The sequence below is a fragment of the Hoplias malabaricus genome, chromosome 9 (assembly GCF_029633855.1).
Source record: "Hoplias malabaricus isolate fHopMal1 chromosome 9, fHopMal1.hap1, whole genome shotgun sequence".
Taxonomy (NCBI): domain Eukaryota; kingdom Metazoa; phylum Chordata; class Actinopteri; order Characiformes; family Erythrinidae; genus Hoplias; species Hoplias malabaricus.
Window position 1 is genome coordinate 19,224,090 of NC_089808.1, and position 126,638 is coordinate 19,350,727.

A 126,638-nucleotide genomic window follows, 5' to 3' on the forward strand; every position below is an offset into this window, starting at 1 on the left:
CTGTTCAATTGTCTTGGGCCTTCTTTCTCGCACCCTCCTCTTTATGATGCGCCAAATGTTCTCTATAGGTGAAAGATCTGGACTGCAGGCTGGCCATTTCAGTACCCGGATCCTTCTCCTACGTAGCCATGATGTGATTGCTGCAGAATGTGGTCTGGCATTATCTTGTTGAAAAATGCAGGGTCTTTCCTGAAAGAGGTGACATCTAGATGGGAGCATATGTTGTTCTAGAACCTGAACATAGTTCTCTGCATTAATGGTGCCTTTCCAGACATGCAAACTGCCCATGCCACAAGCACTCATGCAACCCCATACCATCAGTGATGCAGGCTTTGGAACGGAGCATTGATAACAACTTGGGTTATCCTTGTCCTCTCTGGTCCGGATGACATAGCGTCCCAGTGTTCCATAAAGAACTTCAAATCATGACTCATCTGACCACAGAACAGTCTTCCATTTAGCCACACTCCATTTTAAAAGACCCCTGGCTCAGTGCAAACGACTGAGCTTGTGGAGCTTACTTAGAAATGGCTTCCTCTTTGCACTGTAGAATTTCAGCTGGCAACGGTGGATGGCACGGTGAATTGTGTTCACTGACAATGCTTTCTGGAAGTATTGCTGAGCCCATTCTGTTATTTCCTTGACAGTGGCATTCCTGTTTGAGGTGCAGTGACATTTAAGGGCCCAGAGATCACGAGCATCCTGTAAAGTTTTACGGCCTTGACCCATACACACAGCAATTGTTCCAGATTCTCTGAATCTTTTGATGATGTTATGCACGGTTGATGATGATAACTTAAAAGTCTTTGCTATTTTATGCTGGGTAACACCATTCTGGTATTGCTGCACTGCGCAACAATGGTGGAATTGGTGATCCTCTTACCATCTTGACTTCAGAGAGACACTGACACTCTGAGAAGCTCTTTTTATACCCAATCATGTTGTCAATTGACCTAATTAGTGTTAATTGGTCTTCCAGCTGTTTGTTATATGCTCAATTTCCTTTTTCCAGCCACTTATTGCTACTTGTCCCAACTTTTTTGGGATTTGTTGACACTGTGAAATTTTGAATCAACATATTTCTCCTTTAAAATGTTACATTTACTCAGATTAAACTTTTGATCTGTCATCTATGTTCTATTACGAATAAAATATTGACATTTGCCATCTCCAAATCATTGCATTCAGTTTTTATTCACAATTTGTTTAGTGTCCCAACTTTTTTGGAATCCGGTTTGTATATATATATATATATATATATATATATATATATATATCAGAGGCGATTGCTCTAAGACTGCAAGGGAAACTCAGCAAAAAATAAGTGATCAAATATATACTGTTGTGTGCACATGTCATTGAATATATATGCACTACAACGCGATCAACTTTTGTTCAGAATCAGCTTCTTATCACTGGTAAAGACAGTGCTTTAAACAGTGTCCACAGAATTCAATAGCGAAGCAGCGAAACGAGACGAGTCATTGGATAAAGGCTGGGCTTTGTCCCGCCCATCGGACGCTCAGCGTCTCTGGGGGTCTATGGGGCAGTGGGCTGGCCTCGATTGGCCTGGATGCTCAGCTTCTGCATGGTGATTGGATGATCTGCCTGAGGCTGAATCCCTTTTTGATTGACAGCGAAATGAGCGAATCAGCGATCTTTGGTGTAAAGATCCGTGGGAGCATTACATTTTCATTCTGTTCTGAGTTGAACCGGAGATTTTCTTAATCCTTTTAGCAGCATTTTCTTTGTTAAAAACGACGAGCGACAAATCGAGCTTCTATTTCTGGTGGGGTTTTTTGTAGCTGCTGTTACGACCCAGTCTAGGGTTGAGCCGTAACAGAATGAGGGATGGGTTGAAATTAATATATGTGAAGGGAATAACTGTAACAGATGTAAATGGTGAAACAAAAGGGACACAAACGGAAACACAGAATGGATAATGAATAGAATATATATTGTAAATGTGATATTTACAATGAAACCAAACACCAGTGAACTTCAGGATGGCCTTTAGCTGACAAAAACAACAAACAAACACCCCTCCTAACTGACCCACAAACAACTCTAACTTACCTAAGTGTAAACAAAAGGAAACAAAAGACAACACCTTACCTTCCTCCCTGTCTATACACAAAAACACACACAAAACCCACTCCCAAAACAAACGGCAGCCAACCCTACTCTGGTGAAATATATACACAGTGTTACAATAATTTACAAAAGATAGATCTAGCATCAGTATTCAAAAAGTGGCAAACACAAACTCGTAGTCGAAATAGGAATGGATCAAAGTCAAAACCAGGCAAACAGAATTCAATATACACAATACAAATCACAGCACAAAACAAAGCTCCCTAACAGCGTACACAGACACGTATTTATGATTCCCGCCGAGATGACGTAGACGAAGTGGTGACAGAAAACACATGGACTGGATGACGGACTGGAATCAGGATGATGAACTAACACATGAACTGGAACATGGAATGAACTCTAGACGAGTGAACAAACATGGACTGGAACAGATTGCAGAACCTATAAATTTACAGAGATAGAGAGAAAGAGAAAAAACACACACATACACAGCGCAGCGTAACACTGCTTGTTATTGGAGACTGACTTCTATCACTCTTTCTGACTTCTATCGCAATTTCTGTCCAGTAGGTGCTGCTGAGCCCCTCCACCGTCACAAAGCACTCACAGACAGACACACTTCACATGGGCCAAGGCCGTTTAAGCAGCCTAGCTCTGCTGGCCATTGAGTGGACACTAGTCAAGTCCCTGGAAAAGACCCCTTGTTGGTACGACAGGGTCACAGATCATTTTCTTGAAAAGGAACGGAGGGTAGAATTTATGTATAAATAAACCGACACATTTCATGATGTAGGTCGAAATTGAGCTTCCCCTCCTTGAAAGACCAGCAAATAATGGCAATACATGAGTGGTTCCAAAAAAATTCAGAGTTCTGTCAGCAGGCTGGCCAAGAAGTTTGGTAAAGCCTGTTTGAGCGATTACTCTCAGGTCATATTTTACTTGAAGCTCTTTCTGGTACACAGTCCTTCTTTCATTTTATTTTCTTTTTTTTAAAAAAAAGCTCACTCTTGATTTTACATCTCGAGACTTTGTTTGCTGAGCAGGCCCTGCAGCAGATTTTAACTGGGATACAGGGCCTTACAGAAACCCTGCAGACCATGGCTACCCCTAGACCCACCCAGAGCCAAAGAACTCTGTCACCCAGTGATTCCAGAATTAACAGAATTAACTTCCAGAGTCGAGCTATACCTACCTCCTACTGAGAGTTATGATGGGGACCCAGGTCACTGCCACAGAAACCCTTCTTGCTCCAGTGCTCCCTGGCCTTTAACGGGTAGCCCTCTTGTTTTCCTACAGAAAGGGCCAAGGTTGCTTACATTTCACTGCTCACAGACAGGGTTCTAGCTTGGGCCACTCCTGTTTGGGAACATCAACCCTTGGTGTGTGGTTCCATAAGTCAGTTCATGGTTCAAATGCATAACACATTTGACCATCCAGTCTGTGCATACAACAAGAAAAGCACTCAGTGGCAAACTATGCTATTGAATTTTGAATTCTGACTGTTGAATGCGGCAGGAATTTGGTGGTTCTTAGGTCTGTCCTCCAGCAAGGTCAACATGATGACCTAAAAGATTAATTGGCCCCTCAGAAGCCCTCTTCCTCAATACCTCAATAAAGTAGCCCTCAAGCTTGACAACTGGCTGCAATAATGCAGCAGGCAACAGATTGGAGTGCCATCCTTACCCCCACCCCCCCCTTGCATTGACTACAGGGGTCAGGTATTCACCAAGCTGAATTTGCACAGTGCCAACAACCTCAAGACAACATTCATCACCCCATCTGACTACTACGAGTGTTTGGTGATGCCTTTGGGGCTCATGAATGCTCCTGCTATATTCCAGGAGGCGATATCAATTTTTCATGCCTGGTCAGTCACTTTCTTTGGCTTTGTCATTTTCAAGGAGTGGTTACAAATGGATCCAGCCAAAATCAAGTCGATTATTGGACTGGCTGAACCCCACATCCGTCCGGCTAGTCCACTGCTTTCTGGGCTTTGCTAATTCTTTCAGGCACTTTGTTAGGAATTTTAGTACAGTTGCTGCTCCTCTTATTGCTTTCACAAGAAAGCAGACAGGGCAGTTTTCTTGGACACCTGAAGCCCAAAAGACCTTAGAGAAACTCAAGCACCATCTTCCTGACTCCAAGTACCCTTTCATTGTGGAAGTCGATGCCCTTTCACCCATGCACCTTTTATTCCCACTGCTTAATTCCTGCATAGTGCAATTACAATGCTGGCTGGAAGGGTCTAATCATCAATTTCTGGTCTGGACAGATCACAAAAACTTGGCCTAGCCTCAGTAGGCAAAGAGGCCCGATGGTCCTGTTATTCAACCTTTTTGGTTTTTGTCTTTTCTTACTGACCCAGGTTCTAAGATCGCCATGCCAGATGCTCTGTCCAGACAATGAGACTCTTCTTCCTCCAATGACCCTTCAGAGCCCATAATTCCCAGAGCCTGGATTGTGGCCTCTAGGTCACTATATAACCTGCACTCCTGCAAGAACCAGACCCTACAGGGGGTCCCCTGGGTATACTCTAATGATGCTTTTCCACCGCATATGTCCAGCTCTATATGGCTTGTTTCTGCACGCTTAAAACTTGTTGCTTTTCCATTGGCACACCTTCCCAGCAAAATGGAGCCATTGACGTAGTGTTCCTCAGTGGGGCAATGGGCTTCATGAGTAAAAACCTTTCTCTATCTTTCTGTATCACAACGTGGTGAGACCCTGTTGTGTTTACTGTGTAATTTTCCCATCTAAATATATTCCATATAAAATAGTAGGACAGCTCAGGCTTTCAGAAGAAAAGATGAAGAGGGGTTCATTCACCACTCTGTGAAAGACTTTGTGGGCAAACAGCAAAATAATAAAAGGCTAATTTTTCTTAACATAACATAATAATAATCTTATACTGCACATAATAAAAAAAAATCACATAATACGGTGAAATTTCTATGTAAAGGACAAGGCCCAAAACCAGCATTAGCTGATTGTGGTGTTTAGGCCATTAGATAGCACTAAATTAAAAACAGTGCTAATTTAGACAGCACTTGTCTAAATTAAATACAGACAAGCTTCTGTAGGAGAATCACTGCATGGGCCCAGGAACACTTCCAAAATCACTGTCGGTGAAAACAGTTTGTCGCTGCATCCTTAAATGCATGTTAAAGCTCACAAATGCAAATGTGATCTGAGTAATTATGGTGGCTCATAAGAGGAAATAAAATCTTGTAGGTACTGAGGAGTGAGCCCATTTAGAGCTTTGTATGTCAATAATAGAATTTTGCTATCGATACAGGCAGCCAATGCAGTAATGATAGAAATGGACTGATAAGAGAACATGGAAAAACATCTGATGATAAAGTAGGACCTCTGTTTTATTACTGTTCAGGAGGAGGAAGTTACGCAACATCCAGCCTTTCACATCCTTTATACAGTACTCTATATTCTATATTTGTGTTAGTCATCAAGCTTGGCTTATTTGTAAAATTGTGAAAGTTAATGTAATGATTTCTTGGTAACTGTGCCTAAATGTAACATGTAAAATGTAAACGATAATGGTACTAAAATGGAGCCGTTTACATTTACAAACTGATAACATTCTTGTCACGCCTTGGCCCTGTCCATTTTTTCATTCATTATCTGTAACTGCTTATCCAGTTCAGGGTCGTGGTGGATCATTGGGCACAAGGCGGGAATACACCCTGGAGGGGGCGCCTGGAATCATTGGGCACAAGGCGGGAATACACCCTGGAGGGGGCGCCAATCCTTCACAGGGCAACACAGACACACACACATTCACTCACACCTACGGACACTTTTGAGTCGCCAATCCACCTACCAACGTGTGTTTTTGGACTGTGGAAGGAAACCGGAGCACCCGGAGGAAACCCACACGGACATGGGGAGAACACACCAATTCCTCACAGATAGTCACCCAGAGTGGGAATCGAACCCACAACCTCCAGGTCCCTGGAGCTGTGTGACTGCGACACCGTGCCGCCTGGCCCTGTCCTGTGTCTGTTTTTCCCACCATGTGCTCTAGCACATGGCTCTGTTTGTTATTTTTCCTGTCTCCACCCTTGTCCTGCCTTAGCTCCACCCACTTGCTTTGCCTCCTTTGTAGTTCTGCCCTCTCGTTATCTGTCCCAGGTGTTCCTTGTCTGTGGTGTGCATTTAAGTTCCCTTGTCTTAGGCCCTCTTTGTTGGACATTCCTCTTTCTTCAGTCCAGGTTTGTCTGTATCTGTCTTTGTGTTCTGCTCTGTTTAGCAATCTTGTTTAACCTTCTTGTTTAGTGTGTAGCCCTTGTGTTTACTGTTCTAGCCAATGTATGCAAATTAGAATTGTTCATATATATGGTTATGTAGATATGAATTAAGTTGTTGTGCCACAGCTTTTTCTATGATCTTAGATATAAATGGTAGGTTTGAAATAGACCTGTAATTAGATAATATGCTAGCATCAAGATTTGGTTGGTTAATCAGAGGTTTAATAACTCATCATCATCATCTTCTTTTCTGCTTTTCCATTTCAGGGTCGTGGTGGTTTAATAACTGCTAGTTTTAAAAGATTTGGGTACATGACCAAGGCTAAGGGTTGAGTTTACTATACTTAAGAGGGTTCATAATAACTGGTAGTACTTTTTTGAGGAATTGTGAGGGGAATTGCATCAGGTGTGCAAGTTGTGTGTGTGTGTGTGGAATTTGTGGTTCTGTACGTGATGATATTTGTAATTCTGGAAATCACACTGAAGAATACTCTAAGATCATATTTATTATTCTTGATAACTGAGGCCAGATATGCTGAGCAAGGCTATACTCTAAGGCTGTCCTTCCAGGTACAGTGGAATGCTTCCAGTTTGGTTACTTGCCATATCTGCTCTAGTCCATTTGTTGCTAAAAAAAGAAGGGGACTATTTTGTTTGTTATAAGTGCACAGTTCATAAGCCAGAATCCATGATGTTATGGGGGGCATCAGTGCACATGGTGTAGGTAACTTGCACACCTATGAATGCACCATTAAAGAAGATATATATATATATATATATATATATATATATATATATATATATTATATACACACACAGGGGTTGGACAATGAAACTGAAACACTGATGATTTGGGCAGTCATGGTTTTGTTTTTTGGATACAATCCAGGTTAGCACCCGAACATCCCTTTCAGACAGCTTCCTCTTGCATCTACAGTTAATTCTGTTGGATGTGTCTTTTCCTTCTTGGTGGTATGCTGACATTACCCTGGATATCGTGGCTCTTGATACATCACAAAAACTTGCTGTCTTGGTCACAGATGTGCCAGCAAGACGTGCACTAACAATTTGTCCTCTTTTGAACTCTGGTATGTCACACAATGTTGTGTGCATTGCAATATTTTGAGCAAAACTGTGCTCTTACCCTGCTAAGTGAACCTTCACACTCTGCTCTTACTGGTGCAATGTGCAATTAATGAAGATTGGCCACCAGGCTGGTTCAATTTAGCCATGAAACCTCCCACACTAAAATGACAGGTGTTTCAGTTTCATTGTCCAACCCCTGTATGTATGTGTAAATTTTGTGATGAGTCTGAAAATGGCAGTCATAAATTTGATTAAGCAGCAGTTACTGTTAAAGTATAGTAAGGATAGTAAATTTTTAAAAATTATTTCTTCACAGAGAGCTGTTTTGCACAGTCAATAACACCATTGGAGAATACAATACACACTATTGAAGATGAGACAATTATTCTCTCCTGCAAGTATGAGACAACTACTCTATGAAGTCTACAGTGGTGTAGTGTTAATTATCTACAACATATTTGCATGTATGTACAGTGTGACAGGCTTCAATTAAACTTTACACAAAGAGGGTGTTTTCTCTTATTCTCCCTCTCACTCACACACACACCTTTTGATGTGGAGGTATATACTGGAATTTGAGATAAAGATGTGCTGTCATCAAGAAAACATATTCTCCTGGGAATTTCATGGTTTAAGCAAGACAGTGCCAGGCCTCATTCTGCACCTGCTACAAGCACATGGTGTCTTAAAATTGGATTGCATGTGCTTGACTGCTCTGTCTACTTTGCAGATTTCAGATATTTCTCATTTTGCACATCATGAACAGGTGAACAACAGCAATTACATCCTTTTGAGCAGCTGAGGTCATCTCATTCTACAGGCTGTACACACTCAAACATGTATTTCAGCTAAGAGAAGAAATAGCATCAGATTTCTGAATAAATGAGACCTGAAAAACTCCTATAACTCCTTTTTAAAACCTTCAGCATCTATTACATTGATATAACCATTGATATCTCTGTTCTTCTATTTCTATACCCTTATAACTTAAAATATGTCAAGGCCAACATCATTGATAAGATGCAAAAACACAACAAAATTGTTAAAAATAAGTCCTCTGTTCTACAATCAACATTCATCTGATCTTATAATGAAGCGTCTGACAGTTGTAGGAGGAGTGTTGACAAGCTTAAAAAGAGCACCTGCATCTCTTCTTCATTATCTGAACACTGGCGCTACCATGATGTTTCTGTGTGCTCTGACTGTGTTGATTATCATGCCAGGTATGTATTTTTAGCAATATTTACAAGAAGTAAAACTTTTTCTCCAAATGTATTTCTTTGTGTCTTTTGTGGTGTGGTGATGAGCCTGAAAATATCAGTCATGCATTTTCCAGTCATCATCATTTAATCTGTTAGACAGTACTAAGGTTTTTGAACATTTACAAATGATAATTTTTCCACAGGGAGCTGTTTGGCACAATCAATAACACCAATGGAAAACACAACACATGCTTATGAAGATGAGACAATTGTTCTCTCCTGCAAGTATGAGGGTGGTGCAAAGAATATACAATGGTATCGTCAGTATCCTGGATACAGACCAGAGTTCTTGTTGCTGAAATATCCAAAATCGACTTCTGTCTCCTATGCAAACCCTCCTTTCCCAAGATTGAATGTTACAGAGAATGGAAATATTGTGCAGCTGGTTATTTCCTCTGCTGCACTATCAGACTCTGCTCTCTACTACTGTGCTCTGGAGCCCACAGTGACAGGAAACCCATTTACACTGTACAAAAACTCATAGTTCAATCAGTACATTCATGCACATATTTTAAGCAGTTTTTAATATGGAGCAGCACCTGTTCAGAGCCTTTCATGATTAGTCCGTGCAAAATCTGGAGTAAATGTTTCCTGGAGTTAATGTAATTGTTTATTCTACACATTGTTCTTTGTCCCATTCCATTATCTGGAATTTACAATGTTATTTATATGTAAGCGTAAAGTCACAGGTCAAGCCACAATGACTACGTAACTGAAATGAGACCAGAATTGGGAACAATGAAACAAAGAAAATGACAGTCATGCAATACATGGCCAAATGTTGACATTAAGGGAATCTATCAAGAATTTCCTTCTTTTATCCTCATTAAAATATCCAGCTGCTTTTTTGAACATCTAGCCATATGAGCCCACAATTTGTCTAAAATGAAAGTAAATACCAGTTTCTTAGTCACAATAGACAAACACATCAGATGTTGAAAGTGACACATTTTACAATTTCATCGAAAATGTTCTAATTTAGAACATTGATGGCAGCAATGGATGTCAAAAAAGTTGGAACAGGGTAATAAAAGCCTCATATAAGTGGTACTAATTAAAAACAACTGGAGGAGGAATATGCAGCTAAGTCACATGAATGGGTATAAAACACAATTTTGAGCAGCAGAGTTAAAAATAGAGAATAATGAACATTCATTCATTCATTATCTGTAACTGCTTATCCAGTTCAGGGTAGCGGTGGGTCCAGAGCCTACCTGGAATCTTTGGGCGCAAGGCAGGAATACACCCTGGAGGGGGCGCCAGTCCTTCACAGGGCAACACAGACACACACACATTCACGGACACTTTTTGAGTCACCAATCAATCTACCAACGTGTGTTTTTGGACTGTGGGAGGAAACCGGAGCACCCAGAGGAAACCCACACGGACACGGGGAGAACACACCAACTCCTCACAGACAGTCACCTGGAGCGGGAATTGAACCCACAACCTCCTGGAGCTGTGTGACTGCGACACTACCTGCTGTGCCACCGTGCCGCCCAGTTTAGTTTTCACAAGGGGGAAACTAAAAATTGTGGAACAGTTTCAGAAAAACATTTCTCAACATAAAATTGCAAAGACTTTGAATATCCCACAATCTGTGTGTGTGTGTGTGTGTGTGTTGGTTGATTTTGTGAAATGTCAGGACACTCTCTTTTCAGGACAGTGTTAAGTTTCAGTGAAATGTCAATGTGATGATGTCAGGGCCCTCAGCACATCACCATCTCCTCAAAACCCCTTAGTGCAAGACATTATAGAGACAAATACATTGACACAGTACTTACCTGGTTCCTGTAAGAAGACTGTATACATTGTATCAATCATTGTATAAAAATGTACTTACCTGGATGTCCATGTGTGCATGCTTAATTTATTGAAAAATGTGTATAAATTAAGTTATAGTTTCTATAGTTTGCATCTCTGCATGCCTTTAACCTAATTCCCTGATGGTTTAGTCCGGTGTGGGCTATAGGCTATTTAAAGGCAGGGAGGCACACTACACAGAGAGACTGGCTGGAGAGCATTTTGCTGTAGAGCTGTGATGGCTCTATGAGGTGGTAGCAGCTATACATAATATTACACTCCTACCAGAGTAATTTGTGTGAATATTATACATATCATTTGGTGATTTTCATTTGTGTTTTGATGCTGATTTTGTTTGGTGGTGTAACAAACACTTAAAAACGGACATTTCCCATCTTAGACTTCTTGCATCTCAACAACACCTCTCTCAGGTAACTTCCTGACCACCCTTCCCCATATTACCACAGTCAGGACAAATGAGAATTTCTAAATGTGTTTTTTTTTTCAATATGATGCTTTATTCCAAAATATTGAAGGTACTAAAAGTATATTTTTGTTTGCTGAGGTTAAGGTTAGTGTTAGGCTTAGGTGTAGTGTTAATTATCTACAGTAGTCAATATGTCTATGGAAAGTCCTAACACATATAGTTTAACCAGTGTGTGTGTGTGTGTGTGTGTGTCTTTGTCCCTCTGTCTACACAAAGCAACAGGCTTCAAGTAAACTTTCCACAAAGCACATCATTATCAGATGAATCAGACAACAACCATTACAGCCTTTTCAGCAGCTGACATGAATTGTTCTCTATCACAAAATGGTGAGCTGGTGTCGAGAATTTCAGTCGACTGGCACTGTTATTCTATGGAAATTGTACAATGTATGCACACACATGAACTTGGTTTTCACCTTAGAGTGTATATTAAAATAATAGAACTCAAATCAAATGTCTGGAAATAGATAAGACATAAGTAACTTCTATAACTACAAAAAAGTTTAAAACCTACAGCATATATCAGTGTAGGAACTGATGTATTTACAGCTCTATTCATCTCTTTTTATATCCTTAAATCCTAAAATAACATGTCCAATCCCAAAGCAGCACAACTTCAAAGCAAAATTAAATTATATTAAGCATATTCTACAGTACTCTGAAATATTTTTTTTCTGATCCTATAACAGAACATCTGACAATTGTAGGAGGAGTCCTTACAAGCTTGAACAGAGCATCTGAATCCCTCCTTTATTATCTGAACACTGGAGCTGCCATGATGTTTCTATGTGCTCTGACTGTGTTAATGATCATGCAAGGTAGGTGTTATTAGCAAGATTTATATCCAGCCATAATATATTTCTCTGTGTCTCTTGAAGATTTTGTGGTGATGAGTCTCAAAATGTCATTCAAAAATTTGAACAGCAGTTAATCTGCTTAATATAGAAAACACTAAGGCTTGTGATATTTTTTAAATGAGTAATTTTTCACAGGGAGCTGTTCAGCACAATCAATAACACCATTGGAGAAAACAACACATGCTCCTGGAGATGGCACTATAACTCTCTCCTGCAAGTATGAGAGTGGTGGAACTACTATACAAAGTCTACAGTGGTATCGTCAATATCCTGGATACAGACCAGAGTTCTTGTTGCTGAAATATCCTAAATCGACTTCTGTGATACATGCAAACCCTCCTTTCCCACGACTGAATGTTACAGAGAATGGAAACAATGTGCAGCTGGTGATTTCCTCTGCTGCTGTATCAGACTCTGCTCTCTACTACTGTGCTCTGGTGCCCACAGTGACAGGAAACCCATTTACACTGTACAAAAACGTATAGCTCAATTGGTACATTCTTGCAAGTAGGTATGGTTTCCCAGACAAGGATTAAGCTTAGTCCTGAATCACACATCATTTTGAAATGTGATTTTCCACTGAAAGGAGAATATAATCCAGGCTAAGCTTAATCCTATGGGGGTCAACTAAAATTAGTTTTAGTCAACTCATATTGATTGCACTGCATCATGTTCAGACTTGTCAGCTTTGGATTAAACCAAACCCTGTTTGGATTGTTCTGTTAGTGAAGTTTGTTTGACAAAGTGTGAACGCTTGCTTTCAAACTCTGGTGCACACCAAACAAGAGGACTGAGACCATCCGAGATAGAGGGTCTCGGTCCATTTCTAAACAAAATCTGGTGCTGTTCATTTCAAGTAAGAATGTAACACAAACTAAAGGCATCTGTAGTTCAGTTCCCTTAGTCTGGACCAAACAAGAAAATGATACATTGTAACATTTTTGTCCTGGTTTGGTTCAGGTTCATGCCACTTTTACAATTAAACCAATGTAAGTAAAATGTGATATGTAACGCATGTAGGATGTTCCTTCTGCAGAGCTGTCAGCTGGACTTAATACAGGGTTTTGTGTGGTCATTTACCAACTGGAAATACAGTTGGAAAAAAGGTGATAAAAAGGATAAAATGAGTTGGAAAAGCCCCTAAAATTCCCCCACTGCATGAACCAGTGCAGTTCCACTACCGAGAGACTTACCTTCACAGAAGAGAAGAAGCTCTAGTCCCTCGTGGCACGATTATTGTTAAATCCTGGGACATCACTTGCTGTGTTTGGTTCAGGTTAGTACATTTTAAACTGAGCTTATACTCTATCGAACAACAAACTTGCCACCTGATCTAAACTTCTCTATCTTTATATCAGATACTGAATTTAGGAGGAATCTGAAAAGTAGTGCTTAAAAGGAATGCCTATGAATGTTGGGAACTGCAGACACTCTGGTTTGTTTGGAGTTTAACACTTTCAGTCTGTTTTTACATGCATGCAGTTAGCTCCTGAATTTAGAATGGGTTCCTACATCAAAAATCTAGTCATATCGCCCTCCAGGGCTCTCAAGTCTCACACACTGAGCGCAAGACACACATATCTCAACAAGTTCACATGCTCATACGCCTCACAGCTGTCTTGACTTAGTGATCTATCTGCCAGTCAGAACTCCTCCCCACCTCCATCGACAGAATCCCCTTTCAGGACTATTGAGTATTTTCTGAATTTTATAAAAAGTGTTTTTTGATTACAATCGTTAAAGTCACCTTTAAATCTTTCCTCATTATGTGAACCCTGAAACTGCCTTTATGTTTCTATGCCCAATGTGTGCTAACTAATCACAGTTATCTCTGCCTGTGGGTTGGTAAAGAGATTTATTTTACCTCTGCCTTCAGAATAATTTTGATTAGTGATTTTGCACACATGCTAACAGCAGCACCAGAAACCTATAAGGTCCTGTTCTTCAAGTACATGAATACACACATATACATGTTTAATTGCTCATGTCACTATTTAATGGCAATGGCATGAGTTGAAGTCATTTTTCACTCATTTAAAAGCCATTAATCTGAATTTTAAAAATCAGGCCACTAACTTAGTGGAAAATTAACTAGTTCATTCAGAGACTATGACATCATTTGATATTTTCTCTTATGTCTGTAAAACTTTATAGAAAAGCGTTGTTTAATAAAAAAAAAGAAAGAAAAAGAAACATTAACTTTAATTATGTTGTTTATTACTTTTGGTGATAAAATGATTTTTTAAAAGCTTCAAAGTCAGAAATTTGAAATGTTTAACTAATTAATTTTATAATTAATTAATTTGTATAATAATTTTAAATTTAATTAGCTAAACATGAATTCCTGAAATATAACTAAGTAAAAATAATAGGTAATTATATTATGCAAATTTGACAACGTACTGGAACATTAGTCAGGGAAAACAGTGACTGAGTGGTTAGAACTTTTTCTTCTCCTGATCTACATTCCTCTGGTCTTATAACAGTTACACTGACATATTTAGGGGGAGTTTTACAAGCTAATGAAGGACCATTATCCTCATTTGCTGTGCTCTCTGGCTTAGCATAGATTTATATACATGTATAATAGTTCTTGAAATCTACCTTCTCTATCTGTGTCTGTTGAAGACTTTTGGTGATGAGCTAGAAAATGTCAGTGACAAATTTGGTTGGACAGCAATTTATCTCATAAAATATCATATTTTTTCTTAAAAATGTATAACAATTTCTTCACAGGGAACTCTTCTACACAGTCAATAGCAGCACTGCAGAATAAAGCACATGCTTGTGAAGATGAGACAGATAATCTCTCCTGCATGTGTGAGAGTAGTGTGAGTAATATACAAGATCAGCATTCTCATTCCAGACCAGTTTTCTCGTTGCTGAAATATGTGTCGCATGTAGACCCTCTTTCCCACCACAGGATAAAACAGGGAACATAAATATAGTGCATCTGGGGATCTCCTCGGCTGCAGTATCAGACTCTGCTCTCTACTACTATGCTCTGAAGCCAAGATTGACAGGGAACACAAATCTCAAATCTTTGTCCAATCAGAGTTAGAATTAGACTTCTAACTTACCTCCTTTTTACAGCATATATTTCAGTGATAAATTAAGTTGCAGGGCAATTAATCTCTTACACAATATTCAGATCCAGACTAGATTTTCTCCTGTTAATGTACCCAGATAAACACAACACACACACCATATGCTTGGGTGAGGCAAAATGAACAAGTGAGACACATAATATAAGGCTTAAATACCAAATAGCAAGCAGGACTCTTTAAAAGATTTCAAATAGGTCACTAGAAACAGTGATCATAAAAAGCTTGGTCTCAGAGCTAGTAAAGGTTTGGCAACCAATGAGTTTGATGAGGGGAAGTTGTTCAATGGAGCAATACATGACTTCAGTTGTGTCTATGCCATATTCAAAATATTGTGCAATATTTGGGGTCTCTAACAATAATTCCAAATTGCACTACACTATTTATTGTATGTATGATGTACCATAGCGGAAAGAGAATGCCCACAATGCATCATGTTGTTTGGTTTGTGTCACGCCCTTGTCCTGTCGTCTGTTTTTCCCGCCATGTGCTCTCTTAGCACATGGCTCTGTTTGTTATTGTCCATGTCTCCGCCCATGTCCCGCCTTTGTTCCTCCTCCTCGTCCGTGTCTCATTATCCTCGTTATCAGTCTCAGGTGTCCCTCGTCTATGTAGTGTATTTAAGTCCTCTTGTGTCACTTCCAAGTTGTCGGTCATTTGTATTGTTTCGTGTCCAGTTGTTTTGTTTCCAGTGTCATGGTCGTTTTGCTCCATTCAGTCTGTCTGTTCCTCGCTTCGTTTCCTCTGTCGTTGTTTTGTTTCACCGTCGTAATTTAGTCTCAAGTCTGTCTGTTTCTGCTTTTCCTGGTTTTGTTTTTGCTCAAGTCTCTGTCTCTGTTTCGTTATATTTTGTTAATAAAGTTACTGTGTTTTAGCGTGTGCGTCCGCCTCCGTCAGTCCGTCCCCGCGAGCCTGACAGTTTGACGATTCCTACGCAACTGCTCTGAGGAGAACATAGAGTGATGACGACACCATCTACACAGACCCTATTCTAGGCTGTTTATAAATCTAAGTAGCACATTCAATTATGATATTATTTACAAATCCCTCTTTTTTATTATTATTATTATTTTAATATATCCTGCGTAAAATGGCTTGTGAAATCTATTTTGTCAACATTTCATAAAGTAGACTGGTCACATGAAGTTTGTGTCTAAATGTGAAGCAATTTATTTTAGCACAGTAATGAGCTATCTAATTTATTTTTCTCATCCTGGACTGGATCAGAAATAATTTAAATTTCAAGTTCAATGTGTATGAAATTTTTGTGGAAAACCATGTAACTTAATTTTCTGCTTTGTTTGGTATTTTATACTGGCTAAAAATGTATATACATTTTGTTTATATGCTGTCCACATATTTTCTATGTTGTCCACATATGCCTGCTTCTACCTGGACTTACCTTAATTTAAAAGAAGAAGAAGGAATACCTTTATTGATCCACTTGGGAAATTTCTCACAATCACTAGTGAGCAATTTTTCACACACACTAGGGGCACTACTACTGTGAATGAATTTTTGTCCTGGAATTGAAAATCCCAGCCTCAAACTCGCTTCTCTAACACCAAGGCCACTGCTGTCCTCCTATTTTTTTAAGGGGTCATGAACAAAACACAGCAAATCAAAGCATTTGAATAAGGATTCATCACAATTTTGGTTTGGTTTATCTTATTAAATTTTTTTTCTACATGCAATTAAAAGTTAATTCATAATTTCACGATGTTAATAGCATACAACTGTTTGATTGTGGTACATTTTGATATTTTTGGCAACCAAATTAGTCCCCCCTATTTAAAAAAATAAAACTAAACATTTGTGATGATAAATGTTGAGATTTTCTGGAATATGCATAGCCCTGATTACATTTAAAAATACACAATTCTGCAAAAAAAAATAAACATAAAATAAAGTAAATAAATAAAACATAAAATAATAATTATAATAATTAATTCATGGGTATTACCAAAATTTTCATAGGAGACTCACAAGCATAAGAGAATCCTAAATTACTCTAATGCTCATGGCTTATTAAACCCTTAAACTGATTTTGAATTTAAAAACATAGGCTTTACTGTGGCATCATCTAGTGGTAGATGTGTGGTATAGATCATTTACCAGCAATTTCCAGCCCTGGCCCTGTATTATCTATCCCCTTGTCCTGCCCACTGTGTTAGCCCCACAACACAAGCCAAAAAGTGACCTGCAGATGCATATTAGGACCATTTGAAAGTGACATTTTTATGATAACTGTACATATTTATAATGAAATGTAACAACTGATTTTAACCATCCTTAGCTGTAAACAGACACATATGATTAGGGTGAGTGAAAACACACACCTTGAGCAGCAGGCAGCTGTGTTTGGGGGTTAGGTGCTTCACTAAAGGGCATTCTAACCCATGAACATGCCTGCCAGTCATGAGGATTAAACCAATGGCTTAATCCAGTCTGCCCATGGCTGCCCCCTCCACCATTAATTACAGAGTGTCTTTCATTAAAATAAAATATATATATAAAGGGTGGAACGATGGTGCAGCAGGTAGTGTCGCAGTCACACAGCTCCAGGCACCTGGAGGTGGTTGGTTCAAGTCCCGCTCCGGGTGACTGTCTGTGAGAGTTCGGTGTGTTCTCCCCATGTCCGCATGGGTTTCCTCCGGGTGCTCCGGTTTCCTCCCACGGTCCAAAAACACACGTTGGTAGGTGGATTGGTGACTCAAAAAGTGTCCGTAGGTGTAAGTGTGAGTGAATGTGTGCGTATTGCCCTGTGAAGGACTGGCGCCTCCTCCAGGGTGTATTCCCGCCTTGAGCCCAATGATTCCAAGTAGGCTCTGGACCCACCGTAACCCTGAACTGGATAAGCGGTTACAGATAATGAATTAATGAGTGAATGAAATAAATATAAAAATAAATAATTAAACTTGCATTTCTGTTTCTGAGATTTTATTTATATATATATATATATATATATATATATATATATATATATACATAAATGATATATGCTCTCTGTCCTCATCTAAACAAGCTGGATTTTCTTACCTTCCCTTTTGCTTAAAAACAAACATTATCCTCACAATAACTAAATAAAAAATGTGAGTGTTTGACATAGAAGGTCAAAAATATCCTAAATAAAGAATAGGTTTAAAAAAAAAAACTAACTAAATAAGAAAGGTGACCAATAATGCCACTGGCAGTGCTTACCTCCTCCTTATTATCGCAAGTAGACAATCAAAACACTTGTCCAAGTCGTTCAGAGCAGATATCATAGTGTGTGTGTGTGTGTGTGTTCATTCTGCAGCAGTGTGTGTAGCAGCCTGCCAGCCCTAGAGACATTGTTTCTGATATGTTCTGTTTTTGGCTGGCTCTCTTGCTGATATAGCAGTTTTGAGTTCCACCACTAGACGGCGGTCTTGCTATATTTATCTTCTTAATCATTCATTCATTATCTGTAACTGCTTATCCAGTTCAGGGTCGCGGTCTTCTTAATCATTATTATTCATTTTCAGATGTTTTCTTCTTTTTCCAATCTCTACACTTAATCCACACATTCCTTGGCTAGTTGATAAACACCCAATGCACACAGTAAACACATATTACCATAAATAAATGTTGGTCAAAATCAAATCAAATCAAATTTATTTATATAGCGCTTTTCACAACTGATGTTGTCACAAAGCAGCTTCACAGAATTCCAGTAAGACAAGATTTGACATGAAAGGTCAGATTCTACTAAACAATATTTATAGTGGATTATATCGGTACACCAAATCATACATCACAGAAAAGTTTGAAATGTAAGTTCCAATGTCTGAGTGCCTTATGCCCACCTAGTTAATGGCTGGTATTAAGCATGGTGACCTGATTCAGGTTGTTCCCCTTGAAGTAGCTGAGTTAAGGAAATGTAGAGAATAAGCAACTTTATGATTTTTGAAACACAGATTCCATTTTGAACGAGACAGTCAGTCAGGAGGTAATTTACATACATCAGACAAAGATACACAAGTTCCTAAGAAATATGTACACCAATATTTTTTTTATTCTGCTGATAAGCTTTCTCAGTAAAAGATAAGAAAGTCAAGTGAAAGTTTATATTCAAGTTCATATTCTAAGGTATGAGTTTTTCTTTTTTTTTTTATTTTGTTTTATACAATCGCTAATATCACTTTGGGGCGGCACGGTGGCACAGCTGGTAGTGTCGCAGTCACACAGCTCCAGGGACCTGGAGGATGTGGGTTCGTTTCCCGCTCCGGGTGACTGTCTGTGAGGAGTTGGTGTGTTCTCCCCGTGTCCGCGTGGGTTTCCTCCGGGTGCTCCGGTTTCCTCCCACAGTGCAAAAACACACGTTAGTGGGTGGATTGGCGACTCAGAAGTGTCCGTAGGTGTGAGTGAATGTGTGTGTGTCTGTGTTGCCCTGTGAAGGACTGGCGTCCCCTCCCAGTTCTTTTATGTACAGTTTAATTTACAAAAATAATGTGTATATATCTGTAGGCTCAGATAATTAAATATATAAAAAAATCCATGTGTGTTGCTTTTCTCCATATTGATGATGTTTTTTTTTGCTATATTCTAATGATTTTGAGGTTCACAGAGACACTTCATTCATTCATTCATTTTCTTTGATCTCCTTCACCCTGTTCATAATTTTGCTGGAGCCTACCTAGAATCACAGGGAGCAAGACAGGAACATACCCCAGATGGGACACCTCTCCATTACTGGGCCTCACAGTCACACCCTCACTATCTATGAATATTTTGCATGGCTAAACCACACTGAGAGGGGGAGAACATACCCCACAGTTAATCAACACAAACAAAAGAAAAGATAGGGTTCGAACCAATAACCTCAGAACCCTGGAGTTGGGTGACAATAACTCAAGCTGTTTTACCACCAGTGGATAAACTGTATTCTCAATTTATCCGTTAAAATGTGTTTTTCTCGCTAGAAGTAATCCACTTTAATTTCCCAGTGAACGATGTGTTACAAAAGGGAAAGCAAGTCAAGGGCCATGGTTGGAAATCTATGATTTAGGTTATGCTGCCATCTAGTGTTTTTAATGGAAATATTAAACTGCAGTATAGAGTGCTGTCTAAGGAGGGCAGCATAGCCTTAAATTCGATTAAAGACTGAACGCAGCAAAAGCCCTCTGCTGGATGAGATTTGCATCTACAGTACATCATGGCAGACATTGCCCTTGTTATTTCAGAATGGGATAGCAATGAATGACATGCTACTTTCTGATTGTACATTTTACACAACATATTAATGCATTGTGAAAGGAAAATAATAAATAAGCTCAAATGATGAAAAGTATTTTACATTAAAATGTATAATGTTGCTCTCATATGCTAATAATGCACACATTAGGTTAATGACATCAGCAATGCTATCGTTGCATAAAATAGAAGGCCAGCGTAATGAGACAGAAAAAAAAAACACTGTCATTGCAGAAGTTGTATGGCATATGTTATACATTGTAATATGCAGCATTGATAATAATGTGATGAAATAAAATTGTATATACAACTTGTCCCTTTAATTGCATTTGAGTTTACTGTATGCTTGTATTTCAATTTTTGAAGTAGGAGAAGTTATACATGCTGAAAAATGACAGATGAAAACTGTAGATCAAAATGCATGCACTGCAAGGTGCACATGCTGCAGTTTTCCTGTCCTCATTTCTGACACATCACACGCACATACATACACACACACACACACACATCCTGTCTTGTTTACCTCTCTGCAGAGCAAAACAACCGCAGACGTTTGTGACGAAGGCAGGAAGTCAGCAGTCATTTCTTATTCTGTACGAACCCACTTCCTCTGGAAAATAATCCATATGGTGTTCAAAACCATTAAAATACTTCATCCTATTTACCTACTTTTACATGGCACTTAAATGAAGGTCAAGATACAAATCCAGCCTGCAACTATTACTTTGTTTTATTTAATTATATTATTATGGTATTTTTGGCTTTTATTAATAAGATATAATCCCCTGTTGCTGGAATAACAGTCTACTTTCCTGTAAAAGGCTTAACACTAGAAAACTGTGTGGATTTGTTTGGACTTAGCAACAGGTCAAAAACACTCAAACCTATATTAAAAATATATTATATTGTGATCCAGTCAGGTGACTTTATAACCCTTTAGCTGCTGTAGTGTACTTGGTAAGCCTAGATTTAGGTGTGGTGGTTCGAAAGTGTCATTTTGCATTTTAGCATTTTTTCAGTAGATTAAACATAATTTCTCAGTGAATATACATTACAATGTTTTGTATTTCTTTTGCTGTTACATTTATAAACCCATACGTGTTGTGAGCTGGAATGAGTGGATCAGACATAGCAGTGCTGCTCTGTTTTTTAAAAGTCCACTCACTGTCCACTCTGTTAGACACACCAACCTCATAGGTTCACTTTGTAGATGTAAAGTCAGAAACAGTGGCTCATCTGTTGCACACTTTGTGGTTGTTGTCCTCTAGTCTTTTATCAGCAGACACAAGATTCCACCCACAAGATGCTGTTAGTGGAATATTATCAGTCCAGCAGTGACACAGATGGCTTTAAAAAAAAAAGCAGCACTGCTGTGCCAGATCCACTTATATACTAGAAAAATATGTGTAGATATAACATGTTTAATGCTGAAAAAATGTACTTCACTGCATGAGGATGTAAATTTTCTGTAATGTTGCCGCATTTTTATATTTAATTTAAGGCTTAAATGAGTAGATTTTTTTTTCATTCATTCATTCATTATCGGAATATATGTTTAAAAGCAAAACTCTAATATGTATATTCCAAAATAATACTTAATAATATTTTCCACCTCTTAGAGTCCCTTGCAAATGAGAGGTGAAAAAGAGTAGGCAGATTATGGGCAACATTTAAGTCAAGTCAAGTCAAATGTATTTGTATATTTTTACAACCTGATGGTGTCACAAAGCAACTTCACAGAAATAGAGATTTAAAACATAATTAAAATGAGTAACCTCACAAATAGTCTGTGTACCTGACTCTTGAGTTCACAGTTGCAGGTTCATTACAGGAGTGTGTCACTGCCACAGACAGTGCTTAATTAGTATTTAATGTGGTTGCACAATGACAAAGCCTGCTGTTGAAGTGCTGGGTTCTGGAAAATGAGGGCGTCTGAAAGTATACATTATGAGTAATAGCTCTGGAGAAAAATAAAATCATTTAAGTCAAAACATGTTCAGAAACATAGTGTTTAAGTCATGTTTTGAATATATATAATGGCAGGGGAATACAGTAAAGGCTTTACATTTTATTTGTTGGTTTTGTTAATGTTTCACAGTAGAACCTGAAGAAGCTCTTTGTAACTTTCAGGGAGCATTTACACAACTTATATTTACTATTATTATTATTATTAAAGCAATTGGCCTGTTTACACACTGTTATGTCTTACATAACATGAGGCTCTCTAGATATGCCTCTCTAAAAGCAATAAATATATTAACACAATTTGGAACTCACATTATATAATAAACAACAGAACGGTGGCACAGGAAACCAGCAGCTGGAAGTGTGAGAGATTTTTATTGGAATGGAAAACAGGTGTTGTGGATGTGGGCTGTGGGCAAGTGGGTGTCTGTGTAAGAAAGGAACACACAGGTGTGCAACTCGAGAGCAAGAGTTTCCGTTTCTGGTCAAACCTCTGCTTTTTAAACCATGGAAAACATGACGCATTTCCCGGAAAGATGAGGACACCAGCAGCACAGTGTGTGTGGGTGTGGAATGTTTTTTTTTTTTTTTTTGCCAACAATCTTGACATGTTTAGATTTTATAATTCAATGATAACAAATTACACATTTACTAGTATTTATGTAAGCTTAAGGTCACCATACTCTTTTCCAAGTGAACCCCCATCCCCGCTGGTGTGGAAAAATGGATCTCCATTCATTACCATTAAGATGAGTTGGAGTGGATTCTGTGAAACAAAACAAATCTTCCACCATCAGTAGCTCACTTCAATATTTTTCTCATGACTCAAGCTTTCGCAAAAATACAGAAGCTGTTACTGTAGCAAAGGGCGATAATGTGTATTGATAACCTCAAATTCAATTTCATTAAACAATGTTGAATGAGCAGGTGTCCATATAGCCAGTAAATAGGTTGGTAGGCATTAGCTATATATTTTATATATGTATGCATTTACAAATATTAATCTTTTTTTTAAATATTTGTTAAACCAAACAGATAAAAATAAAACAAATAAAAATGTTTAAAATTAATTCGTATAAAACAGCAGCATCCAGAGCATGACTTTGCTTTGATCCAGTGTGTTTGTTTATAGAGATAAATGTGATATAAATAAACATTTGAGAATACTAAACATAAAAGACATGATATTGTCTTTAATGTTTAGTATTCTAGTGTTAAAGTAACAACATTATGGGTTACTGTTGAACTAATTATATTTGATCAGTGGAGTCCAAAACCTGAACCACAAGTAAAACACAACAAATAATACAAATAAATAAATAAATCATTTTTTAAAAAATATTAAAATATATAAGAAATATTTAAAAACTTTAAGTCAGAATTCAGATGTAAGAAAATGTGTTGTTGGTTTGTGACTCCTACAAAAAAGTCCAAATCACTGAAGATTTTGTTAAAAGATTGTCATGAATCATGAAAATATTTTTACATATTAATTCATTCATTCATTCATTGTCTGTTACTGCATATCCAGTTTAGGGTTGCAGTGGGTCCAGAGCTTACCCAGAATCACTGGCTGCAAGCAGGGGACCCTGGATAGGCGCCAGTCCATCACAGAGCACTAAAAACTCACATGTTCACTCACACACTCACAACTATGAACCCTTTTGAGTAGCCAATCCACCTACCACCATGTGTTTTTGGAGCATGAGATGGAACCAGAGCTCCTCGAGGAAACCCACACTGACACCACGACCCTGGAGCTGTGGTACAGTGACACTACCAGCTATACAATAAGAAACTGTAAAATTCATTCAATTCATCAAGTATTCCAAAAACAGTGTAGTCCCAGACTAGGCTTAATCCCTGTCTGTGAACCACCCCTAAGAGTCATGCTGGGAAAAATTAGACTGCTATATTTCCTACACACACCAGATTTTACACCACATTGTCTAGTGTCATGTTGACTGATGGAAGAGGCAGGGCCACATATGTCCAGCCATTTAAGTCAACAGGCAAATCCATCATTACATTTTTATGAGATGTCCTTACATAAAGTTTAATGGGTGAGAGCATTTATAAAATGCCTTAATCTGATTTGAATTCAGAGCCAACTACTATACAATGCTCTTAGGCCAACTGAGAAAACATGTAAAGTCATCTGAAGCCAGAGTCTATGCGAGCATGATTGTTCTATCTGGGTATGGAGCATGGCCGCCCACCTAAACACCACTCAGTCTGTATTCTCCTCTGCGTCTTTGTGTTGTCCAGTTAGTCTTGGCTGAAAATTCAGAAACCAAACTTATGTTATGCTTTCTGTTTAAATTTCTAAATGAGATATAATGTCAACAGTTTATTTATTTACTTTTGTATCTATATCCAATTTATTTTGACAGCACTTTATTGTGACTGCTGAGATGGCTGCAAATTCATTTATATAGGATTTTATGTATACACTTTTTATATTATTGCATCCTCCATCTGTCAAATGTGTGCGTGTGGATGTGCGTGTATTTGCATATTTATCAATGCCTCAATGAAAAGTGGAAACATTTTATAACAGTTTTTTTAGCTTCAAGGAACTACATAATAGAAAATCTATGTTAAGATTAAGATGATTTGGATACAAAGGATTCTTCATATAAATCTAAGATTTTGAAGGGTTTTTCTAATTAAATAAAAAAAAAAAAAGAATTTTTTTTTCTACAATGTAAAAAAGCAAAACTGGATTTCATACTCAGGCAGCTACATGTTACCGCCAAATGTTTGATGCATGTATTGATACAGATGAGCGATTATGTGGTTGTCGAAAAATGAAAGCCACAGGAAATGCAAGCATCTGCTACAGTAACATTGTTTTGCAAGCATCATTCTACTCCTGCAGACAGTATTTATTTGCAGTGCAGATGTGTTTTGACCTGCTGTTAGACCAAGGTTTCATCAGGTCTATGTTTATAAGCCTGACCTAAATGATGCTGAGGAGAAGGTAAAAAAGCTGTGGAAGAATTCACTACTTCAGATATGTGCTTCTGAGTAAACACAGGTGCACAACATGAACAGCTGCTGCTGTGGACACAGCGTCACATGCACAGATTCACTAGCTATGAAAACACACAAAAAATATATTAAATAAATTGTTGATATGTTGTAACCTGGTATACACTATATGTTTATAAGTTTCTTGACACCCCTTAAAATAAATAACATAAATTACTTTAAGGTGCATTCATTATGGATACAGACTTTTGACTCTGGATACACAGTATGCATAATCTTCATGGAAAACATGAAATGCTCTGATAATAATAATAATAATAATAATAATAATAATAATAATAATAATATTTCACAAGCCTAAGGACACTTAACTGTGATGCAGTTGCACATGAGCTTAGGACCAAGTATCAGCTAGAGGGGTATAAAGTCCCCTAGCAGTGGAATTGTGTTCTCTTTTGGGTGGTTGAGCATCATGCAATATCTTAAGAATAAGATGGATACAAAACTAATCACCCAACATAATTAATTGACATCACTAAAGTATTCATGGATGAATGCCATAAGATACTCACAAAAATGTTTCAAAACTCTGTAAAGAATTCACAGAAGAGAAGGTGTTAATGCGGCAAAAAGACAAATTCCAATGCACATTTATCTAAATTCCAGGGCTCAATAAACAGGACAAGTTAAACAATATAAGATTTAGGAACTACTAGTGTTAATGTTACATTAAAACATAGAATGGTAAGGTTTAGGACATTTTAATATTAATGGAATACTTGACCATATAATATTACAGTATGTTAGTTAAGTTAATGAAATGTAATATATTGTTAGATATACAACAATTACTCAAAAACATATTAACAAAATAGTCAAAAAATTAAATGCCATTTAGAATGTGAAAGTATTGTTACATGATACATGATCAAAAAACATCTCAAACAACGATGTTTAAATGTGAAAGGAGCATCCAGTTATGGCCGTGCTTTGCCAATAATACATCAGCAAATAACCAATCATTTAAGAACAATGAATAATCACAAACACCTAACCCTAACCCTAACCTTCATTGAATGTGCACAAAAACTGTAGGCATTCCACCTAATATGGTTCATAATATCACCAAAGGTTTCTGGCAGTACAGGGAAATACCTTTGTGTTGAAAACCTCTGTGACCTTCAATATGTCAAGCACCATTTTGCTAAAAAACTCATTTTTCTGATATTGTCTCTATATCCACAAATGATTACTAAGCATAGCAGAAGCCTACAAACAGCCAGAAATAATGCTATATAACAAAAAGATAGTTAAACAAGCAGCCACCAACTGTCTCAGAATAGATGGACATAATACCAAAAGTTATGTTATGCAGAGACTAACTTTTTCCCTCAGACATTCCTCCTAAAAATGTGAACAATATTGGGAAAAATGAAAATGTTGTCTTGATAAGAAACCAAACAAGAGATGTGAAGTATTTAATGTACAGCATCCTCAATCTTGAACCAAGATTCTTTATTTATCATTTTTTATGTTAGATGTTTTCGGTTGTCAACTTTTCATGAAAAATTATAAAAAAAAATGAAAATTGAGTAAACAAAAAGCATAGCATAAGCCATATAATTAATTTAATAATGTCCAAAATATTCCTTCTTTGACTAGAGCTCATCTGAGATCTGAGTCTACCATGATATGACAGTTCAACCTTTCAGATTATTAATAGACATAACATACACAGTGTTCTCCAGGGTAATGAACAAAACTGACCTGCATAAAAATCTGCAGTCTGTATGTATTACAACAACATCACTGGGTACACTGGCAAAATATCAAAATTAATGACCCACGCATCTGTACAGGTGAAGAGGTGTATAATAGTAGGATGGCAAAGGATTCTATTTTCAAAACAGAATCTGTTGGTGTCAGTCCCCAAATAATCCGTAAAGATTATTAGAAACTTAGATGAAAAATCAAAATGAAAAAAAATCAAATAAACATGCCCGTCCCTTTTTTTTTTTGGTCAGGGTTTCTGTTTTAGCTCTTCTTTAAATGTAACCAAAATAATAATAATAATACCAAAAACAATCAGTGCTTTCAGTGCTTATTTAATCTAATATCCCAAAATGTCTTGAAGCTGAGGTTTTACGTAGAAGTAATAAGAAAATATACAATATATATTAGTAAAGTAAAGCCACAGGAAGTGCAAACATCTGCTTCAGTGAAGATGTTTTTGCAAAGCTCATTCTGCACAACAGTGCAGTTGGAATTTATCTATGACATGACACCTATGTTTCAAAATACTGACTGGGTCAGGTTGATGTTTATAAGTTTGACCTAAATTAAAGGGGACTTGCAGGTGAAAAAGCTGTGATAGGTTTCAGACATGGAATTCACATCTTCATAAATGGGCTTCTGTGTGAATACAGGTGCATGCCAGCAACAGCTGTTGCTCTAGACACAGCTTTTCACATCTGTATGGGTCCAGTCAGCCCAGCTCTGAAGACACAAATGAGAAAAGATTACATTTACATGTATTTGGTGTATACAGAAATATAATATAGTAATTTGGCATTTTTCTCAGCAAACTTTAGTTATGGTAGTTTATTTACTCATGTACTTAAACATATAGGACCAAAAGTATGTGAAAATTCTCCTTCAAAATCTCCTCTGTAATAAATGGTATTAATAGTCAATTTGTCTGCTTTTCACTTCAGTAACAGCTTCTGATTTCCTAGATAATTTTTCTACTTGATGTTGGAACATTTCTCTGAGTATATGATTCAATCAGAAAAACATTAGAAATGTCAGGTACTGATGAGGGATGAATAGGATTAGATCCCCAGCCCAGTGCTTTGATATTTATATGCATCTTGCTTAACACATTGTGAATTTAAACTCATGTGTAAATATTCCAGAGCACTCCATTCTATTAATCAATTGTTTTCTATGAAGAAGACACATGCTGTGTGGGCAAAGTTTAACATCTGTACCTTTTAATTCAACTGAATTAAGTAAAGACCATGTAGAGTACTTAAATACAGAAGAAAATGTACCTAAAATTCACTATTTAGGCCAAAATGCTTGTAAATATCTTGATAATGATCACATTTTGTAAACACAGATGTTTGTTCATTCATTCATTCATTGTCTGTAACTGCTTATCCAATTCAGGGGCGCCAATCCTTCACAGGGCAAAACACACTCACACCTATGGACACATTTTAGTCCCCAATCCACCTACCAACATGTGTTTTTCGATCCTAGGAGGAAACCGGAGCACCCGGAGGAAACCCACGCAAATATAGAGAGAGCACACAAAACTCAACACAGTCAGTCACCCAGGTTGGGGCTCGAACCCACAACCCCAGGACACTGGAGCTGTGTGACAGCGACGCTACCTGCTGCCCAACACAGATGTTCAGTTCTGAAAAATTATGAAATGAGGTGCTCTGGAGAAGATACAAACAAGTTCAGGGTCATATAAATAATATATCAGGGACATATAAAATCATAACCATATGCTATTTCCATATACATTTGATTCCCAAAATTATTTAATTGTTTAAAATTTGCATTTATTAAGTATTATGTATTTATATTCAGTGAAGCTCCTTGTGTTTAGAAATGTGAGATTAAGCAAACACCATGTAAGCGTCTCTGCCTCCGTGCAAATGTGTTGCTGTATCAGAGAACCAAAAGCCACAGATTACAGAGGTGAAGTATGAGAAAGTGGAAAATGTATGTAAAGGAAACTGTGATAAACATCAAAGACAGCAGAGAGTTCAGCTAAAATCTTGCAGCAGATTCATATAAAGCATGAAAAACTATTCCAGTATCTCTTCTAAAGGGTGTGTATTGTATAGGACCAAACATGTATTGGCTTGTTGCAAGTTTTTTTTCAATGAAATGTATTAACAGTCTCATGTATCTTCTTTGGTCACTGTAAAACATTTACTATCCAGATAAGGCTATACATTGCATTTGGGAAAATTGCTGCATATAATTTGGATGTTGTAGTGGTCTGGATCATAACTGCCTGTCCAATTCATCCTGAATGCAGTTCCACTGCTCTACATCCACTTTCTGAGCAAAAGAGACATTTAAACTATTAGAAATATACCCTAATACTAATCAGTGAGCTTTTTATGATATTAATACATCCAAAGATCCGACAAAGCCACAAAAAGCCTTAAATAACTGTGAGCTCCAACACACCTGTGTTGTATTGATTGGAGCCTTTTGGCCACAATTGGGAAATTAAATGAGTGTATTTCATTGTAAACCTGTAGTGAAAAATTAAACAAAACCTAAAAACAACTTATAAGCATTTACAAGCATGTTTTTAATGTAAGTGATATGTGAGCTAGAAATGTAAATTCCAATACAGGAAATCAAAATTTAGAACAAAGCTCTTAATGTGTAGCTATGAGGCCAAATAAGATGTGTAAATAACAGAAACTTGCATACAGTACCCAGTTCGTTATATATATTATATAATATATATATTAACTGTTTACTACAGTAATTTATAGGTTTGTGTTTGTTCTACTCTTTCACACCAGGCTGCTTTCAATATATCAGTAATTAATTAATGTATTCAGAGATCAGGAAGACAAATATAAGAAAAGTCCAAGACTTAGTCCTGTGAAATAACATAGTATACACACACACACACACACACACAATAATATGTGTAGTTACCTTTTTCCAAATACTTTTTCTTTGGCATACAGAAATCAACATTAATTTTCCCTGAAACCAAGCCACTGTATATTCTTACCACAGCACACATGTCCACTGTCTTTCAGACTGAGATTAGCTAATGCTCAGAGAACTCGTGTGGCCTTTCTGCACAGATTTCATGTATAGCTTACTCCTTGAGTAACAGAGTTTAATGTTGCATTGCTTGTTTAAGTAACAATGTTTTTTGGAAATACATCAAAGCCTATGTAGTAATATTTAACAGTGGTTTCTGGCCTTGCCTTACACAAACTAAAATGTTTCCAGATTTCTTGACACTTCTTACCATATTACATATAGTCACTATTCAGAAAACCTAGTTTTTGCAAATCTGCAGTCAGAAATGTTATTATTGAACAGTTTGACAAGTCTGACAAGTTTTGCACAATGTTATTAAGCCTCGACCCAGCTATGCTTGCCAAGGCTTTTTTTTAGCTGGACACTCCCTTTAAATGTCTCTGCTTATATCAGCGATTCTCAGTGTGAAGAATGTGCATTTTTATGCCTTTATTAATGCCTTTCAATTTTGCCAATTAAGCCTCCTTAATAAAAATCACCCACTCACAATGGATTCATTTACAGCCCTTAACAGAAAAATGCAGCTTGCCTGGAACCAAAATATGCTTTTTTTCTGCAAACTTTTATTTTGAAAATGCGCCACCAAGGTTAACGTTTTTTGGCAGCCAGTCAGACAAGGTGGGTATACTTTCAGCCTTCTTTAAAGCGCCTTTTCAAATATACAGCTGTTCTGATCATCAGCTTCATTGGCCTCCGATTCACTGTCAGAGTCTGGTATATAAAGTTTTTTTTTTTACCAGCTCTAAGCTTGAGGTCAGTAACGAAAGCACAACAGATAAAAGTGACAGCTAATTGCAGTTATACAGCAGCTTGTATTTAACTGTTAGTGAAACAGAGGAGGATCTGAGAGTTATTTAATGTTAATTTTAGCTGTGTTCAGGTTGTGAGTCTCTGGTTATGTCCCAAACTGCACACTGAATAGTATGAAAATATATATATATACCACACTTAGCAGTGCTTTCTGTAGTCTAGTATGTAAAGTTCCATAGTGTATTGTTTGGTACACAGCCTCGTTCTCTCATTTTAATGTTGATCAAATGCTGTTCCACATCATTATACATGCAGTATTTTACTGCCTTATCTACATAGTAATCAGCTTAAAGCTGTCAAATAATTTGTGTATCAAACTCATTCCTATGACTTTGCACCTACCTTTGCATATATTTGCACATATTTAAAAGTGAGAAACAATTTTCTGATGTTAATGTTGCGTCTGGTGTTATAATGTTAAGCTATTGATTTAGAGATAAAAGTTGATGTTACTTCAATAAATTATTAAATTGTAAACTTACATGTGTATTTTATTACAAGTTTTGTGGGGCACGAAAAGTCCCCCTTCGTCTGAGCTGGGGAATGATCGAAAAAGTTTGAGAACTATTGGCTTATAGTAAGTAAGTTGTAATTTAAATATCCAGTCAAGACTCCTAAAAGAGCCCAGTCTCTGCTGTGGTAGATGGTTGTTTTGGAACAGTGGAAAATGTGTAATAAGTACATGACTACCAGTATAGCCAGTGACTCATAACATAGTCATTAAATAAACATTAAGCCTTACAAGAAGAGTCTGGTAAAGAATACTACATTATATATGACCATGTTTGTATAATAGTACACAATGAAACAGTATTTAATGGTGAACAATTATTATACAAACAGTTGTCTATAAATTATACTAGTTGTTTATAATTTTCACAGGCATCATACAGTGGATACATCATACAGCGGCAGCCAATAGTGTCATAGTCCCGCCTACAGGGGTTTGTTTTGCTGCGGTCCTGACAGGAACATGTAAGTCCTGAAACACTGGGGAAAACAACAGTGCCACCAAGGCACTGTTCGCCTGGCCACATTTGTGGATCAGGCCCCCAAGTACATATCTCTGCAGGCCGGAGGCCCGCAAGTGGGCGAAAACCAGCAAGTGGGAGGGGCGTACGCAGCAAGTGGGTTGAAACCAGCAAGTGGGGGATCTAGATGTTTTGTGGGAAGGCGAATGTAGGAAATGCAGCCTTTGTGATTTGATGAAAAGGCATAGTTTATCTCCAACAGAACTAGGTACCCTCTACTAGTTGTAGTTTAAAATATTACGTTTCAGTGAAAACGAAATACATAGCACTCCTGATATTTTAATGATATATTTTTGGTAATCTGATTATGGGGTGAACTGCAAACTTATGAAATCCATTAGGTCTCTCATGTCTACAATCATTATTTTAATTTTAATAAATTGGATTATAAGCAGTTTAAATGTGTAAACCCTTAAGTAACACTTATGGCCCACTATTCAAATAAATATTTAAAGCAGCTCCTTTCCATTAATGGACATGGTGCTAATAATTTGCAAATAATCATAATATTCAGCAAACCTACCATGAGCACTCAGTCATAGTGGGTGTATATGACAACAAAGTCAGTGCCTGTAGCTACAAGTTAGGTGAACTTAATAAGATGGAAATTATTGTAATGTAGTTATCGTTTAATGAATTCCAAGATAGTGGTGCAACCTTTCAGGAAATTTGGCTCAATTAAGAATATAAACAGACATTCAGAGAAGTTCACTGTACTTCATTTAGTTCCTTTGCATGGTTTTAAATTATTCTTTATAGAAGTATATCCTTGTTGTAGAGTATTATGTATTACTCTTTGCGTTCAGATGATCACACATGCTTTGATTTGGCACCAGGAACCAGGTCCTGGAACATGCTACTCACAAAATTAGTTGAATCAAGTTTGTTTGAACAGGTAGAATAGGATCAGAATTGGATAACACTGGCTTAGACCTTCAGAAAGCCTCCCTTTATTATTAATTGGATTGTGCATGTGAATTTGTAAAAGGACTATCATTCATTCATTCATTGTCTGAAACTGCTTATCTAATTCAATTCCTCACAGACCGTCACATGGAGTGTGGCTCAAACCCACAACCTGGAGCTGTGTGACTGCAACACTACCTGCCGCACTACCGTGCTGCCCGAAGGGCTATCAAATTATTTTCATATAGTTCATTTATTCAGTTTAATTTATTTCAGAAATACACCATATGTACAAATATTTGAGGACAAATTTGTAATGAATATATTCTACATTAAGTTGCAACCGTTACTAACACAGATGTGCAGACACTGCGCCTCTAATCCCTGTAGAGAAATACTGACAACAGAATTGGATTCTCTGGAGTAGAGAAACATGAACCTAGTGCCAGGCGAAGAATATATAGCACCCCAGCACTGGGCTGTGCTGATGAACCCATATTTACTGTCATGTCTCTTGTTAGGAAGTGAGTAGTAGCCTATATGTAAGCAAACATTATCATTCACAGCACATGTGGTCTCAGTTAAATGGTTATTCTCTTTATTTATTGCTTTATTTCACATATTAAGCCAACCACAAACAAGTCTGTAAATCACATAATGCTGAAAATGTACTCCAAATAAATGTACTGAATGTTTACAGGGTACAATATTAACACTGAAAACAAAACAGTTATTACATGGTCACCAGGCAGAGAGCTGTACTACAAAATACACAATAATCTAACACAATATCCCAAAGAACTCACTGACATTCTCTTAAACTTCCAAACAATGCTCAAACAGAGCAATTTGAGCTGCATTAGTTATGGAAATTTGTTAGAAGAAAGAAAATAACTAGGATACCTATTTTGTGCAGGGCATTTTACGCAAAGCATTTTTAGAAACGGCCTAGGTTTCTAAAAGTATCAAATTATAAACATAGTCTGAACTGTGGTGTACAAGGTGCCCTGCAGTCTAGTATCTGTGCCTTAAGAATTGAGGTGAGGGCCCTACAGTCCAGTTTACATGCCTTAAAAATTCTGGGGTGAGGGGCATGGCGTAACCACAAACATCACATTGACCCTGAGACCCTGCTAGATGATGAACAAAAATTGCAAAACCTGACTGTCCATCAGCTCAGTGTATCAACTCAGCTAAATAATTAATTTCTACAAAATTAATAACCTCCAGAACACCACAGAGCCCCCTTCAGCTTGAACCCTTAAGGCTTCTTGAGGTCTACGACAAACATAACACCTAGAATCATTTATGTACAGGCAGAACTGAGGTTTATCAGACCAGATAACAAGTTTCCAGTCATGAACAGTTGCTTCACCCTCTGTAACAGGGCAAACTTGTAAGTAGAAGTGAGCAAAGTCCTCTTGCGCACCACTCTGCTCCATATGTTCATTGTATGCAATTCCTGGGGAAGTTTTCTTTCAGAAACTGTTTATAAAGGGCCTGTATTGATGTGTTTAAACAATTCTTGCCAGGTACAAGGTGCCCTGCAGTCTAGTATCTGTGCCTTAAGAATTGAGGTGAGGGCCCTACAGTCCAGTTTACATGCCTTAAAAATTCTGGGGTGAGGGGCATGGCGTAACCACAAACATCACATTGACCCTGAGACCCTGCTCATCAACACAAGCTTTTAGAAACAGCTCCATATCAGCCCTGTTTTTAAAAACAAATAAAAAGGGTTCTTTAGCCTCTGGGTCGTCTCCAGAGCCTTTACGACAACTACATATCTTGAAGCCAGCAACGTGCTTGAGTCGTGCTTAAAATGTTCTTATGCGCTCACTTGGAGCTGTACGGCCCACTTGGAGTTGTACCACCCACTTGGAGCTGTACAGCCCAATTGGAGCTGTACCACCCACTTGGAGCTGTACGGCCCACTTGGAGCTGTACCACCCACTTGGAGCTGCCTCCGGCCTGCAGAGATACCCTTCTCAATCAGGCTGCATTTGTATTTGGATCAGGTGAAATGCGAAAGGAAAGTCTCAAAATCCAAAACCCTGCGAGAGGAAATTAACAAATGCACGTCACGGAATACTCATGAGTGACTTGATCCACAAATGCAGATTCTACATTTTACAAATAAATTTTAAATTCGAGACTTCGACTTTACACATATTTGCAATGTAAATTTAAACAAATGTATTTATTTTCGCATAGAATTGTGATATATCTATGAAAACCAAAAACGTATTTACGAATGTAACTGTATTTGTACAAATTGCAGACTGTGAGACACAGATTGGGATGTATTGATTTGTGAATAGTGAAACATATTTGTGACTTGTGTTTTATTTGTGGATTAATATTTACGTGTTTGTAAAGTATTTTGAGACTAATCTCTCTCCATACAACTACTTCTTCAAAAGAGGCTACACTATTATTAGACTTTTTAGCCCATTCCAAGATATAAATTGTTTTCCTGAACTTGGCTTACATCCCTTTATTATTCACATAAGTTTATTCATGGAATACATATCTTTAGCTTTATAAACGTCATGTATATTTATGCAGTCTTCAGTCACGTGATTTCTGGGGTGATATATTGTGTTTTAATATTGTGATACTGTGATTAAATTATTATTATACTGTTACTATTATACTATTGTGATATATTGTGCTGCTGGAATTTGTAAACATTTCAGTGTCACTGCTGGATTGAGAATAGCCCACTAGTTGAAAACTTCCAGTCAACAGCATCCCGTGGGCCGCATCCTATCACTGCAGATGAAAGATAAGAGGATGAAAAACATATGTGTGTATCAACAGATGTGGTACTGTCACTGACTTTACATATTCAAAGTAGACCAACAAGTTAGGAGTGTCTGATAGAGAGGACAGTGGGTTGACACAATGAATAAAAAATCAAGGGGCACTGCTGTGTCTGATCCACTTATGCAACACACTCTAACCCACCACCAAAATATCAGAGTCACTACACTGCAGTTAATGATCCACCACCAAAATCATACCTGCTCTGTGGTGGTACTGTAGGGGTTCTGACCACTGAAGATAGAAAGGGAGAAAGGAGACTAACAAAGTATGAAGAGGAGCAGATGGACTCCAGCCTGTAACTGTACATATGCAAAGTGATTTTATATAAGTCGAACTGATAAAATGGATAATGAGTGTAGATACAAGGTAGTTATTCCTAATCCAGTGATCATTCTGTGTATTAATGTACATAATATATATAGAGTCACATGCCAATATTTGGACATACATTTGTGTTATGTTGATTTTCCAAGTTTAATATGTTAAAATTTTAATATGTAGCTGGAGTTATATAATAACAACATTTTGGGAATAGGACCACACCCAAACTCCTCCCATCTGCACTCTATATACCTTCCAAACTCATGTCACTTCTGCATACAACAAGCTCTCTCCCACCTCCGCCCAACCTCCACCATTTTCTTCTCTTGCATTTACCTATCCAAAGGTGGAGGGCTCAGCTTCACACACATTCCGAAGCCATCCCGATCTCATCCCCAAAAATATATATGAGTTCATCGTCCATCGTCCATACACTGGCAAAAATAAACAACAAAAATATATAATTAGCTCGCCAGACCAAAAATGAGTTACCTGTAACTTAAATAGCATGTAATGCATCCACAAGCACCAATAAAATCTGTGATTTGGTTTGGCAAAGATGTAAGTGACATAAATGAATATAAGTGACAAATATTTAGCTACACTTATATCAATGAACATGGAATCTTCCCCTGGTGAATTATGGGCTAGGGCTTTTGAGGGCCCGTCCAAATATATGAATGCTCTTGAATGTTCATCTTGCCAGTAAGTCACATTTGCAGCCCTGTAAACACGAGAATTGTCATTTTGAATAGAATGTTATATTCTTCTGTTAGATGATGAACAAAAATTGCAAAACCTGACTGTCCATCAGCTCAGTGTATCAACTCAGCTAAATAATTAATTTCTACAAAATTAATAACCTCCAGAACACCACAGAGCCCCCTTCAGCTTGAACCCTTAAGGCTTCTTGAGGTCTACGACAAACATAACACCTAGAATCATTTATGTACAGGCAGAACTGAGGTTTATCAGACCAGATAACAAGTTTCCAGTCATGAACAGTTGCTTCACCCTCTGTAACAGGGCAAACTTGTAAGTAGAAGTGAGCAAAGTCCTCTTGCGCACCACTCTGCTCCATATGTTCATTGTATGCAATTCCTGGGGAAGTTTTCTTTCAGAAACTGTTTATAAAGGGCCTGTATTGATGTGTTTAAACAATTCTTGCCAGGAAGCTTCACAATTCACAGCAAATCACAGGCCGTGAAACACACCGGCTGTCACTGTCTGTCAGTTTCATGTTTTGGACACAATTCTGATGAGATTTTTCTTTTGACTGGGATGTTTGCCTCTGCTGGTTGAGCCATATTACCATACGTTTTAATACACTTGCGCATTGAGCTAATTTCTTCATACTGTGGTATTTGGCACCCAACTGTGTTCATTCTTTTATATCTTTCAGTAACACCTGCTTGCAAACCATTCTCTGCACATTAAATAAGACATTCACTGCACTGTATCACCTCTTCACAATCTATGAATCCAATTGCATACTCTGCAGTTATTTATGGCAAGATCATTCTAATGAAACACCATTTACATGAGCCTGAATTTACTTTAAATATGCAAGGTGACACAATATTTGCCCAGGGAACATTTTATGTGTGTTGTGTTTGTAGGGGTGATTAGTTTATTAATCATTCACATAAAACTTTTCAGAGTATTTCATTTGACAACTTGACAAAATGTTCTGCATTTCTCTGACTCTAACAATAAAAATAAAACACAGATAACATGATTTATAGCAATTACAGATCAGAAATGTTTAAATATCTTTATTGGGACACATGTCCAATAGTTTTATATGTAAAATGGACTTGTGTGTATTGTATTCCAAAAAGCCAGGTCCAACTCCCTGTAACCACAGTCTGCAGTATTCTCTGTATTCTCCTAAACACTGCCGAAATGTTTTGTGTAATGAGTCTATCATTACTACACTTGATCAAAATCAGCATATTTAATCCTTATTGTGATTCACACTGGTCTAATATTTCATGTGAGTAAATGTGCTATCAGTTGTTAACTTTAGCGCAGAGTTTTGATGGACAGGTCTAGCAGCCAATGGACACACTATTTAAAGAAACGGTGTGATTTGTCAGCTTTTCACTGGTCATTTTGATATTAGCCGCTATGAACAGACATAGCTTAATGGCCACATTTAACACATGTAAAAACTATATTGTAAACCGATTTATTTGATAATGTGATTTTTGTTTGACAAGGAAATTACATTTTTCTCAAATAAGAGAAAATAAGCAATATTAATTAAATAAATTTTCCCCAGCATAGTAAAATTTTAATACCTATGCAGTAAATAAATACTTTACAGCCTGAATGGGTTTCTTTGCTGAATAGCAGCCATATTGCATGGCCTCAGATGTTCATTTTAAAATATTTTATATGCTGTATTAGTACACATACTGATTAACTCATGAAAACTGAGATTATAAAAAACTAATGAGCAAGTTGGAGACAATGCTAAGTTCTACTTTTTATTTGGATACATTTTGCAATTCATACTTAACAAGATGCATACATTCAAACAGAACGGTCATTGCCTATATTATTAATAAAATTAAGTAGACAAAAATGATATAATCAGCAACAAAGAGAAGGTTGTATAACAAAATGAAAGGAAGAAAATATGCATACATTGTTTTAAATGCAAAAAACAAAGGAAAATGCAATGAAAAAGATTTCTTGGCAATACAATACATTGAAATTGAATGTGATAATAACATGAAAAACATGAATTAAAGAACAACATAAGAACAACATAAGCACATTTACATTAAGATTATTATAATCATAAACATTAATTAAAATAAAGGCATTTTGATTTCCAGGATATATTCAGTAATTACTGCAGTAAAACACATCTGCGAAGCGTATTTGTTTCCACTGATGCTTTTCAAAACACTCATGGTCTTTTTCAGTGTCAGATTGTTCACAAATCTGGCAAATCTGGAAGTCTTGTGTGTTGGTCCTGAAATATTGCAGATATATTTTAACATTTCAAGCAAAAAAAATTACAATGCAGACAACACCTAGATATTTATTTTGCTAGTAAATATGTATGCATAGCACTTTTACAAAGAAACCAGTGGTTTCTTCTGTTTATAACATACTTTTAAGGGTAAATATATTTTAGTATTTATAATAACATTTAAAGGTTTATTATTTTTATTTTATACTCAAAGATACATTTTGCATCTACATAAAGTATCTTCACAGACTGTACTGACTCTTCTGCAAAATTCAATATACAGTGCATTGATGTGAAATGAGGGAAACTTACAAACTCAGATTTCTTTAAAATTGTGGTGAAAATGCTATAGTTTTTCTAATATTTTCAATTTACTAATGGTATTCCATCTAAACAAATGAAATTTCAGTTCCTTTTTTTCTTATGTTTCGAAATCACATTTAGTAAGTGATCACTGTGTTAAGTGTGTTCTTCCGTATCCTCACGTAGACTAATTAGCCTGCAGCGTTTTGAGTATGTTTTTAGGAGATTAACTGGTGGTTATTGCTTTCTTTTATTATTAAGATGTAAGATGTGTGTAAACCAATCTTTGCCCTTAAGGTCTGCTAACACTCCATCATTGGTTTTGAGTGTTTCATATTACAACTAAAAACCCTGAATTGTAATGCTAACAGTTTGACTGTTGACTGATGTAATCAAATGGGAAAAGGATCACACTACTTTTTTTTTTTTTACTTTTTTGCTGAAAAAAGGCAAGCAATCTACACCTTAATGACATATATGATGTTATCTAAAGTTTTATTATGAGAAATTCTGGGAAACCACAGATTGACCAGTCCTGTAGCATGAGGGAATAATCTGAGAGAATCCAAATGCTTGGTTTTATGTGACACTTGTATTGGGGCAACTGTATTTATGAGGGATTCATTAAAAATAATAATATTCCAATTCTCATTATGTGTGATCCCTTTCGCTGTCAACATTGGGACTGTAAAATTTGGGACAGAGGCATGGGCATAATTTAAGCTATTCTGTGTGGACGAACCATTGTGCAAATTTTGCAAAAATATGTCACATAACAAAACAATCATAACAATTGTTTAGAGTTATGGAAAATGCATCTTTGTTTTGCTGTCCAATATGATCTATATTTACCTCATAATATCAGTTTTAGTATGTAAGTGAAAAAGTGTAGTGCTCACAACTGAATTACAATGGTAATTTCAAGCTAAATAACAATTTTTGTGCTTTTTATTACTAAACTCACTTTAGCTGATCCACACTTTAAATGTCATCAAGACATTGAATACGATGGTCTTAATGAAGAGAATCCTCAGCCAATATATACAGAATGCCATAAAGTTGGTATTCGCATCTGCAGAGAAGAAGAGTAATGTTATAATTGTTGTCATATTAATAAAAATGTAATTCAAGTGTGGAATGTAACAATACTGCCCTCCACATAATATACAAGCGTTCAGTTCCCATTTCAGGAAGTAATACCATGCTATATTGACTCATTTAGTAAGCGTGTGTACAGATTTGTAGTTCGATTCCTTTGGTCCAGACCAAACAAAATGATACATTACTACATTTTAATCCTGGTGTGGTTTGAGTTCACATTGAAATTTTACAATTGAACCAAAGTAAGTAAAAGAGTGAAACACAGCAAGAGGTGGTGAAATGGATGAATGGAGTCAAAACAGCGACAGCAATTCTCCCACAAAAGTGTCCTTTAAGACATTAGCAGATCTGTCCATGGCATTGTTTGCTTATTATTTTTACATTTTGGGACTTCACCTCACATGTTTGGTTCGCTTCTGTGCCTTTGGTTCGTGTTGCATTTTTACTTAAAACTAACTGCACCAGAGTTCATTTAAAATTGGACCAGGGCCGCAACAGACTTCGAAAGGGAGCATTGGAACCAAGGTCCATTTTAATCAAACCAAAGCTGACACCAATGCTATTATTTTTAATGTCAATGTAGAGCAAACACCATGTCTATGATAGTGCTGTACTGAGAATGATCCAAAATTTTACATCTGATCAATATTGTTCTGATTAATATAGGGCTAGAATTGTAGTAAATCACTGTAACAGTAACTGTAATAGTAAGCTATACAGGGCGGCACGGTGGCGCAGCAGGTAGTGTCGCAGTCACACAGCTCCAGGGGTCTCTAGGTTGTGGGTTCGATTCTAACCGCGACCCTGAACTGGATAAGCGGCTACAGATAATGAATGAATGACAGATATGCAAACCGGATTCCAAAAAAGTTGTGACACTAAACAAATTGTGAATAAAAACTGAATGCAATGATGTGGAGGTGTCAGCTTCTAATATTATATTCAGAATAGAACACAAATCACAGATCAAAATTTTAAACTGAGAGAATGAATCATTTTAAGGGAAAAATATGTTGTTTCAAAATTTCATGGCGTCAACAAATCCCAAAGAAGTTTGGACAAGGCCATTTTTTACCACTGTGTGGCATCCCCCCTTCTTCTTACAACACTCAGATGTCTGGGGACAGAGGAGACCAGTTTCTCAAGTTTAGAAATAGAAATGCTCTCCCATTCATGTCTAATACAGGCCTCTAACTGTTCAATCATCTTGGGCCTCCTTTGTCGCACCTTCCTCTTTATGATGCCCTAGATGTTCTCTATAGGTGAAAGATCTGGACTGCAGGCTGGCCATTTCAGTACCCGGATCCTTCTCCTACGTAGCCATGATGTTGTGATTGCTGCAGAATGTGGTCTGGCATTATCTGGTTGAAAAATGCAGGGTCTTCCCTGAAAGAGATGACGTCTAGATGGGAGCATATGTTGTTCTAGAACCTAAACATAGTTGTGGTGCCTTTCCAGCAGTGGCGGATGCTGGTCTTTCAAGGAGGGGGAGCTCAATTTCGGCCTACATCATAAAATGTGTCGGTTTATTTATACATAAATTCTACCCTCCGTTCCTTTTTAAGAAAATGATCTGTGATCCTGTCATACCAACAAGGCGTCTTTTCCAGGGACTTGACTAGTGTCCTCTCAATGGCCAACAGAGCTAGGCTGCTTAAACGGCCTTGGCTCATGTGAAGTGTGTCCGCCTGTGCTCCTACGGATTTTTACACCAAAGGATCACTGATTCGCTCATTTCGCTGTCAATCAAAAAGGGATTCAGCTTCAGACAGATCATCCAATCATCATGCAGAAGCTGAGCGTCCGGGCCAGCCGAGGCCAGCCCACTGCCCCATAGACCCCCAGAGCTTGCTTAGAAATGGCTTCCTCTTTGCACTATAGAGTTTCAGCTGGCAACGGCGGATGGCACGGTGGATTGTGTTCACTGACAATGCTTTCTGGAAGTGTTCCTGAGCCCATTCTGTTATTTCCTTGACAGTGGCATTCCTGTTTGAGGTGCAGTGACATTTAAGGGCCTGGAGATCACGAGCATCCAGTAGAATTTTACGGCCTTGACCCTTACGCACAACAATTGTTCCAGATTCTCTGAGTCTTTTGATGATGTTATGCACGGTTGATGATGATAACTTAACAGTCTTTGCTATTTTACTCTGGCTAACACTATTCTGGTATTGCTGCACTATCTTTCTGCGCAACAATGGTGGAATTGGTGATCCTCTTACCATCTTGGCTTCAGAGAGACACTGATACTCTGAGAAGCTCTTTTTATACCCAGTCATGTTGTCAATTGACCCAATTAGTGTTAATTGGTCTTCCAGCTGTTCGTTATATGCTCAATTTCCTTTTTCCAGCCACTTATTGCTACTTGTCCCAACTTTTTTGGGATTTGTTCATACTGTGAAATTTTGAATCAGCATATTTTTCCTTTAAAATGTTACATTTACTCAGATTAAACTTTTGATCTGTCATCTATGTTCTATTACAAATAAAATATTGACATTTGAAATCTCCATATCATTGCTTTCAGTTTTTATTCACAATTTGTTTAGTGTCTCAACTTTTTTGGAATCCGGTTTGTACATGACAAAAAGGTCTATAAATTATGGTATACCAAATTGGCAGTTAAGTGTGTAGATGAAATTTTTATGTTTTACAGCAGCTTATCCTGAGACAGATGGACATGCATAAATAGAATGAAAGCAGAATATTTAAACCACTTACTTTTTGTAAACTCATCCTTTAATCCCTCAATATTGCAATGTGATTGTGCTAGGAATAAAAGACAAAGAATGTTATACATACATGTCAAGCCCATGTCATTTTCAGAACATTAGAAGATGCAAGGTCACAAAAGTGTATCATTCTTTATTCATGATTTTACCCTCCTTGTCAAATTGATTTTCTAAGTAACAAAAGCTATTACAATCTATAGACCAAATAAACTTGAATATGGCATAATTTTTTGTTTTATTTTTTTCAGATATATTGCACTATTTCAATTTGGTAAGTTTATTTATAGGATCAAAATAAATGTTTTTTCCTAAAATGCCATTTGTCCAGAAGCACCCAACATTTTTGCATATAACTCTTGTGGTGCCCAATAACACTTGCTATTGTATTTGAAGATCTTTTGTATGATTGTGTACAAATTCTTACGTTCATTGCATGTTGTAGCATTTCTGAGTATCTGGCTATAATATGACTCATCCTCAAATCGAACTGCCTCAGGAACTTTGTCATGACCTATAGCATTTGCTTCTGTGAACCCAGTGGCCAGGCAATCATTATTTTGAAGCTTGTAATACTGAGGTGGAGAGTAAACATCTGTAAAACAACAAATAAATAAATTATTAATTAATAAAAAGTGCAAACATGTTTATTATGTGTTGCTCAATTAAAAACAAACCATTCATTGGACAGGACACATTCACAATGTATAAATAATCACTATCCGAAGGAACAATTTCATCCACAAACTATTGACTTTGTTAGACAGAAGATGCAAGTCAGTGCAAGTCTTTTTCTGGAAAAGTTGGGATGTTTAAAAAAATTTGGGTTAATATTTTGAGGAATTTGGTGTGTCTACCTATTGTCTGGATGATACGCTGGTTTCCTTCCACAATCCAAAAACCCCTTGATGAATGTATTGGTTGTGTGAAATGCCCCCTAGGTGTTAGTCAGTTACTGATAGAAAGAGAGTGATGTTCTGTAATATCTGGCATTTTCCTGCCTTACACTTACATATTCTAGGGTTTGTTCTGGACTCACCATGACTTAGGATGAATAGGATGAAGCCAAAACATTTGAAAAAATGTATTTGTATTTTAACAATTCAGAGAATCACATTTATTGCATGTTGCCAAATAGAATTGCTGCTTTTCCAAAAGTTAGTTTTATGTGCAATTATTTGTGTTTTTAAAAAGAAATATATAGAAATATAAAATATTTTACTAAAAGAATTATATATATTTTTGTGTGTGTGTGTGTGTGTACATAAAGTCAGGCTGCTGTATTTGATTAGCACAAACATGGATTTCATGGAAACATTGTATGTACCAAATATCTGATGTTTCTGAAAATTACTCAGAAGCTTTTGACAATTAAATGAAAAAATACTGTCATTTGTGGGTTTATTTCCCAGTAAGAACTGAGACAACCTATGCTTAGGCAAAATGGTCAGGCATGGCTGGGATTCTGAACGGCCTTAATAGTGGTGTCTGGAAACAAATAGGCCAACATCATTTTTATTTTGTTTTCTAATCTAGTATAAGTTCAAAGTTTGTTTTGCCTTGGTTGCGATAAACATCAATAGACAATATATGGGTCACATGAAAAAATTTTGAAACACCCTGTTGTATTTATTGTATTGTTTCATATTCATTAACAAAACAGTCATTTATATATATATATATAATATTATATATATATATATATATATATATATATATATATATATATATATATTACATTAGACAATTTGTTTATTTATTTAATATTAGATGATTTGCAAAACTACAGGATACCTATAGAAGATCTGTTGACAACTGCGTAAAACTACAGAGTATATTTAAGTTTGCTGTGTACGGTGTTATCAATTGAATGAAATAATAGTTTACAAAATTACTGCATGTGATTATATGGAATAATTAATTATGCTTTATTAAAGGTGTTTTAAGATACTAAAAAATGAATATTTAAAAAATATTTTAGATGACAGCATGAAATGTCATTGTCTTATTTTCCTCAATTATTAGTCTTGTTCCTGAGCCAAAAGCAATCTGATTATTCACACCATAGGATTACTAGGTACAAAAATGTAGAATCTAATATCAGCTTTCAAAGAGAGTTTCTTTAAATAATATTTTTTTCTGTTTTTAAACTTAATGACAGGTTTATGTATATGAATAGTCTTATTAATTAATAAATATTTTGTTAAATTATTTTGGTCTATGCTTGCTAATACTTGTTAATTTGTTTTACAATGATTATAATGACTTGTTATTCTACAAACTACATGCATTAATTGCTCATTTTAGTTTACATTACAATTTTTTTTTACATTTTCTAAAAAAATCCATTTTCAGATTGGCATAAATATAAATAAAAGCAAAATCCAATATATACAAAAAGCAAAACTATATTTAACTGAACGTAATACAAATATATAACTTTGAATGTTGAAACTAAGACATAGGTTATAGGTTATAGGTATAGTTATTTGAAAAACATTCAATTCATTCTTTTTTTTTTCAATTCAAAAAAACATTTGCCAACTTGTCTTAGTGAAATATGCAAGGTCTTCCCTGAAAACTATGTTGTCTGAATGCTAGCATGTCCCCCCAAATCCTATAAATATCATTCAGCATTTACAGTGCCTTCACAAAAGCCTGTGCACTAATATACAGATGCTGGCTTTTGAAGTGTACACTTATAATAAGTCACTTGGTCCCTCTCTTTAGCCTGGACAATGCAGCATCCAATACATATATTTTTAAATCTACTTTTCCTTTTTTGCTCAGTTCATATAAAAAAAAATAGCCGAATTTGAGAAAAGGTGGCTGTGTTAGTGCCTTCTATTTGTAGATGCTTTCTTCTTTACATTTGTGAGTTATATCTTGCATTTGAGGATACAGTGATGAACACACAGTGATTTTGGTTAATATTTCACAGCCCACACAGTGAACACTAGTTCATTGCAACCTGAGGCTCTGAAAATAACAGCCATTCAAAATTTGGGCTTTTTCCCCTGCATGTAGAGATTTTCTCTAGATTCTCTGAAACTTTATCACTAAATGATATTATATACAGTAAGAAATTAATTTCATTACTTTTTTAAAATTGAGAATTTTTTAATTTTTGCATTTTCCAATGCAGTCTTCCAAAACAATGAATCTATTTTTTACTTTTGAAAGATTCAGCCTCTCCAAGATTATTTTTTTAATCTTGTCACTGACCTTGTCTTAATGAAACTGATTTTACTAGTCATCTGTTGCCCTGCCTGAACATTTTTGGAGTTTGTTGCTGGCATCAATTTAAAATGGGCATATTTTTTGAAAAACAATAAAACTGATCAGTTTTCACACTTGAAATAATGTATAGGTGCTGTTTTTAATTAAGTATTGGTTTTAAATTATCATTTCAAACCTATATCATTTCATTCTGTTTTATTTACATTGTGCACAGCATCCCAACATTCTTCAAAATAGGGCTTGTAGTTTAACATATTAATAATAAATATAAATAATATTAATGTCAAACTTACTTGGTACTACCTTTAAACTCATTCCATAAGCAAATATTGTTTTGCCAAAGTTGTTAGACACACTGTGCTTTGTAGTTTTGCAAAAAAGGAGTAGGAAATATGTTGCCAAAATAAAAAAATAAAAAAATTTAAATGAAAGGATATATGTAATATATAGTTTAAAAAATTAAAGAATTTTATACCGTACATAACTAGATAGCTTGTTATAATCTTACAGAGTTAATCTACAATAAAACTCTGTAGGCAAAAGATTTTAGGGAATCTTAAACTCTAGAGAATATATAAAATAAAAAGAACAGCCTGCATCATTTATATATCATCGCAAAAGCGTAACGTTACAGGAGAAGGAGGAAACCTTCTTAACTTTAAATGGATGTGAATGCAAAAATATTTTATTCCAAGCAATTGTGAAGCATTTCTATTGGTCCATTCATCATGAACTATTCACAGGACATATTGAGTTACAAGAACTAGTCCAGGCTACCCATCACTTAAGAATCTGCTATATTTAAATATATCTAGGCACCTTCATCACAATTTATTTATCCAAGCTAAACATGTAAAGTAAATAAAGATATTTTTTGAAGTAGAAGTTGATCTTACAACCACATTACTCACATGCATTAATTTTTACTTGGATTCCATTTCCAAATATTATCTTGTAACCAGTATTCACACACACAGCAAACACATAACGAAAATCTACTGGTATCATACATCTAATTTCCAATTTCTCTTAAAATCTCTTTAATTTGAATTTTCAGGCAAATAAGAGTTTTAATAATGAATTTTATGTGATTATTTACTTTTATTTTAATGTAAATAGTCAACCAGTCTCTTTTAAATTAAACATATCACATATATTGATATACCGTTATAAGTATATTGATCAAATTTATACTCAGTATCTACAACTTTCAATAAGTTTCTATTTTAATATGTTAGTTTCCAGCTCCTTGACGCCACATATAATTACTGCCTGAGAAACTAAATGACCTATTATTTATGAAGGCATGGTAGGTATGGCAGAAATTCATAAACACATCATAATGTAAAAGGTAATGTTGAACAGTAAATTATTATTGATATTTTGGATAAAAATAATAGTTTGACACAAAATATTAAAATGCAATTAAAATGCGCTATGCAGATTTAATTTGAAAAATCAGATGTTGATTTATTATCATTGATTTGTGATTAGATCTAGGTATTGCTAATTGTACTGACCACCTCATGTGAGTGGTTGAGAAATAGTTAAGCTAACACACTTATTATATGTATTCTTACTAATGTTATTGTTAAAACAAATCGATATTTAATTCTCAGATCAATGGATTTACATATCAAGTCCTTAGATGATGGAGAATTGCATTGTCTTGTATAAAAGGAATCTTTGAGTTTTATTCTAATTTAATAAATATGATTATATATTATTTTTCTATATTGCACAGTTGCCTTTAAACATTTTTTTTCTATTACACTCAATTAAACATATTCATATACCTTTTATCAATGAATCTTGATCACTGGCATAGTATCAAAATGTGTATATTCATTATTTGTATGATTTGAATGGTAATCAGGTAATATGAAAACAAGAGTCACCCTCAAAATATAACGTTTTAAATGAATGTTGATATATTGAGTGCATTTTGCACCTACTATTTTAAATTTTTGCTATATTATGTTGTGCTAAATTGACACGCATCTTAACATAATTAAATCTGAACTGAATTAAAAATTCATAAATAATTTAATTATATTCTTACTTGTCTGAACAATCAGTGCCACTCTGCTTCCTAAGATTAAATTGTTATTGTTATAAATTACACACTAACAAACAGCTCAGCAAAAATGTTGCCTCTAAGGCCATATTAAAACTGGGACGTAATAAGGCTCTTAATTCACATGCATAAAGTAATCCAATCATGTACTCCAATAATAATATTTAATTATACTCATGGAATGGATAAAAAATATATATAATTTGAGCAAATCTGTCAGACTAATAAATATATTTTTGAAGATATATTCATGTAGGCATGAATTCTAAATTAGCTGTATACTTAAAGTAAATTGTGCATTAATTATCAACAAACATTACAATATTATAATATCTTAATAAAGTATATTCAATAATTTTTACAACAAAATAATAATAATAATTCAACAAAATTATAGATGAAACTCAGTGAATCAAAGTTTCAGCTTTGTTCCTTCACCAAATGTAAACATGTTACTATGCTGTTACATTGAATGCCGCAATAACAATACATTTCTCAACTAATTTGTTATTCAATACTCTGTTTTCACTGGTGTAAGGTTTCAGATTTATTCCTTTCTTGTAAAATTCATGCTCTAACCTATATGTTTAATTACTTTACTAAATTATATTAATGCACTTACATGGCTCTACATATAGAGGTGTTGCTCTTCCAAATATGATTTTCCATGACCTATCATTCACACAGTTGTGTATGCAGTATAAAAACTGAGAACATGTTTACCTGCTTAAATGATTAATTCAATTCCATAGAAATGATCGTTTAATGATATAATTCTGAGCATTTGGCAGCCAGATAAACCCCAAAAAAACAGTGAAGAGTTAATTATGTTAAAAATCGATAATAGAACATTAAAAATGTATAGCCATTTAAAAATCAATTCTTATGACCATTATATTTTTATAATAAATTTGTTAAAATACAAGTTAAGTACTTACTGTAAATAACAGTTAATTTGGTTCCTTGACCAAATATAAGCTTATTCCCTAGAGTCACACTGTAGTACATCACTTATCAGTATCTATTTGTTGTTTTTTTGTTTGTTTGTTTGTTTATTTGTTTGTTTTGTTGTAGGTTGGCATTACCTTTCTTTGGATTATATATATATATATATATATATATATATATATATATATATATATATATATTAATTTCATTCAATCAAGGTGTTAATTTCATTCAATCAATCCATATCATCAAGGTGGTCAGTAGTGGTTTTAAATGTGAATTAATCAAAGTCCTATTATATTCAATCATCAGCTTTGATTGAAGTATTATTTGCTACTATTTCAAGAGGTTTTGACTTTGCTTACTTTGTTAATAAAATGAAATGTGATTTAGCAATAAACTTTGATGTTATTCTAAACATAATTTTACAACACAAAACAAAAGCTATGTTTTATTATTTCTGTTAACTATTTAAACGTTTTCATTAACAGTTTTAAGGAGAAAAGTATGACTATAAATATTTAGGATCATTTAAATTAATTTAAATCTCAGATAAGGATTTCATCATTATTACATCATGATAGTAATGTATACTGAATACTTTCTGTAAAAAAAATAAATAAAACATTTTCTTAGGCATAACTTTACATTAAGTGATTCCCTGATATTTCTGTGAGCATTGCCCCCTTTCCAAAGTATAAATTCCACCATTACACAAAAAGATTTTCAGCACAAATTTCTAAAAAATGTATATTTCATAAAATAGTTTAACATTAATATTACCATGTAGTAAAATTATTCATATTAGTATGTTTAAAGATCATGTTTACTTGTAGTTAGATGATTAGTTTTTTACTTACAAATAATTTTTATTTAAAAAATTATGCTTCCTGCAATAATCTATATAGCATTATATTGATATAATGCACTTACATTTTTCAGTTATCAATTTTGTGCCTGTGCCCATGTGTTTAATTCCACCTCCAGTAGACACACAATATGAGACCATAAATCAAAAACACTTTTTGCTAGTGCTGTAAAAATCTCAGGATTATTTGTATTAATAACACTTAAAGTGTCTTATAATAAGCATGTGTTATTTTGCAGTATATTACTGGTAAATATTCAATTATTCAACAGAAACATGTGCTGGAGATATGTTATTGCAATTTTTTGTTTAGATCCTACAACATGTCCCAAATATGAACTATAATGCAAATTATTATTGTTTATATTTTGGTTATTTTATCATTTACACATTCCTGAAATGCCTTCAGTTTTATTTTTAAATGTCAATATTTTACCTGATTCAACATAGAATTTTGTCCGTTCCAAAAATAATTTGTTGATTCCCATCTTTCTCACACTAATAAATATAGCACCAAAAACGTTTCTGCACATGTACGAGTCAAGCCTTTTTCTAAATAGGCTGTTTAGTTAATATCACTGTATATGTATCATGTATATTTTGGTCACTTAGTTAAAGGTTTATAGAACTGAAATGAAAACTATGTTTAATAAATTCACAATGTGTATTCACAAGTCTCAAAGAAACTGCATATTTCACTGACATGTTTTAACTATCAAACTTAATCCTTTTCCAAAAATAATCTTTTATAATTTCATCTATCTTTTCATTGATTTCAACATCAGTATAGATAGTCTACACAATTTGTTTAGGACCAGCAATAATAACTATCCAAATTATTGTTTTTCATTTTTTAATTATTTAATCATTTAAATAATCCTGCAATATTTGCAATTAACACTATTGTAATAATGTTCATATCAGTGTATGTAATACAACTGGACTCATTTTTCGATTACCAGTTTTGTGCCAGTGCCCATGATTAGTTTGTAAACTCCACTTCCAGTAGACACACAATATGAGACCATCAATCAAAATTATTTTTCGCTAATGCATAAGATTTTAATATGTGCAGTGAAATTTCTGGAAACATTAATTTTTTAAAACTATGTTTGAAAAATTACAGAGGATTAGTTTCGTATAAACTACCTTTAATATTAGCATGTGTGCTTTGACAATATTTAACTCTATAGTTATGTAATTGAAATATGGGCTAAAGAAATGCTCATATGTTTAGACCCTACTACATTCCCTACATAATAACCCTCTTACTAATGAGAATTTAAAATTTTTTGTCTAATGATTTAAATCTTCCTGCAGTGCTTTTGGTTCTCTATTTAACTCTCAAAATCTTACTTGATTTGACATGTAATTCTGTTCCTTTTCCGAAGATAATTCGTCGATTCCCCTCATTCACACTGTAGAAAATCCAGCACCAAAAACTCTAGCTAATTAGGTCAATGTTTTTGCTAAATATTTGATCATAATCAAAGGTTTAAATGTTGCCATTGATTTCGTATCTATTTTATAGGTCTGCTAGTTGACTTTTTCTAGAACTTAGCTACATACTGTTCTCAATAAATTGATAATGTTTAATGTAAGAGTCTCTGAGAGATAGATGCTAATGCTAAAATAAACTATTTCCAGCCAACTTGCCCATGAAGTCGTAACATTTCCAAAGCAAAATTTATACAAGTGGGGTTTTGCATTGTGAAATGTAACCTGTGAATTTCACTTACGTGTTTCCACTATCAACCTAGTCCCTTTTCCAAAGATAATATTTCCATAACCAGTCACACATTATAATACTACACCTCAAAAACTGAAATAAAATTAATGATCTTTATGAACACAAAGGATTTATATATGTCCAATTTGATCAATTATATGATGTTACATATTAAACATTTCAAACCCTATTGAATAATAGTATTTAAATGTAACTGAATTTAAAATGTATTATCAAATATCTATAGGGAAAATGTGGCATGTTTGTAGATAATTAGTAACTGAAATAGTGCCTGGAAGAAACAGTATCTGTGTTCCCGAAAAAAATTACACAAAAAAGAAAAAAAAGAAAACTTGCTAACAGCGAATAGACTGGGTATAATGTGCTATAATAAATAGCAATAGGGTTGAATGGTTGTAATGAAAATTACTTGGTGTTTACAATATTATAATACTATATGGTATGTATGTATGTATGTAATGAAAGTCAGTTATCACTATTTTGAGTGTGATTCAGACATTATTAACATCCCCATTTCTAAACAGAAACATTACGCTTTACATTTACAAAGAGAGGTTTGATCCATTTGTCATTGAAACACAAAACGAGTCTCTATCGATATAATGTATGTATTAGAAGGGTCAACATTTAATACATTTTACTATACAGCATTATAAAATAAACTTACTTGTCTCAGTTATCAACATAGTTCCTGTGCCAAAAACAAGATTTGTTACACCACTTCCAGAATTCATACAATGTTAGGCTCTGCAACCAATAGGTCAGTTTAGAATTGCTAGTCACACATTATGAAACCAAAAAACAGGTAATCAACTGAATACCCTTTCGTCACTAATGCATGACAACTTAATGTGCAGTTCATTATTGTAATTCTTTGCTTTGAAATAATAATCATTTAAATCTTCCTGCATTTAACCCTATTTTAATAATTTATATAGCACTATATTTGATAGTATTATAGTTTGATTTAAAGGACATTTTCTGGTTATCAATTGTGTTCCTGTGTTTTGAAGTATTTCAATACAACTTCCAGTAGACACACAAAATAAGACAATCATTGCCAGGATTACTGATAATTACATAGTTATGCAGTAGAAAAGTATGGGTTATAGAAATGCTTTCCTTTTTAGACCCTACAACATGTCCTACACAATAATTCTCAGACAAAGTATAATTTTTCGAATTTAGACTATTTAATAAGATAAATATTCCTGCAATGCCTTCAGTTTTCTATTTAAATATCAATATCTTACTTGATTGGACACGTAATGCTGTCCCTGTTCCAAAGATAATTCGTCTCGCATTATTCACACACTAAGAGTTACAGCACCAAAAACCATTCTGCCATTTTTAGAACCAATACTTTTTTTGTATGTTTGTTGTTTTATGTACCTTATTAGACGTTTGTAGAATGGAACAACATACTGGTTCAGTAAATTAACAATGTTTAATGTCAGTGTCTTAAACTGAAGGGTTTATGTGCCAAAATAAAGATCTTTCACTCAATTTGAGCTAATTCCCACCAACATGCCCAGGATTAGGTAGCATTTTCAATGTAAATTTTAAACATGATTTTAGAAATTCTAAAATATAACCTGTATATTTTACTTACTTGTTTCAACTATCAACCTTGTTCCTTTTCCAAAGACAATCTTTCCATATCCTGAAGTAGTCACACATTGTGAAACTACACTTCAAAAACTGAAACAGAATTAATGATATTTATAATCCCAAAAGATTTATATATGATGTATTTGGTCAATAATTTGATACATTGATTATCTGATGCATTATTGCTAAATTAAATGTAATTAAAATGTAATTAATAGTGGAATATATAATACAATTTTTTTTTTAATTACATCTTCGAAGTAGTAAATTTGTTTATGTTGATTTACTCACACACTGGTACTATAAATATATATCCAAATGCTTCTGATTATTCATATTTTTAAACTTAGTAGAAATAGAAGTGTAATAGACATCTACTGGGTAAATCAGTTTGTAGATTATGAAAGAGTACCTACAATCACTGTTTAATGTATTATTATAAATAGCAGAGTGTTTGTAACATTAGACATGGTTGTATTGCAATGTATTTCACTTAGTTCTTATATTTATATAATATTATTTGGTAAGGTTATATAATAAAGGTCAGTTATAAGAACAAACACTGAGATTCTGATATTATTCTCTAAACATTCTAAAAATAAACACTGTTTACCTTTATGAAGAGATATTTTGTAATTGGTGATCATAATCACACATTCAATTAAATAAACTATTTAGCATTATATATTTAACTTATTTGTCTCAAATATCAAAATAGTTCCTGTGCTGAAAATAAGCTTTGCGAGTCCAATTCCAGAATTCACACAGTGTTAGACTCTGCAACCAATAGGTCAGTTCAGAATTCCTAGTCACACATTATGAAATCTAAGATACAGGTAATCAATTGAATACCTTTTCTTCCACTAATGTTTAACAATTTAAAGTGCAGTGCACTCACATTCACATAAACAACATTTAAGAAATCTTATAATAAGCATGTGTACCTTGCCAGTATTTTTCTAATAAGCATATAATTATGCAATAGAAAATATGTTCTGTAGACACTATTTATTTAGATCATACAACTTGTCCTACATTATAACTATCCTAGATATTATTCTTAATATTTTGATTATATAATACTTTAAGTTTCCACAATTCCTGCTATTGTTACATTCTTTATATCACTGTATTCAATATAATGGACTTACATTTTTTGATTATCAGTTTTGTGCTTGTGCCCATGATTAGTTTGTAAACTCCACTTCCAGCAGACACACAAGATGAGACCATCAATCAAAAACTTTTTTTTTTTTGCTAATGCTTTAGATTTTAATGTGCAGTGAAAAGTCCCAGAGTCATATTTGTTTTTTGTTTTAAACTTGCTTTGAAAAATTACAAAGGATTTATTTGCTATAACAAGCTTTAAAGCATCTTATAATCAGTATGTGAACTAGAAAATCAAGAAGCATCATAAAGAAGTAGAAAAACATGGGCTATAGAAATGCTGTTTGTTTAGACCCTAAAACATATCGTACATAATAACTCTCAAAGTAATTATATGTCATATTTATATTATATAATTATTTAAATATTCTCGCAGTGCTTTCAGTTTTCTAATTAAATGTCAATATCTTACTTGATTGGACATGTAATGCTGTCCCTGTTCCAAAGATAATTCGTCGACTCCCATCATTCACACACTAAGAAATACAGTACCAAAAACATCTCTGCCCATATTCGAACCAATACTCTTGCTACAAGACTGCTTCATAGTTTATCACTGGTTTAAATGTCTTAATTTTTAGGAGCTTTTTTGTAACTCATTAAAAATTGGTAGAATGGAACCACATACTGTGTTCAATAAATTAACACATTTTAAAGTCAGAGTCTCCAAGATAAGGGATACGTGCCAAAATAAAGATTTTTCACGCACATTTGAATTAATTCCCACCAACATGCCCATGATTAGGTAACATTTCCAATGTCAAATTTAAAAAAAATTTCTTTGTCTAAAAATGTTTCCTGTATGTTTCACTTACGTGTTTCAACTATCAACCTTGTTCCATTCCCAAAGATAATCTTTCCAGCTCCTGAATTAGTCACACATTGTGACACTACACTTAAAAAACTGAGATAGAATGAATGATCTTTTTAATCACAAAACACATGTATATTTGGTCAATGATATATATTATATAAATAATCTAAAAACAATATTGTATAATAAAATGTAATTAAAGTATTTAAAGGTTGTTAAAATGAAACATACAGTTAAAAGTTCAAAAACCGCACTAGAAACTATGTCTGAAATCAAACTTTTGAATTAGAAAATTGTACACCAAAGACTTCCTATTATTCATATACTTTAAACATAAATAGATGTGAACTAAATATCTACTGGGTAAATTATGTTGGTAGATCATTATTAACTTAAAAAGTCTCTAGAAACACTTTGTAGTGAGCTTTGCTCTATTCTCAAAATCTTGTTTCTGTATTCCTGAATAAATCATACATCAGTTTCAGACAAAAAATTAGCACTTGCTAATTGCCAATACCTTTACTTTTAATATATATTAGAAATAGCATATATTATTTATGTACACTGTAAAATATTTCTGCAAATCTTACAGTTAATTACTGGCAGCACAGATGCTACTACAGTACACTACTGTAAATTAACAGTAAAAATACTGTAAATTATTTTACTGTACTATTAATGTATTTAATTGACAGATCTGTATTGTATTGATACTGTATTATTTTATTACAGTCTTACATTGACTACTGTAAATTTACAGTAAATTACTGGCAGCACAGATGCCAGTACACTACGGTAAATTTAGAGCAATTTACATTCTATGTATAAAATGAATGTCAATTAACCAGAGAGCATTATTATCATTTATATTTTGTAAATATACACACTGTTTACCTTTACAAAGCGTTTTCTTGTATCGTTTTTTCACTGCCCATTATAAAAAAAAGTCTCTTTATCTCTATAATGCATGTATTTGCACTTACAAGTGTCAGCATTCAATAAAACAATCTATTTAGCATAATACATTCAACTTACTTGTCTCAATTATTAATAGCATACATGTGCCAAACACAAGCTTTCTGACTCCAGTTCCAGAATTCACACAGTGTTAGAGTTTGCAACCAATAGGTCACTTTTGAATTGCTCATTATGCATGAATGTAAATCTATGATACATGTAAACAGTTGAATACCTTTTCTTCACTAATGCTTAAGAACATAAATAAAAAATCCTTAAGTCAAATACTTAAAAAATATACTATTAATTTATTTGTATAAATAAGAGTTAAAGCAATATAATCAGCATGTATTTTACAGGTGTATATTAATGAGTATTTCAATATTTTGACTAAATAATAAATTAAGTATTCTTGCCATGCCTTCAGTTGTATATATTTAAAACCCAATATCTTACTTGATTCAACATGTAATTTTGTTCCTGTTCCAAAGATAATTCTTTGATAACCATCAGTCACACACTAAGAAATACAGCACCAAAAACATTTCTGCCTACATACGAAACAATGTTCCTTGTAAATATGCTGCATAATAGCTTATAAAAGGTTAAATGTCTTAATTTGTCTATGTCTATGTGTCTGTGTCCCTTGGTTTTGTAGAACTGAACTACATACTATGTTAAATACATGGACTTTGTTTAATCTGTGTCTCGGAGAGGCGTGCACATGACAGAACAAAATCTTTCACAGAAATTCTAAATCCAACCAACACACCCATGCAAAATTTAAACAAGTGTTTTCATTGTAAAACATAATCTGTGTATTTCACTTATGTGTTTCAACTTGTCCCTTTTCCAAAGATTATCTTTTCAAATCCTGAGCCAGTCACACATTATCATACTTCACATCAAAAACATGAAAGACAATTATAAACTCTGAATATGTATGTAAAATGATGAATTTGGTCAAAGATATATATTAAACATTTAATATACTATTTTATAATTTAAAGTTACTAAAGTACAATTCCAGACTACATATATGTATATATACATTTTATGTGTATACACATAAACTAATCAATACTTCTTATTTACTTCCTCATATTGAACAAAAAAGTATGTAATAATGGGCTGGCATATTTCATTTGTGTGTTTAAATATATTAATTATTACTTGTTTTATATTTTACATGAAAGCCTTGGTAACATTAAAAAAGTGTCCAAACCTACCAGTTTCAACAATTAATTTAATTCCAGAACCAAAATAGACCACTTGATTTCCAGATCTAGTCACACACTGTACGAACACTGAGCAATAACTGAAACTAAACAAAACCATACTACAAACTGCTAGGTTTTTATATTTACAAGAAATATATATGATGTATTCAAATAACTATTAGCAAAAATGTAAAAACTTTCATTTAAATCACCCAGCAGTTGGATGAATTGGGTGTTCTGTACAATATTACATTTGTAGCATGTATTTATTTAAATATTTGTTTGTTTTATTTAATGTTTTGGACTTTTTGCATCTTTATTTCTAGTTAAGCATTACAACTAAATGTGCATTGTTTATAATTGTGTTATGTAGATCATGTACATCAAAGCTGCAACTAGCAATAAATAATTATGGAGTATGATTTTAAATTTAAAATCTCATGTTTAACATGTTAGCTTATTTTTAAGTAATTCAAATTTTGCAGCAGTCACAATGGGTTAACAACATTACGATTTTTCTAATGGCTACCTTAAGATTAACTTATGAATACCTTGCAAATTATTAATGTTTAGCTGTTGCAATATAATATTGAAAGTTAAAAAAAATTATACATTTTTTGTAAATTTGTAAACGTGTAGCTAGATGAGCATAGACATGCTAATCATCTTAAGCTAACATTCTCTTATGCATATTAATATATTTTTTAAAGATATATAATCATGTATATTGAAATGTATATTTTGATTATATTACATATGTTTGTGAAATGCATTTCTCATTTTATATGGAATCAGTTTGATCTATAAGTAAAATAGATCCTCTGGCTTATAACAGTACTCACATATCGTGAGTTCTTTATATAGTAATTGTACATACAAACAATAACATCACACACATAGCATTATAAAGCAAACTTATAATAAAATAACATGCTGAAAAAATATGACTTACTTGTTTCAACTTCCAACTTTATGCCTGTGCCAAACAAAATCTTATCTCCACCACCATAATTCACACAGTGAGATGGTATTCAACAAAAATCTCCTGCACAATTCATATTTATCTTTAAATATATCTTAAAAATATCTCTGGTGTTTGCTGCTGATATGAAATATACAATATTTGTAATTAAATTAGATCACTCACTTATATATTTACAGCTAACATAATATCAAATGAAGAGATGCTTATTTCTCAGTGGTGCATTGTAATTAATCTAAACAATACATCTGTATAATAGGCTTTAAACCAATACTCCAAGTTAAGGTTAAGTGAATTTCACCTGTTTATATACAAATATTTTCATAATCCTTGAAAGCCACTTACTTGATTCAATCATTAATTTTGTTCCTATGCTAAAAAGATTCTCCGTGCTCCAATGTTAGTCACATTGTTTTTTCTCTAGACAATATGTCTTAAAAATAATGGGATACAATGATGAATGCATACTGAATTCAACTTCATCAGTATTCAAAAATTTGATAGTAACCATTTATATGTTAAATGTGATACTACATATATAATATAATCATACATAATTAAATCTGTTTCAAATATTAAATACATTAATGGTTTTAATTCAATTTTACATTTTTAGTAAATATCAGTGATATTTTTGAGACAAGGAACATTAGGTTAAGCCCTTTTACACTTTTTACTTTTTGGAGTTTACTTGGAGGAGCTTTTAGAGGACATTTGTCCCAGACTTTATCCTACTAGTGCCCTAGTACAAACTTCAAGTAAAGTCCAAGTGAGCACATGTGTATAGAGCCACTATTGTTCTGGAGAATTGTGCTGTGCCTACTGCAGGCACTGCACAGACACTGGCCCATGCCTAAAGCAAGCAGAACCTTTCCAGCTGTGAGAATATGTCTGACACAATACATTTCCAATTGTACTCTACATGTGTGAAAGGACGCCTCCACAAGATCTGCGGACCTGATTCCCTCAAGTTTCTCAAGAGTTCATAAGTAAAACAATATGAGCTGTGAATTACGACTACATCATTAAATTTATATATGTATTATTAAATGGATTATTTGGAAAAACACATAACATCAACTTACTTAGTTCAACAATGAGTAAACTTCCCGATCCAAACACAATTTTGTCTCCAGAATAAGTCACACATTGCTATATATCCTAACAACAATTTCAAAACCCTTTACACCTCACGTGTAGGATAAACATATTGAAGTTTAAACTGTCAAAATATATGCAAAAGCTTTTATTCTATATTAATAATACTCAACACTGAATCTAATTTCACAATTATTTGTCATATTTAGGACATTCAGAGAATTCAGAAAAACATGTATTAATCAATACAATTAAAAATTTTGATAATTTTACATATTTTAACATATAAAATTAACTTCCATTTGCAGCTATTAGTTTTGGCTGTTTAAAATAATCTAGTACTTATTATTTTAAGTTGTGGAAATGAAATCTGAAAAGCTATCTGATCACTGTAGAAAAAATGTTAATAACTAGAGTAAAATAATAGATAATGTTGTTTAGATTTAATTACTAACACATTCAATCTATAAATAAAGCTACTTACATTTTTTAGGATTTTATATCAAATGTAATGTGCTATTACAACTGCTTTGGTTGATATGATTATGAAATAATTCCAGATAATGCAATGCATTTCCTCATTCCAATTCAATGAACATTGCAATAACAACAGATTTAATAGTTTGGAAATAACTTTTAAACAGTAAAGAAAGCACATCTAAACCCTAAAAAATAGCAAAAAATAGCATAATAAAAAGATTCAATATCATATATAGTATGAAATTTCCTAAATAAATATGTGCAGCTATAGTTCAAATATAAAACAGTAGAGAGAACAAAATTTTTGTCTTACTTGTTTCTATGAAAAGTTTCGTTCCTCTTGCAAAGATTAGCTTTTGTGTCCCAACATTCACACACTGATGCATGCTTTAGCACAAAATGTGGCTAAACTATTTTAGTTGCCAACTATTAATTCAGAGCAATACAAATAAAATGTACTTTATTTAACTGATCTTTTCATTTTTGCACTCATATAACATTTTGAAATAGTTTAATTAAAACTATTTTATTAAAATACTGTAATTAAAACACAGTTAAAAAAGTAACATTGATTAAATCTTACTTGATTCAATATGCAAAGTAATTCCTTCACCAAAGAGGATCTTGTTGCCTCCAAAATTCACACAATAGAATTAGGCATCACAAAAAACATGCCCATAAAATTTCTAATGTTAATTATTAGGTTTTTGTTTGTTTTAAGGTTTATTAATTTGTGTCATTTTAAAACACCTTCTAATCCCTCTCTAATCACTGCAGTTTAACTTTGTGACTAAATTAAAGTTTATTTACTATTTGGTAACACTTCAAATTACAGCCTGCTAATTTCAGGGTAAGTACAGAGTAAGTACCTGTTAAATAAGACATAAATTATATACTGAGTAGGTAAAGGGTATGATGCTGGAAATATGTGGTTATTACAAATTTTACAAATAACTAAGAAGAGCAAAAGAGAAACATCCATTTCATCATTAGTCCACTATGTTCATATAATGTATTAATACATATCGGCTAAACAGTGTAAAAATTCTCAGTAGTATGTAATAATGATTACTGGGGTAAATCACATGGTGAACCTAATGAGTATAAAGCATTTTGAAACTCTGCTAGTGCATGTAATGAAAGTAGCTGACCATGTCCCTCCCTGTATGTGCACTATAAATCATTTTAAAGGATCTAAAATTACATTTAGAGCTATAGTCAATTCAAAATAGTATTTGCATTACTTATTTATAAATAAACAACAGTAATAATCACTCGAATGTACTTTTAATTCAATTTTATAATCTATAATTGTTCTAAGAAGTACAAACGGATTTGGAAAGTAGTTATGGGCCTTATTTGTAAAAACCACATATTTCTAGTATCATACCCTTTACTTATTCATTACTTATTTTATCTTACGACTTACTTAGCAGGTACTTACTCTGTATTTACCCAGTAATTAGGGGGCTGTAATTTAAAGGGTTACATACAATTTTATTTATAATACGCATGACAAACTTAGTTTACTTTCTTACTTGACTCTATATGAACTGCTATTCCTTTTCCAAATAGAATTTTTTGGGAACCATACATCACACACTGTCAAACTTTCTAACATAATCTATTTTAAGCAGGTGAGGCCCCAATTTAGCTTCTTGATATAAGGCAAAAATTCTAACCAATATACTTTATTTACTTTTAACTATGTAACATTTCACAGAAAATTTGACAGCCTAATTAACTCCCAATTCTTAGTCATTATTCACAAGTTTATTATATTAACTTTTAAATTTGACACTATATTCCTATGACCTGATATTTACATGATATTTGCATTTGCACCATGAGGGCTTTGATAGCTTTAATAAGTTTCAAAATGTTATAGAACTCTTACCTGTTTTAACAGTGAGTTTTATTCCAGAACCAAAATAGATTGCCCAGTTTCCAGAGCTAGTCACACATTGTACTGACATTGAGCAATAACTGAACTTAAGGTTTGGACTGACTTATATACTTATCATATGTACAATGTGTAGTCAGTTTAACTGGTTTAGTTTCAGACAAGGAAATATTTTTTGTAAAATTTCAACTATGTATATTTTTGTTGTGTATATATAAGTTGACTTTAGCATTCAACCTCTTTGTATAACACTTATTTTATTCTCTTACTAGTTTTGTTTCAAAGACCAAAAAAATGATTTTCCAGAATTTTCTTAATCATACATTTTTCTCTCTACGTAATATATTTTTATCCTATACAATTTTGTAATGATCAAAAGAATTATATTGCTGTTAGACCATAATCCATGAGTTAAGTGTTAATTGTTTCCCAGGGTTCATTCCAACTGCTTAGTATTTGCTTGCCAAATATGATGTGTATGTGGTATTCACTTAGAAACATGTAAATATTTTGTCATGTCAGTTCCAAAATGTTTATTCTATAGATAATTAATCTATATTTGGTGCCCTGTCAGAATCAAATTAATCTGTGATATACAAAGAAAACATATAGATTTATTTTACATAGAGTATATGAATTCATTTTGCATTTAAGAAGTCTGATTTTTAGCTAATGTTACTGCATATTTTCAAAAGAATGTTACAGTAATTATGCAAATGAATTCATTAACATTGATAAAACTTTATTCCTTCATAGGGAAAAATGTAAACAATTACTTTATCATGACTTTTGTTGCCCCAAATCCTTAGGTCATGGAGATTAGCTGTGTTTAATTCAATTTGCATTATAACATTTCACTATTAAAAATACTTAGTAATAGACACTATAGAGAATATAAAACCATATATTACTCATTTATAGTGTGTTGTTTAAAGACTCATCTAAATGCAAGAATCTCTATATCTTTTTCTAACCATTCTGAAATAAACCTTTCTGCTTTAAATTTATTTCTTAAATGACTGAACCAAGGCATGTAAAATTAATCTTGAAAGATTAATTTAATAGTTTTACTTACCTGAGCTAACAAAGACTTTTGTTCCTTTACCAAATATGATCTTGTTTGTATTAGTCACACAGTATTAAAATCTTCAGCAATTATCCTCCAAAGCATAGCAACTCTTTATTAAAACTATGTTGTACATTAACTTTTATAAAACACGTTCTGAATAAAAATCTATTATATACGTATATGTAAAATTCAATGTCCTACTGTTGATGTGAATGCTTTTAATCAATAAAATTATAGGTTTGATTCAACAAACATTTATCTAGTCAGGTTGTTTAGATTGATTTAGGACTTAAATTTATATTTATAATAAATATTTTAAAAATGTATTTCAATAGAACCGTGTCACTGATAGTTTCCCAGTTTTTTATTCTAACAAAGCAAAACTTTAAAGATGATTCCTGCCTTATCTTACACATTTCATTTATTACACAGAAATTTTGTGCCTGTACACAACAATTGCAATAAGCTTGTTAAGTAAGCTATGCAGTTTTTTAACCTACCTGTCTCAATTTTTAAAGATATTCCATTTCCAAAAATGACTTTGTTATATCCACCTCCAGTAGTCACACAATCTAATGCTACACAACAAAAATCTACATTTTTTTTCCAAATGGAAGGTTAGAATTAGGTAAAATTGCAATAAGAAAATCTTAAAAATATGGTGGTAATTTTCTACTTTGTTGCAATTTTTATGCATAATATAATTTTATTATGCTACACAAAGTGCAAAGAATTTATTGGTCATATATTAGTTTAGGCTAAACCAATTGTTTTTAAATTGAATAGATATATTTAAAGAGAAACAAATATTACTAAAACATCTCAACAAATATGCAACATTGTTGTCAATTGAAAAAAACAATGAATCTAGGAATAAAAATTTACATTGTGTATACTTTCATTTGGATTTCTACTAGTATTACAAGTTTAAATTAAATAGATTAAATGTCATAAGATATTTACATATTTTGTTTTCATGGGAGAAAGAATATTATGTAATGTTACTAATATTATGTTTATATAACAAATATTATAAAAGCAATCAGTGGACCTCACTACATTTTTGCCATGTGATTTTCAGTCACACTTTCTTTAAAGTTTTGTAAACTTTTGATGGCCACTGTATTAAATAGGACTTAAATCTTATGATACTCTCCCCCTCTCACAAGTCATACAGTCATATATGCACTAAGCACATTACCAACATTTACTTAACTTACTTGTCTGAACAATTAAGTTCATGCCAGTGCCAAAGAAGATCTTGTTAACTCCAACTCCAGTATTCACACAGTGAGATATAAAGCTACAAATATCAAGTCTTACATTCACTTATTTATCTTACTTTAAGCTAAACACTACTAGGAAATGTATATCATTTTTATTTATATTGTGTAGATCATGTACATCAAGGATGAAACAAGAAAGGTTTATAATATTAAAGAGATACAATTATTTCAGATTGCTATGTTGTTCATTAAGATGTTAATTAAAATTTAACTAGGCTATGATTCCAGATTGAGGTAAGTTTAACTATAATTTTTTTATTTAATGCTGTTTTCAAACTAATCCCAGATGACTAAATAAAATGTATTTATTTTACTTTGAAGAACTAAAACATTATTTCTTAACATATTAATGTATATTATGTTATATTTATTGCTAGAGGAGGATAGAAAATTCTAACCATGAAAAATAATTGTACATATTCATGGAATGCTATAAAATATAATAATATTTTTTTATGATTTACTTACTTGTTTCAACTGTCAACTTTGTGCCAGTACCAAAGATAATTTTATTCACCCCAGCTCCATAATTCACACAGTAAAATACTACATAACAAAAATATGCTTCTACAAATACAATTATTATTTTATTTTAGCAAAAATATGTAGCAGGATTTGTCTCATTTGTTTGTTATTAGTTATATATATCAACATAATATCAATCATTTTAATAAACATTTTCACCTGTTTATTTATGTCCCACACAATACTTTACTTTAATGTGAGATTGCTTCAAATTGCTATAAAATCTTTGTAATTTTACATATTTCAACAGTTAGTATGGTTGTATAGAGAAAAGAGAAGATAGGCATTATATTGACCCTAAAATAAATCTCTATATCAGGTTCTATTGCTTACATCCAGTTAACTTGTAAGTGGTATTTTTTTTTTTTAATTTGTGAGTTATTTTTTCTCCATAATCCTTGTAAAACACTTACTTGAGCCAATGATTAATTTTGTTCCAGAGCTAAAGAAAGATTCTTTTTTTCTTTGGGTTACAGTGTTCTAGTGTATTGTGTAATATTACAATAGACAAATCAGCGAGATTATTTGAGAAAATTAAGTCTTACTTAATCTGCAACGCAAATTCACAAGTGTTAAATCAAAAATTAGTTTATAATTAGTTTAATTTATTACTATATTTTACTATTACTATTTGTATGTAATTTAATATGTTTTCAAAATGTTCAAGACTACATTTTAGGTAACGTTTCTATATGACATTTTATTAGTTGCAGACAGGGTATTTTATACATTATACTTTATTAAGATTATTATATAATATGACAACTTTAAGTTTTTCAGAACTGAGTGTTATTTCAGAGGTCAAATATTCACACCCCAATATTTCAGTTATAATTAATACTGACCAAGAGCACTGATGGTACTTTTAGGAAATTTACAAATTGAAAATCAATCATTTATTCATGGGTAAAATTTACTTTAAACTATTGAATATTTTGGGTTTTGTCCAGATCCAAAATTAAAAATTTTTAATTTCCAAACATAGAAAACTACAAATACACTACAAATATAGAAAGCACATATAAAATTAATTAAAAAAATGAAATTGGTATGTGTGTATTAATGTATATTTACTCACAGGTATTGACAGTAAGTTTGATTCCTTTAGCAAATAGGAGCTTCTGCACATTAGACACACTATGCTTAAATCTATAGCAATTATTGTTGTAAGCAGATTATCATTGTAGCAATATTTACATATATATTTAACAACATAATGTTATATATTTGAAATATGGAATATAAAATAAATAAATCCCTGAATTGTTACTGAATATTGGTTATGAAATATTAATTGGCAATTAATATATTTTGCTATTATATGTTTTAATTAAATGACATGTTTGTCAAACTGTTCAAATTTTACATTTTATCAGTTTGATCCTACATGAAATCTAAATACAGCAAATGTGCAACACTACCTGAATAAATTCTTAAAGGCTAAGCACCACTTAATGAACCTCCATGAATATTTCACATTGTTGTATTTACTGACATATATAAGTATGAATTAAAATGAAAATAGCATGCTTAATTTGCTTTAAAACTGACAATTTTATTAAATTGACAGAAAAACCCGAACTTGCTACGGAAATTCTTGAAGGCAACCGTGACGTCACTGGTGGACAACAGCTGAACAATGTAGCGGTAAAACACCGTTATGACTGACTGTTATGACAGTATCTAGCTAGCTAAATTACAAACATTATTCATGACAAAAGCCTAGCAATAAGCTAAACTCAAATTTAGAGGTACTGTTATTCTTGTAAATGTGATCGAAGTCGAACTCGAATTCATCCGACACTATAAACCTCCGTAATGCAACTTTGTAGCAGCTACGTAGAGTATAATGAGCCACCAAGTTTAGCAAGTCAAGCTAACATTAACTAACACCAACTAAAACAGGCAAAGAAAAATGTACTTACCCTGTTTACCTCCATGTATACAGAGGCTCTTGAACACCTTTTGTTGGTTTCCTTACATGCCCATATTGTTGGAAAAGCGCCAGTGAAATGAGCACTACAGATAACGGAGTCAGCGGATGGTCCTTTCCAAAGTGCCCGTTTAAAGTTCACAAATTTAGTCCATTTTCTGGATATTTTGGGATTTTGGGCCATTTTTGCATAGATGCCCCACTGTACATTGAATTATTTAATTAAATGCAACTTCCAGAGTTGTTATTCACCATCTACGTCAAATGCAAGATGCCTATTAGAGTTTTCAAACACCGTTGGGGGGTGGACCAACGGTCTTTTAAACCTTATTCCTTGAATTAGTAAGAAATAACATGTTTTCTGACTATCAATAAACACAAGGTAGGAACTCAAATTCCACTGTATTTATTTGTTTGACACTTTCATATAGCTGGTGCTTAGCCTTTAACTTTGTTCCATTTCCAAAAATTAATTTCTATCTTGTATCAAACACAGTGTCATCACTACACAATATGATACAGGTCACATTTTACAATATATTATTGCAATATAAAGAGCCAAACTTCATTTGTAATGGTCATATTTTATTCTTGTAAACAATCTTGCAAAATTATGCCCACTCAAGAGTTTTTCAATTTCAACTAAGTAGTTAATGTAATTTGAGATAATTGCTCAAATATAAATCCATTAAAGAAAATCAAATTTGGAGAATATACTTTCAGTTATTTAATTATTAAATTTTTTCCTGATCCCTTGTTTACATAGCTTTTAAATATTAGATTTATTAGATCATTCTCTAATAAAAAGAGAATTATCACTATACTATAGTGCAGTTAAAAAGAACATGTCGTATTAATTTAAAAATTGAAATAAATATATGTATGTAAATATATGTATATTAATATATTTTACTTACTCATATTGACAATAAGTTTTATTCCTTTTGCAAATATGAGCTTCTGTGCATTAGTCACACAGTGCTAAACATTTTAGCAATTATTTGTTTCTAGTAGATGACAAATTTAACTGCACTGACAATTACACTTAAAAACATAAATGGACAAAATTTATGAACATTTTGATTACTTAGATGAATATATATTGCTGCTGCATTTGTTCGTTATATGATGAGTTGTTCTAATCTTTACATTTTATGAATTAGATGCCACTTGAAAATTAAATACAGAAAACCTGAAACACTACCGCCTTACATTCAGTGATTCTGGGTAGGTTCTGGACCCACCACGACCCTGAACTGGATACAGACAAAGAATGAATGAAAGATTAAAACACTACCTGATTCTATGCTGAGTTTTGTTCCTTTTCCAAAAATTAATTTCTGTCCTGCATCAGTCACACATAGTGTCACAGCTAAACAAAAACGTGTAGGCCACATTTTTCGGAATATTACTGAAACATAAGGGCTGTAATTTTGTTGTTTATATCTAATTCTAGAATAAAATCATCCTGTCTCATTCCTTTTTCAGGTCAGCCTAATTTTTGATGTAAAATGAGACAATAATTAAAATATTAAATATTATTAAAGAGATTTCTTTATTTTGTTCCATGTTTAAGTACTTTATACATGTACTAGGTACATTATTTTAGCTGCTTTTTTAATCATCAAAATTGTGAAAAAGAATTTTAAATATCCACTACTCAAAAAAAAAAAAAAAATTCCCAAAAACACACCAATTGGCCAAGTGGAAACTATAAAAATTTTTTTACATTTACTCTATACTATTTTGTTGAATTTTATTTGTAATATTGGTAGATTATGAAAACAATTATGTTAAAAGTATTAGCCCACTTAGTAAATTCTCTTTAAATAAAGCTTGCTATTACATAATATCTTATGTCATAACATTGTAAGATCAATATCATTAAATGTTGTAAAATGAATATTAAAATAGTTAACTATATATAAAATCAAAAGATTAAACACTTTACTTGATTCAACAGTCAGTTTGATTCCAGCACCAAAATAGATTTTTGGTTTCCACCAGCAGTTGCACACTGTATTGAATTTGAGCAATAACTCTTTACTTTTTAAAAAATAGCATAAATTAATATTTCAATGTCATTTTAACAATTTACTGAATTATATTTTGTTTGCATCACCTATACTAATATTTGATTTTCTGTTTGAAAATCTGTGACAGATGTATTTATATATCAATAGATAGTTGCAAACTGAAACATTTACTTACTTAAGCTGGTAAGAAGTTTTGCTCCTTTACCAAAAATAAGCTTATCTGAGCTTGTCACACTGTGTTACAAATGTGTGCAAATACACTCTTAACATTCTTAGAGATATACATTTAAATTTTTGCCATTAAATTACATACAAATGATAAGCATAACTATATAATCAACTATTATGAATGATTAATGTCTATAGATTTGTTTAATAGTTTATAAGAATCTTTGTCATACAATGTAGGGTCTGCATGTTATGAATATTTTAGATACGTCTATTAATAGAATAATTAAATGTTTTTTAGCCAGGAGAAACAGCAGTATTTAATGCTGCCTGACCCAACATTGATATTGGTGTTTCCAAACAATCTTTTAAATCTTTTATACAGGATAACTTCAGTACTCACTTTTTTGTAGCTTCACAAAACAGATGTACACTAATGTATTTTAACATTTTTTTACATTATGTTTTTCAAAAATAATTAAAATTCCATATTATAAAATAACAATATTTTCATAGCCAATTATTTTTTGTTTATTCATGCAAAAGCAAAACAAAATGAATGGACCAATGGAAATCCTGCATTACATAGTTTTTGTATTGACTACCAATAGAATTTCGGAATGTACTGACCTCTTATTATTACCATTTTTAGAGAGAGGAAGTTTAGTAAAGTCAGTAAATATTGTTTAACTTACTTGTTTCAATGGTCAATTTTGTGCCAGTGCCAAAGAAAACCTTATTTCCAATTCCAGTCATATATAGTGATGCCACATAACAAAATCTCTGCTGTTTCAAAATTTAACATGAACATTGTTTTAAGTGAAAGTCTATTTGCTGCTCACTGGTGCACATTCAACAAAATATTTGTTTTTTGTAGTTTTTTTGCTTTGAAAAGAAAACATTTGAACATTTCTTGATGAATGGACCAATTGATATGCTCCAAAGTATGTTTTTAAAATCACACCCAGTGGAATAAAGGAATGTATTGTTAATTTACTGTTTCCATTTTCAGAGAGAAAATATTTAGTGAGTAAGTTTGATAAAGTAACTATATTATTATATGTTACTTACTTCTTTCAATTGTCAATTTTATGCCAGTGCTAAAGAAAATCTTGTTTGTTCCAGTTCCAGTAGACACACAATGTGACACCGCATAACATAATCTCTGCTATTTCAAAATATAACTTGGGCATTGTTTTAAAAACTGGAAGTCTATTTGCTGCAATGCTTAATAGTAGCTACAACTTATTCAAAATATGTATCCCCTATTTTAGATTATTTTTTATTTATTTTATTGTTTTTTGCATTAAAAATATATGAAAATTTCTTGAGTGGACCCATTGAAATGCTCCAAAATTGGGTAATTGCTTTTAGGATTGTATTGCCTTATTATTTAAACCATTTTTACAGAGAGTATGTTTAGTATCTATATTGTTTAACTTACTTGTTTGTACTATCAGTACTGTGCCAGTGCCAAACAAAATCTTATTTCCAGTTCCAGTATTCACACACTGTGACACTACTTGACAAATTCTCTGCTTTCTCAGAATGTAACAAGCATTGTTTCATCAAGTGGAAGACTTAAGCTTAATTTTATATTATGATCATTTTGTAGACCATAGTTCCAACTTGATTAAGAGCTCCTTAATTTTATCAGTTTCCACTAGCAGTCACTCTTTTTAGAAGCCAATCTACATACACTCGTGTTTTTCTAAAATAATACATTTAATTGACTTACGCTTACATCTGGCTCATAACACTGTGAGCCACTTTGTAGTAGTGTATACATATAATATATATTGACTAAAAATATATAGCAATTTAAATAACCATTATTATTATATTACATACAGTATATATGCACAGGGACATATCTAAATATGTGTGAAATAAAAATGTAAAACAGTACCTGCCATAACAATTAGCTTTGTTGCTTTTCCAAATAAGACTTTTTGCACTCCACTAGCAGTCACACACGGTTTAACAGCCAGCCAAAAAGTGTTAGTGAGGATGACTTATGCTTCTGATAATTACTACAAATATCTCGTTAATTAAAGTTATCTCATTACTTGTTTATTAATGGCATTGTGATAAATGTTTAATAGTCACCCTGCAGATAACAGTAGAGCTTTGCTAGTAATGACATAACTTCTAAAGACGGAATGCATGCTTTCCAGACCAAGCAATCAAAAAGAGTTTATCCCTAATTAATATTCATATTATGTCATGAAAGAAACCACATACCCTGATATTAGTCAAATTTAGGTTTACTACTAATTTAAACATACATTTAAGGACTTTTTTTTAGTAATGCCAAAATTCTGTCTGCTTGTCAAGCGTAACTTAAATTTAGAATTTACTGGAAATGTATGACTATATTTATTAGAATGATTTGAAGACGCATTGCTCTTACTTACTTGAATTGACCACAACTGTTGTTCCAATACCAAATACAAGCTTGTTGGAAGTAGACACACTGTGTTATAAACCTAGGTAAATATTCCCCATCACTCTGCAATCTGAGTTTATCGTTTTAGCCATACCAGAATATACCAGAACATTTTAACTGTCATTCAATTAACTACATTATTATCATTTGCTTAAAACAAACTATTTCTTCTATACTTTAAAAATGCAAGAAAATAGCATATACATAAACAAAAGCCTAAGTATCCAAAGTGGGATTTTTGCGAAATGCTTTGAATATTATCTGGTTTGTCAACAATAATGTGAGGTATTAATTATTGCATCACTGCTCATTTTTTTTTAAATTAATTCTTATTCACAATACTTACTTGTTTCAACAGTTAGCTTGGTTCCAGTTCCAAAATAGAGTCTATTATTTTGAGCAGTCACACACTACATTGACACTGAACAATAACCTTTATAGCTGAAACAAGCTGTTGATAAGCGAATTCTGGGATACACTTACAGTTTACACAGATATTTGAGTATGTATTAGGTGTTCAAATATTTTAACAATTTTTATGTATACTATAAATTCAACTGAAAAACTCCCTGTCATTTCATTTTCATTTCACCCCTAAAATGAAGTGTTAATATGCTAATTGTTTTTTCACCTGCCTTTATAAAATTACTATATTTTAAGGTTTTATTTTGTTGAAAAAATAAAAACTGCCATTTTCAATATTATGCGACAGTTATCATAAAATGACAAAAGAGCTGGAGAGTGTTTGAATTTTATATTACAAAAAATGCTTTAACTTTAATTTTATTTGAACACCAAATATATGGGCATTATATATATGGGCAATATATATAAATGATGTAATTTTCACTGACATACCATTAAATAATCTATAACTTTGATGGACTAAACTAAATATGAACAATTTGGAAATTTGGATTTCTCAGTTTAAAATAAGAATTAAGGTGTAACAAAGTTGCAGTAAAATTAAGTCTAATGACATTTGAAATATTCTCAAAAATGTCAATATAAAATGCCATTTCCTTGATGAGCTTGACAGAAAGCTTGGTTCCTTTGCCAAATATAAAACTGTATGCATCCATTACGCAATGTTAAAGTCTTTTACACCTTTGTGTAACAGCACTCTACAACTCTTTCACAATCCAAGCAAAGGAATTCTAAGTCATATAATATCTGTAGTAGAATCGTCTTCAAGGTGTCAGTTTAGTCATACATTTTTAGTGCAAATTTGATACAATAAAATTAATTTGTGCAGTGGTTACCTTTAAAAATCACAACTGTCCATGAATTCAATTATTCAGTTATTCATTGATCATTCAAGCTACACACTGGAAAAGTGATTTTTCTACTTGAATTTACTGTAAGTTTTGTTCCTCTTCCAAATATTACTTTGAAAGTTACACAGTTTTATATGACAAGACATATACATGCAGATGTTCTGCCCTCAACTATGCTGAGCACTTATATTTCCTGCTTTTGATATAGTTATCACTGTTAAAAACAACATTTTATCGGCTAATCGTTAAAAAATTGGGTTTATGCTTATCACTGTCATATTCATAACAATATATTGATAATTAAATACATGCCACAAATCATATTATGTTTCATACTAGTCAGCCAAAATACAAAATTTGGAAAAACACGATTATACTCACAGGAGTTAATTAGCAAATCTATGCCTGACCCAAAGATCAAATTTCCATATCCACCACCAGTATTCACACAGTGTTGAGTTTCATAACATTAATGTAGGTTAATAATAAGATTGCTAGCAACACATTGCATAAGGTGTGGTGTGTTTACATTTTTATCACTATAAATGTTATTTATTAAAAAACAACTAACGACATAAGTTATTAACTGTGGCATCGTTGCCAATGAACGTAAGAGTTTTGAAGTTCACAAGAAATATATATTTACATCTTTAGAGAATGTTCTTACTTGACTGAATCAGAAGATTTGTGCCTTTGCCAAATATTAGTTTTCCTGCATAGCTGTTAGACACACATTGTTACATCTAATAACAATTTCACTGCACCTTTATACATACTGTCAAAAATGGCCTAATTTCGCAATTAGCTTTATTTTCTTGTGTATAAAGTACACTGAACCAAATAAGTAAAATAGATACGTGTTTTGTAGGTTCCACCATGAAGCATGATTCCATCATGAGTCATATTCCAGGCCTAAAATCTGTATTATATATATATATATATATATATATATATATATATATATATATATATATATATATATATATATATATATATATATTTTTTTTTTTTTTTCTTTTTATATTATTAATTGTTAACATCAAATCAAATGTATTTGTATAGCGCTTTTTACAATTGATGTCACATATTAACAAAAATATATATTAACAAAAATATATAGTAATTTAAGTAAAAATTATTATTTTATTACATACAATATATGTATAGATGCACTGTACCTGCCATTACAATCAGCTTTGTTGCTTTTCCAAATAAGATTTTTCGTCCTCCACTGTCAGTCACACACAGTTTAACATCCAGCCAAAAACTGTTAGTGAGGATGACTTTTGATAGAAACTTTCTGAAAAATTACCTCATTATTTATATTAACTGTGATTAATTATGTTAGCTGTGTATTAATAAAACATTCTTCAGAGTTATGTTTATTAATGGTCTTGTGATAAACATTTAATATCATCATACAATACCCTGCAGTTGACTGTGGAGCTTTTCTAGTAATCTAGTAATAGCCTTATTTCGGTTCATGTTTTTCAATGTCTGGAGTTCTCTTCTTTGACTTAAAAGAGAGAGAGAGAGAGAGAGAGAGAGAGAGAGAGAGAGAGAGAGAGAGAGAGAGAGAGAGAGAGAGAGAGGGAGAAAGACTAGCAAACCCTAGGGCTTCGTAAACACATCAGGTTGGTTCCAAACAGACTGGAGCGATAGCAAATGGCGAGGAAACACCTTCTGAATTTTATATTAAAAAAAGTGTTCTTTGATTACAATCGTGAACTACGCCTTTAAGATTACAGAAAGTGTAAAAATAAGATCTTTCATTATTATAATTTATTATTATTATTATTATTATTATTATTATTATTATATTTTATTTTAGAGCTAGAAATTCACAGTGTATGCATTACTAAATTTAAGATAGATACGCTTATCTGTTTATTTAAATTAAATCAATTTGAAATATTTGGTAACCAAAAAAGTGATTTTTTTACCCGCTTTTACATTTTTTCAGGTTAACAATATATCCTTATTGTTATTTAGAAACAAACTGTAGAACATCTGTAAAAACATTTCATAGTATCTGGTAGAGTCAGCACATTGCAATATAATAAACACTGTTGCAATTAAATGATTTTGCCAAAAGCAAAGATATATTTGCATTTTGCCCAATATCACATTACTTACTTGAAGTTATGATTAGTTGGGTTCCTTGAGCAAAAAAAAAATCATATGCAGAACCAGCATTCACATAGTGAAATTTGTGAGTTCAATAACCCCAACTCTAATAATGAAACACTCATCTATTTTAAATATAGATGAATTTCTTATGACTTTTCAGACTACATGTATGACAATGTATCCATATCCTACCGGAAATTATGGTGAGTTTTGTGCCTTTTCCAAATATTACTTTATATCCTCCACCACTAGTCACACATTTTGAAATGGCTTGGCAAATACATATTGTTGTACATGCTAACAAAAAAAGTGAATAAATATTTTATTTGAATCTTTGTAAGTATGGTTCCATAATGAATATATGTTTCACGTGACAATCTCTCATTATTTTGGTTATTAATCTGAATGCAAATGTTTTCATATTTCATATTTTAGGCATTATACATTAAAGTATATTCTACATGGTTAATTCAAACTAATTATATAATTAGTATATTCTGTTTATATACTAGAATAATATAAACTTAGGCCTAAAACACTATATTAATATTAAATATTTGACTATGACTTAATTTCACATGTATACAAGTAATAATGGAAATATCAGTCATATCCTCCACATGACTTATAGTCAATCAAATTTTCTTATTCAATTGTAACTTTTTAAAAGTTGTCACTGAGTATTTATTATTATATATACATAGTATGTATGTTAAATTAAGTTCCTTAGGCAAAGTTTCTTTGTACAAACCACATCCACATTTTAATGTATTTAAGCTAAAGATATTTGATCAAAAATTATTCTTATTCTACCTGAATTTTATTTCATATTATTTTATAAATGGCTTGACAATTACATAGCAGTTATCTGTGAACAACTATATTTACAAATAGAGATAAATATTTAATATTTACTTGTACTGATTACTAGTCTTGTATACATTATTCTATGTTACTATATTAAACAATATGCAGTTTTAGTGAAATAACTACTTACTTGTCTCAGTTATCAGTTTTGTACCTATGCCAAACATAAGCTTATACCCATCATTCACACAGTGTTCTATCATGCAACTAAAAGCTTTTACTCATTGTCCATTATTTGCTCAAATCAAGCTATTTGTTCTATGCACTCACTGTGCATTGAGAAAACCACATATCGTAGGTGTTTCATGAAAAGCAGATTTATAAGGCTTGCTCTGTATAACAGCGGATATGTCAACAAATATATGAGGTAATATATCTTCCATCGATACTCACATTATATTATATTATATTTATTTCTATTAAGGAATACTTACTTGTTACAACAGTAAGCTTGATTCCAGAGGCAAAATAGATTCTTTCAATTCCAGAGCTTGTCACACATTGTATTACACTGAACAATAACTTGCCATTTTATAACTGAAACACCAGCTGTTGATATTAGAAGTGACAATGTACTATAGGAACACAAATAAATAGATATTCAACTTTGTATATGGGTATTATCTATGAGGAAAAGATGTCTGATATTAATATTAATAATGTCCAAATATCTTGTTGCACACCTACATAAATATATCTGTTTAAAATCAATATTAATCTGTAATATAATATTGAGTAAATATTTTGTCTATGCATCAACCACACAATGTTATAAACTATCTTTTCTCTTGTATTGTGTTTCACAGGCTACACCAAGCAATATGATGCTATATTATAAAATGTTTTCAATATGACTTTCTTGAAGATGGCAGGTTAATCAGACAAATTTTATGCTATTTCTGCACAGTAATGTTAATATATAGTGAATTAAAAGATTTCTTTGCATTTTAAACCTAGATTAAGTACCTGTTATTGTTAATATTTTACATTTGTTAAGCTTTTAATAAAAGTTACCAGAACAAAAATGTATGATTGACATACTATCAAATTGAATGGATTATCACGATTAGATTTATAACAATATTTTGATAATTAAATATACACCACAAGTCCTATATTTACAAAAGCCAACCAATGAATAAAATATGAACAACAATACTTTACTCACAGGAATTAACTGACAACTTTATGCCGGACCCAAAAATCAACTTTCCATATGAACCAGCAGCATTCACACAGTGCAGAAGTTCATAACATGAACTTATGTTTTAAAATAGTTAGTAGCGCATGTTATAAAGTGTGGTAGGTTTAGAATTTATCACTATCAATTTTACACATGATAAACTTCAAAGGACATGTGAGAACTTTATATTTGGCATTCAGGATCACATACTAGCTTATGTATATATTATTTTAGAGAAGATACTTACTTGCTTGAATCAGCAACTTAGTGCCTTCACCAAATATTAGTTTCCGTCCATAGTTGTTAGACACACACTGTTACATTTAATAACATTTACACTACAGCTTTATACATGCTGTTACATATCTTGTATTTGTCTTTCAGAGCTGTCAAGATTCTGAATTTTTAGCTAACCATCAAGTAATTTAAATTTTGGCAATTAGCAAAGCCTTTTATTTAATTACATAGTTAAATAGCTAGGAGACTTGCATCATTTCTACCATGAGACATGTTTTAAGAGACATGTCCGTTTGAAATATTTTATGAAGGAATATGTATGCTGTTTGTGGTTAGTTTTGTTCCTTGTGCAAAGACTAACTTATATGCAATACCAGTTTTCACACCATTGAATTTGAGTCAAAACAAAATTGAGGAATTTCATATTTAAAAGAAATAACTGTTCAATTGACCTGTCTGACATTGTATTCATATCCTACCTGTATTTATCACGAGTTTTGTGCCTTTTCCAAATATTAGTTTGTATTCTCCTGCACCAGTAGTCACACATTTTGAAAAGGCTTGACAAATACACACTTCGTATGGGCTCAACAAATGTTATTGTATGTTTACAAGTAGTGTTATGTGTTTATATGTTATAAGTGATCATAACACATTATTTTGGCTTTATGTATACTTTATCTGAAAGCAAATGTAATAAATTAGATATAAAGATATTGTTTTATATGTATTAAACCTTTCTTATTATACTTATATTAAATATTAGAAACTTTGGAATAAACCACTATATTCACTATTAAATATATAAGCATGATTTTTATCTTTTCAGTTGTAAAATGTATTTAAGATAATAATCATTTGCTATTTTTCATGAATGCTCCAATCAGTGAGCCATATATTGAATATATACCTTATTATTCCGTTAATAATGACTAACTCTTCCAAAGTGTTTTCCAAGTGTAACTAAATATCACTGAGTAATAATTGGTAATATGGTAAATGTTTTTCATTGAACCACATTTTTGTACAAACAACATCCACATTTTACTTTATTTAAGCTAACAATATTTGTTCAAAAATTTGAACATTCTACCTGAATTTACTGACTTTTTTAAATCAAAGTAAATACTCCTTCATTTAAAATTGCTTAACACATATATATCTGTCATCTGCAGACCAGTATATTTTTAATTATAGATACATATATAAATTGTACTCTGCTAATTAATTCAATTCTGGCTATATGCCAGAATTGGCATACTACTCTATGAATCTCTTAAAAAAATGATACCTGAAAGTCCATAATCTAAAAATATCTGTCTTATGCACAGCATTAGTTTCCAATTCACAAAATATTTTCAAGTTTGCTAGTTTTGGTAAAGTTAAATGCTTACTTGATGTTATGATGAGTTTTGTTCCTTGACCAAAGATCAGTTTATTTCCAGCATTCACACAGTAAAACATTTCAGTTCATTAACTTTGCTCTCATGTCAATCATTTTTTAAATTTAATTTCCCTGTTATATTTGAGCTAAATCATTTATCTCTCTTGATAATAAAATACCATATGTTTAATAATTATTCAGTAAATTAATTCAGTTCAATATACTTCTCAAGATTTTTGATAAGAGAGAGGAACTAATTTTGCTCAATTTAAAAAACGTTTCTACTTATAAGTTTTCTTTGACAATTATTTATATTATGTAAAGTATTTTCCAACTCCAAATAAATTTTTTTTAAAACCCTTTATGGGGCAAATTCAAGTTATTTATACAAGACACAATATTCAGTTATGACTTTTCTATTTCACTGAAATACTGACATATATCCAAGGTCAGATGTCAGAACATCCATTTTATTTTGAAAATCATACACGTATTACTATTTTTTCAAAGCCCAATCAATCAAAATTGATTCTAAGGCTTGTGGTTCTATGAAATCTAAATGAATTACCAGCAAATATCACACTTACTAAAGCTTACTCAAAAACTACATGACTATGTAGCTTACAAAAACTACTACTATGACCAGACAGATGGCCTTCGTAAATGCAAATATTCAGATTCTACGATAGTTAAATGAGTATATGACAAATAAAATCATCTCCAGACCTAACTATCTCCAAAAAGCATGGCCAAATATTAATTTTACATATGAATGAGTAAAATGTTAGGTTAACATGTTCCCATGTTGACATGGCATTCTGATAAGACAACTGTCATTTTCAGTTAAAGTCAAAAATGGGAAATGTAAATAAAGAGAATAAATATTTTGTACCAACACTGACAATAGTCTAATGTATCTATTTCTAGCCTTTAAGTTAACCATGTGAGTCATTATGTCATCTAAGTAAAATTCATCCATAAATTACAAATACATTATATACAGCTACACAGTCAATGTTATTATAAATATTTGATGTTAAAAAACAATTAATTTATTGCTAAGGTTGAGACCTATTGCTGAGATATTTTGAAATTATTTTTCATATTTGTCAGTTTATTAACCATTTATTACCAGTACTGTTGTAAGTAACATAACACTTACTTGTTTCTACAATAACACGTATGCCTCTTCCAAATATAATGTTTGTGCCAGCATTCTTCACACAGTTATGAAAACACATTCACAAACCTCAACTCGACTGGCTAAATTTTTTTCTTGACATTCATATTTTAAAGGAGTGGAAAAATCCATAAGTAACTGCATCGATATATCTATATGTATCAGTTTAATACTTTTTTAAATAATATAATACATAGTTCAAAATTTTTTATTTGAATTTAATGTTTTAAGATGTTCACAATCTATGAATAAACTTTAGGAAATATATATATTTTATTTCCAAACATCATTAATTCTCAAATGTATCTTTATCTAAGCATATTTATTTTCCCTTACACATGTTTTGTTTTAATATTTAATGTTTATTTTGACATTAAATATTTAATAACATATTAATTATATCTTTATATTTGAAGTCTAACTTCAAATATAACTTCTAACTTGTTGAGCTTTATGTGAATAATAAAAAATTACCACATACATTCTGACAATCAGTGAGAAATGATAAAAGTGTAACCTAAGAGAGATTTATGTGTTCTTTCATTTTTATACCTTCACAATTGCATCCAGTCTTATTCAATGTGAATAAGCAGAGTAAGTTATAAATTCTTACTTGAGAGAACCAGTAGCTTTGTGCCTTCCCCAAATACCAATTTTTCTCCATAGCCAGTGGGCACAGTGTAACAGTGCTTAACATTTTCATAATAGATTTCTGATGCCTGTTACAATGTCAGTTTGATTTCTTTTATGAATTTTGAAGTAAAAGTTTTGCTGTTGGAACCAAAACCCTCATATCTGCATCATATAGGTGATTTCTGAAACTCAGCTTTAAGTAAATATAAAATGAATGTGTGGAGGTTATTTTGAACCTACTCTGTTGTCATTAAATTGTCACACATTGCAAATAATAACAACATTTTCATGTAATATTTGGTTCTATATATTTACGGGAAAATATACTTATCTTCCTTTGAAGACATACATAAAATCAATTTTCGCAGTATTCAGTATGTTAATAAATCGTTAATGTAAGAATTGTAAATGAGAAGCTGTTTTTAATTACTTGCCTGGTTAAATAAATATTAAGTCAATAATGACCATAAAAATGCCAGCTTTCAACATATAATATTCATTTACATTACCTGTATTTACTATATGCTTTATGTCTTTTATATCTTTCCCAAATATGTTTGGTCATTTTAAGCTAATTATATGCATCGTACCACAATAGCTTTTTGAATATTATATTCTGTATAGACCATTTCTAGTGTCTTGACGCTTCCATCACAAAAGTGATATTAATTGAAAGGTTTAAATTCACAAATAATTTCTCACATTTATTGATCATTTGAGGGGAAAATGATTTAAAATTAATTTAAATGACAAACTAAGGGTGTTTAAAAATTGCTAAATTTGCTATTGTCATTGACAAGCAAAGAACAATGACTGAATATAATGGCAAATAACACATTGTACTCACTGAGGTTAAATAGCAATTTAATTCCCGATCCAAAAATTAACTTTCCAAACCCACTTCCATCATTCATACTGTGTAAAACAACATAACACTAAACCCTTCATTGAACAGAATTATGAGTATTATGAGTATTTCTAACAAACCATATCATTGATTCCACTTCTTAAACAACTTAACATTTGTTCTCTCAGTTTATTTGTTAATGTTTAAATATTTATGCAGATACTCCTGCATTTATAATACCGTATTCATTTAGAACAAACTTACCTGACTGAACCAGCAGCTTTGTGCCTTTCCCAAATATTATTTTGTTTCCATAGCTACTAGACACACAGTGTGGGGGTGCATTACATTTTCTCTACAGCACATTGATGCCTGTTGTAACTATTGTTTTCCATTTTTTTGTTTTGTAAACTGAACCAAACAGGTAATTAGTACATTTCAGTACACTCAGTTATTGTAAGACCATTCCTGATTCTTCTAAGTCCTGGCACCCTGCTGACTGGCTGTCCGAAAAGTAGATTCTGAACTGCTTTAGTGAGGACTAGCATACATATTAGTATTGGCACATATGCTGTACTTAACTCTTCATAACTTTTCTATGTATTCTAGCTAAAATCACAGACTAAATATTGATTGGTGTTGCACGTATGTTTTGTTGTATCCTCTGTTTTTCTTTCTTTGTTGGAGAACTGATCAGATTCTGAGCTCAACGGTATTTTAGATTCTAAGCCAACTGTACTAGCTAGGATACAAACTCTGACCAAACACTTTTGTAAACAATCTGATAATATATGGCTAAATGCCAGAAGTGTAAACAGAAAAAGGAAATTCAAACTATTTTTTCTATTACCTTATTCATCCTACCTGCATTCACTGAAAGTTTCATGCCTTTTCCAAATATTAGTTTGTATGTTGCTCCACTTGAAGTCACACAGTTATATATGGCTTAACAAATATAAACTTGTTTCCTGCACTTGCACTGTGTTTGTAAATTTAGTTATTTAGCCCAAACTATGTATTAATGCAAAATTACATCGGTTATGCAACTATATCTGTCAGTATGAATGACTTGTCTTTTAAGATTTACACTTATAAAACCATAATGTTAGAAATATATTTTTAAATATATATTGTTAAATAAGGAACATTTCAATGGATGGTTCCTCTGAGAAGAACATGATTATACAATTACTTGCCCAAAGTAACATTATTTGTATTAGCATGGACCTTTACATTCAAGCCAAAATTTGTTTTAAAATTGTAACTTTTCCATAAAATTGATTGGTAGCTGTAATATTAAAAAATAAAAATGTGGAATATGTAACAACTTTAATTAAACGACTTGCCTGATTCCACTAAGAGTTTTGTTTCTGCACCAAAGATAAGCCTGCCTGCTCCAGTATTCACAGACACTTATAGTACATAAGAAAAACTAAATGTAAATAGCTGTTTTTATGTTTTGTTGATTAAAGGAATTCAAATTGTTTTAGAGACCAGTTTTACAGTAAACAAAGTCACATATTTCTTAATTTCATTTCATTAAAATGGTATCAATTCCATATAAACCTATTTCAGTACACTTCCGCTAAAAGCTATACTTGTAAGAAATAAATGTTAGACTAATTAAACTGATAGAATAATTGGAAAACCTTGCGCAATTGCAAAGTTACAACTTTGTTTGAATTAGAAGAAGCAAAGTTTCACAATGATTTGAATATTGTGAAAAGATTTTCAATGTTTCTGTCACTTCTTGAAATACATCAGTAGCCTTGGACCTGTCAATTTTATAAAGAGTTGATTCCGAGTAACGTTTACATTTAAATAGTAAAGCGAGACATTAATACATTAATACCTCTTAGGGTTAATGTCACTAATTAAGTACTTAACATTATGCTTATTTTAAAGCTTAATTTATACCACACCTCATTATTCTTCATTTATTTAGTAGTGTTGCTATTTAATCTGTAGGAATTAATTTTATTTAAACATAAAAAATGTAATTTTTTTTAAAGATTACAAGACTGTGTAAAGCGATTTGCATAAAGTTGTGTTCATATCCTACCTGAATTTACTCTTAGATTTGTGCCTTTTCCATATATTAGTTTATATCCTGCCGTACCAGCTCCAGACACACTGTTTTAAAAACCTTGACAAATACGTACTTGGTTGTTTGCTTTCTGCTATTTTTGAGTGTTTACTGCAGTCTTATAATGATATTATGCACACTAATAATAAAGGTGCTACAAAGGGGTTTTGAACAATGCCATAAAACAACTGCTTTTGGTGTCATAAAGAACCTTGTGTGATTCTGAATAACCCTTTAAAGGTTTAATGAACCTACATTTGGTGCAAATGTTTTTACCAGTTTAACAGCTGAGAAAATGATTGGCTTAAAGAACCTTTTGTAGCACCTTTATTTTTAAGAGTGCAGTGCCTATCCAGAATCATTGGTCATAGATTACACTTTTGTTGTGTAGCCATAATAATTTGTAATAATAATTTGTTATAAATGTACTCTAAGACATAATTAAGCGGATATTAAGTAAAAGTATATACTATAATCACATGAATGAATTTGTAATTCTGTGTCTGACTGAAAGATTCCTTTAGCATATTCTGTTCCAGCATTTATACAATGTGGAACAGCATAATACTCACTATTTAGGAAGTTAAGCATCTGTAGAATTAAAAAAATTACAGAATTCCAATTTCAAAATTTAACAGAATTTCTAGCAAGTACGTAAATGTGCGACTATATTTCATCCATCCATCCATCCATTATCTGTAATGCTTATCCAATTTAGGGTCGCGGGGGGTCCAGAGCCTACCTGGAATCATCGGGCGCAAGGCGGGAATACACCCTGGAGGGGACGCCAGTCCTTCACAGGGCAACACAGACACATTCACACCTACAGACACTTTCGAGTCGCCAATCCACCTGCAACGTGTGTTTTTGGACTGTGGGAGGAAACCGGAGCACCCGGAGGAAACCCACGCGGAATATATTTCATTTTAAATTAAAATTAAATTTATAGCAGTATTCGTTTATAAAATATTTCTTACTTGACTGAACAAGCAGCTTGGTGCCCTTCCCAAATATCAGTTTGTCTCCATAGCCAGAATACACACCATGAAATACCACTTAACAATTTTATTACATTCCCATGAATATCTAAAGTCTCTTACAAATCTATTTAAATATTAAATATTAGGTTTTATATATATATATATATATATATATATATATATATATATATATATATATAATATGTATGTATTTCTGCTTTGTCTTCAATAGGCTTCTGCCTTGTAGTCTGGAACAAGACATGCATTCTTATGCAAAATATCTAATTACTTGTTTTGTTGATTATTCGCAGTGAACCTAAGTAAATATGTCCACTGTTAAACATTGAACAGAATTACTTGCCTGATTCAACTATAAGTTGTGTTCCAGCACCAAAGATAAGTTTGTATCCTCCAGTATTCACACACACTTACAGTCTATATCAAATACTCCATGAATATAATGATTATGATATTCAATTTATCGTTGGTTTTAGCTCATATAAACAATATAATTCGAAAACCTACTATTTAATCAAAAAATACATTATGTTCACATTGATTCACTTAATGGAATGTCCACACATGGGATTAATTGTTTGATATTAAGTTGATATAACTGAAATATAATTGATTTTATTCTCTGTGAAAATCTCAGGTTAGTTTATTAATATAACTATGAATGTAGCTGCCAACTGATGAAATCCAAATTAAAATGAGGTAATTTACTTACTGTCTTGAACAAATAGATTGATTCCATTCCCAAAAATGATCCTGTTAACACCCTGAGTCACACAAAGGTGTGTGCTTCAGCAAATACACCAACTGAAGTTTTTCTACATAACAAATAATGTAATTCTTGCAATTATATAGAGCTTTCTCAAACCTGATAAATATGATGTCTTCACAAGTATACCCTATGTGTATGCTGAATTTAATTAAAGTGTGATCAGTTTTAAAACCTAAATTATTTCCATTTCAGCCTTCCTTAATGGGGGATATTTAAGGTGAGTTTCAAATAGAACAAGATTATAACCCCTTAATAATAATAATAATAATAATAATAATAATAACAATAATAATAATACCGCAACCCTGAAATGGAATAAGCGGAAAAGAATGTGATTTGTTTTTAACGTTACACTTACTTAGTGACTTTCTAGAAATCAAAGAAACTTTACTACAATCAACACAACATTCCATCCACACACACACTGGCGAGAAGCTGCAACCAAACGCACACAGCGTACTCTCAACCAGGAATGACCATCCACCTGTAGGACTAGAGGGCACTAGAGTTTCACCCAGGATAGCGCGCCAATACATATCTGGGCACACACATTCACTCATACTTACAGACATTCATTCACATACAAGGACAGTTATTAGAGAAGCCAATTCAGCTAACCTCCATGTTTTTGGACTGTGGGACGAAACCCACGCAGACACAGGGAGAACATGGAAACTCCACCCAGATGGGACTTGAACCCAAGATCCAAGCACCGAGAGGTGAACGTGCTAACCACTAAGCCAACATGCTGTACATTAATTTTTGAGTATTAAATAAGTAAGTTAAGTTTAGAACTTAATAAAAATTGGAAAAGAAATTTAAGTTGCTATCACAACTTTAAATAAAGCATATCAAATATATTATTACTGAATAGTAACTGACCTCATTCATCTCATAAACTGTATATTCTCAAAGCCAACAATAGCATCTGACATTTTGAGATTACTATTCTAATGATATAATCTAATTTATTATTAAGATGTGAAAATTTAACTCACATGTACCAATGCGAAGCTTGATTCCAGGACCAAACAATAGTTTGCCATTAGTGCCAAGAGTCACACATCACGTCAACCCCATACATTAAATGTGTATGTCTACACAATCAACTGTTTTACAGTAGACTCAATTTCATAAATAAAACTGCGATTTTAACAAATCAAGTTTTACATGTCAACTAAAACCTATTTTAGAATGTTTTACAATTAGTATTTAATAAAACTTACTAGACTCCACAGTCAGCTTTGTAGCCCTGCCAAATATGATCCTGGTTGCTCCAGCTGTATTCACACTGAAATGTACATCTCATCAAATACTACTCACCAAAAAAACTGTCCTCATCTCTCCGAAACTGCTGCTGTTTATATTTATTGATTTAGTTTTCTATTTTGAATTGATTTAATGCAGCCTGACTCTATACAAATATAGCAAACATAAATACAATTGATGTTTTGTTCATTTTAAGACATAATATTTCACCGGAGTCATCCAGTTTCATGCTTTTTTTATTATTATTATTTAGTTTTTATTCTCTGAGATGTTGGCAATCTCCATATATTTCCAGAAATTGTCAAGTTGTCAGATATTTCTTTGTTAAAACGGTATCAGGATACATTTTTAGTGTATTAAATGTATTTTACATGTTTTATCCTACATAAGAAACATACATACATAAGGCTGTGATAGGTGATATGGCAGATATATTGTATCACAATATTAAGATATTAAGGTGCAAATAATCCATGGTAAACATATACTTTGCAAGACATCCTAAATATAGCCTAATTAAAAGGATAATGTATTGGTTTGCGTATTTTAAGTATTGACACTGACATATTCTTGTTCACTGTACTAAATATTTCACAATAATAGTGAAAATATATTGCCCATCTCTAATGAATGCATGGATACACATATGAGCGTGAACATTAAACAATTACCTGTTTCGACAAAGAGCTGAATCCCTTTACCAAAATATATTTTGTTTCCCGCTGTATTCACACATTGCTTTACCTCATAACACAAACCTACTTCTTTATGCTACTTATCTGGAAAGTATTTAATATTGTTTTGTTTTGTTTTTTAAAATTGCATAAAGATCTTTTCCCACTGCTCTTCCCACAATAAAGCCTAATTCTAATATTAAATAATACTGTACAAAGACATTAAACCATATATCTCCACAGTATACATGATGTTAGCACTATGTTAGAAGTTAGATTTCTTTATATGTATATGTTTGTGTATTGTGTAAATATTATTACTGTGTGTTATAAATAAATATGTGCTGCCTAAACAAATGATTTAAATGCTAATCAATGCTAAATTCTAAATAGTATACTAGTACTCTAATAATTTTTTTTGACACATTTAAATACTTCACTCACTGCAGATTTTATAAAAATATTTGCTATTTTCTTTGTACGTATGTATGTAAAATATAAAATTAAAGCTTACAAGTCTCCACTGTGAGCTTAATGCTGCTCCCAAATATAATTTTGATGTTTCCACCCGTATTCACACAGAGGTTTGGGCAAGACTCAAAACTACCATTCGCTTTTAACAAAAAGCCTTAGTAATTGATGGTTATGTTAAGTAATGAAGGCTAATTCTAGAATCCAAAATCTTTTTGACTCTACCTGCGTTGTGTAAAATTTAAATATAATATGGAGAAGTTGGAATACTTCAGCATTTGTATTTTAGAACTAAATGGGAAGTCCTCATGTTTACCACTACTTTTGTTTCAAATAATTCAGAACGTACAGTTATATTATAGCATATATAAGCATGAATGTTAAAAAACGTACGTGATCCCACATTTACTTTAATTCCACTTCCAAATATGATTTTGTAATTTCCACTCTTCACACAGAGGAACAGACCACAGCAAAAATGTCTCACTACATCTGACAATTAACACTCATCTAATAATTGTGTAAGACACGAATCTGAATTTTTTACCAAAGTATTACTACATGTATTTGAAATAATAATAATATAATTATTGTATCAATATATTTAATGGATGTTTTTATGTTTGATAATGTATGATGCAGTATATTAGTTATATTATGATGCAGTATATTAGTTAGTTATAATGTTTGAATGGATACAATATTTTTTGTGTAATTTAAGTATTAACTAACATGTTCTCTAAAACTACTATTACATTGCCCATCTCTAATGAATGAATGGATATATAAACACAAACATTAAACAATTACTTGTTTTAACATAAAGCTGAATTCCATTACCAAAGTATATTTTGTCGCTAGCTGCATCCACACATTGCTATACTTCAAAACACAAACCTCTTTATGCTACTGATCTTAAAAGTATTTAACATTGCTTTTTTAAATTGTAAATTACATAAAGATCACTTTTTAACCACTGCTCTTCCCACTATAAAGCCTAATTCTCATATTAAATAATACTGTACAAAGACATTAAAATATATATCTCAACAATATACATGAAGTTAGCAGTACAAGCACTATGTAACTGTACAATAAAAAATGTTTATGTATGTATGTTTTGTATATATAACAATTCTGTTTTGTTAAATAAACATGTGCTGCCTAAACAAAAGATTTAATTGCAAAAGTACTCCCCATATAAATTTGAAGGTTATAAAAAATCATTATTTTGAATACTTCATCCACTACAAATTTTATAATAACGTTTGGTTTTTATTATGTAAGTATGAATGTAAAATGTTAAAATGGAATCTTATAAGCCAAAATGTCAGTTATTTTATAGCATATCGTAACCGTCGTAACCAATAAAAAATATGTATTTCCAAAAGAGCCGTACTACCTGACGTACTAAAGTAAAATTGACAAAAAGAGAGATAGATGTTTTTGAATGAACATCAACGTTAAGTTTGGAAGTGGTAAAGAACTTACGTGACCCCACAATTAAGGTAATTCCGTTTCCAAAAACGATCTTTTCATTTCCTCTAGTCACACAGAGGTACAGACCACAGCAAAAATGTCTCATATATAAAATTTAAAGATATTAATATTTGAATGGATAAAAATTCGTTAGTGTAATTCAAGTATTAACTAACATATTCTTTAACAGTGTAAATTTGCGCAATACTCTCCATATAAATTTGAAGGTTATTAAGAGTATGATTACCACTGAATTGGCATCAATTAACATTTTATATTTTATGCTAATAGTATCAATACATTTGAATACTTCACCCACTACATGTTTTAAAATAATGTTTGTTATTTTCTATAGGTCTGTATGTAACATTTTGTAAAATTAGGACTTACAACTCTCCACTGTGAGTTTAATGCTGCTTCCAAATATAATTTTGTTGAATCCAGCAGTATTCACACAGAGGTTTTGGTAAGACTAAAAACTCTCATTCACTTTTACACTTTTAACAAATAGCCTTGGCAAAAAAAAAAAAAGATAAAGAAAAACAATAATAATTAAAATTGGTATTTCCATGTCATAATATATTTCCTTTATTTCTGAACATTTAAATATAGTTATCACTATTTTTATTTGCTAATATGCTAATATTTTAATATTTATATATATCATTCCAAAAGTACTGAGACAGTGAATGTAATATGATGTTAAACCTTTTTTTTTACCTGTTAAACTGATATTACCTCTAGCTGTAAATATGTTTTGTAAAATGTATATTTGAAATAAATATTGATATTCTAAGTGGAAATTATGTTACATACCCAATACAGAAAATACTTTTTAGAAATTGCTTTGTTTTTTATTTTAATATATTGGAATTCAAGGGTGTCAATAGTCTGTATATATGTTTAATAAGTGCATACAATTTATATGTTTGAAGGCTAATTTAACAATCCAAAATGTTTATGATATGTAAATTTAAAATATAATAAATAGATAAATTTGGAATAACTCTGTGTTTGTTTTCTAAAACTAAATGTAAAATGCATAGTTCTAATCCAGAGATTTGAAATTGGTAAAGAACTTACGGGATACCACAGTCACTTTAATTCCACTTCCAAATATGATCTTTTCACTTCTAGTCACACAGTGGTACAGACCACAACAAAAATTGGCCTTTTTTGGGGAATATAAGCGTATATACTGAATTTCTAGAAATTGTTAATACAATATCTGTACCCGTGTTTAATAACAAAAGTGCACACCATTTATATATGTGAAGGATAATTACACAACCCAAAGTCTTTTTGATTCTAGCTGCATTATGTAAAACTTAAATGTAATTAGAGAACAATTTGGAGTACTTCAGCGTTTGTATTTTAAAACTAATCAGGAAGTCCTCAAGTTTTCCATTAGTTTTGTTCCAAATTATTCAGCACATTTAGTTATATTATAGCATATATAAGCATGAAAATGATAATGAAATTACATGATCCCACAATTACCTTAATTCCCCTTCCAAAAGTGATCTTGTCATTTCCTCTGGTCACACAGAAGTACAAACCACAACAAAAATGTCTTACTACATCTAACCTTTCAGGCAATGATTGATATATATATATATATATATATATATATATATATTGCTTTATTTCTGAAGCATTTCAAATTGTGTTTCAGCTTAGCTATGAATCAATTCACTGATAACTGCGACAACATGATTACATATGGCAGGCATATCACAGAAGAATTAATCAATATTTTATTTTAGATTGGATTGCTGTTTTAATTGGCTATTTTTATTTACTGAGGACTCAATGTTGAAACAAACCTTCATTTCCAGAATTGTAATCAGAAGTTAATGTTACAAGATTATCTTGTTTTGGACAATTTCTAATGTTCTTTTCATTATGAAATTTATAACAAAATAATTCTTGTTATCAAAAACACATTTTGTTTCAGTTATAAATGTTCTGTACATATGTATATAGGCATCTAATAACACTAATTAAAGTTCTTATTTGTGTAATTGTTTTTTGTTTTTATTTGTCAATGAGAAGTTCCATGGCCAAATATTAATTTAAGAATACATATGAATATTGGCTTGTAATGGAGTTGTAGTTTAGGACATGTGCCTACTAACAATTGCAGCCAAATATTTCCACAGAGGTGAATTTAAGCTATTATAAGCGACAAAATTCCCTATGTAAACATAGACAGAAAAACATGAACTGAATTCATATTTGGTTTCCGTAAAAATGCACTTGTAAAATGCACACTTTCTGTAATGCAACAGAAATGTTTATAATAATGTAATATTTTTGTTTTAAAAAAAATTATACATCACACCCACATAGGAATAAGAAGTGAACAATAAAATGTACTTACTGGACTGAACTAGTAGTTTTGTTCCAGCTCCAAATATGATCTTGTAGTTGGAACCAGACGACCACAGTAAAGAACACTAGTACATAAACACTGTCCTGCATCTCAATGCAGAATAACAATGAGAAGCTGAATAAAAGTTAACAAAGAAATACTTAGGGTTTTTTTGTTTGTTTGTTTATTTGGTTGTTGTTTTCATGTATGTTTTTACTTTACATTATAAAAAACCGTATTCAAGTGTGCTATTGATATACTTGATTTATACTGTTAAGTATACAGAATTGGAGTATACTTAATCTTTTGATCGAGGTACCTTCAAGAAATGTATAATGAAGTATTCTTGACTTATACATTGTCTTGTAGTATGGGGTGGAATTGCTTAGAGTAAAGAGTAAAGGGGTAGAACTGAACCCGATGTACACAAAGATATTAACAAACACAGAAACAAATAAACAGTCTGATTATATTGACAATATTTTGTTTTGATTGAACACCATGATTTCATGTTTAAAATGTAAATAAACCACTAAAAGGCCATATCTACTAAAACAGTTTGAACAGGTAAGCAGGTAAAACACCTCCAATATCACATTGTATCTTCACTTTCAGAACAAATTTGTGACTTTACAGAAGAAGAAGAAACCTTCTTTGTATGGAACTTAATGGAACTTGAGTATTTGCCAAGTCTTTTAAAAATTATTTGTTAGTGTTCTATTCATCATGAGGTTTACACAAAACAAAAAAGCAGGTACAATTTAAAAATTACAAAAATTCAGATATAAGTTGTGGAATTCTCCAATAGCTACAATATTTGGTTTAAAGGTAAACTTACATCAGCTGCCTTTGATCCCCTGGTTACTGGCACTTTTAGGTATTGCATAAGATTAGTACTCCTATTTCTCAAACAGCAGTTAGATATGTAAATAAATACATTTTTGCAGCTCCATTCCATAATGAGGTCTCATTACTAGTAAGATCATGCAGTTACAAGCAGGGAAAAATTTGAAATGACTAATGCTGATGAGCAGTCTGCTTGATGTAGAAGCTGCTGGCCTACTGCCCCAGTTTCTACTACCAAACAAGCATGTTATCCAAGGATCACCTGCAAAAGGTGAGACAAAACAAGCTTATTTGTATATCAACTTTCATACACAGTGGCAGTTATAAAAGTGCATCACACAAACACAGAAAATTAAATACATTTAACAATGAAGCTAACAACTACTTGAGGTTTAGCACCTGAGAAACACTGGCTAAAATAGTTTACCAAAAGTAATAATAAAATTGTAATATAAACATATAAAAATTACGTTTGTCAACAGAGTATTTTGTGGTGTCTTTATAACTTGTGAATTCAGCTAATTCAAGGTGCATTCATTATGGGCACAGATGTTCAGTTATACACACACTGTTAATACAAATCCCTTTTCCAGAAATTTGGGAGTCATGTTTAAGACTAGGGTACCTCATCTTTACTTTAAATTATATTTTTCAGTAATTTGGGAACCAAGAGAGGGATATTTATTGTTACAAATTCTGCAACTATGTACAAGAGCTGTGGTTGCCATTATCTCAATCTGCTCTACATGATGAAGGTAAACATTTTCAATTGAATACAGATCTGGACTGCAGACAGGCCAGTCGAATGTTTGCACTCTATTGCTACAAATTCACTCTGTTGTAACTCTTGCAGATCTAACTATTTAGATTATTCAGATCTGATTATTATGCTGATGACAAAATATCTCTCCTTTGATGCTATTTTGAACTTCAGATGATGAACAACCTAAAAATTTTGCTATGTTGAATTAAAAAATGTTTAGTTTGCACTGGTTGACACAAAAAGTGATGAGCAATGACCTATTTTTGCTTGCAAAGTGTGAGCCTTTGGTGTATGCTACTTTTATGTCTTTTACATTCAGTCATTTATAGAGCAATGATTCAGAACAGAGTGACATGAGTTTTCTTTTAATTTTTTAAACGTGTGCTGCAGGCATCAGATTCTAAATTTGTTTAGGTTTACAAAACACAATCAAGTTGGTCAGTGAAATCACATATCCAAATTTTCTGGACATGGAGTATGTATAAACGTCACAGAAAGCCATAAACCGAAATGGGCTTCTTTGGACTAGCTGTGCATAAGATACTCAAGGTAAAATATTACTTCAGTAAAAGTAGAAGTCCTCATTGTAGATCTTCACTTCAGTAGAGGTACAAAAGTATTTATCTTCAAAATGGACTTAAGTGTCAAAAATAAAAGCACTGTGATGTACTACGGCTCTCTTGTCCTATTCTAATTTTTGTAACAAGACTAATACAACCAAGGTGCTGCCCCTCCAAACCAACAGAGGTCACTGTCTCCTGAGTATTAAGCCCAATTTATGTTTCTCTGTTGAGTCTATGGCGGGACGGTGGCGCACAGCTCCTGGGACCTGGAGGTTGTGGGTTTGATTCCCGCTCCGGGTGACTGTATGTGAGGTGTTCTCCCCGTGGGTTTCCTCCAGGTGCTTTGGTTTCCTCCCACAGCCCAAAAACACAAGTTGGTAGGTGGATTGGCGACTCGAAAGTGTCCGTAGGTGTGAGTGACTGTGTGTGTCTGTGTTGCCCTGTGAAGGACTGGCGCCCCCTCCAGGGTGTATTCCCACCTTGCGCCCAATGATTCCAGGTAGGCTCTGGACCCACCGCGACCCTGAACAGGATAAGCGGTTAAAGATAATAAATGAATGAATGTTGAGTCTATGCTGTAGGCAGTGTAGCCTAATGTGCACCTCTCCAGAAATGTAACTCATCACGTCTACACAGATCATAATGCACAAATTCGCACAACAGTTGATAACAACGAAGTCTGCCTTTGGTATTATTGTTTTTGGGGCAGAGAAACATTTTCACTTAGCGTAGCTACTGTGTTCATTCGTCTCCTAGCAATAGTGCCACCCTGTGTCATGTGGAGGGCTGAGAGGAGCAGGGAGATATGTTCAGACACGTTACGGTGTTATTAACAAATAAGCCACTGCAAAGTAACTGCAGATTTTCATAATATATTCGAGTAAAAAAGAAAGATATTTGACTTTTAGGTGTAGTGGAGTTAAAGTAAAACGTCACAAAAAAGGAAACACTTAAGTACCGATGCATGAAAAAGTACTTAAGTACAGTAATTACATTTAATTTAATGTAATTTACATTTACATTTAATAAGATGGATCCCAGGATTTCAGAGTCTCTCAGGTCTGTGTGCACTTCTTAATAGAAGTACTTAATCTGTTATACAGGGTAGATAATTTTCCTGAGCATATCAACAGAATAATGTAGTGGTACTGTGACTTTTTATTAATAATCTATAAGGGATTTTGATCGGAGGAAGATGGGTCTCCTTGTGTGTCTTGGTTCCTCCCAAGCTTTCTTGATCCAGACCTCTTCTTCCTTTGGCTGCTCCTGTCAGGGGTCGCCGGATTCTTGACACAACCCTCCTTATTTATCCAGGCTTTGGGACCAGCACTACTACGTGATGCATTCCAGTGTCTAGGTAAACACTCACACCTATAGACAATTTTCAGAGTCGCCAGTCCATCTACCATCGCGTGTTTTTGGAGCACCCAGTGGAAACCCACATGCACACAGGGAGAACACAGGGAGAAACTCCTTGATTGATCCAGACCTAAACAAAATCCTTACTCATACCTTACTCCAGATTTTTCTTTTACATTTTTAAATATATCAGTGCTCTAATAATTCAATTGGGGGCAGAGTTGTCACTTTGGTCAAAAGATTAATTCATTCATTAATTCATTATCTGTAACCGCTTGTCCAATTCAGGGTCGCGGTGGGTCCAGAGCCTACCTGGAACCATTGGGCGCAAGGCAGGAACACACCCTGGAGGGGGCGCCAGTCCTTCTGGTCAAAAGATCTGTAAGCAAAATCACCACAGCCAGCAGAGGGAGCTAATTGAACTCAACATCATACTCTAAGCAGTCTTGGGTAAAAAAGAAGGGCAAAAATCTATCATATGTAGAGGATTTTATGTATATTGGTGTCTACTTCATAAGAAACGGGAAGAGGGATCATGATGAGGTGGCTTGGACATCTGATATGGATGTCTACTTGGAGGACGTGCCAGAGTAGACCCTCCCAGCTAAACCGAGAACAGATTTAGGATCCCCCTGGAAGAGGTTGATGAAGTTGTAATGGACAGAGAAGCTTAGGATCTTTTGCTTGCCGTGTTGCCACCCCAAACGTGAAATGGATCAAAATGGGTAAGTGGATGAGATTAAACGAGAGTGTTGAAATTACAGGTACATCATTTCATCATAAATGCCACACAATCATTAATAAACGCAGTAATACCTTGACTTGTGTTCTCCCCGTGTCCATGTGGGTTTCCTCCGGGGTCTCTGGTTTCCTCCCACGGTCCAAATACACACATTGGTAGGTGGACTGGTGACTCAAAAGTGTCTCTAAGTGTGAATGTGTGAGTGTGTGTTGCCCTGTGAAGGACTGGCGCCCCCTCCAAGGTGTGTTCTTGCCTTGCGCACATTGAGTCTGGGTAGGCTCCTGACCCACTGCGACCCTGAATTGGATAAGTGGTTACAGACTGTGAATGTAAATGAATGAAAAAAGAATGTAATGAAATAAACATGTTCCATTTAAGTGTGTTTACTGTGAAACACAGAGGAAGATGCTGGCAGAGGTGGAGGTGATTGGCGGAAGAGCTTAGGGGAGTTTTTCTTTTCTTACTCTATAGCTTAAGTTCACTTACTCACTGCACACTTAATGCTACAATGCTACAAAAAACAGCAATACGACAGAGATGCATGGCAAGATAACCAAGTTTACTGAATACTCACTGGGCCATCTAGTGTCAGGTGGCGTAAGCTCGCACACTCTTAACTCAGTTCTCGGCTCGCATGATAAAGCAAAACATTGACCAAGTGACAGCTTCTATATTGGAAAATTGGTAAGTTGATTCACCCATAAGTCATGGTTTCACAGCACTTCTTAACACTAATCTATAATACGCTATATGAATTAAAGTCTGTAGACACCTGCTTGTCCAACGTTTTTTCCAATAGATCATAGGAAGCTTGTTACCCTGTGTATGTACCTTTATTCACTCATTCTCCATTATGCTAATCCATAGCCCAATTGGTTCTTTAGGTTCATGACATAATAACAGCTGTCTGCCTGAATATTCCATTTGAGGCTGTCTTTGGATCATGGTAGTTTCAAAGCGGACATGTTTGGGCATGTTTTTTTTTTTTCTTTTGGCATAAAAACTATGAACTATATAAACTATATAAAACTCACTAACCTCACTCTGATGATTTGATTTTAATAGATTGAGCCAGAATTGCTTAGTCTGATAAATAGTTGCTTTTAACAATTTCAAATAGGCTTATAAGTTATTATAACTGAGTGGATCAATATTAGAACATTAATATTGTAACATAAAAATTCTGATTCACATAAGTAGGTTATTCCAGTGAAATATGTGGAAAAATCCCCGATGCTTCCTTGTGCTTTTCTTCAGAGAGCAAGTGCTAATGTTGTCCTGCAGAGGCCCTTAACTCACATCTTTACTTGCTCATTCCCTCCATTGTTTCTATTAGTGATACTGTATATCAAGTCCTGAGCCAGCAGGGGGCACTGTGAGAACTCATCGGGTAGAAAGTATTCCACTTCACTTCCTTTTAAACAGACACATTTTTCCTAATGTTATATCTAACATTAACAGCTAAATAAGCTAAGAAAAATAGTGTCACTGTAAAGTATCCTGAGATACAAAATCTCTTTGATCATGCCTAAAAAACCAAGTAACTTGTGAAAAGCAAGAAAATAAGTGTCCCTGTACAGCAATGTTAAAATAAAGCTTAAAGCAAGAGGTTAGTTTACATCCAAATATTGGGATGAGGAATTATTATTTTTAGTTAGTTAGTTTTTTTTTTATCCTGTCTTCGTTTACATAGATATTTAATAATGGTTTTTAACATTACCACCTCACATTTACTAAAAAATAAAATTTTACTAAATTGTCCTTATGTAATTTAACAAGTGTGCCCTCAAAGGAACATACTTGTTTCCTGCTTCCTGTTTTGCTATGGAATTTGATTTGTATCAGTATCAAACAAACAAACAAACAAAAAAAGACATGAACCTAAAAAAAAAAAACAATGAAATTTAAAAGGGACATTTGGGGCTTATTTACAGAGCATGCCTTTTTTAGTTTTTGTTGTTGCATTTATAGAACCTCCGGTCTCAGGGTCATACACTAAACTTTTATAGTCAGCTTCACCTTCAGGACTTCTGTAATTTAATGACAGAGTCTAATTGGAGGGGATTACAAGGCTTATTGCCAACTGGCTGCTGAGGTATTTGAAGACAGTTTAAATGCTGCACCAAAAGGATTTTTGAAAATTTGCTAAAATTAATTTTAAGATCGAATGTTCAATCATCCATGATGGGCACCTTAGCCTTACATTTATAAATTATATGATACAATGTATTATTAATAAAAGTAAATAGCATAGTTTGTAAATTAATGAATTATTTTGTGTATTATTCTTTCCAAGAATTTTCTAAAAGTTGCATGAGTATCCATAAACCTTAACAATCAACAAGGAATGCAAAATCCATCCATCCATTATCTGTAACCGCTTATCCAGTTCAGGGTCACGGTGGGTCCAGAGCCTACCTGGAATCATTGGGCGTAAGGCGGGAATACACACTGGAGGGGGCGCCAGTCCTTCACAGGGCAACACACACATTCACTCACACACTCACACCTATGGACACTTTTGAGTCGCCAATCCACCTACCAACGTGTGTTTTTTGGCCTGTGGGAGGAAACCGGAGCACCCGGAGGAAACCCACGCGGACACAGGGAAGACACACCAACTCCTCACAGACAGTCACCCGGAGCGGGAATCGAACCCACAACCTCCAGGTCCCTGGAGCTGTGTGACTGCGACACTACCTGCCGCTATATATATTTATATATATTGGGAATGACATATACAAGTCCTGCACAGTGGTCAGAGGGATTTTAAGCCATTTTTCTTGCAGGATAGTGGCCAGGTCACTACGTGATGCTGGTGGAGGAAAGTGTTTCCTGACTCGCTCCTCCAAAACACCCCAAAGTGGCTCAATAATATTTAGATCTGGTGACTGTGCAGGATATGGGAGATGTTCAACTTCACTTTTATGTTCATCAAACCAATCTTTCACCAGTCTTGCTGTGTGTATTAGTGCATTGTCATCCTGATACATGGCACCGCCTTCAGGATACAATGTTTGAACCATTGGATGCCCATGGTCCTCCAGAATGTTTCAGTAGTCCTTGGCAGTGACGCACCCATCTAGCACTAGTATTGGGCCAAGGGAATGCCTTGATATGGCAGCCCAAACCATCACTGATCCACCCACATGCTTCACTCTGGGCATGCAACAGTCTGGGTGGTGCCCTTCTTTGCGGCTTCTCCACACCGTAACTCAGTAAACAGTAATGGTGGACTCATCAGAGAACAATACATGTTTCACATTGTCCACAGCCTAAGATTTGCACTCCTTGCACCATTGAAACTGAAGTTTGGCATTGGCGTGAGTGACCAAAGGTTTGGCTATAGCAGCCTGGCCATGTATATTGACCCTGTGGAGCTCCCGACGGACAGTTCTGGTGGAAACAGGAGAGCTGAGGTGCACATTTAATTCTGCTGTGATTTGGGCAGCCGTGGGTTTATGTTTTTTCGATACAATCCGGGTTAGCACCCGAACATCCCTTTCAGACAGCTTCCTCTAGTGTCCACAGTTAATCCTGTTGGCTGTATTTCATCCTTCTTGGTGGTATGCTGACATTACCCTGGATACCGTGGCTCTTGATACATCACAAAGACTTACTGTCTTGGTCACAGATGCGCCAGCAAGATGTGCACCAACAATTTGTCCTCTTTTGAACGCTGGTATGTCACCCATAATGTTGTGTGCATTGCAATATTTTGAGCAAAACCGTGCTCTTACCCTGCTAACTGAACCTTCACACTCTGCTCTTACTGGTGCAATGTGCAGTTAATGAAGATTGGACACCAGACTGGTCCAATTTAGCCATGAAACCTCCCACACTAAAATGACAGGTGTTTCAGTTTAATTGTCCAACCCCTGTATATATAAAGTCTTGTATTCATTGTTGATTATTAAGGTTTAAGGAAAGAATAATACACAAAATATTTCATTAATTTACAAACTATATATATATATATATATATATATATATATATATATATATATATATATATATATATATATATTAACCTTAGTTTTGTGTGAACTGGACTGTTCTGCATCCTAAAACATTACCCTTTATGCTAGAAATATAAGCTGTAACTATTGTAACGTTGATAATTATTTAATACTTTAAAAATGTCTCATTTTACAAGCTACATATCTGTGGGTATTTTAGGTGATGTTTTATGAGGGACATTTTAAACTCTATTAAACTATTACACATTCTGTTCTTATCAAGACCACTCTTTATGTTCCTTTGGGACAAACTATTTCAAATCCCATTCTGAATGAAACTGCTTAATATATACATTAAAAAAATAGAAAAAAATCCACTTTGTTACCCAGCTCTTTCTTAACCTTTTTTCTTTTTCTTTGTTTTTACAATATTTTTGATCTATAATCTTAAGGAAGATTATATCTTACATCTCATTAATGTAAATAAACATGATAAAAATAAATTCTTTGTAATATAAGAAGTTATAAACGCTAAATTTTAGGATATTATAATTAGGAAAATATATATGATATTTTCTGGTGATTATTACATAGTTTTCATTTTGTTTTATAGAGTAGCTTCCATTATTAGATATAAGATATACATTAATATACATTAGATATACCTTATAAATTAAGAATACATTATTTTTTGTATTTTCTAAACTAGCATTTAATAGACAAAGCATGTCCCCCACAAAGGATCTTTGGTGCAAAATGAAGTATTTTAATGGACTATTTACAGTTTTTAAAAAGGTGACGGATTTGGCATTTAAAAAATATCCACAATGTGAATTCTGTTTCCAGGTTTCTGTCCATTAGCATGACCCCTAACATTACAGTCACCCAATGTAACATAGTAGTTGTTTGGGATAAGCAACGTCTTTGTGGTCTTTGCAGTGTAAGCACTGTCTTGGTGAGAAAGACAACCAAACAACTGCTCATTCCTTATAAGAAAACAATTTTTCATTTGTGGGAATTGACACTTTCTGCAATGTTCTACTATGCAAATATATTCTTGCACTTCTAATCCTTTGTGCAACATTCTCAAGTACCTGTTATTAATACCCTAAAGTGTTTGTTAGTAACATTAAAGCCATTTGGTGCTATGAAATAAACTTTTCGTTTTTATTTATTTATTAACAGAAGCGTACACACACACAAAAAAACTGTTTTTCAGTTCTAGCCTGCACATTTCCTTGCATGTGCAGCAGATAATTATCTGAGGTTTTCACTAAGCTGTTATCAGTTATGTGCTGTTAAACCTGTGGTTAAAACACCCACTCTCAAAACTGCATTCTTATATGTAGAGTACATTTTATTGTAGCTGTAATTAATGATTTACATGTTTAAAAAGCAAAAAAGAATTTTAGCAAGCTATATATCATACAAAAGCACACCAAAGATCAGAATTATTGTACTATATATTTATTTCTATTAAACGAATAACAAATAACACTACCTCCTTTTTTCTACACTCACTGGCTCTTTTATAGACACTTTTTTCATCTGTTGCTCTACTGGCACTGACACTTAAGCGTGGATTAGACACAGCAGTGCTTCTATAGTTTTTAAAGCCCTCAGTGTCACTGCTGGACTGAGAATAGTCCACCAACCAAAAATATCCAGCAACAGTATCCTGTGCCCACTGATGAAGGGCTAGAGGATGACCAACACACACTGTGCAGCAACATACAAGCGTTGTCTCTGATTTTATATCTACAAGTTGGACCAACAAGTGTTACATCTAATAGAGAGGAGAGTCAGTGGGTACAGTGTATAAAAATTCGAGTAGCACTGCTGTGTCTGATCTTCTCATACCAATACAGCACACATTAACAGATCATCCCCATGTCAGTGTCACTGCAGCACTGAGAATGATCAAAATCATACCTGTTCTGTGTTTTGGCGGTCCTGACCACTGAAGAACAGGGTTAAAGGAAGCAAACAATGTATGCAGAGCAACAGATATATTATAGTCTGTAATTGTACAAATACCAAGGGCTCCTCTATGGTAAGTGGAGCTGAGATAATGGACAATGAGTGTAGAAACAAGATAATGATAATAATGTTATGGCAAATCCATATACATAAAAAAGTGAAGAAAAAAAAGATGTGTTTAAAATCAAAGGCACATGTATAAATTATATTATTATGATACTATTTCTCCCCAAAAAGTATTACATTTCCAATTAAAATTAAGTGGACTTTCTCCACAAAGAGAAGTAGAAAATGTCACTTCCATATTTAATGTCAATTATGCCACATTTTATTCTCAGCAATTAAATTTTGTATTAAAAATGTATGTTATATTCGGTTGTGGATACTGAGGATGGTTTACGTTTTTTCATTCAAGAAAAAAATATCAGGTTACAAATATAACCTGACCATGGAATTCAAATGGTTCATACCATTATTAAAAAGAGAAAAAAAATGAAATAAAGCATTATATTTTAGAAAATACACTGGTGTTTAAAACATTGAAATCATAGAAAGCCAATCTTGTTGTACACTAATTTTGACCCATAACTAACTCTGTACGATGACTGAATTTGTAAGGAACTTTACAGTCTGTGAAGTGCTGTTAGTATGAAATAATGTTATAATAAAATTATGCCAAACATGAAAGCTAGCGTAAGCATACTCATTAGTCATTTCTCACACAAGTACGTTGCCTAAAGTTTTAAAAATACTACACTCTGAAGACTTATCAAAATATATGACATGAAAAAATACTTTGTGAAAATACATGTAAAATACAAAACTGAAAATGTGTATTTGCACATAAGCTTTGATATACTTGGAATTCTCAACCAGTAATATTGTCTTCCAACAAGGTTGATTCGATATTGGCAAGCAAGGATTAAAAAACACCCTAACAAGAAGTTATGGGCATTTCAGAAACATTTTAACTTTAGGCAATGAATGCTTTAACTGTCATCATCACATTTACTGCAACAGCTTTAGCCAACAGAAGACGAAGACCGGTCACAAGCAAGGACATGTAGTTTCCTTTAGGATCTTCTACAAAATAAGAAAACGTTATGAGATCTAATGGTATGGACTGGACTGTGAAATGCTATGAGAAGTTATCTACAGTCAAATAATTACACATAATTACATAGTCAAATATTTAAGTGCACGTCCCGCACATTTTTGTGGAATGTAATGTATGAGGACTGTTTTTGTTACTAAATATCATATATTTCATAAATTGTAAATTAAAATTAAAAAAATATTTAAAAAATAATTTCATAAACAGCTTTCTTAAAGGTTGTGTTTATATATTTCTTCTGCAAATCAACTAATATTTATAAGAATTGGAGGGCAATTATATGGTACATTTTAGATATTTAGTACATTTAGTTACATTTTAATAATATATTGGCTTTTACAGTTTTGCACTCCGAAAATAAACACTGAGTTTGGCCAGGCATGTCCAAGCTATATCAAACAACCATTCTTAGTAACACATAGTCTGTACTTACCCGAATTGACATCTTGGGTCTGATTAGTTTGTATGCTTCCAGCTGGGGGATCACAATTAGGTTGTGGTTTTACCTTGACTGAAAAAATATAAAAACATATTTATACGTACAAATATATTTATGAAACAAATCACATATTCTACCTATGGTCATAGCCCAATATCTTATTATATAAGAGGTTATAGGTCTTAATAAGTCAATGAGTCTATTTCTAAATTCCATGAAACACCAGTGTAGATATCTCAGAAGAACAGTTGCGAGAAGTAGTTTACAAACAAAGTGTTGTCTAAAATTTAACTACAGAGGTGTATGAACATGATAAACATTAATTCGTTCATTCATTGTCTGTAACCGCTTATCCAGTTCAGGGTCACGGTGGGTCCAGAGCCTACCTGGAATCACTGGGCGCAAGGCACATGATAAACAGTTACAGTAAATGACTTTTTTTTTGTATTTTGATTTACATTTTTGTTTCCAAAGAGGATGTGTTAACAAATATTAAATTGAAGGTGCATTTTTTAAATACAAGCAATATAAATATACATGAATACCTAACCATTTATAATTGCAATGGGCAGTGGGGCCAATATTTTGGGTCATGACTGCAATGACTCACTTCAGAAGCTAAGAAAAAAGATGGGAGAGATACTAACCATTTTCATTTCCAGCTTTTGCCTCTTTTCCCATGAAATTGCATTTGTCCATTTTGTCCATGTCTTTAGAAAACGCTGCATAGTAATACGTGCTGGTTTTGGACAGTGTGGCATTGCCAACGCTGACAGATTCCTGGGCATTACCCTTATTGATCAGGGTCATTTCCCCATCTTTTGGATAGAATCCTGCAGCCAGGCACACGTCCAGTCCATTAGTTTTATCCACAGGAGCCAGGATTGACAGAGTGGGTGGAGAATTAGGTGTTCCATCCTCTGGAAAATAAGGAAAAGACTTAATAGAAAGAATATAAGGTCAGAATTAAAAAAAAAAAATTCAGCCATGTACCCACTGCAATGTTTAACCCTAATCCTAATTTATTTCTTAATAAATATATATGCATTTTATTTTTATAGCTATTTATACTAATGTTAATGCCTAAAATTTTTCATTGTTAAAGCTTTATTCTGGATTATGAAAACCACTCCCTTTCACTCAGAGATCTTCGAGGTTACTCCATCTCTCCAGGGAATGCCTTCCCATTGCTCCACAGCCCAGTGCTCAGGATGTGATATTGCTATTGAACATGGTCACTTTAAGCTAAGGCCATGCTCCAGAACATAACATCCTATCGATCAATGCTTTTCTGTGTTGAGTGCGTCCTTTTTCAGAGACTGCACTTTAATAGCTAAGTAGTTGCTGGGTCCGAATATTTGGAATTTATCAAGATACATACACCCCTTCCTACTAAACCTAATGGGGGTACTAACATTACTTGTCCAGAAACATTGTCTAGTAACAAACATATGTTGCAATGTTTCAACAAAAGTTACAACCCAATGAATTTGACTGATATATGTAGTCTCAGTTACCCTCAGTTGATTTTTATTACTTTTTATTACTTTTTATTCTGTTTTATCAGTGAATACATGACAAATTACATGCTGGTAATTAGCATTCTATTACCCTATTTTTTTGACGATAGGACAGACCCTCAGACGATGAATATGAAAATGTCAGACAGGATGTATTTGAGTGTTCTATCCAGAACTAATCATTTAACATCAATACCTGACCTCAATAATGCTCCTACGTCCTTACGGAAATTTTCCATCATCTAGTTTACTGCATGACAAGCTATCCTGCTACTCAGTCAAGTCACAGAGATTGAGGTACTTTGGAAACATAATCCATTAACAAAGTCCACCACTGCATCAAGAAATTATATCTTTAAATGTATTTTACAATGAGAAAGCCACACATCCATACTTTGCATAAATGCTGTAGAGTTCTTTAGGCCCAAGCTCATCTCAGATGATTCGAAAGAAAGGAGAAATGTGTGCTGTGCCAAAGTTTTCATAGTTATCAGCTATAGGTGCTAAATTCAACATATATCATGGTATTGAGCCGCATCTTCGTGTTTTACATGTGTGTTTTACATAAGTGTGAAGGCACCACTGAGATGGAGGCATATACAGGAGGTCCTCGAGTTACGTCAGTCCCGAGTTACAATATTTCGTGGTTACGACACATCTCCCATTTACTGTATAAAGCCTTGTTTCGACTTAAGTGGTTTTGCGTCGTAAACGTCGTAACACGATACAAGATACAGATACAAGTCTTGTATCAAGCAAGAATGGGCAACATTTCCACTTTTTTCGCAGAACTGCAAGAATTTATATCCTCGGTTGCCATTTAAAATGTGATATAAAACAATGAATATATATATGAAAAATCTCCCAACTTTTCTGGAGGGTGTCGCAGTCATTACACCTAAAATGTGTTTATAGTTATAAAATACAATAAGTTGGACAGTGAACATTTTATAAACATTTTCTTTGTTCATTTGTCAGTTGCATAAATGTTAACGAGAATGAACCAAACATAGAGACTTTTTTTATGTTGCATTTTACACAAAATCACAACTTTTCCAAAAGCAGGGTTTGTAAAAGCAGTGAAATTAAGCAACTGTAATTTAATTTTATAACATTTTGATTTCGGGCTTCATGGATATGCATTCAACAGTTTTGTTTGTACTTTGTTTCTAATTTTATGCTTTCATGACTCCAAAAGCATCATTAGTCATACATATCTATGGTCACTTTAGCTCTATGTATATATACACTTAAAGACATATTAAAATGGGTGTTAATTCATTTTTTGACAAAATGTCTATACTACAAATTTTCATCTAAATATCTATTTCTTACAGCACTGAAAAGTTGACCAAAGAGTTGACATCACTTGTATATAAGTATTTTAAACCTCCAAAAGCTACTCATATTACTCCAGTTAATAAATATACTTGGTAATGCTTTACAGCAACTACATTCATGGCATATTTACTATCAGTAAATTATATGGCACATTCTTACTGAAACGTCTATCAAATATTTTCATTAATGTATAACTAGTATAAAATATAATTGAAATATATAATATTATGTATATTGAGTACTTCATAAATTCACATTGACTTCATTATTATATCTTCTTATCATAGATCCTATCATGAAGTATACACTGATTAAGGGAGTAATATTGATGTAATGTGATTTTTGAATTTTTGAATGTATATGATGTGTATTCCCTGAAAATAATACATTACATTTTAATTTTAGCATGATAACATGAAGTATTTCATAGTAATGTATTAATTCATGTTTTCAATATAAATCTGCACCTGTAATGGCCTGTTTATATGTTGATTATGCATATTTCATGAACATTTACTAATAAGCATATGACAGTACCAATTATTTGCAAGTATTAAACATAAAAAAAAGTTATAAGCAGAGTCTTTTTCCTATCCACAATAAAAAAAGAGTTTAGCCCACGAGAAAAGGGAAATATACTGATGTCGATCTATGAAAAGTTTAGTGTCTCTAAATCACAGAAAGTTACTGAATATAATAGAGTATGAATATACTGCCTGATGCTGGAGACATAGTTTCCAATAGAATTCAGATTGGGTCTTGGCCAAATATTTATTTTTAAATGCTTTTTCATAGCAGGGAGGAACAAAGGCAAAATACTAGGTAAAGAAAACCTTCAAGCACTTTTTTACATTATCAGCATTACCCATAAAACCACTTTTAAGATCAGTAGACACATGGGTTAGTTGCTCAAAATATTATAATAACATTATAGATCATCACTTTGCAGAACATGGACTCTTGACATGAGAATTGAATTATGCCTGAAATATATTACCTAAGATTTTATTTATTACTGCAAAAGTATGACTGTCAAATATATTAAATAGCAAATAACATATTTGAGGTTGTAAAAAATGTAATATTGTAAAGTAATTGACATAATACTACTCCGTCGTACTGTAAAAAAGTTTTAAATAAGTATTGGACTGTAATCTGTTTTGCAATTCACTGTATGACCTTACTAACTTAAGTTTAAATTTGATCTGGTAATGCATTTTATACTACTTCTATTACAGATGACTAACTAGTAGCATTATTACGAACTCTATGAAAATAATAATAAAAAAACAAATATTTTTCAAAACCAAATTCTTATTCAGTTACTGAATTCAGATACATTAAGAAGCACCCAACTATGGACTCAAATGTTAACTTGTGCCCCCCAAATAATGAAATATGTACATTCACTGAAATGTAATGCTCTGGAACAACTGCATAAGCCCAGCAATTGTCTTCACAAATTAATTCTATAATTATTAGGAATGCAATTCTATATACACCCAATATAACACAATTATACCTCAAAAGTTATTTTAAAAAAAATCACAGTCCAAAAAAAAATTGCATGTGCAATATTGCTGTTTTACTTTTTTTTCTTTTTTGTATGATAAGAAAATAACAATTTCTCTTTACACTGTGTGAACATTTCATGAATGGACTAAAAAAAATGGTCCAAAATGGTTTGATATAAAATACTTCATCTTAACGTTTGCTACAAGTTGAAGGTGTTTTTTTGCTTCTGTTGAAAAGTAATTTTTGGCATTATTGCTGCATTCAGGTTGTGCCTGAACATAACAATAACTACATGGACTTGAGCTCTAAAAAGACAGCACTTAACCAGTGATAATTTACACTATTTACACTTTACACATTGTACTGTACTGATACAAATGATGAGTACAAATTTCATACATTTGAAACCTGTATGATATCAAAACAAGGCATAATTAATTAGCTTTTACCCATATTACCCATTAAGTTCTAAATTTGAGCACTCCAGAAAATACCTCTCTTTGATGAGTGCGATTTTTACTTTTCACTTAAAATTTACTCATTAAGTATTTGATCAGGCAACAGGCTACAAAATAGCTAATAACCTAAATCCAGTCATTGGCAGTCCTCTTTTCCTAGCCTAGAACGTCCACAGCTGAATGAGAACAACTAGTACTGTTTCAATCTGTTGCAAGCAGCCTATTACAAATATGTCTTGTGAGCAAATTCTCTCAAAACAAATTTTTCATTATGATTTCAAGAAACAAATGCAAAAAAATTACTTACTTGGGAGAACATGAACAGATATCGGTTTTCCAAAAGTGAGAGGATCAGTGGCAACACTGCTTTTATTACCCTTACAAATACTAGTGGACTTAAGATCAGCTCAAGCACAAGCAGTATTAGCAAACCTAAATTTATCAGTGATGATAGTACTGATCAACTGAGCAAAACAACAACCTTGAGTCAAATATAATGAAGAAATTTTATAATTCAAACTGTTTTAACCAGAAGAAGTGTCAACATAGCCCAATAGGCTATGTTAGGAAGGCTTAAGGCAAAATGTCCAGCCATTTTATGTCAGTTTACGCATTCCTGTCCAGTGAAAATATATGTGGTTAGATGATTAAAATAGATTTAAGCAAGTTTTCAAATTATATATAAATTTTACTTACTTGGAGTTACAGTGACTTTAATGGGTTTCCCAAAAATGAGCTCAGCAGCCACATCATTCAAGACTTCAACAATATCCTTCAGTGATGACCACAATCTTCATGACAATAAGAGGACGTACTTCACTGATATAAACATAAATTCTACAATATCTATTAAGAAAACTCTAGTTTATTGCCATCTGTAGAAGCCTATCGTCACTGGTTTACATACCATTCACATGCACCATAAAGCAGTGCTATGATATAAGATGAAAAAATTATATAAACCCAAAAAAAATGCAATCCAGTTATATAGCAATGATAATCTAGGTGGTCTTCCAAACATCTGGGAGGTCTTCAGACATTGGTATATCTGCAAAATAAAGAAAAGCAGTGTTCAGAATTTTTGTATGGCGCTTAATGGTAAATGAAGCACTGTGGTAGTCCAAGACACAGTGATACACATCAGTACAAAAACCCTTCAAATGGTTTTCATAAACAATATGTTTGTGCAGTCATTTGCGCAGTGGTTTCAAAATGTATGAACATTTTTAAATGACAAAATTCACTAATTAGTTTTTCTGTATGTTGTAGGTAAGTCAAATAACAAGTAATAAATGACATTTAATTAATTTCTAATTCCTACCTCCATTCAGTTCTAAAGGAGTGCTGTATACTTCACTTCAAGTTTCGTGACATTAAAAATCCTCAAAATCAAAACAGTAAAATATTAAATATCAGTTTTAAGCACATTACTGGCATGTCTAAACCATATCTAATTTGAATGATATGCACAAGGCACAGAGGCAGTAGGTTTTTGTACAGGGACCATAAGGAAATGAATCACTGTGCGTACCCCAGTCCCACAATGACAAACGATTGAACAAAAACCCTCCCTCTGCATGCTTATTGAGGAAATGCTAAAGGGTTAAGTGAAAGTGTAAAATTTGCATTCAAAATATTTTTTTTTGCTTTTAAACAGGGGGTAATCTGCAATGTAAGGAAATTGGAGAAATACAATTTTGATTTAAAAGCAAAATATGATTAAATTTTTATTGGCACATTTGGAACAAAAATTAACATACAATTTTTGTGCCTACAGCAAAAATATAGCCTTAATTTTGATGGAACAATTTTTTAAAAATAATCAGAAAATAACCACTGCTTAGAATTTCAGTTCCATGCAGATGTCTAATATAAATGATCAATAAAAATGTTACTTTAAGAATTAAACACTATGAATAGGGTTAATCAGTGTTACATTTCTTTTTAGTGACCTCATTTAGACATTGAAGAAAGCAAGGACAAATGAGCATGTGTATGCAGAATGCTCTTATCTGAAAAGTCTTTAAATTAAAGTGAGTCACGACAAAATGCAAAGGGGTAACTATTTAACCACATTAATTTAGGAATCCAGAGCTCCTAGCAACCCACAAAGTCAGCCATATGTGTTTTTTCTGAAAACATGAGGAAAAAGCAAGTTCTGATTTTGTGCTCTGTCCTAGATAGTAGGCAGTAGGTAGAGAGCAGGCAATAGGATAGTAGTAGTGTCTTAAGTAGGATAGTAGGCCTTTTAATTATCCCACTTCTGTATCTGAGTCCTATCACAGAACTGGATCTGCATTATGAGTGCAAAGACTAGTTTAAATAGAGCCCAAAGAACACAATAGCACAGAGAAATTTGTGTACTGGTTAAATATGGATGAAAGTCATTAAAACAGCCATTCTGCTCCTCACATCTCATTCCAGGGTACCTCACATTTGAAGTAAACAGAGGTTCATTCTCATTTAAAAGAACAAGAGCTGAAAGTGCTTGTTAGAACAGGGCTGTTTAGACACTTGTTTTGCATTATTGCATGTTTGCATTCTAGCAGTTTAGTCATATGTGAATTATTCTGTGTAGCACCTTGGTCCTGGAGAAATGTTGTGCCATTTCACTGTGTACTGTACATAGTATTTAATTGCAATGGCAATAAAAATACACTTGAACTTAATAAACAAAATACATTTGACATTTTGAAGCCACTGCTGGCTGGATATTTTTGGTTGGTGGATTATTTGGGGGGAAAGCATTGATACTGACGGCTGAAAAAAATCTAGAGGTCCTGCTATGTCTGATCCACTCGTACCAGCACAACTTACAATAACACATCACCAACAGACAGGGCCTTCACTAGAGATTAATGGTTAGGGGAGCTAAGCTTTAACCAGGGGGGTCTGCCAACTTTCTTAAATCAAAAGGAACGCAGAGACCGGGTGACCAGTAGGTACTTGTAAATCATTTTTAATTGTAGTCAATCAGATAAAACATCTTTCTGCCATCAGGAATTTTAATGCATGCCAGTAGCATTTTTGAACAACAGCTAATCAGAAACTGTCCAAGTATTTTGCAAATACTGTGTTACCAGTTTAAAATAACTTTATTTTAAATTATTCATAAATTACAATAAGATCTTAAGTGAAAGAATCTTATTGGTCTAAGAGTCTAAAAGACAGTCTCGTCCTCATTACATTATCATATTTAACTTATGTCCAGTCAAAATGTTGTAGAATTAATACCTTATTTAGGACTCATATTTGTCTTACACTCTAATAATAGTTTACTAATGTTATTGTTAATCTATAATCTAATCTTAATCTACCAAACCCAAAACATAACATTAAACTTTAATCTAAACCCCAATTTAAAACTAATTGTAAATATATAGGATGTTTAAGGGAACCTCTACAACTGTGAGGAAATTGCATCTCGTTGGAGGGAAAAATGAGTTGTTTGTACGTGGTTTAAGTTTAACTTGTTAGTAAGTTTTTATTCACCACAAAAACTAATTTGTAACTTGAGTTGTTTAGTTTGTAGCACTTTTGGTAATACATTTAGCCATCTTCCGAGTTTGGAGGCCCACCTTAAGTGATTTGAAACAGCAAAAATAAGTCAATATTACCCACATATGGAGCAGGAATAGAGCAATATCCTCATTTCAGTTCCTGATTTTCTGTCCATTGTCTAAAACAACTGCAGATGCTTTAGAGAGAAACTAGCGCACCAAACCAAGTTAGTTTGTTCTCTCATTCATTTACAGACCCTGGGGCTTCGTAAACACATTAGACCCGTTTCAGAGCACACAAGCTGATTTGAGCTAGTGAATGGTTAGGAAAGATCTACTAAATTATAGTACTAAATTATATAAGTTTTGGCTGGTAGTTTGCAGCCAATCACATTAGAATAAAGCACATTGCCAGCTTGTATAAACTACAGTGACACTAACTCATAAAAAATTATATGCCTGAGGCTATCTTCTTCAAATCCTTTGGCACAGAGACAGTGTGTTTTTGTACAAGCACAATAAGGAATGAATCACTGTGCGTACCCCAACCCCACAATGACAAATGATTGAACAAAATCCATCCCTCAGCATGCATGCTAAAGCTAAATTGTACATATAAAAAGTGCATTCAAAAAGTATTTTTACTTTTACATAGAGGGATACTTCTTTACATAACTAACCGGGAGAAACACATTTTCTTTTTTAAAAATCAATGAAATTGAAACCATTTCAAAATTTTGACAAATTTGTAACAAAAATAGGAATGCAATGGCAAAAATATAGCTTCATTTTTGTTGTTGCTGGAACTAGATCTAGTTTGATGTTAATCTGAAAACAACCCTGCTTCCTACCTCATTGGTACCGCTTTAAAATAAGACTACACTTATAAAGGTTTAATAAACCAGTCAAAACCCTGTTTATTACATGGTTTTATTAGTGGTGATTAATTAGATGGTAAAGACCTTAAAGGTCATTAATAATCATTTGTAACACACAGATAGGAAGGGCTATAGTGATGTGAATGTGTCAGAGAAGTTATGACAAATGTTAAGATACAGAATAAGCTGAGACTTGAGAGTATGTGAATTCACATGTTTATGTACACCACATTATCACTGATGTATAAAAAGACACTCTTGGTGGTTAATTCATTAAACGGTTAAACTTATTAAAAAATACATGCTGAAGCTGACAGGGTTCATGTCACAGATGCAGAAGACAAAATAATGTCAGCATCCGGCAAGATCTGAGGTTTAACTGTGTAAATGGATGTGGGTTCACTATTTGGCAAACAACAGGTCACAGTTGCCCTTTATTTTTAAGTGTTATAACTGATTATTAATGACTATTAATATATGAACAACATAATAAATAGATTAATAATAAATACCAATAAAATAAATAAATACTAATAAATAAATAGAATACCATTCTAAAGTGGTACCTTCATTCATTTATTCATTCATTCTTTGCCTGCCACTGCTTATCCAGTTCAGGGTTGAGGTGAGTCCAGAACCTACCCAGGTTCCTGCTAGGCACAAGGCAGAAACATATCCCAGAGGGGAAACATGCAATACTTTATTAATATGAATACTCAGTTTTTCATTTCAATTAAGGTGACTGTCTGTGAGGTTCCAGGTGACTGTCTGTGAGGAGTTTAGTGTGTTCTCCCCGTGTCCACGTGGGTTTCCTCCGGGTGCTCCGGTTTCCTCCCACGGCCCAAAAAACACATATTGGTAGGTGGATTGGATGGTGACTCAGGAGTGTCCATAGGTGTGAGTGTGTGTCGCTCTGTGAAGGACTGGCACCCTCTTCAGGGCGTGTTCCTGCCTTGTGCCCAGTGATTCCTGGTAGGCTCCGCACTCACCATGATCCTGAACTGGATAAGCTGTTACAGACCATGAATGGATGGATGAATTTAGCAAAAGCATTGCCAAAGGCAAGACAACACAGCTTGTATATGCAGAAGGCTCTTTATTCAAAAGGATCATTATATTCAGAAATGTCGCAAAACACAAAGTGCATAAAAAATTGAAATAAGTATAAGAAAATATGAATATGTGTGGATAACCACACTTAAAGTGCACATATTATTATAGAAAAACAATCACTTAGCACATAGCATTAGCACATACATTTAGGGAGCTACCAACCGACAAATTATATACTACAAAGAGTGTGCCTGTTTAACAACATGACAGAATGTGTGTCTTTACTCAGCAGAGTTATTTAAACTATCACAGTGAAGCAGATTTTTTCTGCTATCAGTGCAAACTTTACATTTAAAACTTAATATTAACTGGTGTTTTGCTCATTTCAAAATCAAACAATTTCCTCTTCTATCTCAGGTGAAGCCATCCACTGCTTCTTTTCAAATTGCTCATTAAACTACACAGAGGTACATCTCAACATGCTGAGTGGAACCTGCTGGAGGAGAATGCAAACTGACAAAACCTGGTACACCAAGCAACAGATACACATGGCAGCTAACATTGTACGAGTGTGACAGGGGAAAGATTTGGGGTCATCTTATCAACCAGAAAGAGAATGGTCAACTTCTATTGGGCTAGACCACTTACACTGTTGCAGCACTTGTGTATATATCTATGCACGACATAGTAAAAAGTATACTATAATATATACATACACACAGTATATATATATAGTTTAGATGTATTTGGAAATACACAAAACAACATAAAGAAAAAACTATTTACCAAGTCAGGAAGTCATAATTATTTTGTAAAATTATCTCTACCCGACAGCATCTCTTTATGCTTGTTCATCTACATTGTATTTTATTATAGAATGTGTGTGAAAGGAAAACTTTTAAGTCCCTAAAATTCTGCTATACCCTGGTGTCCAATTCTTTTGTTTTTACTGTTAGTTTTCTCACTAAAACTAAAGTTAGGACTGTTAGTTTGAAGATGTGCAGTGGCCAGACCACATGCATTGATGTTGCAATTAAAGGGACTGGTAAATTAAAGCAGCAAACTGTATACGAATGGCCCCAGTACCAGACTGACCTTAAATGCTGGTGTTATACATTACCATTGTTTTTCCTGACACAGACTTTTTACTTATGATAGCATTTCAGGTAAGTTCTGCTTCAAAATTTTATATAAATAGTTGGGAATTTTCTTTACTGCACATAGAACCACACAATGGTACCAAGCATTTGGCAGATTAATGCACACAGAAGTGTATTATGTTAAATTTTCTCCCAGATTTAGTAATAGTCAAACCCGTGTTTAAGTTCAAGTCTTCCCAAAGTGCATGATGTGACCAGACTGTGTCTATCCAGACAGACCCAAATGCTCAATAACATTAATTTAATAATGCAAGAATGTAAGACACATTCATTTCAGATGTATGGCAGTAGGGTGCTAACACATATGTCACAGAGATCAAACACAGATGGACCTTGAGTGGTACAAATGTCTAAGTTCACAACAGGCCTGGCTCCCACTAAACGACACCCTCCAATCATTCCAATCATTCAGCATGATGCATACTTCAATTCATCACCAGGTTTGAACATATAAGTGCTGAATATTGTAGTATAATCACTTCTAAGACAGAAAGTAGGCACAGAAATTCAAGAGACAATAGGCGGGAACACTAGACCGACAACATACAAATGGCAAATGCCTATTAGCAATGCTAGCCTGGTTTGAAATCTGTCAGGTCATGTGACAGTCAATGTTCTTCTTCAAGCACATTTATGGTGCTTTTCCACTGCATGGTACCAACTCTACTCAACTCTACTCGTTTGGTACTCGGTTGGTTTTCCACTTTAAAGTCCCCAGTCCCCAAAATGTAGCTGATGGTGTCTCCTGCTCATGTTGCTTCATCTGGCTCTCACTGGAGTCTTTCATTGGCCAATAATCCAATGGTACATCAAGCAACAGACACCTAATCAAAACACCACGGTACAATTTTCCAAGCTGCTGTTGCAAGTCAGAAATATACAAATGTGATCTCAGCTGTAGCTTGGAGATTTAAAAAGTTTGTGCTGGATGTTTACATTTCATCACGATTGACAGGTCTCTCTGCACAGCAACTCAACACTATTGCAATTAAATTAACACTGTCAGTGTAAAAATGAATTATTACTCGTCAACATTCTCAATGTTATCATAATAGTGTTGTTTTAACACTGGTTAATTTGCTTTGTGGGCAATCAGCAATGTTTACATGTCACGTTTAGCCCCTACTTGGCTCACTTGGAACCCAGAGCGAGCAGGGAATTATGTTTCCATTTCCATGTACCAGGTACCAGTTCTCCTTATTGGAAAAGCAAATAAGCCAAGTAGAACTAAGCCAAGTGGGGACCATGCAGTGGTAATGCTCCATAAGTTGTCTATTGGTATTGTGTTAGGAGCATTTCCCAAAAAAAAAAAAATGCAAGACTGGCTTAACATATCTTGAAGGAAGCATGTGCTGTTTTTCACCTTTACAACTTTGTCACATCATGTAGTTTGGGAAGTAATAAACTAAAAACATGGAATAGAATAGAATCTTTCTTTGTCATTGTACATGGTACAGCGAAATTCTGTATTTGACTATGACTAGCTCTTTCGTTGGGATCTTCTCAGATAAAAGACAATATTGTGTTTGAGCATAGGCCACAAACACTTTTTGTAGAGGTCTCAGAATGGATTGGATCACTGTGCCCCCCGTAAGTACACAGTGAAATACCCTGAGGCAAAAACCGTTCAAAAGACTTTGCATGAATGAGAAAGATAAGGCAGCTGGTGTGTGCGTTTCAAAAAGATCTTTAACAACTTTGGTTTCCTCTCAGGATGTGGAAAAGTTGCCCACAACATGCATATACACACCTTTTTTTCTTAAATATTGCAATGCTTTTGCTACAAAACTATAGTTTCCATTCAACCTAAAATGTTCAAGAGCACAAAAAATTAAACAAATAAAAATAATAATAAAAAGATTTAATTTATGAGAGGCAATACTAAGTCCTGTGATTCCAAATTACCAACTTAAAAAATATCCTGCTTTTTTAATGAAAAAAAGCTATATATAAGTTAAAATAAAAACACATCCCTTACAAAATACTTCTGCATATTTTATGGCAAATTACTGTTTATTTAGGAATTTCATTGACAAGGAAGAAATGAACAGAGAGAGTGCATTTCCTGCAGAAATAATATCATATTTGTATGAATAGTGTACAAAAGCACAGTAGTTAGGTTTTGGATCTACAATCCGGCAAAGTTGTTTGTTTCTAGCCCGGAAGCTGAAGAAGAAGTATGTTATTTTTTAAGTGAGAATTAATAATGAATTCTCGTAATAAACTGAATGGGGAAATCTTGATCCAGCTGATTTTCCTTAAATAAATGCTCCAGGTGACTGTCTGTGAGGAGTTTGGTGTGTTTTTCCCGTGTCTGCGTGGGTTTCCTCTGGGTGCTCTGGTTTCCTCCCACGGTCTAAAACCACACGTTGGTAAGTAGATTGGCTACTCGAAGGTGTCCATAGGTCTGAGTGTGTGAGTGAATATTTGAGTGTGTGTTCCCCTGCAAAGGACTGGCGCCCCTTTCAGGGTGTGTTCCTGCCTTGCATCCAGTGACTCCAGCTCTGGACCGACAACAACCCTGAATTGGATAAGCATTTACAGACAATGAATGAATATTTCCCTAATCATATATGTTATGACATTATTCAGGTAAGAACAATTTGTTTGGGCAAAATCTGTGTAGATTAATCTGTGTAGTTGTTTTATAGCTTTAAAAAAAAAACATTATGCAAAATCCTTTGCTCACACACATGTAGTACATTGAAATTGACTGAGCAGCAATGCACCCTCCTTAGTTTTAAATAAAAGCTCATAACCCAAAAACTCTACTGTGAAACAATGTCAGATTTACATGGTGTTACCATACCCACGCAGACACGGGGAGGACACACGGAATGGGACTCAAGTCCACAACCACAGGACCCTGGAGCTGTGTGACAACAACATTACCACCGTGCTACCCTCTTTCCCATAGACACTGATATAATTCCTGAATTTAGCTTCAAACTGTTTTTTCATATAAACCCTTTTACATTTTTTTTTTTTGTAAAATAACTTTAATATAAGAATCTGTCACTTGTTAATTCTCTTGAATCTTAATTTAACTGACGAATTTACAAAGATGAGATTTCCAGTGTTGTCACTGCCCAACAAATGTATAATTTAAAGCTGCTCAAACATGCTCAAAAATGTTGGGACAGAAGCATGTATACCACTGTGTGACTACACCACACGTTTCCACTTGTTCTGGACCTGGACAATCTGAGATGGGCTCCAGAGAACTTGGCAGCATTGTCCACAGAGTTGATGTATGGTTTTCTCTTTGCATAAAAGATTCAGTACAGTATGTAAAGTGAGAATTGTATTCAGAATTACTAACAAGCCCATGCACAGTAGCATGATGATTTGTCATGCAATGCAATTTTCAGTTAAATAACAATTCAAGAGAATTGACAAATTACAGATTTGCGGTTTTATCCCATTTAATGGGATTTGGCAGCAAGTCAGACACCGTGGGTCTTCTTTCAGCCTTCGTTACGGCACCTATTCAAATATAAAGCTGCTCTAATTATCAGCTTCACTGGCCTCAGCTTCACTGTCAGAATCTGGTTTATAAAGTTATTGTTTACCAGCTCTGGGTCAGTAATGAGAGCACAACAGATAACAATAACAGCTAATTACAGTTATAAAAGTGGCTTATATATATACCACCCTTAGCAGTCTTTCACTCTAATGTTAAAGTTGTGCTGTTCCACATTTTATTGCCTTATCTACAGGAATCAGCCTATAGCTAGCTAATATTCTAATATTTTGGATATGGGGTGGGCTTTGACTTACCAAATATTTCCGCCCGATATCAAACTCACTTCTATACCATTTCACCTGCCTTTGCTCATTTTTGCACAGATTGAAAAGTGAGAAACTGAAGCACAGTTTAATTAGGCAAATTGTCTGTATTTTTGAATGTTTGAACATTGATGTTAATGTTGTATCTGATGTTATAATGTTAAGCTACTGATTTAGAGATAGATGTTGATGTTACTTCAATAAATTAGAAAATTTTAAACTTGCATGTGTATTTTATTACCATTTTTTGGGGCGATACGGGACAGGTGGGGCACGGAAATTACCCTTCGTCTGAGGTGGGGAATGATAGAAAAAGTTTGAGAACCACTGCTCTAGAGCAACCCCACTTGGTTCAGAAGAAATGCTGGTCATATACGTATTAGTCTCAGCCACAGATACTCACAGATACTTTCAGTGCACAAATTTGGCCTCACTGGCAGGATTCTGCTGGTTGCATTCTGATTGGCTATGTATACGCACTACCCTGTATCATTTTGTACTGGTATTGGTCCGAAGAATTGAGTGAATCGCCTCGTTCTACACATCATGCCAAAATTGCAGACTTGTGATTGGTCCTTTTGTGTGTCAGTCAAATTTTTTTTTCTGCCATAGTAGGCAGTTTTTGGCCATGTCTCCCAAGAGAGTCTGGCAAAGCGAGACTATTCATGTCTCCACAAAATTTTACAGTACACTGTATGTAGTGATCAGTGGCAATTGCTCTAAGACTGCAAGGGAACCTCAGCTTCCCCTAAAATGTAAAAAAATAAGTGATCAAATATATACTGTTGTGTGTACTACAACGCGCTCAACTTTTATTCAGAATCAGCTTCTTATCGCTGGTAAAGCCGCGGCTTTCCCGCAGTTTCACAGTGCTTTAAACAGTGTGGACACTGAGCATCCACAGAGTTCAATAGCGAAGCAGCGAAGTGCAGCGAAACGAGACGAGTCATTGGATAAATGCTGGGCTTTGTCCCGCCCATCGGATGCTCAGCTTCTCTGGAGGTCTATGGGGCAGTGGGCTGGCCTCGGCTGGCCCGGACGCTCAGCTTCTGCATGATGATTGGATGCTCTGTCTGAGGCTGAATCCCTTTTTGATTGACAGCGAAATGAGCGAATCAGCGATCCTTTGGTGTAAAGATCCATGGGAGCACAGGCGGACACACTTCACATTAGTGATGGGAATTTCGGCTCTTTTTGGGGAGCCGGCTCTTTCGGCTCCTAAATGGCTCTTTATTTTACCACTTATTTCCACTAGTACAGAACAATATTACCTACATTTTACATGACTATATGGACAAAATATTATTGTTCAATATTAAAAATAATAAATAGTGTTGCAATGGCCAATTGTTTTTATGGCTGTCTTGTAATAACTCACTGATTGCACTCACACATTCAACTGTATAAATAACTGGATTTTTATTTAAACACCTTAATAAAAAATAATTTGTAAACTCTGAAATATAACCAATGGAACCCAAAAGGTAGGTATTACAAAATAGCTTATTAAATTAAATAATCATCCATTTCTGGGTAATAAAATAAACAAATACTCTGCAAAGTGCAAAACAGCAGCATGTAGTGATTAAAACAGTCACACAGCTCCAGGGGCCTGGAGGTTGTGGGTTCGATTTCAGCTCCGGGTGACTGTCTGTGAGGAGTTGGTGTGTTCTCCCCGTGTCCGCGTGGGTTTCCTCCGGGTGCTCCGGTTTCCTCCCACAGTCCAAAAACACACATTGCAGGTGGATTGGCGACTCGAAAGTGTCCATAGGTGTGAGTGAATGGGTGTGTGTCTGTGTTGCCCTGTAAAGGACTGGCGTCCCCTACAGGGTGTATTCCCGCCTTGCGCCCGATGATTCCAGGTAGGCTCTAAATTGGATAAGCGGTTACAGATAATGGGTGGATGGATTAGCAACTTCATTTTATAGTAAAAACATTCATTATTCACTTTCACCCACATAAACCTGCCTACATTTAGCCAGAGACATATATACTCACTAACATTTAGTGACAAATATTAATCAGTTTCATTCTCATCATCCCTGGCCACTAGTTACATTGCATTTGCTTCAAGAGTTCTGGACTACAATCCTGGGATGTAGTGATTCACTGCCTTTGACAATTTCTGGTATATTCTACCCCATGTAACCTGATCCTTCACATAAAGTAATTATCAACATTCTTCTTGTTTTTCTTGAAAAATTTCTTGTCCCCAGGACGAGAGCTGGGAATCACTGTTCTGCTCGAAGAGCCAACTTGCATGACAAAAAATTAATTAAAAAACATCACAACCACCCATTCATAAATTATTTAAGCCTGAAATTATTTTATTATTGTTCTGCAACCTAATGTAAAAAGCACCTTGTAATGACATTCTATGTATTTACTCCCATTGTATGCGCTGTAGATATCAGTTTCATTGTTCCTGTATTTAACATTTTAAAAAAAACCTCAATAGCATGTAGTTTGAAATCATGTTTGATAGCACTTCATATACTAATCAAATAGGTAGAGCCTGCAACATAAAAGCATATGTGAAAATAGAACTTAATGCTCTCAAAGGAATACAAAACATACACTGCTCAACCATAACATTATGACCACCTCCTTGTTTCTACTCACTGTCCATTCTTTCAGCTCCACTGACTGAGGAGCACTTTGTAGTTCTACAGTTACAGACTGTATTCCATCACATGTTCTCCATATTTTTTGCTACCTTGCACCTTGCTCTTCAATGGTCAGAACCCACAGAGGACCACCACTGAGAAGGTATGACTTTCATCATTCTCAACGCTCTAGTGATTGATGGGATGGCAGTGTGTTGTGCTGGTGCGAGTGGATCAGACATAGCAGTGCTGCTGGAGTTTTTAAACCCCTCAGTGTCACTGCTAAACTGAGAACAGTCCACCGACCAAAAACATCCAGCCGACAGCGTCCTGTGTCACTGATGAACGACTAGAGGACGACCGACACACACTGTGCAGCAGAAGATGAGCTACTGTCTCTGACTTTACATCTACAAGGTGGACCAACGAAGGAGGAGTGTCTCACAGAGTGGACAGTGAGTGGACACAGGGTTTAAAAACTCCAGCAGCACTGCTGTGTCTGATCCATGTGTACCAGTGCAACACACACCACCACCACGTCAGTGTCACTGCAAACAATGTATCCCACAATCCTCTGGCTACAAATTGTCAACCTTCCATTACGTATGAAGTTCCAAGCATTTATGGATCACAGAATTTCATTCAGCCAGCTGACTATTCCAAGGTAGACATTTGCAAGGAAGACTGTTGTTTTAAGGACTGTCCTTGTGATGAAGATGTGTTTCACACCTGTATAAAACTTATGGCTGAACACAACCTGGCAATGTCTGATGATGTTTATGAAATTACTGACCTTTATGTAAGACTTCGTCAAATTTTTCATGATGGATTGGCACTACAAAATACTCCTCACACACATTCTTGCATATGATACTGTCAGTTTATTATTTGATTTATCTTCGATAATATTATGCAGGTTCATGCAAAAGTTACTCCTGCTTCAATTTGGTTGATTTTGTAAGTGTCACCATGTTAACGCACACTGTATAGGGAACATATTTAAATGACATTTTTCTGTAAATATTTTTTATTAGTATAATTTTATTATTGGAGAAAATTAAAACATTACATGTACCATCACTGTTGTATAGGTCACATTTCATGTTTTCATGTTGGGGGCAAAGTGAGAACACACCCTAGATGGGGTGCCAGTCCATCACAGGGTGGAGAGTTTGATCAGGAGTGCCTAAATTTTGCAGGCTATATATTATTACTTGCATAATATTGTGTATTTTAGCATTTCTATGCATTATTTCCTCATTGATAATTAAATACCATTGTTGGTTATTTCCTATTTTTGTATTATGTGTAAATGATGGAATATCACTAATTACCTTTACTGTTATGTGTTTGCTAAAAGAAAATATTTACATAATTTGGTGCACCTAACTCTTACCTATATTTGGATAGGTTATTTATATATTTGGAGTTTGGATAAAATCAAATGTGATTTTCTTACCCAAAAATAGATAAGAATCTTTGCAAAATCTAAGGAACAAACATAGACGCTGAAAATCAGTATTCCTCAGGTAGGTCCTCAGGTGCTGCTGAATGTCCTTCTGGCTGTCTTTCATTGTTTCTGTGAAGCTGAGTGACTTCAGAACCTTTTTACCAGTTGGTTGCAAAGCTCCGTATTCTGCTCTGCGATTCACAAAATTCTGAAAAAGTGTACTGGGAATTTTTGCCCAATAATCTATTACATAGGCAGACTCTTGGATAAGTGTCTTGTGAGCAAGCTCCTGGAGGATTTCGTTTACATTGCATGCAGTTGGTGCTTGCCCTACACTCTCCCAGTGCTTCTGTCCAAAAGCATGCCGAGGGAATGGAACTTTAAATGTACATGTGCTGGTCATAAAATTAGAATATCATAAAAAAGTTGATTTATTTCAGTCATTCCATTCAAAAGTGAAACTTGTATATTATACTCATTCATTACACACAGACTGATATATTTCAAGTGTTTATTTCTTTTAATTTGACGATTATAATTGACAACTAATGAAAACCCCAAATTTAGTATCTCGGAAAATTAGAATATTGTGAAAAGGTTCAATATTGAAGACACCTGGTGCCACACTCTAATCAGCTAATTAACTCAAATCACCTGGAAAGGCCTTTAAATTGTCTCTCAGTCTAGTTCTGTAGCCTACACAATCATGGAGAAGACTGCTGACTGGACAGTTGTCCAAAAGATGACCATTGACACCTTACACAAGCAGGGCAAGACACACAAGGTCATTGCTAAAGAGGCTGGCTGTTCACAGAGCTCTGTGTGTGAATTTTTCAAATCCTGCTGATAATGAGGCTGTAGCAACATAAAGAGGAAAAGCAGAAGACTGATTCTGGGAGACTTGTTTCCTCCAAAGGAAGAGCCAAACCTTTTTTATTATTTTTATGTGGCGGAAACGGGCTTCCATACATATTAATGAAAAAATAAAAATTGGTGCTTTATTATGTTATATGGTGAAAACAGGCTTCCATTCTCTTGCCCTTTCTATCTCTGTGTTAAAAATAATGAATAATGATTTTTAAAAAGTGTTTACAACCTAATAACTAACCATGTAATAAACAGATCTTTAAATAATTTATAACCTTTATAAGTGTAGTCTTATTTTAATGTGGTAGTGAGATTTTATAAGTAAACTATACAGTCAAAAGCTTGTAACCACTTGCTCATAAATCATATCTTCTGAAGTATGTGCCCCAGCAAATTAGGTCCGATGATTTCTGTTGGCTAATATAACAAAAACTTGGAAAGTTTCTTAAAATATGTTGTCTTTTTTAGTGGATATATATTAGTATCGGTTAAAAATAAAATAGATGTATTTGATGGCTTCATATGTCAGCTGCAATATCACTTGAACACCAGAATATGATAATCGCATTACGCTACGCAGGTTTGGACCTGTCCAGTACTTGGATGGCATACCTATGAAACCTGGGTGGCTGCTAGAGGTGTTGGAGGGACCAACGGGAGGCGCTCTCCCCTGTGGTCTGTGTGAATCCCAAAGGCAATGATGGGGACACTACTGGTTAAACAGTGACATTCTTTCCATGAGGCATAAAGCAAGGTCCTGACTCTCTCAGGCTATAAAGATTCATTGGTATTTCCTTGCACCTGCCACATTAGCCACTTCTGGCCTCCTGAACCTCCCCATCTTCAATAAACTGGTTTCATCATCCCTTCCTGTCTCCTCTTTTGCTCATAGCTGATGTATGGTGGGTGGCTGCGCTCAATTATACAGTTGGATGCTGCACCCTGGTGGTGGCTGAGGTTACTAATGTTCCAAAGAGTGTAAAGGACTTTGGATGTGTAGAAATTACAACCCGGTCTCACACCTATTCGCGATATAGTCACATATATAAGGGACTGCAATTTGTGACATAGTCGCTTATTTTCAACATTTTATGTGACAATATCACAATCATAAGTGTATGGGTAATTATCATACAAACACTATGCGACAGTAACACGAAAACTCTTCCTCATTACAGGCGTCATTACTCATAACATAGAAAAAGGCATAATCCGAACTGCATAACACAAGTTCTTATTCCAACAAAGTATTTTATTATAATGTTTCTCCTAAGCATTGCTTATTATTGTGTCCTACTTTAGCTTTAACTCTAACGAGAACAGTTCTTTCACTTAACGTTATTCTGACTAATTTTCAAAAGGTTAATACTGAAAAGGCCATTTCTCTAGCCATTATTTGCTTCGATATTTTAGCAAATAATGAATTAGTAACGTTATATTTTCCGTAAATTAAAATAAGACCGTGGTATTAACGGATGGTAATGACGCCTTAATGAGGAGGAGTTGTCGTGTTACTGTTGTATCTATAACGCGGCGCACGGATATGACGGTTTCTATGATAATTACCCATACACGTCTAATTGTGATATACTCGCATAAAATATGCGACTGTGTCGCGAATTGCAGTCCCCTATATATGTGACTATATCACGAATAGGTGTGAGACCGGGTTGGAAATTGAGTACAGTATATTGCTTTAATTCATTCATGCATGGGAATGACTAGCATTAGAGAACAAAGAGTTAAAACACATATGCTAGTATGTTTTCCACTTAATCATAGTCATTCATCAAGATGGGAAAGATCATATAATATACACAATAAATGAGAAGACTGTTTATAAATACTGTAAGTGTGGTTTGTTTACATTCAGATGCTTTTTAAGGTGGAATGCTATGGTTGAGGATCCAAATGACTTGGTTTTGAAACTTGTTTTTACTTACTGTTAAAATTACCACAGAATCTCGTTTGTAACTAGAGCAGTTTTAGCTTTTTAGCAATGCCTCGTATGTATTGCACTTAATATGTTTTGTTCTTTCTAGGCACCAGCACTTGTTCTGGCAGTGTCTGAGCTCAAAGGAAGATTGAACTTGGACCTACTTATACTAGCTGGGATAAATATGTTTGCACACTAAGCACTTTTGTGAGTCGCTCTGGATAAGAGCATCTGCTAAATGTTGTAAATGTAAATATATTCTTTCGGTCTATGTTTACTTTCCCAGACAGTGAGCATATATCAGTCCACTGGCATAAAAATGCTGTCACACCACTGACTGTAGACCACTGCTGGTCCACCCTCGGACCACTCAGATTACTGTCCTGTACAGGATAAAACTCATTTATAATCTCCTCAAACAGATTTTACATTCACAGAGACTTTTATTCTGGAAAACAAACTAATATTAACCAATATTACCAACAACTGAGAGATATAATAATGAGTATAAGCCTGATATAAAATGATTAAATGCTAAAAATGTTGCCGCTGTGCTGGATTAAAATTATGTACTAATCTCATTTATAAAGAATAACAAAATAACCTAATGAAGGAAAAAATGTAAATTGGGCTGTGAAAGGAAAAGTGTTAAAATGTGGCATTTTGTCTAAAATTCTGTTTAATCAGCAGTGGTCCGCCCAGAAAACAGTGTAAAACACTAGTGGACCTCCAACTTTGCCCTCAGTGGGTCAACAGTGGTCCGCCATCTCCTTGCTCTCAGAGTTCATGCAGTTAGCACTCTCCCAAAAGCATGGGTTCCTACCTAAGTGATCTGAAACTGCAAAAATAAGTCAGTATTACCTATGGAGCCAGAATAAAGCCATAAGTCTCGCCACTTTTCATGATTTTCAAGGTGTGGAGGTCTCTGCCGTTTCTGTGATGTGAAGAGAGATAGAGAAAGCCTAGCATGACTGACCAAGCCACATTTTTTTTTTATTTATCATTTACTGACACTGGGGCTTCTTAAACACATTAGACAAGTTTCCAGCACCCAAACGGAATAGAGGGCAAGCAAATGGTGAGGAAATATTTTATAAGTGTTTATTGATTACATTTATGAACATCGCTTTTAATTAATTCATTCATTATCTGTAAGCGCTTATCCAGTTCAGGGTCGCGGTGGGTCCAGAGCCTACCTGGAATCATTGGGCGCAATGCGGGAATACACCCTGGAGGGGGCACCAGTCCTTCACAGGGCAACACACACACTCTCACATTCACTCACACCTACAGACACTTTGAGTCACCAATCCACCTGGAAGGGGGCTGTATGCATGAAATTTTAGGAGAAAAGTATAAGCTGTCTAGAAGAAATGATCAGTGTATATTGCCCTGA

The 126,638-nt window shown here is 33.6% G+C and overlaps 1 gene segment (V, D, J or C); it reads right to left on the reverse strand.

Moving 5' to 3' along the window:
- Window positions 1–38,325: 38,325 nt before the first annotated feature.
- On the reverse strand, window positions 38,326–108,359 carry LOC136707466 (T cell receptor alpha chain constant-like). The segment is given in 7 exon segments: window positions 38,326–38,832; window positions 40,100–40,207; window positions 42,958–43,005; window positions 43,393–43,560; window positions 103,164–103,241; window positions 103,817–104,089; window positions 108,311–108,359. Coding segments are annotated over 5 exon segments (564 nt in total).
- Window positions 108,360–126,638: the final 18,279 nt, after the last annotated feature.